The following is a 144,179-nucleotide window of genomic DNA, read 5'->3' on the forward strand; positions in this document are numbered from 1 at the left end:
TCCAATGGAATGCTGCTTTTCTTCTTCCAACTAAACCACCATTGAATGGGTGTTCCGCTTCCTATAAACCCCTCAATTTTAATATTCTTACAATGGCGCTCGACAATGAAGTGCACGTACTAGATACTTTTCCTACCGCAAATTATTTGTTCTCCAACTTCTTCTGCTTTGTTACACAATTTCGGTTTGCCTTTTTGAAGTTTTATCCAACAATTTGCACTGCGTGATAATTTCGCTTTTCGCGGCCGAATTTCCTACATCAACATGAAGTTATTGCTTCTTTTGCACAATTAAATACACACTTTCGAGAATAGAACACAATATTTTGCACAAATTTGTGAAATAAATGCGGTTTAAATTCGCAAAATTCTTCTGTTTCTGCTTTGTGTTTTGCAATTAATTAAGAAAGCATCGAACTACATATGTGAGAGAATTCCAAAGAACACAAAGTAAAATCAAAAGCTGCGACTATTCAGGGTTGCTAAAGAGAGCAACGTTTTGGGTGTGTTTTATTATTATTAAGTTGTGGTGCACTATTTTACCGAATCGTCACAATAGAAACTCTAAAATTGGCAAAAAGTGCGTTTAAATATAACTGCACATATTTGCATACTTTGGTTATAACTGTAGAGTAGTGCGTTTTGTAAACTACTCCCAAAATCGTAGCTAGTTGGTTCATTGAGAATGCAAAAACCAAAACAACGCAACACAGTGCCTCTGCCGGCAGCGACGTAGCAACGGCAATGATAAGAAAAAAGCGAATGATAATACAAAACAACGAAGCCGAAAAAGTGCGAATGAGCAGAAACAGCAAATGAAATAAAGCAGAGAGCGGCAAGAACGTCGTGTTATAAACAAATTAATGAATAAGGATAGGGAGAAGGCAGGTGTTTGTGTATGATGACAATGTGTGATTCAGAGGTTGTAACTACCCACCGCTAGATGACGCAAGAACAGTATACAGAGAACGTTAACGTTACATTAAGTTAAGTATAGAGCAGAGGTCGGCAAAATTGAAGCAATTGCATTCAACACGCCAAATTAATAATAAAATTTAGATTTGCCAACACTTTTAACAAAGAAAACAGAAGTGAAACTTTCAAGGCTGACAAAGAAATAGGAAGAGATCCGAGAGAGAATAAGAGAGAGAGAGAAAGAATATATATCTAAATAAATTCACAACATTTGCAGAAAATACAAACAGACACGGCGGCCGCCGTAGCCGAATGGATGGTGCGTAATTACCATTCGGAATTCACAGAGAGATCGTAGGTTCGAATCTCGGTGAAATACCAAAATTAAGAAAAACATTTTTCTAATAGCGGTCGCCCCTAGGTAGGCAATGGCAAACCTCCGAATGTATTTCTGCTATGAAAACAACAACGCACACAACTCCGAGCGTTTATCACCCGCACAAACGCAGCGATTCCAGGACCGCAGCAACGGTACAAATTACCGCAAGGCAATACCAATAAATCCGACAAGTTTGCACCAACAAACTAGCGCAAAAAACTAGGCAGTGTTATTTCTCGCTAGAAATTAGAAATCACAAGGAAAAATAGCCTAAAGTGTATCTAAGATATATATAAGGTATGGCTTTCTCTCTCTCCTTTTCCTCTACGTTATATCTTTTTTCTCTCTCGCGCAACGAAAATGCGCAAAAGGTTGCATGGCCTTGAAATTTTACTCTCCATTTTCGCTCGTCCATCGACGCCTAAGAAGTTTCACTTCAAAAACACTTTGCTTGATTTGGATTTAAGGAATTTGTGTAAGTTATTAATTAAAATTTTTTCACTATCTTCCCCACATCTCATAAATAGTAATACATTTTTAATGCAAAAAGTATACACTTATCACTTTTTTTTATTTTAAGTGTATACAGGTGTTTTAATCCACAGTGTAAGTACAGAGTCTGGCAAAACACATAGACTAGTGCCCGCGAGGGTCGTTTGAAAAATCCATGTATGTATAGTCAGAGAGATGCCACTACTGGCGCGTATCGAGGTTATGTTACGTTAGTTGCATCTCTTGGAAGAACACGCACGAAGTTTCAGCCCGATGGGTAAATTTATTTGTATTTGGCATTAGTTTGAATCGAGGAAGTCGGGTAATTTTCCTTTTCCATCACGACAACGCACCAGCTCATGCGGTTGTGATTGTAACTCAAACAAGGCCGTATAGTCTCAATAACTGCAATGTTTTTGATTCTGCCCATCTATAGCTCACAATTCCGCTAACTCGAAAATCGTGATAACTCGTCATATTTTGGTCGTTCTTTGGAAACTACGTCATTAACTGAAATGGAACCAACCACGCTTAAACAACGCACTGAAATGATTAAAATTCACTATAAAAATGTTGAAAATTTGGCAGAGACGGTTCGTAAAACTCGAACATTTTTGGGTCATCGTGAAGCAGCTTTTCGGACCGCAATACAGAAATTGGTGAAAAAATCGAGCTGTTGGGACAAGTTAGTGAAGTGAAGAATAAAACCCGTGCATGTCGCTCAAGAACAGCCGAAAATATTGCTGTTGTAACCGAAAGTGTTAAAGAAAACCCAGGTTTGTCTATTCCTCCAGGTTCTTTGGAATTAGGCATTTCACAAACGTCGTTACACCGTATTTTGCATAGAGATTTGGGTCTTAAGGTTTATAAAGTCCAGTTAACACAAGAACTCAAGCCGGCCGATCATCAACAACGTCGTGTCTTTGCTGATTGGCTCGTTGAAATGCATGAAAATGATCCGGAATTCCATCGGTGGCTTCGTCAACAAGAAAAATTGTTTGATCTGGAGCTCAGAATGTCCAAGAGTTATTGTTGAAAAGCCTCTCTATCCTCAACGTGTGACTGTTTGGTGTAGGTTATGGTCCGGCGGAGTCATTGGACCTTACTTTTTCGAAAATGAAGCTGGAGCAACAGTTACGGTGAATGAATTGCGCTATCGAGAGATGATTAACGATCTTTGATGGCCGGAATTGGATGGTATTGATCGGGACAACGTTTATTTTCAACAAGACGGCGCTACGAGCCGCACAAGCAACGAAACCTCTTATTGGAAAAGCCTTTATAGGTGCATAAAAGAAACTTAATGAACCTTTTTGCCTAGTAAGAGATAAGCTACTATTTCAAATCCGATCAACAACCAGGTAATATTTATAAGATGGGTCTTTTTCAAATCCCAAGAATTCAAAACTGATAAATTTCTTTAAAATTTGGAAAAGTGGCATGGCACCGCCCACTTTAACATTTTTTTTTTTAATACAAACATAGATACAATATAAAATACATAACACTGTTTGTTAACTCTGCAGCTACTTATATCTCAACTAACGAGCAGTACAATTTCGGCAACATAAAGAGAATTTTCTGAAGAGATTTTCATAGTCCCTTCCTTAAGTTAATAGTCATCATGCCAGATCATGCGGTTTAATTCACTGGAGTCGTCGGGTTAGGCCTGAGCGAAATTGAAAATATCTCGAAGAATTTTATTCTGGAGTCGTTGAAGTATATTTGCATTACTTTGACTGGCGCAACCCCATAGTTGCGCGCCATAGGATCACACAGGCTTTATGAATTGTTTATATATAGATATTTTTGTATATATGGGTAGCTTTGATCTTCGTTCAATTAGCGTTTTCATTTTTATTGTCTTCAGATCTCCTTCCATTGAAGCTTAGCATCGAGCGTTAAGCCAAGGTATTTTGCAGTGTTTGCATGTGGTATTGCAGCCCGTAGCAGTATTATTGGGTACTGATTCATTTTTTTGTTGGTGAAGTTTACATGAACCGACTTGGCATTGTTCAATTTAATGCGCCAAGTCTTCGTCCGTTCTTCAATTTCGACGTTTGTTGCAATTTGAAGTTTTCTCTGCAACTTCTTCAGCGCCTTTTCCAATTGCTAGGATGGCAGTGTAGTCGGCAAAAGTGGCGATCAAGCTATTCGGGGATATCGGCAAGTCTGCGGTATATAGAAGGTCCAAGAGCGAACCAAGAATGCCTCCTTGCGGCACATTCAAGGTTTGAGTATTCGTTTCCTTGATGAAGGCGAAAGTAGCATTCGCTCAGATACGCCTTTAGGACGGCGCAAAAATCATTTGGAAGGCAGATATTGAGTTTGTTATGGTATTTAAACCGACATGCCAAACCTTGTCGAAAGCTTGTGCGTCGTCCAGGAATGCTGCTGAACACACGTTATTCTGTTCAAAAGAGTTTTCGGATTCAACTGTGAGTCCAACACCTGATCGATGGTTGAGTGCTTACTGCGAAAGCCAAATTGATGCGAAGGTAACAAGGTTTTAGAGTCGATAAATGGCGTCAATCGATTGAGGATGAGCTTTTCAAATAGCTTACCAATTTGAGGCAGAATGGTTGGAATGAGAAAAAAAGATGTAAATCTTATCCAACTTTTGGAATCATTATCAACTTCTGCAACTTTCCACAGAGTACAGGGAGCATAGTGCAGATAAATTGAATGATTAAACAATTTGACTAATTTAATCAAACTTATATAGGGTAACTTTTTTAACACCCCAGCAGTAACTAAATCGAATCCGGGCGCTTTTTTATCTCTTAATATAGTTGTTGTATTCCCCTTTTGAGTTCTATTATGGTAATGAATGAGATAGGGGTGTTTTCGTTCACAGTAAGAGTATACAAATTGTCACATCGATTTTCGTTGGGTTGGAAGGTTTTTGTTAACACTTTAACATTTAACCATATACAGTGACTCACAGCTTATTTGATGCAGGTAATACTTTTTTAGAAAAAATAAAATGACTCGATGTTTATTGAATTTAATTAATAAAATGTAAACGACTTGTAATGAGATATGTATGTATTGTTTACCACTGCAGAAAGAACGATAACAAAAACAAAGCTTGCTGAAAAAATATAGAAACAAATAGTTTTCTCATCAAAATAGGCTCACAGCTTAAATGATGCAGTGTATTTTATATTTTCTCTGAGAATGCAATAACGGTGAAATTTATTTTTTTCTGTTTAACTTAGCGTTTTAAGTCATTCTCAAAAAAATTTTATAAAGAAAAGTTGAAAAAATCTAAATTTTTTTAAATGGGGAAGACAAACCTCACTTGAAAAATGGGAAGACGTTATTCGTCATTATAAAGAAGGCAAAAGCCAACGAAAAATTGCAGAAATTGTTGCTATTAGTTCCTCAACTATCCAGCACATTATAGAAAGGTTTCGTCACGAAAACAGGATAGAAGATAAGGGCAGATCTGCGCCAAATAAAATATTTAATGATGCAGATAAGAGGTGAATTGTTCGCAAAGTTAAAGAAAACCCCGATTTAAGCTTGGCCGCACCCTTGGATGTGCTTGGGCGAAGGTCCAGCTCCCCATCCGCCACTGACGAAAATTTCGCCGGGTAGACAGCTGTGCTGGACTTTTTGTCGAGGCGCCGATAGGGGCGTGGCTCAGCAGAACCTTTTCCTGCCACATTAATTGGCGCCAAGACCGCGCTCGTACCTTGGAGAGTCGTGCCTCGGCCATAGGCAGCAGCTGCAGGGCAGGGAGGTGTACTGCTTTCAGCCACCGTCCTTCTCCGCTTACCTCGAGAGCGAGCCAGCTTGGGAGCGCCCGCGCCCACCGAAGATTCGGTAGCTACCGTGGGTGTCACTTCCGCTGACAGGGGTCTTTTGGAAGACACAGACGCAGAAGGGCTGGCAGAGCCACATGAGGATTTCTCCCGCATAAGTCTTGCCCGCCGCTTTCTTCTCTCCCTTCTTGCCACGCTCTTCGATTTCCCGGCTTCTTTGGGAGGTCGTGCAGCCACCGAAGAGACCTCACAACTCAGGCACTCCGAAACAGAGAAGCGTTTTTCAGACTCTGGAGAAGAGGAGATTGCGATAGCCTGGGGCCTCCAGAATCCATGCCCCTGCCGCCGAAGCGGATGGATTGCCACTTGTGTGGATTCCACCTGGAGTAATATTCTTTGTGTTGTCCATTACCAAGGATTATTCGGGCTACTCCCTAGCCAGTTTGGTTCGCGGGTGGCACCCCGATTCTATGCCATCTTTGAGTCATCACACGAGTGTTGAACCCACCACATCAGGGAAGGCCAATCGTGTGATGTCAGGGCTTCCCTATCCACCAGCCACGACGCGCCCGATGGGAGATCAGGCGACTCTTTCTATCTTTACATTCTTGCGAAATGAAACAAAATGTAGATTGTTTTCTATTTTTATGCATGTATTTTTATTCTCACAATTGCTCTGTGTAAAAGTTAGAAACCTTAGATGGACGTGGAAAACACACTTGATAAAATGTTTGCACACAAAATTTCCAAGAAATATTTTAGAACTATGGAAGACTAAAGTTCATAGTTTTTTTTTAACTTTTTACAATTTTAAAGCTATGGACGCACAAAATTTATAAAATGTTTACAATTTTTTTCTACGATTTATACAATCGAAATAATTTTGCACAATCGGCTTAAAATCACAACATTCTTTCTTAGACACAATTGCTACGAATTTATTATAACTGATAAAATTTTCTAAAAAAAAATATGCTTCGGTTCTTGGTAGAAGACAAACGGATTAGTTCCAAGCATAAATAAAAAATGCCTCAAAAATACACTCGTCAAATTTAAATGAATACACACACCTGCATGTGTAATAGTGAAAATGATTGTGAAATTAAATTAAAATATTTATTTATTTGCTATGCACTTGAAGAGGCACCAGAGCATTAAGCCAGACACTGCGATCACCGCATCCCACCTCACCACGCCCATGTTGGCGATACTTTGCCAAAATTGAATTCATCTGGATGTCCCTGATGTTGCACATCCGCCACGTGATCTAGAACTATAGACCACTTAAATGGACCACTGGAGGCCTTTCGCATTGCATTTGCTTGAATATCATTGCGCACCGATCGATGTTCAGTTATCCGCTCCAGTTCGGCAAGCTGCGACGCATCATCAATGCTTACACTCAAGCGTCCATCCATCAAATTGGAAGCAATATCCGTTGATTCACTTGCGACACTCGCAATCGCTTCACGCGGTTGCACGTGCTGTAGCCGTATAAAAATGGGCCCAGCAAAGGCATGATAGTCGCTAATGCCTATTTGCGCATTGTAGGAGAACAATTTGATGTCAATGTTGCCATATGCAACCGACTCTTCGCCTAGCAGATCGCCTCGGAAACCGTGTTTTCGCATAAATTGATCGACTGCCTCGAGATTAGTTAGTTCTTCGTCAAGCGCTGCCTTCATGTCGAGATAGGCATTTTCAGGGGATACGCCGCTAGCTTGCAACATCTCATCGAAGTAGGGCACCCCATTGGCAATCCACGTTGAGTTTGCGCCCGTTAAAAACTTCTCAGAGACATCTTTCAGATGCATGCGACCCGGCAGTTGTTCGACAATCCATACCAATCCTTTGTTGCGGTTATGACGTTCATTTATGGCTGCCTCATCTGCGGCATTCAACGGCAATGCGGCATCGTCATGTTTTTCATCTTCGGCTAGCGTCATGTATAAATTGTCTTGGGGGCGCAGTTTGTTCAAGTCGACCGTTATCCACTGTTTGCAGCCAGTGAAGGGGTGACGCGACATTGCCTTTGCCCAAGTGCGACGATTCTGCGCTATACGATTCGCGGCCATGACACGCGCAGCCAACGGCAACGCTTGTGTAACGTTCACTGTCTTCCACAAATCGAGATTCTCATTCTTTATGCCTACACCGCCGACAATGGATTGCACCTGACGACCCTTCACGATGTAGAAGTCATCGGTGGAGCCGAGTATGCCTGGATAGCCGGTAAATGTTATATCTACGCCGGGCACTGTATTCGAGCGTTGATTCGGTGAGAAGTGATAATGAAATTTATAACGCTTTTGGATGCGCAACATAGAAGCGTAGCTGCCGGCAGTGCTGTGACCAAAAAGTAACCGCCATGTGGGTGCGTCGGCGGTTTGAAAGATTTTCGTCAGCATTGTGGCGCTCGGTAAAAAGAAATTCTTTGGTCCTGTTTCAGCTTCTTTAGCTGATGCTTCAGCTGTAGCAACGTCTTCGGTCTCCGTGTCGGCTGTTTCATTACTTTTCATCCATACAAAGTTCTCAAAATAGATTTTGAGATCCTGAATGTCAGCGGCGGCATTCAAAAGTAGAAAATCGGAAAATGGTATTTCCTCTTCGAGATCTGAACGTGCACGAGATGCGCCGCGTATATACCCCGTTTCTAGGCCCTCCAATTGACTGAAGTAGAGGCTGATCTGATGCCAGTAGTGGTCGTGCTCACCGCGTTGTACAGCTGTCTCTTTGATGCGTATGTAATTCTCGTCCAGGAGATCGCGCAGCCAAGAGCAAAAGGTTTGGGAATCTTCATCACGTTCGCAGGAGGATTCAATGGTGCTGAAGAGTGAAATAAAAATAGGTGTTTAAAAAATTTTCAAATAATAAAATGTTTGTAATTTTATGCATAGGACTTTCCAATAGGGGCTGGTGGAAATGGAATAAAAAAAACTATGTGTAAGGTATTAACAAAATTCTTTGTTTATTAAGAAAGATCCATTTATGCATGCCATTTGGCAGTGAATATGGCATCGTTGAAGTGTGCGTCACAACTTCGTAGAGCGTCATGGAACCGCAAGGTCTAGGTTATGCTGCCTTTGAGGACAACATCCGATTGCGGTTTATTGGAGTAGAACTACGAGTTTAGAAAACCTCACAAGAAAAATCGATCAAAGTGGCCAATACAGGCCATCTTCACGAGATTTAGCGATAACCAAATCTTCTCAACTAACTCAAATCTTTTATGCTCTAACTTGCCATGGCGATTTGTTTTCAGTGCGTAAATAATAAAAACAGTTTCGACAGACATTTCCAAAACAATCCGTCTCTATCGGAAAACCCTACATCCAATGTTACTTACTTCTTCCATTGATTATAGATATTGTTCCATGTCAGCGAGCCCTCAAGTATTCCAGCACCGAAAGCCTGTACCCAGTCCGGGTAAGTACGTTGAGTTTCCACCTCGATTTGCGCCCAACTGTAAATGAAAAAGCAACGAATATTAAAAGCTGTGGCAAAGTAACTAAAAACTGAAAGGGCCCCAATCACTTGGGACGAGACTAAATAACTGGTATTACCCATATCTGATATCCTAAAAATTCTACTATAGAAAAATTCTACTCTAGAGCAGATCAAATCTAACGCATTTTATATTCACTTCTGTTACTAATCTATGAACAATTTGATAAGCAACGAGGATAAGCAATGGAGGATAAGTGACTGGAATAGTACGAAAATTCCTTTTCCTAAATATTCAAGATCTCTTCAAAGTACCTGAAGTAAGCTGAGCGGTACTAAGTTACTTCATCCAAAAAATGTGCACTGTCCCAATCACGCGGTCTATAAGAGATGCAGATGGCAATGGAACTGAAACCAGAAATACAAACAATGGGCATTTTCTCTTATAAAACTCGGCTCTATAAAAGCACAAAATATTAAATAGAGGCTCAAGAATACTGAAATATCTGAAAGAAGTGGCGAATCCGACCAATAGGACATCATCAAAATCCCTTGAGTTGAGATACTGTCTAACTTAAGTGGAAATACTGCCTTTTTTATAGCATCTACCACAGATTCAGTAAGAGTTTCAAGACAGTAATAATACCTAGACCTAACTTCATCTAAAACATTTAGAGTATCACTTGATTTTGCCCATTAACTAAGATGCTTTCGGCTTATACCACCTCAAAATGGCAAATAGTTCCTTTTCTGAAGAGTTTATAATAGATAAATAATAGTTTTATAATTAGAGCTTACACCCTTTTTGGGTGTTCGAGCGAGCTCTTCAGCCTATTTGTAGTGCTGTTCCACAAATGGAGAAACCTACAGTTTTCAGCCGACTTGGAACGGCAAATATTTTTTATGATGAGCTTTTTCATGGCAGAAATACACGCGGAGGCTTGCCATTGTCTGCCGAGGGGCGACCCCGTTTTGAAAAAACTTTTCGTATTATTTGATGTTTCATGCACCATCCCATTCGGCTACGGCGACCGGTGAGGAATACGTGTATGCATAGCAGAAATACATTTTACGTGACGAGGGCTTACCGCTGTTAGATTTGATTTTTAATGTCAGCAGTGACAATTGAACTCAGTATCGACTGACTGAAGGTCATATACAAACCCACTAAGCCAAGGTAGATGGGTAGGCGAAATGGTTGAAGTGCCAGTCTGGCACTCCTCAAGTAGCGCCGCTTTGATAGCATTATGAGACCTCCAACATGCAGATATCTACAGCCAGCCACAGCTGTTGATACGATGGAGAAGATTGATGAGATTTAGGTTGGTGCACTGCTCCAGACTGTGGAAGAAAGGAGCGCCCAGTGACCTTAGTCGTCTATCTGCCAAACCCGGACATTTACAGAGAAAACAGTCTCTTTCTCTGAAAGGTCCCCACAGCTTCTGCAGTGGGGGTTAAATGGTAATCCTAGATTTTCCGCGTATGTGCCGATCGTCCAGTGACCGGTAAACACAGCTACGAGTTTGGAAATTGAATGGCGAGGAGTCCAAAGGACTTTCTGTTTCCTTCGTATATCGTATTAGGGCCAAAGGGTTTTCGAAATAGCACATGAAGAAATGGAGCTCTATCTTTTCTGTGCTTTCCTGAGAAATAATTTGTGCAGTTCCCCTTTAACAACTGTCAGGGGGATGCCGATGACCGGGTAGGAGGTCTCTGTGGCGTATTCAGTCCCCTTCCTGGCAAGCTCATCAGACATGTTCCTATGTCCTGGAACCCATATCAGACAAATGTTAGATTTGATTTCCTCCTTACAGGAGTTTACTAATTTCATTCTGCATCATGGCGTCGTCAGAGTCTTAATCGCGGCTTGACTAACGAAGAAAATGTTAATACATATCTCCCTCGCTGCCGCGTTCCCTAAACATTTTGCATGCCTGCAGGATCGCAAAGACTTCAGCTTGAAAAGCACTAGCAGTATTCGGCGGTTGAAAGGAAATAGATAAATTGACTGATTTAGAGAAAACCCCCGATTCTATCTTGGAACCGTCAATGAAGACAGAGGTGCAAGCTTTAGTGCAGATTTTCCCTCTAAGCTAAAAAGGCCGAAAATATAGTTTGCCAATATTTAGGGCTACTCGTTTACTAATCTTCGGCATTCATTTCCACAGTTGCTATAGAATCTGAAGTTCTTAATTTTGAATTTAAGAAACACATTTCACTTACCCATTTTCATAGATGGAATCCTTGTAGCAAACTCTAGCAGCACCCTTTGGAATGTTAAGTAGATCATTTTGCTGTTTCCAGTATTCAATGTGAAATCCAGTCTGTTTCGACCAAAATGCCGTAGCACAGTATGTGCCATTATATTTCGGACGTTCCATATAGCTAATGAAGAAAGCTCCTATCACAAGTAAACCAGCACCGATAAGGATGTAAGTCCCTATTCGTGTTTTTTGCCAAGATGCACCAACAACTTTGAGCATTGTTCCGGCCGTTTTGAAGTTTAATTGATACAAAATCTAGAAAAAACTGTACAGCGCGCGGAACGCTGTGCTCTCAAGCTGGTTTGGTATGCACGCTATATGCGACGATATGTGACGATATGTTAAGATATGAGCCTCTTTTTTCAATACAGATTATGTAGAATTAGGTTTCAGATTTCACAAGCAATTGACTGGTTACAAGGCAATATGATGTGCAAGATTTACACTAGGGTATAATTGAGGTCGGCGCGTGCAGCGTACGAATGTTCAAGACTGCGGCTGTGTGCGTCGATAGTGCTGACGATGGCTGCTCCCAGCGTGGTGAGAGCGTTGGCACTTGCGTATTGGAGGGCACTGAGGTATAGGATGTCTGTGGCCACTTTGACTGGCGAAACGAACGTATTGCTCATCGGAGGAAACGTTTATATCGCTAGCTGGTTTGTGTACGATGTGAAACGATGTATTCAGTGGTGAGGTTTTCGATTATTTTAGGCTGCTTAGATTGCTTTTACTTTGGTATGTTTTTTAAATGCAAATAATTGGTGATGTATTCATTTAGCAATGAAGCTGGTGTTAGGAGAACTTTGAAAATGAGCTGATCTTGTTTTGTACATAAATAGCAGATAACCAAAAATATTGCTATTTTTTCTAATATTTATTTTAAAAGAGGCCGGAGTTAGTTGAATTGAGTGTTTGGTCAAAAAAGTCCCTGAAATGAAAGAAAACGAAAATAAATAAAAATTTGTTAGAATTAATTAAATTAGTTAAAACTATAGAAGTAGGTATATAATATAATTGAGACATAAATAGACAATAATCGGAATCAGTTCCACAGAAATCATGAATTGGATCAGCGATTATGTATGCAATCTACATGAAAAGCGATGGTCCGGATGGTCCGATCTAGAACGCCGCAGAAGTGCAAAGTGTTTTGTGACAAGTCCGAACGGAAAACTGTAAAACTTTCTACTAAAACTTGGAAGGAAAGACGTTCGGTTGTTGGTCGGCATTATTACAGGACACAATCCATGGGGTCAGCATATGACCACCTTTGGAATCATTGAGGCCCCAATGTGCCTGTCCTTTTTGGAGGAGGCGGATAGCACTGAGCACGTTCTCTGTGAGTGCCCTGTCTTTGCTAGAGCAAGACTACGAGTTTTGGGTTCCAAAGCCGTGGGAATGAGTAAAATTCGTTCTGTGGAACTGAAGGATATTTACAGATTTACCAAAGAATCTGGAAAATTCTCACAGGACTAACTACCTCTGTCCCTGTCTCTATTCTTTTCTATCTCTTTCTCTAATAGTTTTCTCCTTCTCTTCTTGACTATCTACCCTCTTTCCAGAGCTCTAAATGCAATGGGCTTTTTATGCTGACTGTTTTAGGAGCCACCAAATCACTTGGTGCTCCTTGGATCGACCAATTCAAATTTCAATTTCGATACATAAATTATATTTTATGATGCCTAAAAATATGTATCTACTTTTACTCAGCGAGGCAAAGTACATAAATTGAACACTTTGAAGTGTTTCTCGAATTCTGGATTTTTTGAATTATGACGTTTTTCCACCACCAAACGAGCGATATGTTAGTTTGGTATTCTTAACAGCATCCATTTCACCTGAAAGCGCTATATTTTAAAAATTTCGATTTTAATTGTTTTTTCCGTTATTAGTTTCCTTTAGGGCCGATTAGTCGGTTGCGGGGTTTACCAAATGACTACCCAGGCAAAATTAGCACGTGAAGACGCCACCGCACTTACACTTCTCATAGAAAAACCTCCAAATCTATTATAGTAAAGGGTGGTTAAATTTCAAGGGCCGGTGTTGATTTTGAATAAAATACAATTTTTTTAGGAAATTATTGTCATTTCTCTTTATTGTGATAATATTGGTATGGCTCAATTACGTATGGAACAAAATATCGGCCAAATGGCCCCCGCGGCATCGACGGCACACCTCCAAAGACCACCAAATGCAAATAGGTCCTTATCTGAATATAATACAGTGCACTCGCGATAACTCGAACTAATTAAAACAGGCGCTGTTCGATTTATCGAATTTGTTCAACTTATCAATTGAGTGTGCTATGTTAAAAAAACAGTCATTGATATCGATTTTTCGATCGATTGTTGAAAATGGAAGCCAGTAGAAAATTTCTGGAGTATAGTTTCGTTATACGAATTACATTTTGGTCCATTGGCTGGATCAATGGTGTCACATTCGGCGGCATAAACATAGTTAAAATTAAACCATCCTCGGACTTTAATTCGATTCCGTTGGGATGTGATGGGGCATTATCAATTAGAAGAAGAGCCTTCTCAGGTAGTCCCCCATCTTTCAAATATTTTCTTACCTAAATATTAAAGTCATTTAACTTGGTTAAAAAAATTGTTTTAATGAATCTGGATTTTACCTGCGGCGCGAATTATGAAACCAGTCTTTGAAAATCGCCGAAGTCATCCAGGCTGATTTGGAATTTTTGTACTCCACCGGACAGTTAAAATTTTTGAAAACACGAGGATTTCTTGCTTTGTCAATAACGAGAAGTTTAAGCTTATGGTTGCCGGTAGCGTTAGTGCAAGCCATAAATTGCCTTATCTTTCTTTTTTATAAGACTTATGGTGGACTTGGCTACCCCATATTCCTTCGCTAGAGAAGTAACACTACGTCCACGTTTAATTTTGTTAAGGACTTCAGCCCTCTCTTTTAATGTTAAACACTTCAACCTTTTACGATCCATTACTCACGTGCACTGATACACTACAAATGACAAATTTAAAGCAATTTGGTCAATGCAAGATGTTGTTCCCAGAAAACTAACGGGATATTAACGCCGAAATATTCATATGGACAATACACTAGTATACATATAATTTATATACATATACTATTACATATGTATGTATGTACAAAATGTACATGTTTGAAAAGAATGTACACACATAATTTAAATTTGTTTTTTTGTTCGAGTTATAGCGTTTTTTTATTGTTCGAGTTACAAAGAAGTCAATAGGGGGAAAAATGTGTTCGAGTTAGCACGTCGTTCGACTTAGCGGCTATGCGAGTTACCGCGAGTACACTGTATAATACAGTCTGTGTCAGAAGAAAAGAACCGGTTTTCTCTTGTAACTTCGAGATATATTTCCTTCTCTTTTTTGCTGCATAATAGTCCCACTCAAGGGCAAAGACGCCAGTGCTAAATCAGGTTAGTGTCGTTCGAAACTTTTCCGTAAACGCAACCAAACAAAGATGAGTGCGAGGCGGTATTTTTATGCACTCATTCGAAAGGGCCGAAATTATCTTATCGCGGCGGCTGCAAAAGTGATTAAAAAATCGAAAAAGTTTGTTGTGATGTGGAATCAGCGGTATAAAGTGTACAAAAATGTTGATGTCTTTTCCGAGCGTGGCTTGAAGCGAGTGACGACAAAAAAGCAGGATAAATTGATCTTCCAACCCTTTAAGTGGGACCCTTCGTTGTGACTACGCCAAGCCCGATCAGTTCTTGCTAAAAAGGGAAAAGATGTGAGTATCAACACCATCGAACGTCGACTGAAGGGGGCGAACATATCTTGCCGTCCCACATCTTCTAAACCACTGCTCTCAGCAAAACACATTGACAAACAACAAAACAAGAAAATAGTGTCACAGTATTGGACTGGCCTTCCCAGTCCCTAGACGCCAACCACATTGAAAATGTGTGGGGCACTATGAAAACGCATCTTGCCGGAAGCGCAGTCTATGATTTAAAGCAGCTCGTGCATCAAGTTCGCAAAATCTAGTCGTACTTGTCGGCGAGCTACACAGAAAAGCTGGTACAAAGCATGAAAAAGAGTGAGACTACATGGTTTATTGAAGAATTGCGACTCGTAGTTTTGTACATATAATACTTTACATGACATTAAACATTTTAAATATACTTCATGAACAATCGCGGTTGCTTTTTTCTGACACAGACTGTAAATCCATCTCGAATCCTCTATGATATAACCCGTTAGATCAGTTTTCTTGTTATACCTCCTGAGCGTTGTTTGTTCGAAGAAGGGGCCGAACATTCGCAAAGGAAATGATGGATACTTTCTTTGCTATCATTCAGGCAGCTGCGACAGGTTATTTAATAGGAAAGTGATATTTCTGCAGGATGCTTTTTTTAGATGGGTTGGTGCGTGACCACTTTTCGCACAAGTTCGAAATACTGGGCACGAAACACCAATTGATATAAAAAGTTTTTTCTAATAGCGGTCGCACCTCGGCAGACAATGGCAAACTTTCGAGTGAATTTCTGCCATGAAAAAGCTTCCACTACTCTACTACTTAGTTTGTTGGCATTGCATTGCCGCCTTAAGTGAGACCACCAATCTAAAGGCCTGGTATGGGCACATTTCGTACAACTTTGTATAATTTTTAACCTGTCTAATAAAAATCTGTTAACTACAGGTTGCATATGTCTGGTTACCCGGAAATTATCACAACTTACGAAAAATTAGCAGCGTACTGAATTTAGACTTGTTGTGCAAAGTTATGCGAAGTTGTGCAAAGTATGCACAATCAGACCTTTAGACGGGATAATTTAATGTTGGCCTTTTATTGGCAGTATACAACTAAATCCAAAGTTTTAGTTTCTTTCCACAGTTTTTGCTGAGAATCCTCTTATAACTACAATACGGCAATGTAAAGTAAGCTTCCTCCTTGCATTTCTTTACGTTAATCTTCCAATATATTTAGTAGCAATAGTGGCTTTATCTCCTGCAAAAGTACTTTAAAGATAAAGGCATTACCTCGCCGCCTAAAGGAAAAAACTTAACTGGGGTTTGCTTCTATTAACAAGTAATACTCAAGGCGAATTGGGTACTGAAGGTGGCGCCATTAAAAAGCAGTTACTTTTTTCGCAATTTTGACAAGTCTGATGCCAGCTGCCTTCGCAATACAAAACAAAAAAAAGTCGGAGATATTACATGTTTGTGAAAATTGAGTGAATGACTCGGTAATATGCGATTTGTGAGATTAAAACTAAAAAAAAACTAATGCAAACGAAGTGCCGTGTGTTAAATTGGTAAAGCACAAATGAATATAACGCCTCCAGAAGCAAGAAAGTGTTTGTTGTACTTGGTTATTTCCATTGCTTTCGCCTACTCTTCCTCTTCACAAACTAATTAGTAACTCTCCTTCCTTTTGTTTGTTTATACATGGACTCTTACGACACCGCGAATTCGGAAGACGCAATCTGGTATTCTATCGTCTTTGGCTATGCCTTACTTTATTTTACAGCTCATTCACTTCTTGAAGCCAAAGGCTGAATGCTCCCTAGATCTCTCTCTCTCTCTCTATTTTTCTCTCTCTCGCGAATTTCACGAATAACTAGTAGAGAAGAACTCTCACTACCCCATCGGCGTTTGCGACTCCTCGTCGCCCCCTCATCTGTTGAGATAATCGCTTGTATGTAGACTACTCAATCACCAATCAATCAAATTGATCCACTTCATTAACAAGAAACCTACATAAACTTAAAAACCACCATAAGTAAATATACAATAATAAATATTTAACTTTAAATTTTCCCATTGCCAGTACAAGAAATTCTATAGAAATAACTTGGCTTTCAGCGAAATATTCTTGCACAAAAAAATCAAACAATAACACTTCAGCCTACACAAAACCGTCTGTTAGCGTTAATGTTTTCATTTCTAAAAACTAATTTCATATTTTATATGAATGGGGCCCATCTTTATAATGATGCTCACTTGTAAACGGATCTTATTGAAAATTGGAATTCAGTATTAAATCTTATCAAATATTATCATTTATATTTATTTATAAATACAGCCGTTGAAATATACTTAAGAACGAAGCGTTGGCCGCCATATATGGGCATCTTTCATCGACTACTGTGCCGTAACGGTACTTTTTCCGCTTGAATTTATGTACTTGCTGTGATCACATTCACTGAAATATGTACGTTCACTTATCTATTTCTCTTCAAGGGCATTGATTTTTTGCGTTTTGGTAGGAGGCACTGATATTTTTGTGAGAAATATGCTTAAGAACGATTCGGTGTACGTTCAAATTTTTTGAATTGTTTTACTTTATATTACAACTGGTAAGTAAGTAAAAAATAAAGTATCTGGAGTATTCCGGACTATTCTACGGTGCTATTTCAATACAATTAAACGTTTCGAAAACGATGGTTTATAATGCTTTGAAATATTTTGCTGAGTATAAAGTAGCAGAAAATGTTCCCAGAAAAAAACAAAGCACGAAAGACTACTAGCCATATAGGATAATCATTAGATTGTCAACACAGGATCCCAGGAAGAGTGCTGCTGACATCCATCGCGAAATTTTTGTTCACCTGGAAAAACCAATAACGAAAAGAACAGTTGTGCTTTGATTGGCAGAAGCAAGACTTCACAGTAGGCTGGTACGGAAGAAGCCATTGGAATTTGCTGTAGAGCACATATACTGAACTCAAAATCAGTGTCCCAGTATGGTCCAGGAAGTCGTCCACGTGTGGCGGCCAAAATTTACAGCATTCGACCCCAAGTTCGTCTCACCCAGTTCGTCTCTATGATTGGTGAGGAGGAGGCTAGACAATGGTGTGAGTTTACTTTTCCTGAGGTTACCCGGTGTCGGGTCAGTTCATCGTATTGAAGGTATTATGGTCGTGATCAAGTACGTTCAGTTACTTCAAAATGTAATTCTACATACTTTGAGCGGTAGAGATTTTACGGATGATTTGAAAATTTGAACAAAACAATCCGAAGCAGACTTCTCGTGTCGCAAAAAAGTTTGCGAAGATAATTTGATCAATGTTCTGGATTGGGCATCTTCGAGTGCCGACTTAAATCCAATAGAACATCTTTGGAACGACGTAGAAAATGCACTCAGTACGTAGAAAATCACAAATTTGGGTCAGTTGTTTGAAAAGGCCAAGGCAGCTTAGGGTTCATTCCTTTAACGTTGTAGAGGTTTAATAATGTCATTGCAAAGGGCTTGTGCAGCGGTAATAAAGCAAAAGGGATTTTCAACAAAATATTAATGTAGAATTTTTCCTTTCGCCCGCATTTTTATAATTTTATATAATTTTGCTTCGTTCTTAGGTATTTTTCTCGAAGGATTTTCGAAGTGTGTTCAATTTTTCCATGATAAAAAGACTGACGAAAAACATTTAAAATGTATAAAATAAAACCTAATCTGCAAAACATTTGAGTGATTTTATTGAAAAAGTCTCAAATGGAGAGAACTGGGTGTCGTTCTTAAGTTTTTTTCAACAGCTGTATATATGCAAATACGTATGTATAATGGGAAATTCCAATGATTGTGGCGTAGTACGATTTCGATCTCTACATGACCCGTGGGCTTTATTGTATTTATGAAAAAAAAAAATCAGTATTTATAAAATGCGAAAAGTTAATTGCTGAGATGTTTGAATGTAGTAAATAATTTTTAATGCATACTGGCAACAGTGCCCGGGCACGTCGTACATATAGACTGATATAAATAAATATGTATATATATATAAATATATATTATTAAGTATAGCCAGACGAATAAAACCGTGCCACATTTTCAGAGTCATTAACGAGGATCGGCCACACACTCAGCATACCTCCCTTTGTGGCATTTATATATGCCAATTTTATATATACAAATATAAACAATCAATATATCTAAAAGAAGCGTGACCGGCGAAAGTCAAACTTAGAATTTCGTTATATATTTGAAGCAGTGCAACGGTATACCGAAGTTAAAAACGTTGACGACTTTCCCGGACGAGGCCCAAAAAACAATATATGTATGTCTCCAAGGTAAGATCAGAAGATTATTAATTTATGTGTGCCAAATCCGAACTTATCGTTGAGTGGAGTTGAAGCAGTTTTAATCGAGAAAGGTATTAATGCATCCAAAGACTAGATTCAAGGACGTCTACGTACAAAAGGCCTATAATTCGGGAGAACATTGAAAAAACCGCAGCTCCCATTATCACACATTCAAATTGCACGGGCTAACGCAAGTCCAGAACAGAATTGGCCAAACGGAATAAAGGGATGAATCTTCCTTTTAGGTGAATAGTTGCATATGTCGGTCCTGGTGTACTGCTGATGATCAAAAACTTCAAAGAACTGCAAAATATCCAGTTAAGGTTCATGTGTGGGGCTGCTTCTCCAGAAAAGGATTCCGCCGTTTTTTTGTGTTTACCGCCAATTTGAAAGCAGTTTTGATCAACAAAATTTACCAAAAAGCTGCAAAGATCTTTGGAAGAAGAAGTCAACCTTGGATTTTACAAGAACACAACGATCGCAACCATCGAAGCCGAAGATGTGTAGAGTGGAAACAGCCAAAAGGGATTGAAATATTGGATTGGCTATCAAAGTCGCCTTATGCCAACCCTACTGAAAATGTTTGGACAGTAGTTAAGCAAAAACTCAAAGGAAAGGAAATATGGACGGACAAACAAAACAAAGCGAATTCGGCAGATTTGGACCCGATTATTTATTTTTTTATTTACGGTGACGGTAACGATGTCGAAAGCAGGAAATATACAATAATTAAAAAAAATTACTTTTTTGTAGCATAGCCAGTTGGAAAAATTAAAAAAAAAACACATCGGACACAAAAATAAAAGTATAAAAAAAATCCGATTTTCCTAATTTCAATTTTCTACCAAATACTTGAATATTCGTGATACTTTTTAGCAATATTTATTCAATTCTCGATACTATGATCCGGTAGCATTTTCAGGTAGTTAACACCACATAAACAAGAGTTTGAGGGTCGTGCTAGGGCAATCTTTTCAAATAGGCAGAATTGGATCGAGGGGAAAATCTGCACCGAAGCTTGCACCTCTGCCTTCACTGACGGTTCCAAGATGGAATCGGGAGTCGGAGCAGGGGATTTCTCTAAATCAGCCAATTTATCTATTTCCTGTAAACCGCCGAATACTGCAAATGTTTTTCAAGCAGAAGTCTTTGCGATCCTACAGGCATGCAAAATGTTTAGGGAATCGCGGGAGCGAGGGAGATATTAACATTTTCTCCGATAGTAAAGCCCCGATTAAGGCTCTGACGACGCCATGGTGCAGAACGAAATTAGTAAACTCCTGTAAGGAGGAGATCAAATCTCTCGGGTGTGCAAGTAACATTTCTCTGATCTGGGTTTCAGGACATAGAAACAAAGAGGGAAATGAATTTGCTGATGAGCTTGCCAGGAAGGGGACTGAATTGGCATCAGAGACATCCTACCCGACCATCCTGGACGGAGGGAAATTGCACAAATTATTTCTCAGAAAAGCACAGAAAATATTGAGCTCTATTTCTTCATGTGCTATTTCGAAAACCCTTTGGCCCCAATACGATATACGAAGGACTTAGAAAGTCCTTTGGACTCCTCGCCATTTAATTTCCAAACTCGTAGCTGTGTTTACCGGTCACTGGACGATCGGCACATACGCGGAAAATCTAGGGTTACCATTTAACCCCCATTGCAGAAGTTGTGGGGACCTTTCAGAGAAAGAGAATGTAGAGCATTTTCTCTGTAGATGTCCGGGTCTGGCAGCTAGATGATTCAGATCACTGGGTGCTCCTTTCTTCGACAGCCTGGGGCAGTGCGCCAAGCTAAATCCCATCAATTTTCTCCATTGTATCAACAGCTCTGGCTGGCTGTAGATATCTGCTTGCTGTAGGTCTCATAATGGTATCAAATCGGCGCTTTAAGGTACTTGACCACCTTATAAGTTTCAAAAAATTAAATTTTTTTTTTTTACATTTTTTCAATCCTTATACTTTTAAAAATCATCACCTGAAACTGTTTTTTTAAATTCGAATTCTAACAAAGTGAAATCAGTGAAAATGTGCAGGCGCATCCTGCACTCATTACTTGCTGACTCAGCTGAAAGAAAATAGCAAGTTTTAACTTTAAACGCGTTTTTCCAGAAATTACTTTTTTTCGAATGGCGGACACTTTATCTCCGAAACTGCTTAGCCGATTTTAATGATTTTGGTCTTGTTTTATTTGTTAAGATGTTTTGTATGCCAATTTACCACATTTTGCAAAAAAAAAGTTAATAAAGTATTGCTTTTTAAGCATAACATTGTGAAAAACAGGGGTGTTTTCTTAACTTTTTTTCAAACATCCGCCATTTTTTTATTATTTTTTTTTTTGTCAGTTTGTGGTAAATTCTCACGCAAGGAACCTTCCTTTTGAAAATTTTGTTTCTCTCTTTTGTTTTAGAATTACCATTTCTAAGATTAACTGTCCGCCGCAAGACATGATTTTCTTCAGGCCTCGACTTTGGCGCCTCCTGGATATATGTTAAAAAAAGAAATTTTAATAAATCAATTTTTTTTTGTATTATATAAGCTCTAAATAAAAATTTAAAAAAAAATTTATTTTAATAATATATATTATACAGAACATGAAAAAAAAATTATTGAATATGTTGTACTTTTTAGCTTTCCAAGGTGGTCAAGTACCTTAATGCCAGACTAGCACTCCAATCATTTCACCTACCTGCTATGATCCGATACCAGAAACAAGTAAAAGTATCGATACGAGGGTGGTATCGAAAGATCAACGCAATCATAGGTATAGTACAAATGAGGTTTTGTGAACATTCAATGAGAAATGAGGAAGAATCAAAACTGATTTGCTCTGATGTTAAAATTTCTTTCACACTCGCCTAAAAGGGTCATAAACAATAAAAGCTATGCACCCAACCTCTACAAATTAACATTTTTGTTCAGATTTTGCCTTACTTTGCACACCGCACTTTCGAAATTGTTTATCCACTCACACATAAGTACGAGGCGCCGCAAAGCACGCCGGGTATCGTCTAGTTACTAGTACATAAAAATGATTACTTTTTTGTGGCCTAAATATTAAAAAAAAATTCTTTATTTATTTAAAGTCAATAAATTTAATTTATAGCCGTAAATAGGATATATAGCGAAATATTTATAAACCAAAATTTGAAAACACTAATGCAAAGTGGATTATAAACACAAGGCGATGTTGTGGCACCATAAGAGCAGTGATCAGAATGATTTTGCAAAAATGCTGGAATTTTTTTAAATAAAAAAGCTGAACTTCACAAAACAATGATTTCTTTTTTTTAATCATGAAGGCTAGCAGTAATTAAAATAAATTGTTTTTTTTTAACACAAATTTACACCACAATATAAAAAAAAAAACAAAAACAAATAATTAGTAAACATAAAATTCCTCAGGAATTTTAAGTAAACCAATCGATATCAGGGGGCGTGTAGAGGAGTTTTCCTACTACCGACGCCAAATGTTAATTACTTTGCATATGTATACAATCCTACAGTAGGTGGCCAAATTATTATACCCATTTGAAAAACAACTTTGATGCTTTCTTAAGCTTTTAATCTACTACTTGATCCGTATAGGTTTTTTAGCTTGGGAACAAAAACGTGAAACATGATTTTTTATAGATATAATTTTATATTTATGAAAAATATTATATAATATACATAGCCGAGTTCATCCTCCAACTTGAGGTGTGCGTCTCGATGATGTTTCACAAATGGAGAGAGCTACAGTTTCAAGCAGACTCCGAATGACCGATATTTTTATGAGAAGCTTTTTGCATGGCAAAAATACACTCGGAGGTTTACTAACCGATGGCCGAGGCGCAACCGCTGGTAGAAAAAACTGTTTCTATTATCTGATGCTTCATGCCCGAAGATTCCAGTCCGGGCACTACCAAATGGTAGTCACGCACTTGAAAAACATAATTACAGGGTCCGGCACTCCAAAATTTGGTTTGTGAAATTACTTTTATTCAATTCAAAGTAAAAAATGTGTGAAAATAATACAAAATCAAGAATCAGTTTACATTTGCTCGATATGACCACCGTTTGCCTTGACAATGGCTTTGAGATGGTCAAGAAACGAATCGCAAGCTGCCCGAATGTGACTTGCTGTATTTTGGCCCACTCGGGGATAATGGCTGTTTTCAGCGTCTCGAGATTGGTGAATCTTTTAGTTCGGATCTCGCTCTCCAAAATGGCCCAAAGAGAATAATCCATCGGATTCGCGTCTGGTGAATTTGAGAGCCATTGTGTGAACCTAATGAAGTTCGGAACGTTGTTTTTTAGCCATTCTTGGTTCACTCGAGCTTTGTGAGACGGTTCCGAGTCCTGTTGAAAAGTCCATGGTCTGCCACTGAAATGTTTGTCTGTCCACGGCTTCAAAGCAACCTCCAGGATACTTTCCCGATAATATTTCGCATTTACTTGACGCCAGGCTCGACAAAAACGATTAGAGAACGCCCATCTGCGGTTACAAATTGTCCAATTTGAAAATTTTTTTCGCCAGAAAACACAAAGTTCGGAAATTCACCGCTTTCGGCCAAGCGAAGCAACTCCCTCGCTTTCTCAAGTCTGATTTGTTGCTGCTTTGGTGTGAGATCATGGACCTTTGGGATCTTGTATGGCTTGACTTTGAGATCATTTTTCAGTATGCTACGGTCAGATTTTTTCAGTTCTTTCGTCATTTGATTGGCACTTCGTCGGGGATTTCGCTCAAGTCGCTTCTTCACTTTTTGAACCATTTCACGTGACATTGCAGTCTTTTGATGACCACCTCCATGTCGTTTCGCGATGCTACCAGTATCATTGTAACGAGTAATGGTGCGATAAACAAAAACTTGATTTACTTTAAGGGGCTCGAGCTCACGCACAATCGCTGGTTATGATTTTCCAGCCACATACAAGGCAGTCACACTATTAAGTTTGAAATCCATTACTGATTTTCTTTTTTCGCGTTTACTCTCTGAAAAATGCTTCCGCGCGTTTGTAAACAATACTCTGGACTGTCATTTAGCCAACTAACAGACAGCTGATGCCCGTGGATGAGCTGCGCGAGCGGTCTGAAGTTGGTTGCACTTCAAGTGCCGGACCCGGTAATTCAATATTTAGTGAATTCTTTATTTCCTGCTTTACAGGTGTTCGGTGCCACATAATGCCATAATGTTGGCTACATTTTTTTGTTGTAATTAATAAACTTTTTTATTATTTAGTATTTGTTTTTCTTTAATTGGGTTTAGGTTAAGCCAACTTTACTAGTCTTTTCTTACTTCATGATTTGCTTTGCAACCATTCAGGTGCCCTAAGGAAACTATCACTTCTAGAAACCGTTTGCTAGAAATGCAGAGTCGCATCCGGCTCATATTGGTCCCAGGACACAGAGGTATAACTGGGAACGATGTAACGGATGCAGTGGGTAAAGAAGCTATAGTCTCGTGATTAGTAGGATGCGAGCCCTTCACTTCTATGGGACAACACGACATCAAGGAGAAGCATAAAAGTGAAAAGCTAAGGTTAAGAGACGTGAGCTTGCACCAAATTAAGAACAAAGTGAGAGTGCTCACGGGCATTTTCACAGATCACTGCAGATTATGTAGCCTTGTGCACGAGATTGGGATATGGTAGGTGCACTGATTCTTGTGGTTTCTGCGACCTATCCCCGGACCCTCCAGAACCCCTTTTTCGCGAATGTGATACTACGAGTATATGAGGACTAAAGGAATTGAATTTGGATGAGGTATTGTGATGAGTAGAGACCACAAAAGACCAGGAAGTCGAGGTGGGAGCCTCAGTTCATTCATTCATTCATTTATTCATTCATATAAACCGTTGGGATTTTCAAAACTCATAAGCATTGATCTTTACGCAAGTATTGTTTTATTTCTGAGGTTTGTTTTTAGCAAGAAATTACTGAAGTATTTCCATGACTAAAATTAACCATCGTTTGAGGTTAGGATGACAAAAAAATAAAACCAAAAAAATGACATGAAACGATAAAAAACATGAAACGCTAATTATTAACAATTAAAATTAAACAAAAAATAAAATTCACTTCAAACCAAGAAGTTTTACAATAAATATATGAGTAAAGCACTTTTCACCATATTCGTTTCATACTCGCCATACACAGAAAGGAAAAGACATACAAGATTGCCACCTCTTACAGTGCGAAAATGGCCAAATTATTAGTGTTACCACCTTAGGATTTGTTCGAAATCGAAAAATAGAACCGGAAAATGGGTTGAGGCTAATATTTTGAAAATTAAAAAACAAAAACATGAATTAAGAGTACCATAATTTGGCCACCCATTGTACCGTTAAAATAAACATAGTATGGGAGTTTACTTATAATTATGCACACATACATATGCATAAATAGAAAGTTAATATGAAGAGCAGCTCCAAGCATGTAGTCTCAATAAGCGCGTGCGTTTATTTTCAATAATTACCCACTACGTACAAAAAAATATCTAAGTTTTTTTTTTGTTTTGAAAAGCTATTTGAATTTTTTTGCGTTCGCTACTAATTGTTTAATTGTTTATACAAAGAAATATTTTAATGCAGTAATTACATGCTTTTAAAAATTATTTCTTTTTTGTCTTAGCTCCGGTAGAATGTGGTTCCAGTGGCTTTTCGCTGTTCGCCCATTCATTGACGCCACATGACTTTGAAATGCTTTAAGCATTCGTAGGAATGCTGCTAAATATACATTTTTTAATAAGTACTGAAAGCGAACAATCAATTACTGTAGCTGCTCAAAGGTTCTTTAATTATAGAACTTTAATTACATATTTTTATTGTCCTTCCGTTGATGGCGTACGGCTGTAAAATTTCCATCAGCTGCTCATTGAAGTGCATTCCCGTGTATTTTTCTGTGTATTTCTTCATAAGCAGATATTGGCGTAGAAAGGAAAAATTTCCAAAATCTTTTGATAAACGTAAATAAATTCTTATTACCTACGTCCTTATATAAAAAATTGATGTGCTGAAGACAGAAATTACTTTGGAATATGAACGGAATGGTGATAGAAAAGTTTTTTTTTTCTAATAGCGACCCATCTGCCATTCAGAGGCGGTATGAAACTTACAGTCCGTCAATTTGCCAAATAATATCAGAACACAGACCACAAATTGGAGGAGGAGCTCAGCCAAACACCTAACTAAGGATGGAATGTAACCTTCAACAAGGCGCGCCCAGCCTTTCTGTATACTCCTCTTTAAGGCAATTACTTGTAAGAACTTCGAAGGCAATAGGGTACACATGTCCCATGCATTCCATTCCATGTCCTATTTCAGTCATATGTGTTGAGATTTCGTAAGCCATGTTTTGGTTACAACTTTGGCTAGCTTGACTAATGGTAAATTCTTTAATCAACAGTGTGCAAGTGGCATCCACAGCACCTATGATGGCTGAGCTGTACTTCCTGAAAACGATACAGTGTCCGTCAGGCTTGCCGGTCATCTGTGTAAGTGGCTAGGCTACAATGTTAGTGTTGTTGGCGTATGCCGCTGATATAGACATCATTGGCCTTACCAACCGTCCAGTTAGCTCTGCCTTCTCCAAACTGGATAAAGAGGCAAAGCGAATGGGTTTGGTGGTGAACGAGGACAAAACGAAGTACCTCCTGTCTTCAAACAAACATAACTGAAGACAGTTATGATTTCGAAGCTGTAAAAGACTTCGCTTATTTAGAAACCAACATTAACACCTATAACAATGTCAGCCTGGAAATCCAATGTAGAATCTCTCTTGCCAACAAGTGCTACTTTGGACTAAGTAGGCAACTGAGTAGTAAAATCCTCCCGCGACGAGCAAAACAAACACTCTACAAGGCTCTCCTCACGCCCGTCCTAACGTATGGCGCAGAAGCGTGGGCGTTGACAACATCCGATGAGGCGGCGCATGGAGTGTTTGAGAGAAAGATTCTGCGTAAGATTTTTTGACCTTTGCACGTTGGCAACGGCGAATATCGCAGGCGGTGGAACGATGAACTGTATCAGCTTTACGACAGCATAGACATAACGCAGCGAATAAACATCCAGCGGCTAAGTTGGCTGAGTCATGTCGTTCGAATGGGTACAAACGCTCCGATTCTGGAAGTATGCGATGCGGTACCAGCTGCTATTAGCAGAGGAAGAGGTTAGCACTGGAAAGAAACGACTGGCCCGCTTAATTAAACTCGACCAAAATCGCGTAAGCGGTTATAGTTCCAATTAAGAAGAAGAAACGTCCCAGCACATTTCCATGCTTAGAATTTTCATGTTAAAATCGTGGTGAACCAGCAACTTATTTTTCGCCAAATGCGGCCGTGTCTACTGGAATTTTTTGTGGTACCGCTCCAATAACCATTTTTTTAATCCATAAGCGGCGTCATGCTCGCATCCCAAAACATCGTCGCCATGACCTTTCCGGCCGATGGAACTGTCTTCGCCTTCTTTGGAGCAGAATCACCGGGAGAAATCCATTGTTTTGATTGTTACTTAGTTTTTGATTTGTAATGATGAATCCAGGTTTCATCAACGGTGACAACTCGACGCAAGAATTCATTCGGATCTCGCTTAATTGCTCCAAACACTGCTTCGAAGTTAACAGCCGCATCCGCTTGTTGTTGCTTGTTAGCAATCACGGCATCCATCGGACCGACAATTTGCCACTCCGGTCGACACACCTATGGCCTCTGTTACTTCGCGCACTTTCGTTCGTCGATCAACGAGATTCATGCCATTGACTTTTTGAATGATTTCTTCGATAACCACGTGTGCCGGGCGTCCTGGTCGCTCTTTATCAAAAGCAGATGTTTGCTTAGATTTAAACTCGTTGAACCAATAACTAACTGTGGTCATAGATGACGAAGCGTCTCCGTAGAGAGCATCCAACTTTGCTTTTATCTCCACGCATTTTTTCCCATACAAAAACAAAAAGCGAATTACCGAACGATACTGCTCTTTTTCCATCTTAGCGAAAATCACGAAACACGTCTTACTCGAAAAGCTGCCAAATCCAAACTAACCTACCAATCAGTCTGAAATTTGTTTTGTCGTCGTTTGGTAGATGGCAGCTCACACCACTGCTCTCAGGAACGCCCTCTGCCTTCAAACACGGGTACTTATTGAGCCGCCTTCATACATACAGTGGCTCAAAATAATAAATGTGGTATTTTGTCATTAAAATTATGGAATATTCGTGTCTTTAATTTCGAGTTCGTGCCTTCAAATTGTGGAATTCACCGAAAACTCGTTTCTCATAAGTTTATTTTTGTCCTAACTCGATATCATCAAAATGTCTCCTCGCGGTAAGCAGATGTTGGTTGAGCAGAGAGCGAGAGAGAGATCATAATTCGGTTGTGAAAAGCGTTCGATATATTAATAAGATTGAGCAATAACAATTGTTTTCAATATCATCACACGGTATAAAAATACAACAAGCCTTGGCTGCTGGTACTCTCTTCCTTATGACAAATAATTTAATTATTTTTATAAGTAACCCGGGATATCGCTAAATTTTTGCCGAGTCGAATGGATTTTATTATTTATTACAAAAAAGTTAAGAAAATCCCCCATACAAGTGCTTCAAAATTAGCAACTAAAGCAGAGACAAAAATAGACAACTCTGTAACAGAAGGAAATTTGCTTAGAAAACATGGTCACTACGGGCGATTCAGCGAAAGAAATTTGCCAAAAAATGATTTAACAAAGATTTTACATTATGAGAATCACTAAATCCATCGTAGTACAATTTTCATACATTCTATGAAAAAGCTATCACTAAGTTCGAATGGCTACCATTGTAAATTCGAAACTCGTAGAGTAGTAGCGCTGAACTCGTTCTTAGCGGCATTTCGTAGATTTTTTTAAGAATTTTATTTTAGCAAATTTATAAAAATTTGGCAAATACATAAAACAAGAGTTTTTAAATTTAATAAAAATATATTTTGAATTTGTTTGAAAAAAATTGTGCTAAAATTTTGCTTATATGAGATTATAAAACAATTTTAGCACCAAAACCAGTCATCACCTTCATTGACGACGACCTCGCAATACTCCTCTTTTAGCACCTCAAACACTTACATAAATGCTGATTTATTCTATCGAAAATTGTTTCCAAATTTGTGAACTAAAACTTCTAAAACTATATATTTTAACAAACAAGAATTTTCTTTACAAAGATTCATCCATTTCCAAAGGATTAAAGACACTTCTCAAAATGTTTCTCCGCATTTGAGGTATTTCTAAATTTTGTTGCCTTTCTTCATTCAAAAATATTAATACCCCACTTCCAACATAATGCATTTTATTCATGAGAAAAAGAAAATAATTGCGAAATTACGCTAAAGAAATATTTGTTAAACTAAAATTTGGTTCTTTACTTCGTGTCAGCTGGTGTTGAAGCATCAAAATTTGGCATTTGAGTTGGGCAGCACTTTTTTCGAGTTCACTTGAGTTCAGTGGTAGTAAATGTTTCGAGGTCGTAGTGGCGGCTTTTATGCGCAACTATTCTATGACGGACACAGTAATAAGTAATATATACTAATAAGAGTAAATTTAGAATTTTTCGGGCAGATGTACTACTATAGGGACTATAGATGCTAATTTAGGGACTGGTGCATCACTGGTACTCGGGCTAACTAGTGCATTAACTGACATAAAACTGATGGATTGCTTGGCAATTGACACTTCTTAAGACATTAAGGAAGGCGTATTCCCTACTAGATTGAAAAAATAAAGAACTTGACAAGCAAACTGGGAATTAACTGGTTCAGAAGTAGTCGGATTTACTGCTAGGGGAGCTACATGTACATACGCATACATGTAAGCGCGTACGAACTTAATAATTCGTTATTCAAATTTGTTTATGAATTTCCAATAAAATGTAAAATAAATGTAAATTTTAATGTAAGCAAAAGCGTATTTGAAATGCGCTTGCCATGGCACATCCTCAACAAAGGCAGTCATTCCCGCAATCAAAGAATTTTTGCGGAAAATGAAAGTGAATCAAAAGAGAAATAAAAATTTCGAGTGTACGAGATGTAAACCATGAACATTTGAAAGGTACTAAAAATATATTTATAATATTTACGAACACGAACACACATAAGGTGATGTTAATAGAGCAGCAGCTGATGTGTTTTTATTATAGTTTTATTCATATAACGAGATAGATATACTTGTAGACATGTACATCCGTCCGTCCGTCTGTCCACGTGCACGATAACTCGTCCAAAAATTACTGCTGATCAAATGAAATCAAACGCACATTACCTGAAGTGATATAGAGAAAAACTATTTTCTCTTTTTTGTAATATAGTTTATTGTTTTTTGTTAATTTTACAAATAAATGTTGCCTTTTAACTATTTTTATTTAATTTTGTTAGCTGGGAAATAAATTACAAAAATTTCGATCTTGATCTCTGAAAAGCACACAAATTTCCATTTCACATTCGTGAATGAACTTTCACATTCTCGATTTCTTTGGAGAGTTGGAAAAATGCAAGTACCCCAGTATTCAAGTAAAAAGGAAAACGATTTGTTGAAGTAAACCTTTTCAAAACACTTCGAAAAAAAAATTACATTACTAGCACACAATTAATTCCAATTACAAAATGCAATTTCTTGTACAAGTAATGGAATTGAAAAAAAATTACTTCTAAAAAATTGAAGAAGGAATCGATTCCTTTGTTGTGGACTGAAGGAATTCATTACCAATTACAATTACTCAGGAATGTAATTATACAAGTAATTGTACTGTGATTGCATTTTCTCTGTTCTGGACAAACAAATTTTTGAAATCGAATGAAATAATGCCTACATGATAAACGAGGTGACACAAAATTAATCAACCAATTCGATAAATAAAAAAAAAAAATATTTTAAGTAATTGAAATTTTTATATTGACCTTTACGCGCTTCCTTGCTTATCACAAGTTTCAAATATGATTGACGTTCCACACCATTTGCAAGAATTATAAATTTTCCGATAGAATGATTCGTCTAATATTAAAGCTATTAAGTATTAAGAATTACCAAAATGTGCGCGTCTAAAGTTTGGCCCGGACCGAATTGAATACTTCCTTGCTAAGTTTTTATTTCGTTTTGGTGGTTTGAATGTGAATCTGCGATTGTTTTGCCGCCATTTTGATTGAAGCTCGAGGAAGTTGTGAAATCCCTAGAAAGTAATCAGCCCAATTGGATATGCAATTCAGCAAATTGCAAAAAACATAGTACTTGCCACATGGCGAAAAGATTTTTAGAGGAGCACAACCTAGCTAGGCTGTCATTCGGTTCTGAGCGAATTTGACAGATATGCCGACGTCATTCGTTTTGTGTTGCACAAAATTAACTAAGCTAAAGCTAAAGCTAAATTTTGTGAATCACAAAACTAATGACGTAGAATTCAAAGTTTCCCTCACATTTTTTTTCACCATACCTAGCGAGCAAACCTGGTCGTTTCCATGACAGTCGGTTCTACGTTACCGAAACGACCCGGATTTATATCCGGCCAAGGACTATCACTCCAGCAGCATTCCTCGTACGTAAGTATGGGGAATGTTTATGCTGCTACAACAACAACAACAACAGCAAACCTGGTATCTATCATCCTTGTACTCGCCATGTGAATTTAGTTTTTGTAGCACTGCTACCACCTTGTATAAATTCGCCCTAAACAAATCTATAGATATGCAAAATTGGCCGCCAGGGTTTCGGTATGCTGCGCACACAAAAAAAAAAAAATAAATAAAAGGAAATCTGTATTTATTTTTACTTACGGCAACATAGTAAGTTGAAAAATCTTTAAAGTCGGTTTTCTAAAATTTTTCACTTTTTGCGTTATGACATTCTTACAGGAAGCAAGCGATATTTACATGCATACATACATACGAAAATATATTACTAATTTTGGCAGTGATTTGAAAGGTAAATATGAACGCATTATTTATTATTGCTATTAATTTCTACTCTTTATGTGTTTGTGCTCTTTATGTGTTATGCGAAATATTTGAGAGTACATAATACACATTTTCGCAAAGAAAAATAAATGTACTACCTACACTAATTGAGCTCATACATTTTGTAAACAGTTTTTTAAAGAAAATAAAAATAATTTATTAAAATCGATTTGAATAACAAACCACTTGCCTACTATACCACATCAGTCTCTATAGCAGTCGCGGTATTTAACGGAAATGAGCAAAAAGCGATCAGTCAATATATGTTTTACATATATTTGGGAAAATAATTGCTTTTTTTTAATTAATGTACATTGCGTACATAATTCATAGACTTTAATTGATACATTTGACTGTTATATCATTTTTTAGTGTACTCTGTTATTATTTCTAATATCTGCTGATGAGTACTTGATGATCGATTGTAGACTAGATTGTGGCTCATTTAACTAATATTTTCTGGAAAATATGTTTGAATGTACTTAGTTATATGTATAATACTTTATTGCCAGGGGTAAACCCTAGGGTGTGATAATCTCTCCACTTCTGTGGAATCTGACCGTCAATATTCTTCTTCAAGAACTTGAAAAAAATGGGAGGTAAGATAATTTCATTTCACACCTTCCAACACGTGAAGGTGCAAAAGTCGAGGACTAGAAGTAAATCCGGAAAAAACGCAGCTGATAGATACTATTCAGCAGAATACATAAAACGCCAGCTCTTAAACAAATACTAGGAAGAAAACCTCATGGAGTAACTGAAAGGGCTAAATATCTAGGACTTGTACTGGATAGCAGTAATTAGAACAATTCTCTACAACGGTATTGCAATATGGTGGAGTGCCCTTGAGATGGGCGTGAACATTAAAAGTGTTGACAAGGTCCAAAGACTCGCATTTGTTCTTACAGCCGGAGCAATGTCAACCACATCATCCCGGACGGGTGGAGTATGCAGTCCTGCCTACACTTGCCATAACAACGTTCACGACTCTCCTACCTTCAATGTAAGACAAGGGAGTGTCCACGTATGCACAGATGGCTCATAGCTCGAGAATAGGGTGGGCGGCTTTCCGACTACTACAGTGTCTTTCAATCTAAACTGATGTCAATAATAAAAGCCGTGACACTAGCACAGTGTGCTGCGATACTGGGAGATAACCTCTATATTTTCACTGATATCCAGATGGTGAAAAAAATCCCTCACAAAGCAGGCAACAACTTCTTAGGTGGCCATGAAATGCACCACATTTCTTAACGAGATGACTGAGTCATTTCACCTAATGGTAACATGGGTTCCTGGCCATTGTTCCCGACTCTCAATGCTTAACATATATAATTTCTGCTAGGACGAGAAAAGCACAGTCTGAGCTTACCGATTTCAGTCATAACGGGGCATTGCCTAATCGACAGGCATGACCAGAGGATAGGTGTGCAAACATATGATTTCTGCAGAAGTTGTCTAGATGAGGAAGAGACGACCCCTCACCTTTTGTGCCACTATCCTGACCAGACGTGGACTCACCATTTTAGGTAGGCAACCCTTTAATGAATTGGAAGATCTTAGTTCTGTCGAAATCAAAGATCCTATAAAATTTTTAAAAAGTACACACTGGTTTTAGGAGAGATAAGAACAAGTTCCTCACGCGGCATCACAATGGGCTATGAATTTGAGTGAGCCCCTAACCTAACCCAGCTTTAAGCACCGGCCATCATTTTGGTTAGTAAAAACAACTTGGGTCCACCATAGCGGTACTTTCAATCTCTCGCTCGTATTTTTCATTATCAAGGTAAAGTCATCAACTGTAAAAAAGTTGTCTACTATGCGATGAGTATTCTAAAAAATTATTTTTAAGCGAGCTCTGAAAACTTTCGACTCGATTCATTCCACTTAATGGTGTTCCAGAATAGTCGCGAATGTATCGCTGGGTATACTTTAATACAGGAAATGTCTGTTAAGATTTTACTCTGAACATAATTTAGCATGGAGCATTAGTGTTTGAACTCAAACCGTACCGAATTTTATAAAATATAATTACATAATGGCTTTAATAAAAAAAGTTATGGGTCTTTTATTTATTAAATAGTTGAATTGAATTAAATTCCAAACGCTGGACAGACCACCACATTTACAGAATTAACCGTTTGGCACTATGGATTTGTAATAAGTTTGAATTATTTACCTTTTGGTCCCGGGTTCAGGAGAGCACAGTTCCACAAGTCACCCCATTGAAATACTGAAAATAGAAAATAAGAATTTTCGGTTTATAATTCGAAATTAGATAAATAGTCTACACTCCTAGTAGTATTAATAAATATAGGTTCGTTGCGCTGAATTTAGAAAACAATTAAAAAAGCTCAAAGCAGTGACGTTATTCCTAAAATTCCTGATAGAGGAAATCAATTTTAGTTTAGTTTGAATGAAGTAGAGTGCGGCAGTGGGTGCTAGAGGGGTCGATGCTGGAATCACTTTGCGGTCTGACTGCAAAGGTGGTGTGTTCCACGATGAACATAATACAGAGGTCTGACCAACCTCAGACCGTTAAACGGCTCTCAGGGGTTTTGAAGGAATTACCCGATTTGCTTACGAAAAAACTGAGATTGTGTTTGTGATATATGAAAAAAATAAGCACAGGCACTGCGTTGCCGCCTGAACAACGACTGATTCCACGAGTGCCTGAATACGTGAGAAATGAGCGACAGAATTCTAATGCCTAGTCTCCGATGACATGACAGCCGAAGTTACTCTCACTCTTCGAATGACCAAACCTTGTAATCTATCACCGTTGATGACAAAACTGAGATTTTGTTGGTGATATAAAATAGAAAATCGGCGCAGCTCCTACTCAACTTACTTCGTGGCCGTCTGAACAACTACTAATTAGACGACTGTGTGAATAAGAGTGAATACGCCAAACCTTGTAATCTGTCGTTCCTAGATATATTTTCTAATCGAACAAGGCACCGAAAGAAATCTAATCGAAAACGAACAGCTTAATTCGTCGATAGATTGAAAGAGAAGACTAACCAGCATCCTAGGTAAAACATGCGAAAGCTAACGAAAGATATGACCGTTGTTTGATCAAAAATTGTTCTAGCTGCGCAAGATGATTTGCATTACATGTTTTTTTGCCATCTGGAACCGCTTATTGTTTATCAACAGACTTCACAAGTTGCCCACATGTAAAGCAAGACTAGTGCTTGGCTCCGCATCAACATTCCCTGCCCCTAATTGCCGGATTTGTAGCCACCTACAAGCTCGTACTGCAATCCCTTTGATTATTTCGTGGGGAGCGTAGTTGAAGCAAAGGTTAATACTCGTACATTCCCGCCGGCGACCGAATTAGTTGTTTTCGGCATCTGGCGGCTCTATAACTCCGAGATTGTTTCATCGGGCTTCGCAGTTGTAACCGTAATTGCATATCGCTCAGTGAGAGCTGCCGACTATGCCTGTGTTAGATGTAAACTATTGCTCTCCTTTTTGCTCAGAAAACCGTTACCAGCATTCTCAGAAAATCGCCCGATGAGACAATTACGTATGTACCACCAATGGTAAAAACCGTCCATTGGGACAGGCCTCAATGTACCACTAGTGGTACATGCCGCGCAGGAACGTGTTAAACCACAGCTTCTTAACACTAAATTCGCTCCGAAGACCACCATTATTTAGGTGAGGAGCAAAGAAGTCCTGGTTCGTGCATGCAAGTGCTTCATCTTGCAGCTTGCGGAGATTGCAAAAAATAATTTTAAATTGGAAAATCTGTAATCCCATTAGTTTTCATTTTTAATTTAATATTCCAGATTTATATTCTCGACGACCCTGTGCAAGTACTTATGTACGAGTCAGAAATTAACATCAACATTATTGAAAATGTGACTAAATAAGCTTCATGAATATCATGTGGATATTTCCCTTTTTAAATATGTACTCATACATATGTACGTACTATGTAACTCAATGAATTGAATATCAAGTGATTTTTTATGGATTATACCAGACAGCTAAATAAAAAGCGACCGCACAGCGCTACTATCACTGGTTTAATTTTGGTCTCAATAAAGTTTACTATGCACACACACACACCTATGCACATACATGCAATTGTAATTGACACCTTATTGTTACTGTTATTCAATATTTCATATGCTCCCAGCATTGATTGTATTCTTAGTAGTAAACAGTCGCACACAAGGGGCTGATATTTATTTTTAATACTGTTTATGCGCACGCGCAAGTGTGCCATGCCTTTTTTCCTACATGCAAAACTCAAAGCTTGATTTTTATGGCACCTTCGAGAGTAGTCATTCAATTTTTTATTGCAATCAGTTTTGAGATTTTAATCTTCGGCCTACGGAAAAGGAAATTTGTACTGGCACAAATTGCAGATAGCTAGTAATTATTCTGAATCTGTAACACGTAGGATATATCTCAAGGTAGCTCATTTAGAGCCGATCAGACGCTTCCAGAACTCACACTTATATCCAATCCCAAGCGAAGAGGGATATCCTAAGAACAACCAAAAAGCACAGAACGCCATGAGGTCGGAGTGCAAACCTCATAAAATATCTAAGACCAACCAAAGCTACCATTGGCTCAGGCCTTCATCAATATCGCAAAATGCTTCTTGTTGAACAAACTCTAGAGATCTCAATGCCATGGGTGCTACCGACGTTCAGTTTTCAAACTCTTCAAGACTAAACTGGGCGGGCGGATCCCTCATCAAAGAAGCAAGTGTCTGCGAACCAGTGAAAAGATATTCGGAAGATGTCTAGGTAGGTAGGTAAAATGGCAAGAGTGCCACAGACACACTTCAAGTAGCACTTACGTGCCGTTTTGATACCATAATGTGGACCATTACCTGTGCAAAGAAAAATGTTTGGGAAGAGAAAACCTTCTACAGCCATCCAGTGCTGTTGATGTAGTGGAGGAGAGAAAAGGGATCTAGGCTGGAGAATTTCTTCAAGTCATCCCCAAAGGACATGCTAAGGAATCTCAGGCGTCTAACCGCCAGAGCCGGACATTTGCAGAGAAAATGTTCAACAGTCTCTTTCTCTCTAGGATCCCCACAGCTTCTGCAGTAGGGGTTGTACGGAATTCCAAGCATATCCGCATGCGCACCGATCACCCAGTGACCAGTGAACACCGCAATGAGTTTGGAAATTGAATGGCGGGGAATTCCCATCACCTTAAGCGTTCTGTTTCTATCGTATTGGGGCCACGATGAGACAGACCTCCATCTGTCTTGCACTTTTCTTAGAAAGAAATTGTGTAGTTTCCCCTTAACAACGGGGGGACAGCTGAAACCGTTTCTGTCGACCCCTTCCTGGCCAGCTCGTCGGCAATTTCATTTCCCTCTATATACCTGTGCCCAGGAACCCATCTCCCTTGATGTTTCCTGCTCGATCGAGATGTTTGAGTTCCTCCTTACAGGAGTTCACCAGAAGAGAGCTGCAATACGGCGACGACAGTGCCTTGATCGCAGCTTGGCTATCGGAAAAAAAATATGAATGTCTTCCTCTCAACAGCAATCTTGAAGCATTTTGCAAGCCTGCAGGATCACGAAGACGCTGCTCGTTTCCGGCAGTTTAAAGGAGACCAAAATGCTGGCTGATTTAGAGAAAACCCCCGCTCCCACTCCAGATTCCATTTTGGATCCGTCAGTGAAAACAGAGATACCTATATCCGTGCCGACTCTCTCCTCCTTCCAGTCTTGCCACTCTCTATAGTTTAGTGGTGTTGTAGCCCTTCTGAAGAGCTACCCACCAAACTAGGCAACCATATGTTAAAATTGGCAGAAACACCAAGTTGTACATCCAAAGTGCGACACGTGGCTTGGGACCCCATTTTTTGCCGAACATAGATTTACAGGCGTGGAAGGCTATACTGGCCTTATTAACTCGATTTTCTATGTGCAGCTTCCAACGGAGCTTGGGGTCAAATATTACACCAAGATACCTGACTTCCGATGCGAGTGTAAGACACTGGTTGTTTAGTCTCGGAAGCGTAAAAAGCGGAGGCTTGTATTTCCTGGTGAATAGCATCAACTCCGTTTTGTCAGAGTTGACTCTGAGACCGCAACTAGCAGCCCAACTACTGAGTGTAGCCAGTGCACCTTCCAAATTTCAGCCATTACTGATGTGAAGGGTCCTGCGACCATTAGGACCAAGTCATCGGCACATGCTACCACCTTTACTCCTCCACTGTTTAAGAGAGTTAAAGCTTCATCCATAGCTACTAGCCAAAGGAGAGGCGAGAGGACGCCGCCCTGTGGTGTACCTCTATGAACAAACCTAGTGATTCTAGCCCCTCCTGCCACAGCATTTATTTCCCTACCACTAAGCAGGGACGAGATCCAGAGGTAGATAAGTCTTTCTACCCCCAGCCTATTTAGAGCAGTGACAATGACTCAGCCGTAATATTATTAAAGGCGCCCTCTATGTCCATAAAGGCCGCTAAAGTGAATTGTTTTCTCTCCAGAGATTTCTCTACAGTCCCTACTACCTCATGTAAAGCTGCCTCGGTAGATTTCCCTTTCAGGTAAGCGTGTTGGGCTGGAGAAAGTCTAGTTTCGAAGTGCTCTCGAATGTGATAGTCGATCACTCTTTCGAACACCTTGAGAATAAAGGAGGTAAGACTTATGGGTCTGAAGTCATTGCAAGCTGTCTAGTTCATTGCCATTTACAAAAGTTATACTTCTGCCAATAAGGTGATTAATTTTGCGCCATTGTGTATATTTCCAAAATGAAAATAAATCAAAATGATATTTTCAAACGGAGCATATTTTCAGCTCGGCGACTGCGCTAACAAGCAAAAATGGCGCATCTTTGAATCGTAAAACCTGCGCGTGATCGTCGAGAAGAGCGGCAGTTTGGTACGCATTTTAGAGTGGTGCCATAATTGGCTTATTTTTCTTTGAAAAAACTACTGGAAACACCATTTCGGGCAACGGTGAGCCAAAAATTGTGTGGCCAAAAATTAAGAACATTGAACTTGGAGGATCTTTGGTTTCAGCAGGACGGCGAGTCATCCTACGCTTTAAGTTCAGTGATCGTGTTAAATAGGCGCTGTTAATTGGCCAACTTCGAGCTGTGATTTGACCCCTTTAGACACTTTTGTGAGGTGCCGTGAAGGACGAATGATAGGCGAAAAACGTACTAATGATTAAGGCACTTAAGGTGAATATCGAGCAAGCCGTTCGTGAGATAGAACTAGAAACCTTCCCCAATGTCTTGGAGAACTAGGTGAATAGGATGCACTACCGTGAAGCCAGCCGAGGCAGCCACATCAATGAAATTGTGATCCATAAATAAAGCGAATGTTGGCTCTTTCAAATAAACTCACAATTTGCCAAAAACAAAAGTATGTTGGCAAATGTGTTTTCTTAAAAAGAAACCACTATATGGATCACCCTGTGTATAAGTATATGTATACGAGTATAAGTGTGCCACCAATAAAAACGCCTACATTCAAATCCACAAAGAACAAAAGAAATATACATATGTATGTACGTAAATACTCGTAAGTAATCTAAAAACACAGTAAACGCATAGCAACACATTACGTTACACAGAGAAATAATGAATCTTTTACAAAAAATTGGGCTAAATTCAAAAGGCGTACAACACTTTAACCACTAAATTACACAGTACACTAAAACTTATATATGCACATATGTATATGTCTCGTATGCATGAAGTGGCCTCCAGTCCAGCCACGTGCTAGAGAAGTGATACACGTGTAAACAAACGCTCGGCCACGCCAGATAAAAAATCCAGATTAACACTATCGCCTCATAAACCAGCGATAAGGCGGAAAATTCTTGAAATCACAAATGACTGACAAACTATGAATTTTTACATATTGTAAATGCACTAAGCAAAAAGCTATCACACTAATAGGTACATATGAACGTATTTTATATTGTAATCGCTATTTTTAATACACTTTTCTTTTTTTTTAATGAATCACTAATCACTAAATGAAATACCTTCGATAAAAGATATTTTCTATTTTGCTGAAGCGCGAAATTCACAGCCGTGTGCGATGGAAACGTTAGCGCGGAGTGAGTGTACGTTCAGAACTATGGTACAAATAAAACAATTCAAGTGCGACGATCATTGGTTGTGAACGGTGATGAGCGCGAACGGGTGAGCACAATCTCAAAGTGACGCAAACAATGAAGGAGCGTCAAATGCAAGTGAAAAGCAAGCGAGAATGCGGATAACGTACCTGCTCTCGTACTCAGAGCAGTAAAGGTGAAGGTGTAAAAAGTTCTCTTGATAGGCATTTGACGTTTCTATTTTATTTTTTTTAATTTTTTTTTTTTAACATTTTCTCATAGTTCTACGCTACACGACCAAGTCAATGGAGCATGGTTGTGTTCGATATGTGCGTGTGCATGTACTGCAAAACTTACTGTACAATGAAATATGCAAGAAACGTTTGGGCATATAATATTAAAACCTGATCGTGACGTCGAATTTCAACGAACCGCTCGTTGAAGGTTGACAAGTTTTGTGCCGGCTGTCAGCTGTTCGCGCGCTGCATATACACACAGATGTAGGTATGCATAACGACTGATGTTTTTTTGTCTGATAAGTTATCAACTTACAACGGCTGCATGTACTACATACATATGTGCATATGGGTGTAAGCAAGTGTATATAAATACACATGTATGTATTTGTAGGTGGGTGTATGCAGCAGCGTAAAGCGCTCCAAAGATATCTACGTACTTACATATTTTCTTAATTGGTTCATACTTGCATTAACATATAAGAATTAATTATAGCTTTGAGGAAAAGGGTACGCTCGATCAGTTTAAAATCATTTCAATTTACATATGCATTATAGGGTTGCCAATACTCGTATTAGCGTTGAATGCTGATCCCAGCATATTTATTGATAAATATATTTGTTTATTGCATTTCGGTAGTCGTGCCAGGGCATAACTTTCCTAACATTATTAAAAGTTCAATGAGCCTAATATTTTGTTTTAGAAATAACAGAAGTATGTATTTGAACTGCATATCAATTTTTCTTTTTTTTTTTTTTTGTTTTGACAATTTTTTTTTATTTAAATGTTTATTATTTTTGTGTAACGGTATAGCTCATTGTCTAACAAAAACCATGTAAATCCAAATTTCTAAATTAGAAAATTTCCGCGAATTTTTTATCTCAATTCCACAACTTTTAATAAGAATTTTTAGAAAAATGTTTGGTATGCAGTTTTACAGTCCATCAAATTTTAGGATAAAAAAGTGCATGTTTGAAGTTATTAAACAATTATGTAATTGTTTTTTTTTTTATAATTTTATTAGGTGCGCAACTAAGTTCCCGCTGTTTGTCAATAGATGCCGCCAGCAGTGTGTACTAGTCGATTCTAACATAACCTATTCATCATAAACCAAGCTAAGACAAATGGTAAACAAACTGCCTCGACACATTAGTGATTTTGTTGTGGTATCATATACTTTTGGTTTTGTGAAAATGTCTGATTTTGTGCCGAATAATCGTCATTTGCGGGAAGTGTTGATTTTCCTCTTTCATTCGAAAAAAAACGGCGGCTGAAGCGCATCGAGAGCTACAAAAGGTCATGGAGGTGCTGCTTTAAGTGAAACAACGTGCCGAGATTTATCCGTCGCTTTAAAGACGGTGATGTTAATGTTGGCGACCGTCTGCGTGAAGGAAGGCCAAAAACCTTCGAAGACGCTGAATTGGGGGCATTGCTCAATGAGGATCCTTGTCAAATGCAAGAAGAGCTTGCTTCAGTATTAGGAGTTACCCGCCAATCCATTTTCAAGCGATTGCATGCTTTGGGAATGATTCAGAAACAGGGGACTTGGGCTCCTTATGAGTTAAAACCAAAGGATGTTGAACGTCGTTTTTTCGCCTGTCAACAACTGCTCCAACGGCAAAAAATGGATTCATTATAGCAATCCAAAGAAAGAAAGAAAATTCACGCTGCGAAGGTTATGCTATGTATTTGGTGGGACCAATTTTGTATTATTTATTATGAACTGTTGAAACTGGGAATCGGTATCGACTTCAATAGATGCGATTCAGCGGAGCACTGCGCGAGAAGCGGCCGCAATACGCGAAGAGGCATGAAAAAGTGATTCTACAGCTTGACAACACTCGTCCTCATGTTGCCAAACGCGTTAAAACCTACCTGGAGACACAGATATTGCGCCGTCCGATTATCACCTGTTCCGATCGATGGCACATGGTCTAGCTGACCAGCAGTTCCATTCATATGAAGACATCAAAAAATTGCTTGATCTTTAAAAGATGAACAGTTTTACCGCGATGGTATATGAGATCTACCAGAAATATCCTTAAAAGATGAACAGTTTTACCGCGATGGTATATGAGATCTACCAGAAATATGAGAAAAAGTAGTAGCCAGCGATGGGCAATACTTTCAATAATTCACTTCTAACCATTTTTTTCCAAGTCTCATAGCATTCATTCCTCGCGCATTGTGTCCTGTGAGAGAACCCACTAGATTGGAGAGCTGATATTTTGTCAACCTCAGAAGCTCGCCCGAGCGCCTCCGGTCCACACGTGGCCAGAAGGATTTCGCGACCTTGCACGTTTGTGTATTTGCCCAGCGCTCCCTGAGTTGGGGCGATGCCCATCTTTCCAGGAGCAGACCGCAGGTAGTCAGGGGGATCCCACTTCTCTCCCTTCGCGGGGAAATCACCTCACATGTCCCTTGTCTGGCCAGCTCATCCGTCTCACAGTTTCCCACAATGTCGCTGAGGCCGGGAACCCAGATGAGGCTGATGTCAAAAAATTTGAACGCAGTATAAAGTGAGGTCAAGCATTCCTTGACCAATTCTGAATGCACCGTCATAGACCCGAGGGCCCTTATTGCCGCTTGGCTGTCGGAGTAAATATTTACTTTCTTGACTGTTAGTATGCATTTGAGCAGCCAATCAGCTGCCTCCTTGATTGCGGCTACCTCTACCTGGAACACACTGCAGTGGTCCGGTAACCTGAATTTGAGTCTGATGGGGAGCCCCTCGCAAAAGACTCCTCCGCCAACCTTTCCTTCCAACTTCGATCCATCTGTGAACAAGTTCACCAGGCCCTGCCCCTAAGCGTAGCCCCCTGTCCACTCTTCCCTTGACCGGATGTGAGTGGAGAATGTTCCAGTTGGACTAAACGAGGGTATGCACTGGTCTGTTGACAGAGGGATGAGCTCGAAGTTTCTAAGGATGCTTGAGTGCCCATAAGTGAGGTTGAGCTTATAGCTCCAGTCCCTCAGTCTAATTGCGGTACGTGTAGCGGCAATTCTGCCTGCGATGTCTACGGGTACCACATTTAACATTGCGTTGAGCGCCAGAGTAGGAGTCGGTCGAAGTGCCCCACTGATTCCAATGAGTGCCGACCTCTGAACTCTCTCCAGCTTCTTCACCAATGTCGTCTTCTCTAGTGAGTTCCACCAGACTATGACTCCATATAACAAGATAGGCTTTACAATAGTATTATATAGCCAGAAAACAACTCCAATTGCGCCCTTGCACCCATACAAGGCGATTGTTGCCTTTCTCAATATTGGGCTTGCATGTAAGCTTGCTGTCAAGAACCTAGGTACTTCTCCTTGTCAGAAAGCATCAGGGGAGTGCCCCCTAGTGAGGGAAGTTGAGCTCTGGGTATTTTATGTTTCCTCGTAAATAGGACGAGCTCCGTCTTAAGAGGATTCACCGACAGGCCGCAATCCGTTGCCCATCTAACAACTGCATTCAGATATCCCTGCATCAAGTTGTACAGAGTGTCCAAAAGTTAGTCATCTGATAGAGAACCAATTTATTAAAACTCTCGAAGTATGAACAGTATAAACTATGGCAGTTAAGTTCCAGGTATTTTTCAATTAAATAAAAACAAGCTTTAGTCTTAGCTTATAGAAAATAATATCGCTAAATATTCACAGTTGCATCTCCTTAAATGGTATCAACTTAGCTCCTATGATTGGCAGTGCTCCACAATGAACCCCTTCAGCACCGCCATTCAGGTCTGGCCTTATCTCCAGTGATTACCCGGCTTAACCCAGCTCAGCTGTTGCCCTGAATGCGATACAACAAATCCTCGCAGATCGATTTTCACCTATTTTCACGGCGCCTCTAACAAATGGCTTCGAAAGAATGTATATAAAAAGTCAAGTGTGCTGTCGACTGCTACCATCGACTGGTATCAAAAGACGGTCTCCTCTCTCTCATTATATAAATTTAGGTATATACAGTTCCCAAGTCATAGGAAAATAGATAAAGCAAGCATTTACAGATCTTATAGCGATTTCGCTTCTCCTAAAAAATGTTGGCTTTCAATTGCGCTCCACTTTTTTCGTATTCGATCATAAAATAAGTGTAATTTTTAATTAAGTTAATTTGGATTAAGCGAAAAAGACATGCTAGTTTTTAAAACTATTTTAGAATATATCATTTTTTAATGATGTGAAATAGAAAACACTTGGTGAAAAATTGTCAATTCAAAACTTTGTCAAGCAGCCATTTTTAGCTGTTAGCGCTTAGTTCTGATTTTATTTAGGTTTTTTTTTTTATTTGACATACCATTAACTAAAAACAGAAAAAAGATCAGACCCCTGAATTAACATTTAAAAACAAGTGTAAGTACAAAGAAAATTTTTTTTTTATTAAAATGAAAAGAAATTTTCTACCACTTGGTTTCGCAACATTTCAGTCTACTTTATTTTATTTTTATTTTTTTCTTTGTATTTTACTTTAAATATTTGCACGCTTCAACAGCACTTCAACCAATTTTTTCGACTTATCACGAAAACTTACAACTAAACTCACTAGACCAAACACGAGTAATAATCAACTTTATGAGGGCGACAGCGACTAAGTCAAGCATTGCAATAATTACTTGCCACAGCAGCAAGTTTACGTACACGTGTCAAAAACAAAGACGGCTGCTCCAATTAACTGCAATGCATTCGAAAGCACACCTTCGCCCACACACTCCCACATACATACGCATGTGCCGACTTGATGCCCATGCAGTTACAGAATTATGCGAAAGTAGTTGGCGTAAGTTGATATCAGACGCTAAACTGTGGCTGATAAACCGTAAGCTGCTTTTGCAAATATTTGTTAAATTCTTAATGCGCGATGCATCTTATTTACTTGACTATATAAACATACACTTGTGCTCATATAATTAAGTCACTTTATCTTTTCACAATATTCGCAATACGACACCACCCAAATACTGAGATTTGAAAGAAAGGCACTAGGAAAAATACCATAAATGGTTCCTTTCGCCTGGATGACGGAACATATCGAATCAGACATAATGGCTCGAGCTTGATGCATTGATAGATCATGAAAATGCGATACTTTCCATTAAAAGTCAAAGAATAAGATGATTAGGAAACTTGTGCAGAGTGCCAAAAACAGAGTTGCCAGTATAGCGTTTCATAGACGCTTTCAACGCTGGATTGTTGAGATCTGACCTGCGGAAATTGCGAATCACAAACTGGACAGACATAGTAGAGGATCGATTGAAGTGGGGAGCAGTAATTGTAGAAGCAATGGTCTGCACAAGACAGTAATGCTACTGATGATGAATAAGTAGCGCTGCTGTGAAGAAAAGTGTTTATAAAATACTAGGTGGCGCAAAATTAATCATAATTTTTTTTTAATTTTTTACCAAATAAAAATATATTATTTCGAGTGATCAAAATCTTTATTTTATTTATTATTATTTTATTTTTCTATGTACTACAGCTCTCTAGTAAATGTGTGTTTGTAGAATGTATTTTAAACAATGAGCTAATATCAAATTTTGTTTTAAAATCGGTAAAATGTTGAACTACACATTTGAATTGATGAAAAAAGTTTGTGGCGATGATTGTCTATCTCTCGCCAGAGTTCATGAGTGGTTAACACGTTCAAAGATGATTGTGAGGACATAAATGACAATCAACATACGGGCCGCCCAAAAGCAGTAATTACCGAAAACTCCATCCAAATTGTTCGTAAATTTATAAAAAATGAACCAAAATCATCGTTGAATCGGAGTTGAATATCTCCAAAACATCGATTTATTGCATTTTAACTGATAATTTGGGCTTACAAAAGGTCTGTTCACGTTTCATTCCGCGCAAGTTAACTGAGGACCAAAAATTTCTCAGAATTCAGCATTCGAAAGACCTCATTAAAGAGGCGAGAAAACACGTGAACTTCCTTTACAACATCGAAACCGATGATGCAACGTGGTGTTTCCAATATGAAACTGAAACAAAGCGTCAAAGTGCCGAATGGAAGGCCCCAGACGAGGCACCACCAAAAACATCGCGTTTGGAGAAGTCAAAAATCAAGTCGATGCTCATTTGTTTTTACGATTCCAAGGGAATTGTCCACGAAAAGTTCGTGCCAATGGGCCAAACCGTCAACGCAATTTTCTATCTCGGCGTTTTGAAGCGTTTGTTGCATTCCATTACATGATAATGCATCATCTCATCGTCCACTCTTGTGACTAATTTTTTGACTAGAAATTGGATTTTAACCATCAATCACTCACCGTATTCGCCTGATATGGCTACCTATTCGGAAAATTGCATTTGGCCATGAAAGGAAAACGTTTTGCGTCCGTAGAGGCCATCCAAAAGGTGTGTACCGACATCCCAAGGGACATTCCGGTCATTGACCTGAAACACTCTTTCGAAAAGCTTTTAGATCGCAAAACAGTGTATCGAGGTCAGAGGGGACTATTTTGAAACTAAAACTCGATGTTATCGGAACAAAGCTCATGTCGTTCCTATTTTAGCTCAGTCTTATTTATTTTGGACTTCACTTTGTATATTACTGCAGGACGACTCTTACGACTTAAAGGTGGCATTGCACTTAAAATAAAATAATTAAAAAAATATTTTCACAGCTTTGTGTTTGATGAAGCTTGTTTTGTGTTACAACGCTCCACAATTGAGGTAAAACGAAAGAGAAAATTCAAAATATTCTGCGAATGCAACAGCAGGCTGCTGAAGCAAAGATTCCATTCTAGAAGGCTAATCGTCGACAATGTCGATGAAATCGCGAAAATCTTCGGATCGAACCGACATGTTGAGCACTAATTCGATTGCCCAGGAATTAGTCGGAAAAGTGTTTGGAACCATTTAAAGGAGGGAAATTATGACTATTCGGCGAATAAGCTTTGAGCACTTTCTACTTCACCCAATATATGTAATATGAAAAATTGTAAATGCTCACTGTCACAGGTAATACGAATTTACGTTGTAAAATAAAGCATGTCCACACATAGGCATACACATAAATACTACAGACAACGCTTCCACATAACTGACGGTCTATGCCTTAATTAGTAGTGACAGACTTGCAATAAAGTAGTTGTCAACCATTAAAAAACAAACTTTCTGAACACACATACGTGTATATAAATACCTTTCAGAATACAGCATTAATAATCAAGAAAAAATTGTGCAATTTCGAAGTGTTTTTTTCGATTTTCTTTTTCTTGATATTTATCTTATATGACTCCGTAAATTTTTATTTTTTCAAAATTTTTCGTAACTTTGTACTTATGTAAGTATTTTTATATTTTTGTTAAATAAAATATTCTTTTGTAAAAAGATTTCTTAAACAATTTTCTTCACTCCACAAACTTTGCCACTTTGCATTTCGTTAAAAAAAGATAACAGATATTTAAGAATTTCTTTTCATTTACGATTTTACACTACCACGAACCGATCTGTGCAGCTAATCGGTCAGGACTGTGCACAACTCTAGTCTCTGTTGTTCCTTTATCCAATCGATCAAGCACTCAAAGCTAGAGTACAAAGCCAAAAACTAAAAACAACAAAACCGAATTAAAAAAAATCTAAATATACTACATAAAATAAATTTAATTGTATGCATGTTTATAAGAGTTTCCGCAATAATACTCGAGAGCATAATTTTTGGCTGTTGATTTGGCACCGACGCTGGTGATCGTACACGTTCGGTTTTGAACTTGGCCGGCAAACGACGTTGAGCACCATTGGCCGCAATTAGTGTTGGTACATACAGTACTGGTACGTAATATTGATTGGTGGGGTTAAATTCAAATGTTCTCATTTTCTCAAATTTTTCATTGTTGTTTTTTTTTTTTTTTTTTCTTGTGTCAAATAGGTGTAAGTACATTTCTAACGGAAATGCGCGCGCTCATAATACTTTATTAAGTTCGCTGATTTTTCATGCATTATAATTTACGAGAACAAACTTATTATTATTATATAAGTGCATACATATTTACATATAGTATGTATGCATGCCATAAATTATATATAGCGCACTTATTGAAAAGTTATTATCTATTATACTCAATAATATTTATAGGAATTGGCGCAATTATTGAACAATTTTATTATTTATAAAATTTGCTTATGCTAATCTTGATAGCGAAATATTTTTGTAGAACTTTGCATGCGCCGTTTTCAATAGATGGCTGCATTGGTAAGCGCTAATCGAAATGGACAGTTGTAAATTACAGTTTGGTAGAAAAGTATTCGAAACCAAAATAAATGAAAGTGATTTGTAAAGCGTGATCAGATTGGAGGTACTTTTTCCAATAGGGTTTTTTTGACAGATCACGCGTGACCACTGTCAAATTAAATCACAATTTTTTTCAGTATTCATTCACATTTCATCATAGAAAGACTTACGCCTCAACAACGTTTACAAGTCGTCCAACTGTATTACGAAAATCGACGCTCTGTGAAAAGCGTTCATCGCGCTCAGAGCATTTTATGGTGTACATAACCGTTCAGCGATGTGGCTCATTTTTGGCTTAATGGCTACGTCAATAAGCAAATTTGCCGAATTTGGGCTGAAGAGCAACCCGAAGCCATTCAAGAACAGTCATTCGATTCGTTGAAAGCAACCGTTTGGTGCGGCCTATGGGCTGGAGGAATCATCGGCCCATATTTCGGCCGTATTCAAAGATGAGGCCGGCGTCAATGTAACAGTAAATGGCGAACGGTATCGTGCCATAATAAACGACTTTTTGATGCCGGGAATTGAAGCCCGTCATCTCCACAACATTGGTTCCAACAAGACGGCAATACTTTCTATACAGCCCAGGAAACAATGGAATTACTGCGTCGTCGTTTCGGTGCGCAGTTTATCTCTCGTCTCGGACCAGTGGATTGGCCACCAAAATCCTGTGATATCACACCTCTGTACTTTTATTTGTGGGAGTATGTGAAGTCTAAATACTTTGTAGATAAACCAGCTTCGATTGAGGTGTCGGAAGCCAACATTACTAAAGTTATTCACGAGATACCCAACGACGTAAAGATTGCCCAATCAATTTGAATTTTCGTTGTGTTATTTCAATTTAAAATCCTGCAAAGTACTGTTTCATATCTTCATTCTAATCTTAATTCTACGAAAAGTGCTTTCCACAAAGTAATTGTTTGAAGTTTTTGCGGAGTTAGTAGTAGCTGGGTGAAAAATTTGGTGATTACAACGAGAGTTCAGAATTCGTTTTAGAGGTATGGTTCCTTCAGCAAAGTTTCTTATTTTGATCCCTAGAATACGATTTTCACAGAGCAATGAGCGATTTAAATCGACCCGCCCTAATGTATATATGCTTGCACTCTGCTTTTTCTTTGATATTATCAGAGGTGTAATTGCCTGTCTTCTTATTTTAGAGCGTATTTTTTACATGCCACACAAAAAAAACCTGCAGAAGGATAATTTATTCTATCTGGAGCGGGTTAGAGCGCTTATGTTGCGAAACAAATATTTTTACTAATACTAAGTTTTAAAATTCAGTTAAAAGATAACATAATATGTGTACAAATTTTTGGATCAATGCATTTAAAAGTTTTCTCAGAAAAAATTCTGGAAAATTCGCTATTTTTCGGCTTCCTAACTGATAACCCTTTAATAAACGTTCAGATTTTTCAGCAGATTTTTCATCTACATATATTCTCTTCTTACTTTCACTTTGTCATAGAACGAATTATATATTGTAGATAAATAGGAACTATGAACGCTAGGTTTGTTTTTGTTGTAGTCTATAAGAAATCATCATTTCTAAATTTACCAATAATAAATAAATAAATAACTTCTAGGTTCCCTTCAATTAAAATCCAATAGATTTATATTTTCCCTCTATGCATATCCCAAAAGCATATTTAAACACATCAATTTAAGTGCGAAAAATTTTTAATTAACCATCAATCATTTTTGCCCTGAAATACAGGTAGAGAAAAGTCCCAAGTGGCTACGAAAATATTTCCCTAAATCTAATTGCTGCAATAGAATTACGATCACTGTACCAGGTGGTATATCAAACATAAATTTCGGTTAATAAAATTATGATTGATGGTGATTCCTTATAATTCCGCAAGAAAATCTACAATACTTGAATATGAATATGAAGAAGCGAATATTTTAAAATAGAGATTAGTTTCTAATTTCTCTGAATTTCCTGAAGATTTTACAAGAAAATGCAGAATTATCATTTAAGTGGCTTTGTGAAGTGCCTGTCATTGTCTATACAGATTTTATAACACGTCAAATCGCATGTATCAAATCATATAATTCAAATATTCAGATGCACAAGTGCACACACACACATACATATAATATGTTTGCAATAAACTTTAAATGACGTGATGTCAATTGGAGAATTTCAATTGCAGATCAGGGGCTGGCATGAATGAAAATACAATAGTAAAATAAAATCAATTAATATAAATGAGCATACATATGTACATATGTATGTACATACACAGGCTAATAATGAAGTGAAATATTCGCTTGCAAATGTACTTATTTACATATATTTATATGTACCTGTATGTATCTACTATACTCGTATGTGCATTCTTACGTTCGAATATGGCAGATAAAATAAATGAGGAAGAAGTAAATATTTATAACTAAAAAAATCCATAAAATTGTGAAGCATTTCTCGTGAGAATATTCAGAAGTCGTTTTAAAGGTATTGTACAAGGTGACGCAAAATTCATCATCCAATTTAGTTTTTGATTCACTTTTTTAGTGATTAAAAGAAATCATTTTTTGTGAGGGCAATATTTATTTTCATCTTTACGAGCTCCGTTGCTTGTCTGTTTGTATACGCAGCTGTCTGCTTACAAGTGTCAAATATGATTGATATTTGCAAAAATTATAAATCTTCCGATAGGATGATTAATTTTGCGCCACCTTGTGTTTAATTAACGATCCTCTATGACAACCACCGAGTAATTTGGCCTAGGGCGCAACTTCTGATGGTGTTGAATGGCGGTAATGGATCAAAAGGAAAAGGGAGCTCAATATAAAAATTAAAGCGATTTATTTTTTTTTAATTCAAACATATTGCACATATAAAAAAACTTTGTTGTCACCTGCTGAATTGTACATACACCCCGTTGTAAAATTATAGAATACAAGTTTTGACTATTAATTTTTTCATTTAAATTATTTTTTTATAAAAATATATTGGGTTGGCAACTAAGTAATTGCGGATTTCACTCATAGATGGCTTCAGTTGAACTTTTAGGTTTGCAGACGTAGTACAAATGTAAAACACATTTTGTTAATTCATAGTTGGCAATTCAGCTCTCAATCAATAAAAAAGGTTTTTTGATCGGTTGCGTAGTTTTTGTTTGACATTTTCGTCATATTTTGCGCAAAGGAAAAACCGCATCGCAAGCTCATAAGAAGTTATGTGCTGTTTATGGTGATGAAGCCTTAAAAGAACGGCAGTGTCAAAATTGGTTTGCCAAATTTCGTTCTGGTGATTTTTCACTCAAAGATGAAAAACGCTCTGGTCGTCCAGTGGAAGTTGATGACGCCCTAATCAAAGCAATAATCGATTCGGATCGTCATCGTCTTGGATAAGAAGCTGACTTGGGAGACACACGTTTCACTGAAGGTGAATCGTGCATTGAAGATTTTTCAGCAATGCCGTAGAGCCTTTGGTAAAACCTGGGGTCTGAAACCTGCTGTCGTCCTATGGATATACATAGCACTTATCAGACCAATCATCACTTACGCCTCTGTGGTCTTGTCCACAATCCGGGAACTATACAGGCTGCAAAGAAGTGTATGTTTATGCATCACGGGTGCCATGAGTACAACCTCTGGTGATGCCCTAAATGCTATGCTTGATTTGCTCCCCCTGGATCTTAAGATACAACAGGAAGCAATAAAAGCAATGTGTAGACTCCATAAATATGGTTTCTGGCACGAAGATGGAACTTCGGGACACACAGAAATCTTTAAGTTGCTGTCGGAGCAGTATCCACTGTTTTTGGCACCTAAAGATGACCTGATACCCACAGTTTCATTTGGAAGGAAATTTGATGTCAGATTGCGTGAGCAATGGAGCAATCCAGAATGCATGCAGGGAGGTTTGACGGATATTTTCTTTACCGATGGGTCCAAGACTGAAATAGGGTCTGGAGCCGGATGGTACTTAAACGATAGTAATAAGTATCACTATGCTATGGGGGGAATGGCAACTGTTTTCCAAACAGAAGTTTTTGCCATCCTAAAAGTAGCCGAATGGATAATCGAGAGGAGATGGAGCGGGAAACAGATTGGAGTCTTCAGTGACAGTCAGGCTGCATTGAAGGCCCTGGAGAACGCGAAGCAAACCTCAAAGATTGTTCAAGAATGTAAAAAGAAGCTTAATTCTGTCGCAAGACAAAACAGGCTTGTACTTATATGGGTTCCGGGACACTCCGGTGTTCAAGGAAACGAAATTGCCGACGAATTGGCCAACCGCGGATCAGCGGTGCCCCCACAGGGGCCAGAGCCAATAATCGGAATCAGTTCCGCAGGAATCAAGAATTGGATCAACAATTATGTAGGCAATCTACATAAAGAGCGATGGCCCGGTCTAGAACGCTGCAGAACTGCAAGTGTTTTGTGACAAGTCCGAACAGAAAACTGTCAAACTTTCTACTAAAACATAGAAGGAAAGACATTCGGTTGATGGTCGGCATCATTACAGGACACAACCCATGGGGTCAGCATATGACCACCATTGGAATCATCGAGGACCCGGTATGCCTGTCATGCTTGGAGGAGACGGATAGCACTGAGCACTTTCTCTGTGAGTGTCCTGCCTTTGCTAGAGCAAGACTACGAATTTTGGGTTCCGATGTCATGAGAATGAGTAAAATTCGTTCTCTAAAACTGGAGGATATTTACAGATTTGCCAAAGAATCTGGAAAATTCTCACAGAACTATCTCTATCTCTATCCCTGTCTCTATTCTTTCCTATCTTTTTCTCTGATACTTTTCTCCCTCCCTCCTTGACTATCTACCCCCTGTCCAGAGCTTTAAATACAATACAATGGGCTCTTTAGCCTGAGTGTTTTAGGAGCCACCAAATCTCCTGGTGCTCCTTGGCTCGACCTTTTCAAATTCATCAAATTCAATGAAAATGATCCATCTTTAAAACGACTTATAACTGGTGATTAAAATGGGTCCAACAATAACAAGCGAAAAAGATCGTGGAGCAAGCCAGGTAAGCCAACTCAAACAACATAAAAAACTATATTAATTCAGCAAAAGAAATTCATTGCCAATTTGGTGGGATTATAAAGGAATTGTCTACTTTGCACTCTTACCACACAACCGAACGATCAATTCTGATGTCTATATTGAACAACTAACGAAATTAAACAATGCAGTTGAAGAAAAGCGGCCCGAATTGACAAATCGAAAAAGTATTGACAATGCAAGGCCACACACATCTTTGGCCACTCAACAAAAATTATTGGAGCTTGGTTGGGATGTTTTACCACATCTACCATATAGTTCTGACCTTGCACCATCTGATTACTTTTTGTTTCGATCTTTACAAAACTCCTTGAATGGTAAAAATTTCATTAATGATGATGATGTCAAATCGTACCTGATTCAGTTTTTTGCTAATTAAAAATCAAAAGTTTTATGAACGTGGCAATATGATGCTGCCTGAAAGATAGCAAAAGGTCATTGCTCGAAATAGGCAATACATTATAGAATAAAGTTATTTAGTTCCCTGAAAAAATTGTTTTTGATTTTCTAAAACAAATCCGCAATTACTTAGTTGCCAACCTAATAGCTCTTTCTACAATAAAACCCATACAACTCAAAGTCTACAAATTTGCGCAAAATTTAAAAAAAATTTCAAACTTTTTGTTCAGAATTTTTATTAAAAACATTCCACACAATTTTTGTGGAAAAAAGCGCAAACTTGAGGTGACTCCAAATTCACGCTGATCTTTGATAATTTCCTCAACCCTTCTCGGTGTTGCGCATTTTCTGCATATAACGAATGCACGACATTTACTTTTTATACGGAGCGCTTTTATAATTTCATACCGATCATATGGGTCATAGATCTTTAGTTATTTCCGCCACAATTATTTGCCTGAATATTTTATATGCATTGCAAAAATCGAGGAGTAGTAGAAAAACGTAAACAATTCAATCATATAAATGCGCATGTGGTTAGTAGTTACGCGCGTACACACGCACAGGCGCGACTGAAAAATTCCAGCCCGAAATGATGGGCCAAAAGTACCGCCATGATCCCGGTATTTTAATACTTTAGACCAGTGCTACCCGAAAATTTCGTTCAGGCGAGCAAGTCTTATATGTAAGTATAATAATATAAAGAAAATTGTTACATTTTGTATAAGTGTTTTTTTATAAATTTTTCATTGATATCAAGACAACCCGGTAGGAGTAGAGTGGATTTGAGCGTGACTGCCATTCGGTGGGTTCGCTGCAAAGATGATAGAATAAAAAGTTGCCTCCTCTGAATTCGCTGTGTTGTCAGAGCCCATGAATAAACGAACAAAAGGAAAGGGGATCACTTGTTTGTGAAGAGGAAGAGTAGGCGGAAGCAAGGGAAACAACCGAACACCAAAAAATTATACGCACATACACACACTTTCCTGCCACGGCGTCTTCGACATAAAAACGCAAATAAACTGCATTTGGAGGCTTTATATTAATTTGTGCTTTCACAAGGCTTCTTCTTCTATTCGCCGTTTCCCCGCTCGCTATCTCTATGCTCGATTAACTTGACGAAAAATTTGCATGCGAAAGCAACAGCAAAGTTATCGAGTAAGATTCGCCGCTAGCGCGTATGGCTACAGCCAAGGTGGATTTAATAATGTGACAGCATTCACCCAGCTGAATTTTTCGCCGTAGGTATGGCTTACGTCAAAATGATATGCTTTGTTTGTATGTATTGGTATGTTTACATTCGTATGTTTACATTTGCTTGCTGATTTTGACATGATGCTTGCACCAAACGCAACAACAAATACATGTAGGGTTTTACTTATATGTGTTTGCTGTCACCTGTAATAAATTCGCCTTGGCTACAGCTCATTACGCCACACTGCCGTACCGACACATGTAATTTAAGGCAGCTCTCTTCCCGCATTGCCGACATATGTTCATTTGCTTCATCTATTCGCCACTTGCTAAATCTTGGCGAAAAAAGAGGCATACAAAGAGTGCCTGCCATTCGGAATTCAGAGAGAACGTAGGTTCGAATCTCGGTGAAACATCAAAAATAAGAAAACGTTTTTTCTAATAGCGGTCGCCCCTCGACAGGCAATGGCAAACTTCCGAGTGTATTTCTGCCATGGAAAAGATCCTGATAAAAAATATCTGCCGTTCGGAGTCGGCTTGAAACATAGGTCCCTCCATTTGTGGAACAACATTAATACGCACCCCACATATATCAGGAGAAGCTCGGCCAAACACCCAAAAAGGATATATATATGCCTATATAAACTCAGAGCGGAATAAGTGGCAGAGGACAATAGAGAGTCTCAGCGAGGTGAAGCTATTTCGCTAACAGTTCGATAGAAAGGGCATATAAGTCGATGGGAGCTACCGACATATAGACGGATTAGTCTTTCCTAATCTTGTGTAAATATCCAGTCATAGTCAGAAGGTCACTTCAACTAATGCATAGGCGAACCCTTTCGAGCCCTTGAAAGAACCTTTCAGCATTAAACATGTAAGCTGAAGGTACTTTTTTATAGAAATTTACATCTCCGACCTGTGTGTTCCGCGGTAGATGTTTTATTTCTCTACTACCACCCATGTCTGGGAGACATTCCCCCTATCCGCCACCTGGGGGCGCGCCCTCTAGTGGTAACTGGCACGCCCGAAGCGTATTTCTGGGCGTAACACCGGCAAAGTGATAGCTTTGGAAAACTATTCAAGAGTAAAATGAAAAAAATTAAAACACTGAACCTGAAAAAACTGAATGATGTTAATTTCCACAAAACATTATTGTCCTAGCTAAAATGTACTAAACCATTTCCAGTAAACACTTTTGTAGTCCCGAAATTTTTGTCTCATTTCGATTTCAAAATCTTACTCAGCGCTACTAGATTTTATGTTTATTGACAGCTTGATAGGCAAATTAAATTGTTTACTCAATATTAGTAGCCAAAACTTATACATACATATATGTATGTATGTACACGTCTATGCCCTACATACCATTGGTGTGACGGCACCTTTGCTGATGTTTCTGACATTTTCGATTTTAACCTCCTCTGAAAAAAAGTACTCAAAAGAAGTCAGAAGTGCATGAGCATTAAAGGGAGATGAGTATATTTACTCTGTTACCCCATAATGCAACTTTCAACCGATGAACTCGAAAGTACTCGTTACTTCCTATCACTATTCTGAATGATGAGAAGAGTCGATTTATTCATGTCTGTTCATCCGTTCGTCCATACGTGCGCAGTGCAACTTGAGCAAAAATTAATATGTTTCAATGTTAAGACCATATTTCCCTCCGTCCATCCAATGTTACCAACTATAATGGTGCTCACACTCACCAACGTACACGCAGGCCCGTGTCAGGTGTTACGATGAAACTAATGAGAGCCCCATGTATGTAAATGAAATCTCACCACCGTTCCGTTCCGTAGTATTGTAGATCGTTGTTTCATCGTGCCAGCTGATACGGGCGTTCGGGTGTGAGCACCATAACTCTCTTTGTCTATGAGTTCGTTTCAGTTGAAAAATTAACACTCTGCCGAAATCAAGTTGAAATAAATGTTAGCGTTCGATCTGGACCGAATTTAGCACTTCCTTACTTGTGTCTTCTTTATTTTGTTTACTTTTTTCGAAGGTCGCAAGCTGAAAATTCACATTTATTACCCTGCAAGATCTGTATAATTTTCCCTATCTTAAAATCAAGTGTGCCCTTTACAGTTTATCCATCCTAATAGGCATGTGTTGGTATGTATGTTCATACTTGCAATATTTGAACGTACGCTATCCGTATCTTACCTTTTTGCCGAGATTATTTCAATATTTCTTTTTCTATCTTCTCAGTGATTTCCAAACGAACTTCTACTCGCAACTAAGTCCCCTCTAGTTCGACAGGTTTACCAATAATTCCTATACATATCTACACACACAAACATACATTTATTCTCATTCTACTTTGTCCATTCATACGTTCACAGAAGGACGATTGCCTCCTGGATATTGACCTCCATACATACTTTTTGTCTGTTCCACTTTGCTTTTTGCTTTGGTCTCGTTTGCTTAGTTCATTGCATCTTGTGTTGAGGTCATTGTGCTGCCGTGATGCTTTTTTGTTTTTTACTTTAGTTGTGACATTTCCTTTTTATAGTTTCAATCGCCCTACAATGAGATCGGCAAAGCGTAGAGATCAGAAACATTTTTTGCTTTTTTTTTTGTGTGTAATGCTTCCAATTTTCTTGCTTAGCAGAGAGGAGAAGACGTTGACAAGCGATTTGCAGATGCTAATACTTGAAGGGTAGGCAAAACAAAAGTGCCTTAGAAAAATAAAGGCAGCAAAAAATAATTGTCTTTCCAAATGCCTATTCTAGGCTTTCTAAGGCGACGCAAAAAATTATTTGCTTAATCGGCTGTGTGCTATGGCGTGGCATCGTGATGAAACGAATTGCATAAACATATTCAGTTCCAGCCCAAAGTCAGTATTTATGGCTATGAAACACCACAAAATGCAGAGATGTGGACCAATATCAACCGGCTCTCAGCAATTTTGAAAGAATCAGGTGATTTTCTGACGGAACCGCTGTTATGACAGCGATTTGTTTAAGACAAAACTGAGTTTGGGTTGGTGATGTAAGAAAAGACCAGAGCAGCAAACGCTCATATTATTTCTTTGCCGCCTGAACAATTACTGATTGGACTGTTAGAATTTTGCTTCGAACGGCCAAACCTGGCAATCTATCATCCTTGATGAAGCACTCACGCCACCATCTCACCATGCGGTGGCAGTCACTTGCCGTGCGATGCCGAGGAGCAGTAACTTTTTTTTATATCCCGCGAAATGAAAAAGTAGTAGATTTTTTAATAAAATTTTACATTCAATTCCAGCTCTCTTAAAGCTCAAACTGAGAAGCGTTAATGAAGCGGATAACCAGTTCAGTTCAATTTTGGCTAGCACTTAGATTAGACTAGTTTTGTGGGGTGTTGGACAAGTCCAAGCACTCAGTCAGTAGACCATTGTACTACACCCGGATAGATATGAGTAGGAAGAATAGAGACATGAAAGATAAAGAGTGGGTGGTAAGACGGATAAATTAGTTTGAGGTCACGCTTCCACAAATCTCTTGGATTCATTGATGAATTTTAAGAGATCCGGAAGAGGAAGAGTATGAACTTTATCCATACTCAGTATATCGTAGCCCAATATCCTAAGTCTGTGGCATAGGAGTACATAGTGTCTTCGTCTAAGTGCCATCCAGATCCGCTTCCATCACTGGTTTTGGATCCGTCGGTATGCTGATATCCCGTTCATAGGTTCTCGAGAACAGTGTGCACCGCTCTGACAACTGGTGGTATATCTCTCAGTGGCCAGTGCTTACTTAATTTTCCCAGACTCCGTTTAACTTGAGCCTTCATTGCTTCCTTTCGAATTTGAAGATCTAGAGGTTGGAATTTCAGAATGGCACTGAGGGCATCACACGGCTAGCACTCAAATTTGTTCTAACTTAAAGCGAACCCGAAGATATGATACTGATCGTTAGTCGAGTATTCCAGCAGAAGAGCTGTCAGCTTTTTAGCGTCAGAATAACCTACGGTATAAAAAGAAGCTTGTATTTGAATCACCCTGTTAATTATAACTTTTGCTTAATATTTATGGATTAGTATTACATTCCGAAATTTCAGCTACAAAAAAGAATAATTGGCATAAGTTAGATGCGACTAGTGATAAGTGTACCGTACCTTTTTAGTTTTACCTGAAATTCATTATATGTATGAAGTTCTTACGTGCTGATTCGACAAAAACTCTTCTCGCATGCAATATTTATTCTTCTGGAAATGATTTCAACTAAGGTTCAATTATTTTAGCTTTACAACTCTTTTTTAACTATTTTTAAACACATAATTATCATTAAAAACCACTAGCAGATATTTTTATATTTTTTTACCAACTCTTGGTGCATTAAATACAAATTTGCTTAAAATGCCATATGAGTTTTTATAGCCTTTTTTTTTAATTTCTCATGCTATTGTGTTTTCCACGATATGAAATAATTCATAAATTTTCTATATATTTTTTTAAGTAAGAGTTTATTCTAGTTTTCAATTGTACATCTTTTCAACTGCTCATCAATGGCGGTAACCGATTTTAATATACCGACATCTTTCTCGACTTCTTTTCGTTCACACCGTCAAAATATATACTAAACGATATTCAACATAGATGGCCAATTTGTGCCATAATTTTCTTTCAATTTCTTAGAACTTTATCCGAATTCTTATCATCAGATAAACCTCAACTACGTAAGCAGCTCTCTTACGTATTTTAAAAGAAAAATATTAGAATATATTATATTATCCCAATTAAGATACGCATCTTCATATGCAAATATTTAAAATTTTAATAAATTTTGATAAAAAAACTATATTATGTATTCATAAATGTGTGCAGTACATATGTACATACATATATACAGTGGCACAGTAAAGTCTGCATACCTCATTGAAAAGCGAGGTTTGGAGAATTCTGTGAACATTGTAGCATTAGAATATATTTCAAACAAATCCAATCTAACAACAAACAATAAATTTTAACAAAAAAATTTTAATCCAAAAATATTTATTAACAAAAACAAACAAAATTCATTTTCCAAACACAGAAAAGTCTGCATACTTTGTAAAAAGAATGTGTTTCACTTAAAAGGAAATAAAAAGACAACAGAATTAATACTTGGTGGATCCGCCACGACTTTCTAGAACAGCATTTAATCTATTTTGCATGGAATTTACCAATACTTTTGTGTAATTATTCGAAATTAAATTCCACTCTTCAAGTAAAGCATTTTTGAGGTCCTGTTTATTTTTAATTGTCCTTTTCCTAATGCGACGATCTAATTCATCCCATAAATTCTCTATGGGGTTCAAATTCGGTGACTGGGGTGGGGAATGAAGTTGATGGGGCACATTATATAGTAGCCATTCTTTGACAACACCAGCGGTATGTTTTGGGTCGTTATCTTGCTGAAAGTACCAACTCGCCGTAAGACCCAGTTTACTCGCGGATTGCTTCAAATTATCTTTGAGAATGTCCAAATATACCATGCGATCCATATTAATATCAATAAATGTTAAATTACCCACCCCAGCCGCTGACATGCAGCCCCAAACCATTATGGAGCCACCACCGTGCTTCACCGTAGAAAGCAAGTTTTTGGGCAATAATGCTTCATTATTTCGACGCCATACTTTTTGTTTGCCATCATAGCCAAACAAGTTGAACTTGCTTTCGTCACTAAATAAAACATTAGCCCAAAAATCATCGTATGCATCAATATATTTCTTAGCAAATTCGACTCGTTTCTCCATATTTATTTTGCTGATGAATGGCTTCTTTCGAGGCACACGGTTGTGGATTCCATTGCTTCTCAATAAATGTCTCACCGTTTCTGGATGCACTGAAGCAATATCCAGATTTTTCAGGGTTTTTTCAATTTCTATTGCTGTTATTCTTGGATTTTCTTGCACGTCTAACAATATTTTTCGCTTAGCACGAGGAGTCAGTTTAGGTGGGCGACCACTTCTTGGTTTGTTTTCTACACTATTAGTGTGATTATATTTCCGAATATTTGTTTGAATGATTGATTTTGGATGTCCGACCAGTCCAATCTCTCTTAAAGGTTTTTTTTCCTTATAATATTTCACAATTAGCTCACGTACTTTAACACAGATTTCTTTACCCATTTCGGTTAAATTAACACAGCTAGAATTTTAATATCGAAGAACTAAACTTCTTTCTAACTTACGGTATCTAGTAAAGACGCCTGAAGTGATTGGTAGCACTGTTTGAGTACAGAACTGCATTTTGTGTACTCCACTACAAAGCCGTATGCAGACTTTTCTGTGTTTGGAAAATGAATTTTGTTTGTTTTTGTTAATAAATATTTTTGGATTAAACTTTTTTTGTTAAAATTTATTGTTTGTTGTTAGATTGGATTTGTTTGGAATATATTCTAATGCTACAATGTTCACAGAATTCTCCAAACCTCGCTTTTCAATGAGGTATGTAGACTTTACTGTGCCACTGTATATGTTTATTGGGTGACCTATTAAAATCGCCCATTTTGATTTAACTCACTTTTGTGCCACTCAACAGCTGTGTAGCTTTGCGCTAGGCATAAATTCTATGCGCCATATTAAAAAAATGCGTTTTGAAAGTTACACTCTGCGTGAAAAGTACGTTAAGCAGAAGAACAGAGCGCACAGACAACTCAATTTGTACGCTTTTGAGGGAAATCAGTCGCCGTTCGCATGCGAATTTGTATGTGACTGACTGCCATTCCACTGGTCCGGATTACAACCCCCTTGTAGACTTCAAACTTTAAATTAAAGAGAAGTTTTTTCTAATGCAATCACCCTCGGCAGACAATGCCCATCCGTATAGTGCATTTCTCCCATGAGAAAGCATCTGCCTTTGGGAAGCGGCGTCTCTGCACTTTAGAGGGCAAGATCAAGAAGTACACCACATGTAATTAATAATGTACGCGCCAATTATATATACAGTCGACTCTCGTTAATTCGAAATTCGCGGGACTCTTAAAATATAACGAATTATCGAGTGTTTGAGAACCATTTACTAAATTTCTGAGAGAAAATAAATAAAACTTCGAATTATCAAGTGTTTTTATTTAACTGCTAATGTTTTACATTTCATAATGTGAATTAATTACCGCCGTAGTCGAAAGGGTTGGTGTGTGACTGCCATTCGGAATTCACAGAGAGAACGTAGGTTCGAATCTCGGTGAATCTCTAAAATTAAGAAAAACATTTTTCTAATAGCGGTCGCCCCTCGGCAGACAATGGCACGCCTCCGAGTGTATTTCTGCCATGAAAAAGCTCCTCATAAAAATATCTGCCGTTCGGAGTCGGCTTAAAACTGTAGGGTCCCTCCATTTGTGGATCAACATCAAGACGCACACCACAAATAGAAGGAGGAGCTCGGCCAAACACCCAAAAAGGGTGTACGCGCCAATTATAAATAAATAATGTGAATTAATTAATCCTTGAAAAGAACTCATTTATACGTGTTTGCTTCGAAGCACTTTTCCATATTTTTTTTAAGGAGAAAAAGTATCAGGCGCTTTCATTAGTTTCGTTTTGTAGACAAAAGCTCTGTAAGTTATTCATGAGGCCCTTGCCGTCTTAACTGCCACCTCTTCCAAAGGTTCTGATGTATCGTCTTCATCTTCATCATTGCTCTTTTCATTCGTATCTGTCACAGATCCAGCTCCAGCAGTTTGAGCAGCAGAAACTTTCTCATTGTTCTTTATTATGGTTGAGAGAGGAATCTCAAATTCTTAATCTCAAACTCTTTTGCAGCATCTCTTTTTTTCTCACCTCCTTTTACTTTTTCAAATTAATTTCTTCTTTTTAGCAATAGTCAAACATTTATACTTTGTAGGACTCATATTTAGTACAAATTGTTAATCCGTATACCACCGAAGCGAGTCGTAGCCTATGTTTTAAGCGTAACACGCAATCACGCACTGTAGAGGTATTTTCAGGGGAGTCCCAAAATTCAAAGTTCTTACTAACACACCAAGAAACTTTGCAAATTTGAATTTTCGAGTGTTTGACCATATGAGCTCGAATTACCACGTCGTAGCAATGATTTTTTCGTTCGAATACCGAGTGCATAAAAATGTATGGACATAGTTCGAAATTTAAAGAGTTTTTGTAGGGGACTCTTGATAACTTCGAAATATCGCAGGTTTGAATTAACGAGAGTCAACTGTACATATGTATTAGAGAACGACCGAACATTGATTTTTGAGGCCGAACCGAACCGAACTTAGGCCAATTTCAGCCGAAGCCGAACCGAAATCGAAAGGAGCCAAGTAATAAACAAACAAGATATTTTTAAATCCAGTACTTTTATAATAAAAAAGCAAAAAAGGTGCATAAGTCTCGGCCCCATTAGATTTAGCTTATATTTATGTATGTTTGTGAAAATAGCAAAAAAAAAAAAATATTTCAAACGTGTAATATTTATTTAATACTCATAGGTAATTAAATCATTTTATAGTGGAATGTAAAACTATTGGCCCATCGGCATTTTCACCTTTCTACCAGCACCACCTACCGGTATAGAGTTGACTTGCCGCGCTGAACAATTGTCCACCAACCGCATTCGATGGAGGAGCAGTTGGCGCTTCCAACAATTTACAAAACAAAAAGAGGGACTTTAATACCAGTATTCAAAAAACTTTGCAAAAACTACAAGTTAATTAACTTTTTGAACGAAAATTTTTAAAAAATGTTCGACCAAAGCTCCGAAGCCGAATTGACACCCAAAAGAAGCCGAAGACGAAGTTCGGTAATTCTCCAGCATGTACATTTGTTTGAACAACCACGAGTTGTATGAGATTTGCAAAAGTGTTAATCTTTCGCACTTTTCTCTCTCATCCTTTCGGAAAGCTTGGGGATGAAGAATAGAATGCGCAAAACACAAGCAACAGGCATCTATAGTTTTTTTTTTTTTTGGTGGGTGAGATAGGGTTCAAAATGCCTTCGCACTTATAGCGACCGTCGTCTACTGCGTCGTGTGGTGTGACCACTAAAACGATCCCTTCTCTCCTTCTGGGGAGACAGTCTTCCCGGAACTACTTTCAATATTACTTCGGGAGGGCCCAGAACGGCATCCATAAAGAACCAATTCTATTCACCCACGTCTGGGTCCACCATATTTGTAGCCAGCTTTCATGTTATAGGCTCGTCTTCTTTTGTTTCTATCTGTGCGGCTTCGCTTTGTTGCATTGTGTCGAGGTCGATCTTTTTTTTTTCGTAGTACGTTCTCGATGTATTTCTTTACCACGTTCCAGTTGTCCCCGCGTTCGAGCATTTTGCTGATTATGTTGCTTGGTGCGATGTCGCCGATCTGCTCCTTCAGAGCATATCTCTCCGCCAGCCATCTGTCACAACTACAAACCATGTGTTCAGCGTCATAGTTTGGTGCTTCGCAGTATATGCACTTGGAATCGGTTACCTTGCCCATACGGTATAGGTAACTCCGAAAGTATCCGTGGCCCGAGAGGAACTGGGTTAAAAAGAAGTTCACTTCTCCGAAGCTCCTTTGGGCCCATTTGTCAATTGATGGAATAAGTTTGGCCGTCCATCTGCCACTCGGTTCAGTGTCCCATCGGCTTTGCCACCGCAGCATGGTTTGGCGTCTCCGTTCTGGGAAGCTAGTGATTACGTGTTTCTTCTTGGAGTCCCACGCATCCATTCGTTCCCGGACCATGAGGTCGATGGGTATCTGACCGCTCATCACAAAAATTGCAGCGCCTGAGACAGTGCGATAGGTGGGCATCTATAGTGGAAAAAACCTGCTCAGTTTGAGCTCCGTCAAAGCTTCCTTCAAAATGCTCCTCCAAAGCGGTCTATCTTGAGCAGTTGCTTCGTAGTTACGTATTCCCAACTTCTTAAGATCGTGTTCCAACGGTTCCTCAGTCTGCCTTTAGTCTTCAGGCCCATTAGCGTTCCTGTCAAGGCTTTCTTCACGGTACAGTCACGCTTTAGCAAAATGTACAACTGCCTCGATCTGAGTTAGATCGTTCAGTTCAGAGTTCAATCGAATTCCGTAGGTACCATCATCCATTCTTATTTTAACACTGTCGAAGGCTTGTTTGAAACCAACGAACAGGCAGTGAACATCTGACCCGTATTCATAGTGTTTTTCAAACATTTGGCTAAGAACAAAACATTGGTCGATTGTAGACTTGCCTCTACGAAAACCACATTGGTAGTTTTCGGCATATCTTCGTTGAATATTTGTGAGGAGCTTGTAGGCCGTGTTAAGCAGTAAGAAAGCACGGTAGTTATCGCATACTCTCTTATCACCTTTCTGGTATGAACTCTTTTTTCCATACGTCCATTATTAAACATTATTAAATGGTGCAAGCACTTATGTAATTCCTCACCACCTTCTTTCAGGATTTCAGCCGCTATAGAGTCTTCGGCGCTTGCCTTTCCATTTCGAAGCGTTTTAAGGGTCACGATAATTTTGTCAAATTCTGGTGGAGTGATGATGTTTTCAGCCATAGTTATAGGTCCCCAAGGTGAATGCTCGTCTTAATTTACTAATTATTTTAAAAGATTGTCAAAATGTTGTCGCCATCTTTCTAAGATTTCCTTGACTGTTTGTGATATATCACCGTTTTCAATTTGAACTTAAATCCCAAAAATTTACCAAGAAATGGTGTATGCCTTAATCAACTAATATCTCTTGAAGTAATGATTTGGCGATAAATAACATTATAAACACTTTCAGGTGCATAGAATGAAACAAGAAATTTCTTTCATAGAGACTTTTGATCAACGAGCGTCCCTTCTTGGCTATTAAGTGGTTAATGTAAAGTTTTTAAAAGCTACTTAGTATTTTGAAAAAGATTTTATTTTTATATCAGTAGGCATTACCCCATTATCAAAGAAAGTTTAAAAAAATCCACTGGCCTTGCTTAAGTGCCATAGATGGGCACTTTGCAGTAACAGCAAAAATGCAGTAAATATAATTTTTTGCTGATATCGCAATTTAGTTTGCATTTTTTACTGATTACTGAGAACTGAAAAATCCAGGAAAAATATTGATAATATAATTTCATTTGCATTATCAGTAAAATATGTACTGCTTATCGGTACTCACGATGTAATGCACTCTCACCAGGGAAATCAAATCATTTATGTAATCAATAAATATTTTTAGTTTCCTCAGAAAAAGAAAAGGAACATATGACACACTAAATACAAAAGAATCAGAATTTAAAAGCGAAAATGTTCAGGAAAATTTTAAATAAAACTAAATAAACATCAGGTTATTAAAAACATTATCTAAAATATAATACCCCAATAACGTCATCTGCACCTGTGAATGTTGTTGTCATTCGGTTGTTTTCATTCACTGGGATTGTAAATCGGTAAGCAACATAAACAATTTACTTTGGACTGATACTGACCTAATGTATGTATAGTATGTAGGTACATATTCAAGGTGGTGCAAAATTAATCATCCTACTTTGTATTTGAATTGCTTTCTTAGTAAACAAAAAAAAGATCATGAATGATAATAATCTTTATTTTGATCTTTATGCGCTTCATTGCTTGTCTGTTTGTATGCTGCAGCTGCCTATTTCACAAGTGTCAAATATGATTGACGATTACGATAGGGTGACTAATTTTGCGCCACCTTGTCTATAATAGAAACAAAGAAAATGTAAGCTATCCTAAACACAGTCAGACCCCACAGAGTTCTATTACACGGAAGTCGTTAAGAAAAGCGCTAGTGATTCACTAGGATTACTAACAGTCATATCATCATAAATGCTTAAACGTTTTAAACTGTCGGTTGCTATGAATCACTCAAAAATATTTGTAATCTTTTTAAAATTTTTGACACCTAGAAATATGGATGCTATGCGGAGCTCTTCGCCATAATGGAAACAGTGGAAATCATATCCAAAAGAGGGTTAGAGAAAGTAAAAATTAAGACAGCCAATCGCTTCTCAAAGCCTTGCATAGCTTCACATTCAAGTCAAAAGTCCTAATAGAGTGTAACAATGCACCTAACACACTGGCCATTCATAATCAGGTCTCACTGATTTGGGTACCAGGACATGAGGGACTCGCAGGAAACGCGAAGGCTGACTTTTACGCCAAAAAGGGGTAGAAGGGCTATTTATTGGACCACTGAAAAGTTTTTTCTATCTTTTAATGAACATTTAAAAAGTATAAAAAATTTTTGTACTGGTTAAAATAAGTTGAAAAAAATGTTTAACATAGAAATTAGTAGAGCGCTGCAACGCTGGAGTTTCCAACTGGCGTACAAGATACAGCTCGTAATTATTATCTAAAGCAGAAAATTCAAATGGAATTCTAGTTATCATAATTTTTTATTCTAGTTGAACTAAGAAAACTGAGAGAAATTCCAAAATTTCAACTTTTTGGAGGTTTTAAAGAAAAAAATGCCTTTCTATAAAAAAAAATTCACTTCAACTTGGTATAAACATCTTGAAAATTTTTTTTATATCTATTTTGTTAGTTCATTTCAAAAGGTTCATTGGTTTTTTTCATTCATGTACGCCAATTCAAAGAAATCATAAAAATTAAAAGTCGAGAAAAGAAGATAAAGTTTGTACTATAGCTGTCCGGTCACAGCGTAACTACCTAAGGCTCGCCTACCTTTGATTTGTATCTACGGAAATATTGAGAATTAGGCTCTGTAACTTTGAATGAATATTCTGAAATATATTAGGAATCGCTTAAAACGAAAAAAAAAAAATTGTTTTTTTGACCTTATAAACCAGGCTCCCCCCTTAACACAATAGGATTATCTAGTACAAGATTATGCAGGTTCTGCTGGATGAAGAGGTGTCCATGGAACACTCAATCGCCAACTGTGAGGTATTAGGCCACAGGAGACACAGAATCCTGGGCTCGTACCTATGTACTAGAGGAGGAAGACCTACAATTGCTCCCTCCTAAGGAGCTGGTTCGATTCCTCGGTATACTAAATAATAATAATTAAGTAATTAGGCGCGCACAATAGATCAATCTGGTCACAGTGCCATATGATATTGTGATATACATACATACATAGGTAAGATAAGCTCCATCAGCATCGGCAGGATTTAAGGCGTTAGGCTACTGGAGCAGTGTAAAAGATAAAAAATTCCTCTACGGACAATTAAATAAAACAATATTGCATGAAAGGTAGTTTATTGTCATGTATAAATTTTAGTTTTTTTCTCAGAATAATATAAAAAAATTATACTGCATTTGTAACTTTTAATTTACGATAAACAAAAAAATCTTTTCGATTATAGCTATAGAGATGGTATATTTCTGATGTATCGATTTTTGGAAAATGGCGCGTTTTTAATATTTCACCTTTTAATAATCAATATGAATTTTTAAAATATCCTGAAATCAGCACACATTTCGCGAAACTTAAATCAATTATTAAGAAAAGTAAAATCTATAGAACGAAAAAGTAGAAAACCAATATTATTAAGTTCCATTTAAAAAAAAAAAAAACAAATAGAATACATGAGATTATTTTACAATTTAGAGCTTAGTAATTTGTTTTGGATCCCCCTTTGATTATGGCTTGTTGAAGTCGTCGTGACATCGATTTGATTAAGTTTCTTATAATATTTTGATCAATTTCTGACCATTCGACATTAATCGCACTTCTAAGGCTCTAAGCGCTATTAAACTGTCCTCCATTTTTGAAAGCCGATTAAGAAAGTAAGACCGATAAGGTCATGGCTGCAAGCAGTAGGTATTTTTTTCCTTGCCAAAAAACCTTTTGTTGCTTTAGAAGCGTAATCAGCTGCGTGTCGTGCTGGAAAATCCACTCCTACCGAAATTATCATAAAAAAAGTACAAAGTACTTCGTCAAGAAGTTTTATGTACAAACATATACATAAGTACAGGCGCTTTTCCTTTGACACTAATGGTTGTCCATAACATGACAGAATCGCCTTCGAAATAACGACCCATTCTCTCCTTCTCTTTCTTCCGTTTGTCATACCAATACATTTGGGAACTATCTGACCCATCCAGATTATATTTGTTTGCGTCGATAGTATTCCTCTTCCCCGTTCGTTTTCCCAAAATTGGCACTTTTTTGTCAATCTAGGCCAGATGTGTGTTATGAGGTTAACTTAGGCTTAAGTATTCGTTTTACATATTCTGGACTAGCAGCCGATGTAGTAACTTCCAAATTAAGGATGTGTTTAATTTCAGCAAGGCTATTTGATTTATTTATAGCGAAGCGTGTGATTTCCCGAATATCTCTGGTCCTAAGTTTTAGTTTTCTACCACTTCTCTTGGTACATTCGTAATTTTCTTTCAAGTAGAAGTACACAGCTGTGCATTTTTTTTTAATTTTTAGGCACTCTCTCGCTTTCGAGGGCATCTTTTTCCATGCTAAAATTTGTCCCTGCTCAAATTCAGACAAAACTTTTCGTCTTGGTATTATAATTTTTTCGTGCGGTGTAGATAATAGTGCCAAATATGCGTTCGAAGTCTCGGTAGTCTTGCGTAACTGCACTAGCCTCCCATCCCAAAGGGTTGTGGGCTCAAATCCCACGCAAACTTATCCTTTCCATCCTTACTCCCGCGCAATAGTCAGCGCAAATTTGCAATGTGGCTGCTAAAATAAGCAAAACCGACACATTGCCTCAGTGGCGCCAGTAAGAGGAAGCGGGCGACCGCGGTAATAGCGCAGAACACATCAAACTTAGCGAAGTCCTCAACCATCTGTACAATCCTTTTGGCAGAAAAATGTGAAACACAGATGGCGCTTCAAGCAGTAAGAAGACGTTATTCCTAAGCAACGACAGGTGGACATTCCGACTATTTAGGTCGAGTAGCGGCAGGCTAATCACCTACACTGTCAGAAATCAAAAATATATTAACGAAGCCAACGCAAGACTGAGTGCTGTCGAGGCCCTATGCTCCAGAGAGGAATGAATTAGGAAAAAAACAAAAACAAAAATTCGTTCCAGAAAAATGCATTTAACCATTAACTGGAAATTAGGGTCGATTCGACGAACACACGAACACAAACGGGTAAAGTTTTTCTCATCATTTGCCTAGTGGACTCTGATTTCATTCTTTTTAAGTTTTATTATTATTAAAATTTGTATGACAAACTTGTGTGATACATTTTTCGTAAAAAAATCCAAAAATAAAAGCACTACGCCAATGCGACGGAAACTATTTAAAAAATTTGTAAAATTTCGTTACACTCCACGGGTTAAACCTTTCGATGCCTCCGGCATACACTGAAGAGCAAAACTGTAACAAAATGTAATACTTTCTATTTCAACACATTTTTTTTAGACATGTTTTAACAAATCAAATATTTTTTTTGCATAACTTTATTGGCATGTATGTAATCTCTCTCTCAAACCGGTTTGGTGTCAATGCAACAACAACAACACTAGTAGCAAGCAATAATGCAAATAAAGACAAATGTTACAGTTTCGCACTCAACCCATTTTTTATTTTTTACAATAAATAAAATAAATATTAATAAGATGTCCAATATCCTTTGGATTTTTTCAGCTCGTGGATACGATTGGGCATACTTCGTGTATACCTCAAGACAAAGTCAGTCGGAATAGCATCCCATACATCGCGTGTTCGCTCCCACAGCTCATTAACTCCACTGGGCGGACTTGAATATTCGGCAAGCTTCGATTTTACATGACTCCATAAATTTTCGATTGGGTTCATGTCCGGTGATTGTGGAGGCCACTTCAAGTTACGAAATTTTTGGCGTTGCATCCAATTTCGTACAACATGTGCGGTGTCATTGTCTTGCTGAAAAATTACTTTTTCACAACTTTTTTGCTCTTCAGTGTATATTCGCTGCGGCTACGAGTTACATGGTTAATTCGATCCGTCCAATTTCTAATTACTTCTTCCTATAAATCTAGATGATAAATCTAGTAATCAGCAAAAATGCGACTCAAACAATGGGCTTTTGGCCTCAATTCTTACACGAGCTATATTTTATAGGGACGTAAGCCAAGATCCGTACATAAAATTTTCCACGTAGTCGAAGAACAAAGGCCAATAAGTTGAGAATGACGACGAATCGGTATTTCGGCGACTTTAACATTTCACTCTATGAACCTTGTGAACAGATTAATTTTTTTCTCAAAATAAATATCCCCAATTTGGAAGCTTTGTTATGGCTTTAAGCGATTCTTGATGACATGCCAAACCATACTGAACAGAAATGTCAACACAGTTTGCCAATGATTAACGATTTTTTATGGCCGGAATTGAATGGTATTGATCTAGACAACGTTTATTTTCAACAAGACGGCGCTACGTACCACGAAACCATTGATCTTTTACAAGAAAAGTTTCCGGACCGTGTTATCTCTGAGGTGATCACCATTGGCCACCGAGATCTTGTCGTTTAACACCTTGTGACTTTTTTCTTTGGGGCCACGTGAAAGAGAAAGTCTACTCCAACAGCCCAGGGTCGATTCAAGACCTCAAAGATGGAATTCGTGAGGCTATCGATGTCATAGGACAGCCACTTTGCAATTCGGTTGTGAAAAATTTCATGAAAAGGATATTGTCCTGTAAGCGTGGTCGTGGTGGTCATTTGCCTGATGTTATTTTCCACTATTAACGGCATACCTTCCTCTTTATAATGAAATAAACATCCAATCATTTATATTAAAAAATGGCATTTTCTTTGAATATGAAAATAACACCTCTTATTAAAAAACCCTTTATTTTCAAATTCAAAATAACAAAATACTATATTTTTGAAAACATTAAAAAAATTTGCGCACACTTGACTGAGACCCGGTTCGCGAAGCACACAGTTTAAATCCAATGTCAATATTTTTGCATTTTATTGTTGTTGCTAGTTTTAATCTTATTGTTTATACAACTTTGTTATCAGCTCTTAAAATATAATACACTACTAGTAGATTGTAAAAATGTCAGTAATGTTACTAAGTACATTCATAAGACTTATTTATAGCATCTAATACCCTTTAAGTATCAGTCTAAGAGAATTCTTAACGATTTCGCTGTAAAATGTCTGAAGCACCTGAATTACGCATCGAACAGGTTAGTTGGTAACAAAATTTTCTTATGTACATACTTACATCCATACATACATATACAATAATATGTATTTAAAGAGGGGAAATATTCGCATGATTTTCAAAATTTTTCTTAGACGTATTTTCCGTATTGCTAATGCTAGTACTTGTAAATGGTCACCCAGATAAACCCAAATATGTATTATTAAAATTAAAAGCAAAGGGGTTATAGGATGTGCTGTTCTTATAACCTCTCCATTCAAAAGCTAACCTCACCTGTTCGTGATGCATCCTACTCTTTACCGGCCAGGAAATGCTGTTGCAATAGCTTGTTGGAATAGGCTAACTGACAGCCCTAGTACTAGGATCGAATACAGATCTCTACATTCAGCCCCTCATCTTGAAAAAGATAATCCACTTCAGCGATTACTGAAACCGATCGTCATTTCCTCCTTACTGGATTAATAGGACAATAGATACATATATACTGGCATCAAAAACCACATCTCAGTAATATAGAGAATGCAAATGCCATGAAGCACCTGCCCATACGAGCCAGCTCTTTTTTGTATTCATATTATAGTCATCACTTTCGTGATGGTGGTCTTCAGAACGAATTTAATACTGTGAGACTATCTTTGCTTCAACTGCGCCCCAAAAATAATAGTCAAGAGCATTAAACTCTGGGCTTGAAGGTGGCCACAAATGTGGTGACTAGTGAAAGGGAGGATTATTGTGGAGCCAAGAATACACGTGTTTTGGCTTATGCGTAAAGCACTAACTCAAAGTTTCGGTAGTAATTTTTAATAATTTTCAAAATATAGTATTCCCATTCATGAACTTCATGAAACTAAAACTGAATTTTTGACATGTTAGATCATATAAATATTTTTTTTATACAAATGTGTATATACATATTATGTTGTGTGTATCCCCATTTAGAACCCCGATAGAGTATTTCAGTATCAAGCTTCGGGTTTTTTTTAGAGCTGTATAGGCAAAACGGCCGCTGTCGCCGAATGAGTTGGTGTGTGCCTACTATTCGGTGTTCCTATCATTTGGTGTTTCCAGCCCGGGATTTCGAGCCTATGATATGGGAGTGAAACAAAGTCAAGCCTTACAAGATCCAAAAGGCGTATGATCTCATACGAAAGCAGCAACAAGTCAGACTTGAGAGAGCCGACGAGATGTTTCGCTTGGCCGAAAGGCAATTTCATGATGTTTTCTGACGAGAATATTTTTCAAATTAAGCAACTCGTAAACTCTCAAAATGATGGGGTTTATTTGACCGACCGTACATACGAGAATTAGAGTCATCGATTGACCACCACTAGGCAGCTCCAGCCACAGGTAATGGTTTGGGCCGCTGTAACCGCAGACGGGTGATCTCCAATCGTTTTCACCGAGCCTGGTGTCAAAGTAAATGTGAAATATTATCGGGAAAGTATTCTGGAGGTTTCTTTGAAGCCGTGGGCAGAAAAACAATTCGGTGGCAGACCAAGAACGTTTCAACAGGACTCAGCATCGTTTCACAAAGCTCGAGTGAATCAAGAATGGCTAAAAATCAACGTTCCGAACTTCATAACGTCCACACAATAACTCGAATTATTCTCTTTGCGTCATTTTGGAGAGCAAGGTCCGTACTAAAAGATTCGCCAGCCTTGACGCGCTGAAAAAAGCCATTGTCCGCGAGTGAGCCAAAATACCTGCAAGTCACATACGGACAGCTTGCGGTTCGTTTCTGGACCCTCTCAAGGCCAAAGGCAAGGCAAAAGGTGGTCATATCGAGCAAAATTGATTCTTAATTTTGTATTATTTTCACACATTTTTTTCGTTGAATTAAATAAAAGTAATTTTCCTAACTAAATTTATAGCTTTTTTAATTGGTTACACTTCGAGTGCCGGATCCTGTATGTATACGATTTTCGACTATTGCAAGCCCTCATCTGTATTACATAATAATTTTCGCTACACTACTCTAAAAATTCGCAATAATAAATAAATATTTTGGTACCTCTGTGGGGATTCCCCAATTTTTTTTTTTTTTAAGATACCCAAAAAATGTTTGTTTACATTTCTTGGCGAGTTTCTTGTTTCTCCCTCAATATTTAGCTTAACAATTCAGAAGTCTTTGCAGGGATCGTGCACTCAATAAGACATCACTACTATCAACAAACAATTCATGACAACGAAATCTTTAAAAAAATAAGCAACTCGCACAAATAAACTTCAACGAGGTCTTTACATCTGTATGTAGAGGAAAGTGCATATACATACATACTTACGTACATACACATGGACGCCCATATGAATGTACTCCAGTTTATTGGCATTTTCAATTAAGCGATCAATTTAACGAATTAAGGCGTCTGCATTTTGTATGGGTATTAACTTTGCCTGAGTCACAACGATCACATGCGATTTGGACTTTAAAGCCGTCACTAATAAGAAAAGAGATTGTATAGAGCGTAATCTCATCACACATACTCGAACTGTACATGCTCGTATGTATGCAAATACAGTATAAAAGTATATAGTACTTTGTTGTTTGGTAAATACTATACGTCAATTGAAGTTGATGAGGAAAGTCTGAAGTCGCAAAGAAATATTAAATTCTACTTGTCTGTGAACTGTCACAGGCCACTCGAGGCCAATATAATAATCCGTCACGTAGAAAGCTAGAGCATTTCCCCGCTTATACACTTAACTTGTCTGAATGACACTCGTTAATTTATACTCTTCATGTTCAAATAAAACTCTAACGAAGTTTAAGTAGTGACAGGTCTTTTCGGCATGTTACCGAGTATTTCATTGATATACAATTTTACAACCGAATTTTTGTATGTTTGTATGCTTCTATCAGGGAAACGCGGTATATACATACATATGTATACATACAAGGTGCCACAAAATTAGTCATCAGATTTTTTTTTATAAAAACTTCGATTAAAAAATTTTAAATGTTGATGTTAATATTTTGAAATTTTATAAACGTTTTCTGAATTTCGTACAAAGTTGGGAAGTTTGATATATACAATGAACTATACTTTTATAAAAAATTAACGAAAAAAATATTACATGAAAAATATTGCGAATATTGTAAAAAGATTATATATATATTATGGCGGGTCAATTTAAAAATCGCTCATTACTCTGTGAAAATCGTATTCTAGGGATCAAAATAAGAAACCTTGCCGAAGGAACCATACCTCCAAAACGAATTCTGATGTCCCCCATTTCAAAATATCACCATTTTTGAACTTTACATGAAAAAATCAGCTAAATGGCTATGTTTTTTCTTTATTTTTATTTATTTATAATAATATTTATTATTTATTTATAATAATATCTATTTTTTCTGTTAAGAAATTTATTTAGTCAGAACATATGTAAATGAAAAAATTAATTTAAGTGAGTTATAGAAAAGAAACTAAAAAGTTCGACCCAAATTGGGGGACATCAGAATTCGTTTTAGAGGTATGGTTCCTTCGGCAAAGTTTCTCATTTTGATCCCTAGAATATGATTTTCACAGAGCAATGGGCGATTTTTTTGCCTCCCCACAAATCGACCCGGCCTAATATATATAATTGGCAATTAAACCCTTTATTTGGTGTTTGGCCGAGCTCCTCCTTAAATTTGTGGTATACGTCTTGATGTTTTTTTCACAAATGGAGGAACGTACTATTTCATGCCGCCGCCGAATGGCAGAAAGTTGTTTATGAGAAGCTTTTTCATGACAAAAATACATTCGGTTGCTTGCCATTGCCTGCCGAGGGACGACCCTATTTTAAAAAGATTATGTGACTTAATTATGTGAGCACAAGTGTAGATGCTCTTAAAATTTGGAGACCCCGAAATTGAATTTATAGCTATCCTTTAATGGACTTCTTTCTTATAAATAGAGCTTGAATCCGAAACTGCCAAGAATAATGTTGAAAAATATAGTTCTATACAACTTGACCCGCCCTTATATATGTACGCACAGGGTCCGCCATGCGATTAAAAAGGCCAAAATTTTAGTTTGGAAAAATTTCTTTTATTCAATTCAAAGTAAAAAATGTGTGAAAATAATACAAAATTAAAAATCAATTTACTTTTACTCGATTTGACCACCTTTTGCCTTGACAATGGCCTTGAGACGGTCCAGAAACGAATCACAAGCTGTCCGAATGTGACTTGCCGGTATTTTGGCTCACTCGCGGACAATGGCTTTTTTCAGCGCCTTGTTCTCCAAAATGGCCCAAAGAGAACAATCCATCGGATTCGCGTCTGATGAATTTGAGAGCCATTGTGTGGACGTTATGAAGTTCGGAACGTTGATTTTTAGCCATTCTTGATTCACTCGAGCTTTGTGAGACGGTGCCGTGCCCTGTTAAAACGTCCATGATCTGCCACCGAAATGTTTGTCTGCCCACGCCTTCAAAGCGACCTGCAGAATACTTTCCCAATAATATTTCGCATTGTTGCCGCTTTGGTGGGAGATCATGCGCCTTTTGGATATTGTAAAGCTTGACTCTGAAGTCATTTTTCAGTATGCGGCGGACGCTAAGGTCAGATATTTTCAATTCTTTCACATTTGATTGGCACTTCGTCGGGGATTTCACTCAAGTCGCTTCTTCACTTTTTGAACCATTTCACGTGACGTTGCAGTCTTTTGATGACCACCTCGATGACGTTTCGCGATGCTACCAGTCTCATTGTAACGAGTAATGGTGCGATAAATAAAAACTTGATTTACTTTAAGGTGCTCTTTAAGGTACTTGATCTTACGAACGATCGCTGGTTGTGATTTTCCAGCCAAATATAATGCAGTCACACTATTACGTTTGAAACCCATTGCTGATTTTCTTTTTTCGCGTTTACTCTCGGCAAAATGCTTCGGCGCTCTTGTAAACAATACTCTGGACTGTCATTTAGCCAACTAACAGAATGATGATGCCCGTTCATCAGCTGCGCGAGCGGTCTGAAGTTGGTTACACTAAATAATGTCCACGAGGAACTCCACCCTAAATACCAAGCTCATCATTTCCGCCTGAGCGCCCATACAAGCCCGTACATAAACTTCTGCCTACCAACCTATATACATAAATAGGTATGCATATGTAAAAATCCCGGCAAGCTATTATGCAGTCAAGACTCAAGTCAATAATAAAATAGGGAGACCGAACTAATCAACTCCGGTCAGGAACGAATGGAAAGATGATTTAGTACGCTAACTCTAAGTATAGATATTTACAACGATGCGACGTTCCAAACTAAAATCAGAAGCTGCGCTCTGAACAATATTTTTCGGAACCTCCAAACAATCACTATATTCTTAGCTAGTCAGACAGCCATTAAATCACTCTACTGATACTATTCAGAGGAAAAATTTTTTAGAAGAATTCGTAAGTGGAGCAAATGATCGAATTTACTTAACAGAGTGGTCACTCGGAGATTTAGACATGCGAATCGATATTTATGTACGTTTGTATGCTTAAAAAGTAATGTTCCCACTGACCATGAGTCATGACGCTCGCTAGTCACTTTGGTGTAGGTGTTTTTGAACCATATCGTCAAGGTTAATTGAAAATTCGCCAAAAAATGGCATATCGGCGAGAGAGCGTAAATATTTTAACATTATGCTCCGCAATCACACAAAGCCACACGGCGGCCAATATTGGATGAGAGAGAACCTTACACACTGCATTTCAACCGAGCAATGGCCTTAACGGTCAGCAGATGCAGACTTTTCAGATATCCGACTTTCTGTAGGTGGCATTTTACTTATATTGTCCAAGGTCAGTATATACTACACTTTTGATATGCAGAAGAAGGCTCTTCTTCGCATGGATCAGTCATGTTAAAGGCGATCATATAAATTCCAATGAACAAATAGAACTTTTTCTTTAATTTTTTTATGGACACAAATGTACAAAATTGATCGTCAAGTCCATCATGATAGTCCTTATAAGTTATAATTTGGTAGATAACAATTTTGTACTCAAACTCATACAAATTAAAAAACAACGTGTTTCATAGGACTTTTCATTATGTTCGGATCATATTTTAACGAGAGCTTCTTCACTCGACTCAAATATTTTTTCGTAGTGCCATTTCTTCATATTTCGAAACGGGAAATAGACACAGGAGCCTAAATCTCGGAAAAATGCGGGATAAGAAAGCTATTAGTAAACCGATGTGCAATTTTACCATTGCGACTGGGGACTTTTTGCGCCATTGCATTGATCTGGTAGAAAGGTGCATGTCCTTCATTAAATGCAGTCGAGTGTGCTCAAGAAATTGATTTTCCTCACTTCAAATGACTCTGTCATCAAAACTACTCGACAGAAGAGCCAATGACTGCCGATAGGCCGAGAACTGCCACTTTGGTAGCATTCCCAAAAAATTTGTGAGGAATATTTTATACTGTTGCAACAACAACAAATGAATCAGAAAATTGAGGTGCTCTCTTATGAAATATGCTTTTTATCAAGCAAAATATTGCGTTTGTCATTCCTTCTAATTTCTAATTTTCATAGACTTATTGATCTACCCTAGTACGCTGAAGAGATGCTCGCTCTAATCAAGTCATCCTTTAATGTAGGTTTTCAACAACAATTAAAAAAAGTCAGAAACTATATTATACCAGACGCAAACCTGCTCAATATAACCGGAAGAATTAAAAAAAGAAACTATATGCGGGTCTGCACAGTAAAACCTCCCTTTTAGGGATGTCACAATGGGTCCGTTGCCTCCACAGCGGCAACGCATTTGACTTCGTGACGGGTAAAACGTACCGCGGTGCCACAATGAAAGTATTGACGCATATAAACAAACAAAAAAAACAGATGCTCTCGCCGGGAATGCAAATATTACATATCCTTGCGTATCAACAGGTTTCTGTTGGTTATGAAATATATTATAACATTAATGCTTATTGAAGGGAAAGGGCTTTTAATAGAATTTGTGCTAGCCGTAGACGGTGGGTGTGACCATAACTGCGGGATTGGGACGCACATTCATTTTTCAGGACAACTTGGTTAAGCACAGCCTTTCTTCTACCCTTTCAAACTTTTATCGAAAAGATAAGGATGCATCTGATTTGACTCAGTTAATTTAAACTCCACTTATTTTCTGCTGTTAATTTGATATAATAAAAAATACCATCGACAAAAATTTGCGCCATACAAAATTGCTCCTCTTTAAACAGTTGCCATTTTCGCCGCACTTGCAGTACGGCAAAAGTAGAAAGTTGGCAGTTTTTGTGCATTCCAACATGACGTACGGCACGCATGTGACACTTTCGATTTAAATATGTATACATAATCTATTTTGCTGTCAGTCAAATTCGTAGCATCAACGGGCCTATTAGGGGGACACTCACCGTCAGTCAACTTTTGCCTACATAAAGAGAGGGTAATTTGTTCCGATAACTAAGACTTGTTATACAGGGTACGGCACTCGAAGTGCAACCAACTTCAGATCGCTCGCACGGGCATCAGCTGTCTGTTAATTAGCTACATGACAGTCCAGAGTATTGTTTACAAGCGTCCGGAAGCATTTTGCCGACAGTAAATGCGAAAAAAGAAAATCAGTAATGGATTTCAAACCTAATAGTGTGACTGCCTTGCATTTTGCTGGAAAATCACAATCAGCGATTGTTCGTAACATCAAGTACCTTAAAGAGCACCTTAAAGGGAATCCAGTTTTTGTTTATCACACCATTTCTCGTTACAATGATACTGGTAGCATCGCGAAACGTCATGGAGGCGGTTATCAAAAGACTGCAACGTCACGTGAAATGGTTCAAAAAGTGAAGAAGTGAGTTGAGCGAAATCCCCGACGAAGTGCCAATCAAATGGCGAAAGAACTGAAAGTATCTGACCGTAGCATCGACACATACTGAAGATCCAAAAGGCGCATGATCTCACACCAAAGCAGCGACACCTCAGACTTGAGAGAGCGAAAGAGTTGCTTCGCTTGGCCGAAAGCGGCCATTTTCCGAACATTGCGTTTTCTGACGAGAAAACTCTTCAAATTGAGCAATTCGCAAACTCCCAAAACGATAGCGTTTATTTGACCGACCGTTCATACGAGAACTTGAGTCATCGATTGGCCACCAGGAGAAAGCACCCGCCATGGGTAATGGTTTGGGCCACCGTCACCGCTTATGGGCGCCCTCCAATCGTTTTCATCGAGCTTGGCGTCCAGGTAAATGCGAAATATTCTCGGGAAAGTATTGTGGAGGTTGCTTTGAAGCCGTGGGCAGACAAACATTTCGGTGGCGGACCATGGACATTTCAACATGACTCGGCACCGTCTCACAAGGTGCGAGTGAACCACGAATGGCTAAAAAACAACGTTCCGAACTTCATAACGTCCACACAATAGCTCTCAAATTCATCAGATGCGAATCCGATGTATTATTCTCTTTGGGCCATTTGGAGAACAAGGTCCGAACTAAAAGATTCACCAGTCTCGAGATGCTGAAAAAGTCATTGTCCGCGAATGAGCCAAAATACCTGCAAGCCACATTCGGGCAGCTTGCGATTCATTTATGGACCCTATCAAGGCCATAGTCAAGGCAAAATGTGGTCATATCGAGCGAAAGTAGATAGATTCTTAATTTTGTATTATTTTCACATATTTTTTTACTTTGAATTGAATAAAAGTAATTTTCTAAACTCAATGTATGGCCTTTTTAATCCGCCCAAATATTTTATTGCAGTGTCATTTCTTCAGATTTCGAAACGGGGAAATAGACGCAGGACACCAAAAGTGTCCGTTTAATGGAGGTGTCTGTTAGGAGTGTTTACCCTGTATATCGATGTGCTACTTACCAAAAAATTCCAAACTCGCGTGACTTATCGCTTGTATATTTGTGTATTTTTGTTTTTGGTTTTTGCTGCTGAATGCTGTATGCACACAGTTGCAGGCAAATGATATGAAAACGTTGTATACGGAAATAATTTTGTGTTGTAATAAATAGTTGCGCGAAAAATTTCACTTTTTCTGTTCGAATACGAGTGCACAGTGAAGATACTCAAATACATGCATTTCTTGCTATATAAAATTTACTATGAAATTAACACGAAACATGCGAAACGGCCACGATCGTGTTAAGTTCCCCCAAATGGCTACATTGGAAAATGTTAAGATTTTTATTAAAATTAATGCGTTGCGTTCCAGTTAAAACTCGATTTGTTGATTTTTGTTTTTAACGTGTGTGCAATTTTTCAACGCTGTACTTTTACTTTTATTATGCGTATATGACAATTGAAAATTGTTCTTTTTGTTTCACCCAGCACACACACTTGGCTCTTAATATTCTTGGAAAATGTTCAAATATTTAACACCTGCTGCCGCACAATAGTCTTCACATGCAGCAAATAAATCCTTTTTTAATTTTATTTTATTAAGATATTTCTCTTCTTTTAATGCAGATTTGGTTGATTGATCTCAGAGGTTATACGTATGCACATATATCTACATGTATTCATACATACATACTCTATAATGCTTTCCTTCTTTTATTTTTAGCACTGTTTGAACAAATGAAAACGAATTTTCTCGTCGACTTTTTACTTTAATTTGTACGTTTTTACACGCTATTTTTTTCTTTAATTTTTGTTTAACTTTTCTATACGCGCCTTACGTTGTTTAATGATCAACGATGATGATTAGACTGTTGTCCCCAACTCGTGCGGTGCGCCTGGCTGCCACTGCTTCGATCGATTACCCTGCAAGAATTGTATGATGAAAACTAATACATAGAAGATTATTTTACTAGTACACATTTGCACATTTTTGCTTTAGATATAAACTAGCGCAAAAGAGACCATACCCTTCAAAAAATGTACGTACACATACGCAAAGAAACAACGCCAGAGTTGTATTTCTCAGGAGAGAAGAAATCAAAGTGGATTTTTCAGCCTAAAAGCCCGAGTTTAACCTCAGCATTGCGAATTGATTTTCAAGAAAAAAATATAATATTAAAAACTAAATTAAATTCTCCAGATCGCTGATAAGTCGGAAATAACAGAGCAGAACAAATGACGAGTTCATTGGTGATAGCTAATATGCCCCTCTTGTAGTTCTGAATCGTGTGACAAGACCTCGAATAAGAGAGAGATAAGTTTATTATTTATAGAATGTTAAGAAAATACAGCGAACAAATATAATTATTTGAGTTTCATTTATTTGTGTCTATTGTAACTAAAAATTGCACATTTGATAGATGTATTGAATATTTATTTCATCGCTGACCACAACGAAGCATTAGAGTCAGCAGCATTGCTAAATGTTTCATTTGTCGACAAAATCCTTAAGGGGGCAGATACCTGTAAACGGCCACATTTTCCCTGATTTTCATTCAAATTATTTAAAATAAAGAGGTCAATATATATTTTTCAAAATCGACATACGGTTTATTTATACATTAAAATAAAAAAAAATTTATTTATTTTAATCATTTAAAATGGCAGATGTACACTCAATTCTTCCAGTAAGGTCGCAGCGGGGCTTCTCAATCGACGGGCATTGTAGCATCGGCGTCAGTGACCAGAATACAAAAAACCAAACATTTTTTTGTTTATGAATGTCATAATTTCTATATGAATTAAACAAAAATGGAAAAAAAAAATCGCGGAATAAAATTCTTAAAAAAATTGAATTTTGTGGCGAATTTTTTCTACTATTTTTGCTTTGAAAAAATTATTTTTTCGAAAAATTTTCGAATTGTAAATTCACATAGAAAGTAGTATCATAAAAAAGATGTGTGCAAAATTTCAGGGAGATCGGTCAATAACTTTTCGAGTTATCGTGTACGCCAATTCGAAAAATATAGTTTTCAGAAAAACGCCTCTAAGGTCGGCAACGTAACTATACCTCTCCCAGCGCTCGAACGCAAAGAATAGAGTCGTCACGGTTGACGATCTATAATATAAGAAATACTTAAATTTGCGTTCTAAAAAAAGGTGTCTGTCCCCTTAAGTTAATTTTTCCACACAGGCATTGTTGAATATTTGCATTAACAGAGACTATCATATGATCGGTCAAGTGACAATCACTGTTCTTGCAGGGTATTCTACGCTGTTTCCCGACGATTAGCGAGCAACGATGTAGTACTCTGATGGCTGGCTGAGAAGTTTTTAAGTTGGTAGCATCAACACTCCACAAGTCTCTCTGACATTCGTAGATACGAATGTATGTATAATCACAGCATATGTGTTTGCATGTATAGGTGCTGCAGCTAGACAGGCTGACAAGCGCAAATATAAGGTGTTCTAATAGGGGTGAGTCTATACAAAAGTGATAGAAAACAAGATTGTGGTGGAAGTGAAGAAAACTGCATAATTTTGGGCATGACATGCATGCAAACGAAACACAAAAACAAAAAACTAAAAGACCAGCAATAGTAAAAAAACATGAAAATTTAGGATAAGTTCATATAATTAAAGAAGTTAATAGAAACGTAATGGAAGAAAACACAGAAGCGCGTGCGTCAACACAATAACTGATTTTGAAAAATTTGTTGTTTACTACTACTTACATTACTACTCCGTCATTAATGTCAAGTCACCATGGCAAGTAAAAATTGTACAATGAATGACTTAATGTTGTTTATCACTCGCGGAGATTAAGAAAATTCATCACCAAAATCGTGCGAATCGACCTCACCACAGCTTTCCTTGTAGCGTTTTCTGGAGTTCCAGGTCCAATAATCCGTAATAGAGTGTCAACACCCGATAGCCATTCATCAACTCCAGCCGGTGCTATGCAGTAAAGTCATTTAAAAGTGGACCTCTTGGATCAATGCCACTGTGCGAAGCCGAATATTCAAACGATGGTGTATGTAATCCCCATATCATGACACACATGAGCCTTTGAAATGGAAAAAAAGAATTTCGTTAATACCACACACATACAGCTGGATTTATTCCATTTCGACCAGCCCTTATTGGATAATCCTATATAATACCCGACTTTTAACGTTGAACCATCACCCCCTTTGGCTGTGGTGCGCATCAGTTTGTCTGCGCTAGGCGGAAAAAATTTCATTGTTTGAGATAAGTTGAGCTAAAATAGAATAAGTGAAACGAATAGGGATGAGAATCGCGTTTAAATTAATATCATGTGAAATTTTTATAAAATAAATCGTGTTGCTTTTACAGTTTCTTTAGAAAACGCTGAGGGAAACGCCATTTCGGTCAACGGTGAGCGCTACAAAGTCATAATAAACGCTTTTTTGAGGTCTGAAATTGAAGACTTGGACTTGGAGGATCTTAGGTTTGAGCAAGATGTCGCCTTATGGGGTTAAGGTTAGTCAGAATTTTCAAAATATTGGATTTTTTTACATTTTTTTAAGTATAAATCTTAAAAATATTGTGTGAAAATTTGAAGTGAATCCAACAAATACTTTTCGATTTATTCAACAATTAACAAAGGGCGTATAACTCTTTAAATGCATTTTTCTCAAAACTATGTTTTTTGAACTGATGATCACTGTAACTTAAAAACCGCTTGGTAGATTTCAATAAAATGTATACTGCTTTTGAAAAGCATAAAAAACTCGTGCCTGATCGAGGGATTTTTTTTTAATTTCGATTTTTTTTAATAATTAATTGCCGGTTTTTTCTCGAAAATCTGGAAAATATTTCCTATGATTATTTATTAATAAAACTAATTTCTCTTGTTGGATTGATTTTAGATCTAAGAACTTGTGATGATCACCACCGCGAAACCTTTTATTAGTTTATTAATTTTTTTTTTTTTAATTTTGCTAAAGTCAAGTCGAAACATGCTGTATTAATGCTATGTTTTTTTTTTGTAAAATAAAGCAATTTCATACCATCTTTTCGTCGACTTCAAAGCTGCATTCGACAGTACGAAAAGGAGTTTCCTGTATGCCGCGATGTCTGAATTTGGTATCCTCGCAAAAGTAATACGGCTATGCAAGATGACGTTGCTCAACACCAGCAGCGCCGTCAGAATTGGGAAGGACCTATCCGAGCCGTTTGATAACAAACGTGGTTTCAGACAGGGTGACTCGCTGTCGTGTGACTTCTTTAACCTGATGTTGAATTTAATCGCTCAGGCACAATTTTTTATAAGAGCGTACAATAGTTGGCGTATGCCGATGATATCGATATCATTGATAATTCTGATTGATAATCTAATTCTGCCACACATTTTAATCTTAAATATTATAAAATTTCCATTTTGAGTTAATATCTTAAATGTCTGTTTTGAATTTTGTTATATATTAATGAATAAATAAATAAATAATCGATGCTCCACTAAATCAACCACCCTGTACATCGTGCGGAATTTAAAATATATTTTGGTGGTAGATCGTCAAAAACAATATTCTTTATCCTAAGACCTTACTGCCGATTTACACACGGATACATCTAAAAAGGAAGACACTGGAAATTCTCTTTCCATGTTTTATTCGCGGTCACACGGGTAAAATTGTTTTCGGCAACAATTTGACGTTTACTACTTTAGCATCTTCTGTCTCGGATATAATCTACAACCCGCTAACATGTAAAGCCGAGCGCGTTCGACAACAGTTTCTTAAATATTTCAATGAGGAATGCAGAATGGTTAAGTAATAAATAATTTTGTATTTTTTTATTTACATACATATATAGAAATTTTTATACTTCAATAAAAAGAAAATTAAATTAAAAATACTTCATATCTAAATAATTAACTTAAAATTAACTTGAGTATCTACAAATGGAAAAAAATTTAGAAATCTGCATAAACACGCCCCATAAGTTTTTTAAATTACACCTACTTTAATAGGAAAAATAATCCTGCATTTCCCAAGCAGCATTCTGATGTTTGTCATCGTTAATTTCTTCCGTTTGATTGAAAACTAACACAGAACTCAGAACTTTATCCCACAAAAGAAGCAAATGAATGAAGCAACTGTCAAAAATTGTTCGCAGCTAATTTTATTGATGATTGGAAATACGAATAAGAAGCACAAAGCGTGGAGACAAAATCATCCCTTCTCTCTTCCCCATCCGTTCTTCTCCCACGAACAAAATGTTTCCCTTCCAAATGTCTCCCTGTGTAAATGGTCACTTATATTCAAATACTTATACATAAATGACCCGATTTACACGAGGAGACATCTCGAAGGGAGACACTGGAAATTCTCTTTTGATGTTTCATTCGCGTACACACGGGCAAAAATGTTTCCGCGACATTTTGACATTTAATACTTTAGCATCGTCTGGTTCGGCTGTATTCTAGCACGCGCTTACATGTAAAGCAGAGAGCGTTCGACAACAGTTTCTTAAATATATGAATGAAAAATGCAAACTGGTTAAATAATAAATAATTTGTTGTTTTTTTATTGAAATATATTTATAAATTCTTATACTTGAATAAAAAAAATTAAATTAAAAATACTTCATATGTAAATAATTAACTTAAAATTAACTTGAGTATCTCGAAATGCAGGGAAAAATTAGAAATCAATATAAACATGTCCCATAACTATTTTACATTATACCTAATTTACTAGCAAAAATAATCCTGCATTTCCCAAGCAGCATTCTGATGTTTGTCATCGTTAATTTCTTCCGTTTGATTGAAAACCAACACATAACTTAGAACTTTCTTCCACAAAAGAAGAAAACGAATGAAGCAACTGTCAAAAATTGCTTTAAGATAAGAAATACGAATAAGAAGAGCAAAGCGTGTCGCCGAGTACGGGAGACAAAATCCCTTCTCTCTTCCCCGACCGTCCTTCGCCCCCGAACAAAATGTTTCCCTTCCAGATGTCTCCTCGTGTAAATCGGGTAAATACACTTTCATCGGCCTGTACTCCGATTCTTATTAACAATAATAAAGACTGAACTGAACAGTTCAGGAGGTTAATAGCTTATCACTACACTGTCGGTATCTATGTACTATGCTAGTAAAGGCACCGCTCACCTCGTTTCTGTGGCTCCCAAAAAGAATTTTATCCAAACTTGGTCATCGCGAGCCTCAACACAAAGCTGTCAGATAATATTTTTCATCTTAGAAGAGGTTGAATTATTCCACACAAGACCTATGGAGCTGTTCGTATCGGAGAAAGAAGTTCCAAATAAGACAGAATGATGAATTGTATTGTAGCTTATGAATTATAGATGTACATATCCCGGTTCATCCTCCTCAACGCAAGAAAGACAAATGTGCTCATATAAAGGGTGATTTTTTAAGAGCTATAGCAAAGTTTAAAAAAAAAAAACACACGTAAAATTCAGAAAAATGCATGAAATTTTTATTTAAAGTCGATAGTACAGTCCATATAATTTAATGTTTGAAGATTATTTCATGCAAATGTTGACCGCGACTGCACTTCAAATGGTCCATCCGCTTAGTCCAATTTTGGCATACTCTTTCCAATGTTTCGGCCGGTATCTCTCATATAAATGCTTTAATGTTGTCTTCCAATGCGTTAATTGAAGCAGGCTTGTCTGAATAGACATGAACTTTAACATAGCCCCACAAAAAATAATCTAAAGGCGTTATATCGCACGATCTGGGTGGCCAATTGACAGGCCCCGAACGTGAAAATGTTCACCGAACTCGCCTCTCAACAAGTCCGTTGTTACGCGTGCTGTGTGGCATGTGGCACCGTCTTGCTGAAACCACAAGTCATGCAAGTCAAGCTCTTGCATTTTGGGCAAAAAAAATTTAGATATCATTTCACGGTAGCGCTCACCATTCACAGTTACGTTACGATTCGCAGCATCTTTGCAAAAGTACGGACCAATGATACCTCCAGCCAATAAACCGCACCAAACTGTGACCTTTTCTGGATACATTTGTAACTCTTGCAATTCTTCTGGATGATCTCCACTCCAAAATCGACAATTCTGCTTATTTACGTACCCATTGATCCAAAAATTAACTTCGTCGCTGAACAGAATTTTTCGATAAAAAAGTGGATCTTCGGCCAACTTTCCAAGAGCCCATTCACCAAAAATTCTGCGTTGCGGTAGGTCGCTCGGCTTCAATTCTTGCACCAGTTGAATTTTGAAAGGCTTCACACCTAAATCCTTTCGGAAAATTTTCCACGTTGTTGAGTAAGAGAGGCCCAATTGCTGCGAACGGCGACGAATCGATAATTGATGGTCATCATTAACACCGGTCGATACAGCTGCGATATTTTCTTCAGTTCGCACTCTACGTAAGCGTGTTGGTTGTTTGATGTCCAATAATGTAAATTTGGTTCTAAAGTTAGTCACAATAGCTCGAATAGCCGCTTCAGTGGGTCGATTAAACTGACCATAAAATGGAAGAAGCGTGCGATAAATTTTCTTAACAGAACACGCATTTTTATATTAAAATTCAATGATTTGCAAGCGTTGTTCGTTTGTAAGACGATTCATGGTTAAATTGTAGACCAAACTAAAGATGTTTGACAGTGAAACAAATCACGAAACGTGCGTCAGCTGTTTAAACCGACTGTTTAAAAAGATAATAGCTAAATAATCACCCGTTACAATAATGATACGATTTCAATTATTTCGTATTTTTTTATTAAAAAACTGAAAAAAACCCGAGTTTCAGAGAGGCGCGGACATTTTGTCAAAATATTTTTTTTTTGTATTCTAGTAGCGGGGCTTAGCTACAATCATACTGATTAATATTTTTTTTGGTTTTTGTGTTTCAGATGAATAGAAGAGTCGGAATGGACAACACCGTCCTATTTTTCGGGAAGGTCAACTTCAGCTCCATTTTTTAAATTATTAAAATAAATAAATTTTTTTTTCCATTTTTGTAAATATGTAAAAAAAGTTAAATAAAAAGCCTGAAAAGAAAACTTAAATATCGTTATTCATTTTTTGTTTTTTTTGTAAAACAAAAATTCCTGAAAATACTCTAAATTTTCGAACTCTAGACCACCGGGACCGCTTAAACAAAAGTAAATTAATTTTCGGGCCCTATCCGTAGAATTCAGATCTTGTTCGTACACACTTTTGCTCCTACATGGTGGGCCTTTCAATGATTGGAAATTAATTCGACTAAGATTAAAAGATCCCTGAGTATTTCACAACGATTTTTTTTTTAACTTAAGATTAAATCTTGCTGCTAAAAATAGAAAATAGTTTGATTAAAAAGACTTCCATGGCTAACTTCACAGTTGCCCATTTTGTCAACCCAATTTTCCATTACATTTTCGCGAGTTTGGGCTCTTATTTTGCAAATGGCAACCTCGATTTCATGCTTCAACTCTTGAACAGTCTCTGCATCGATGGTGTAACATTTACTCTTAACTGCGCCCCAATTAAAATAAGTATTCTGAAATTAAAATGTGGCTTTTAGGCGTTTAATTGAAACCAAGATTGAGAATCTATTCTTCTCTACATCGTGGGTTCATATCACCCTTTCGGCTTATTATTTGATTTTCGAAGATGGTACGGTGTTTGAACAACGGTAAGAACAACCTTTTTAGTTTGAGGAAAACAAAAAACCAGTTAACATCACCTAAAACAAATACTATATTGATGCCGCCCAATCAAAACCCGCACCAAACAGTCACTCATTGTAAATGCGTGGTCTTCTCAATGATGATCCTCAAATGCGGCAGTTCTGTTTGTTTATATGTACAGCCATCGAGGTGAAATTGAGAGATTCATTTGAGGCTCATTTGAGAGATGATTTTTCAGTAAAAGGAAGGCTCACCACTTTGAAATATGTCTCACCTTTCTTCAAGTGTAAAGTGATACATTTTTAGATGCTAACCATAAACGAAATTTTTTCAACATCACGGATGATTTTTTATAAAACAGCTGATCAAATACCAACCTCTAAACGCGTATTCTGAAAAAGTATTTCCTAATCGTGTCTGCTGATATCGTAGCATTCAAGTCGATTCTTACGATAATGACCTTTTTATATTTGCCAATATTTGTGTAAATAAGGTTAATTTAATAGAAAATTAAAAACAAAAATACGAACATAAACACAATATACAAGCGAACATTAGGAGAGTGAAGAGAGAGAGAGAGAGAGAGCAAAAAAATAATAACTCACAGTTGTGTAATTATTATTGTATGTTGTAAATGGAAAGAGCAGGGCAATAACACGAGAGAGGAAGCAGTGCACGTACTTGAGCAGGAACTGATGAACGCAAGCACTGGAGGATTTCACTAAAAAACGTAAAAGATGCTGTTGCCAAGCCTAAGCAACAGGGGCGTGTTATTGAATATTGATAAGACGTGAATGTAAATTAATGCCTACATATGTACGTGCATACATATTTGCAGTATATGTATATGCGTGTGTATGTGTGGATTTGACTGCATATGTACTTACATTGAGGTAGCATTTAATTAAACAAATATGCATATCAATACAGGTAGTAAGATTTTTACACTTTTTTTTTTATTTTGTAATACTCGTAAGTATCTTAACTACAGCTGGACAAGCAGTAAAGTGTTTTTAGCCAAAAATATCAAATGACTGTCAATTACAGTGCGATAAATGCCTAAATGAATATCATCACAGATTTTTTATGCATTGTATTCGTACGAACGCATACGCAGGTGCTTGCTAATGACTTAGTCGTACTGTCAGCAGCTCATTCATGATCAGAACACTCACGGTTGTGAATAATGAATGCCAGTAAAGGCGTTTTATTTTTAATAGGGGTTTTCCCAAAGCGCTCGTTAAGGTTGTATTCGTTATTCTATAACTTCGGTAGTGTATTTTGTTCTTGTAAAATTTGAAAATTTAGCCAGTAAAATTTTAGCGAGTTACAGGGATCTTATTCTATCTTAACCAAATTTGTTAATGCACCAACTGAAGTGCTTATACGAGGTGTGTTCAAAAAGTTTCGCGAATTTTGTGTTTTTCAAAAATTATTCATTTATTCATTAATATCTATTTTGTTCCCTTCAAAGTAATTCCCATGAGATATTATGTACTTGTGCCAACGTTTCTTCCAATCTTCAAAGCACTTCAAAAAATCATTTTTTTTATTTTGTCCAGCTTCTCCTTCGATGCCGTCTTTATCTCGTCAATCGTAGCCTCGTCCTTTCATGGGCCTCTTCAGTTTCGGGAACAAGAAAAAGTCACAGGGGGCCGGAACTGGGGAATACGGTGGTTGTGGCATTATTAGTATGTTGTTTTTGGCCAAAAAGTCGCGCACAAGAAACGATGTGTGAGCAGGGGTGTTATCGTGATGCAAGAGCCACGTTTTTTTCTTCCACAAATCCGGCCGTTTCTGGGAGAATAATATTCCTTATTGACCGTTTTACTTTGCGGCAAGAACTCATGATGCACAACCCCCTTGCAATCGAAGAAAACGGTAAGAAAAACTTTTACATTCGACCGAACTTGGCGCCCTTTTTTCGGTCTTTGTTCGTGCGGCAGCTTCAATTGAGATGATTGAGCGTTGGTTTCCACGTCATAACCATAAACCCACGATTCGTCACCAGTTATGACCCTCTGGAGCAAATTTGGGTCGTCGCGGACCGAGTCCAACATCTCATTAGCAATGTTCTGAGAACATTTTGTACCACCGATAAACGTTGCTTTGATCCAAAGTAGCTTCTCCGTATGACACAGCCAACATTCGGAATGCATCCGCGCACTTAATTTCGTTTTTCACACAAAATTTTATACAGGTTCTTTGATCCATCTTTTTGAATAGGTAAAAATCGAAGACAGCTGTCAACAATTAACTGAACATTCAAAATGGCCGAACTTGTCGGCAAGAGTGAGAGACATGAGTACCAACATATCGCCACAAAAAAATCGATATCCGAATATACGTAACCACCGAAAATTCAAAATTCGCGATACTTTTTGAGCACACCACGTACAAGGCGGCGCAAAATTTTTGCAAATTACGTCTTACGTTAATCAAATTTGTCACTTGTAAACTAGACAACTGCAGCATACAAACAGACAAGCAATGGAGTACGTAAAGGTCAAAATGTAGATTTCCATCACGCAAAATATTTTTTAAAAGTGCAAAGTTATACATTTTGGATGATGCCTTTAGACATACATATGTAGAAATAAAACTTAATTAATATTCAAAAACAGACCCGAAAGCATGAGAAGCCAATAAAAAAATGGGCAAAAGAGGAGCTGCATAAGCTTTTAAACTGTCTACCCTAGAACGTTGATATTGAGATGAAATGGGTTAAAGTATCTTCGGGCCAATAAATAGATTTGGCCCACAGCTGCGCGCTATGGCTAATGGTGCTCACACTCATCAACGTAAACGTACGCCTTTATCAGCTGACACAATGAAACTAATGAGAGCCCCATGTAAATGAATTCACACCACCGTAAATCGTTGTTTCATCTTGTAAGTATGTACAAAGCATTATTAGGTCAATTCGTACATATCAGTCTCGTTAGCCTTTGATTAGCGAAAAGTCTTTGGAAGTAAGAAGGTCAGTCCTCTATCCTTCATTTGTTCATAGCATCAATGGCAGTATTGACTGCTCATTTCATTTGAAAATAATTAATTTGAATGTACCACAGTGTAGTCCTCGAAGCTCTCTACTTTTATCAATCTCGGGTTCTCTCCAACTAGATTTTTCATCTCTGGAAAATTTATTTTTTATTACAACATATTCTACTTTTTAGGTATTTAAATCATGGCCGATATTTAATCTACATTTTATGTGTAATTAGTCTGCAACATTTGGAGGCAGGGCATGGCAAATATGTTTACGGATGGCTCGAAGTTGGACGGAAGAGTTGGTAGGGGAATATTCTGCGAGGAGCTCCCCATCAAGCTCAAATTTAGGCTTCGGGACCGCTGTAGTGTTTTCCAAGCAGAAGTACCCGAAATTAAGGAAGCTGTGGATTGGTTGCTCTCTTCTGTAATTACAGTAAAGGAGGTAAATATCTACTCCGACAGCCAAGCAGCAATTAGGGCAAAATTAGTCGGGGATTGCCTGACTTCCCTCTCAATTGCAACGGAATACTTCGATATTAGGCACATTTGGGTTCCCGATTACAGCGACATACAGGGGAAACTGCTCGACCAATGAGTTGGCTAGACAAGGGACCCTTGTGGCGGCCTCATCGCAATATGAGAGGATTGGAGTTCCCTTAAGAACCTGTGGTCCCAGCGAGCGCTGGGCTAGTGCGCAAACGTGCAAAGTCGCGGGATTCTTCTGGGCGCGGGTAGATCAGGGGCGTTCGAGAGAGCTTCTGAGGCTAACAAATCCACAGCTATCGAAATTCGTAGGCATCCTCACACTGTCCGTTAAGTGTCTATGCGGTGAGGCATACCATTGCTTCAAGCCCTTTCTGCAGAAGCTGTCTGAAGGATGAAGAGGAATCATCTCAGTACCTTCTTCTCAACTGACCTGCTCTCGTCGGACTAAGGTTCAAATATCTGGGCTCTCATGTTTTCTCTACACCAGCGGATATTGCGAGTTTAAGTACCACACATCTGGTGAAATTCATCAGCAGCTTGAAGCGGTTAATAAATATGTCAATCGTCACTATTGGTCGTCATCCTCTATTCCAAGCCCTGGATTCTGTCTGGTTCCTCCCCATCTCCTGTTCCCCTCTTCTCCCCCTGTATGATATCCCAACGCACAAATTTTTAAATTTTTGTCCAAGTGGGCCCCTCGCAAGAGCAGACATTTAACCTAACCGAACCTAGTCTGAAGAAGCTTGTGTTCATAAGCTAAATAAGTAATAAATAAATAAAAATTCCCCTTCGCTCAATACGTCTAAGGAGAATGGAAAAATAAGATTATTAAATAATGCATTTCACCTAATAAGTCAACTTCAATCGTTGCAATTCTCTCAACTGCATGGCTATGAAATATTCAGAGATTTTAGACTTCACACTTTTTCGTTGCATACTACTTCCTTTTTTCTTTTCAATGTTAAAACAAACAAAAAAAAAACAGACACAATCATTTTCAATTCATTTTCATTTTAACGACAAAGATGAGCAAAAAGGCGTACCACATTTATAAAAGTTTACCGAGATACCGAATAACAAATACAACTTTAATGCATACGGGGTGAAAAGCCCTATAATAAATAGAGTTACTTACAAGTATTTGGCTGATTCATATACGTATGTGAATGTACTATACTACTTATATATTTGTTTACTCCTACACGTGGGCGTCGAAATGATTATCACTATGTTGTGAAATAACGAAATTGTAATGAACAATGAACGATTTTGTTTCTAGTCACACACACACACATACCACATGCAATTTTCATTAGCAGTGACTTCAGGTTTTCTTGAGATGATCTACACTGCTGCATTATTATTTTTACAGCGCAATATAAATACGAGGGTTGCTATTTAGGTTATGCTGGCCTAACAATAGGAGAATGATCATTGGTGGTTGAAAACGATTTTATTTATCACACTTTACAAAATATTCTCCATTATGATCAATACAATTTTGCGCTCGTTTGAATTAAGTGTCGAAGCACTTTGTTCAATGGAGTTTTCAAGGCGTTTTTTAATTGTATGCCATCCAACGCTAACACACACGTCCGAGGCTGCCTCAAACTTATGGTATGTGACACGACGATGTCGCTCAATCATTTCTGACCCAACTGATTTAGGACGACTGTGAGAAAATTCATTGCACCAGATTTTACTGCGCTAAAGGAGGGTGCTCGCTCGTCGTATAATGCTTTTAGTGCATCGTGCATTCTTGTCTTGTTAATTCGCGTAGAATTCAAATTTTTTGCCGAGATGGATTTTCTAATCTACTATTAACAACACTAATCAAAATGTTCTGAATGCGTTTATGGTAAAATATGTCAAACTTTCCACAAGAAAAGTCAGTTGGAGCGTAACAATGGACAGATGTGCCCAAGGCCAGAAATACAGGGTGGGCCATGTAAAATTTTCTTTTTGAATCGGCTAAAAAAACAAAAAAACTGATCAATATTTTTTCAAACTTTTTTTTATTTTGAAGATTGAACATTGTCATTTTTGAATGAAAAATAATATCGTTCAAATAACTGTCACGACTGGCTTTACAGTAGGCCACTCGATCAACCCAATTTTTAAGCACATTTTCGATTGTTTGGGCTCCAATTTCATGAATGGCAACTTCGATTTCGTGTTTTAAAGCATCAATCGTCTCTGGATGGTTCGCATAGCATTTGTCCTTAACGGCTCCCCACAAAAAATAGTCCAACGGGCTTAAATCACAGCTCCGAGGCGGCCAATTGAAATCGGAATTTCGGCTGATTATTCGGCTTTTAAAAACGGTAGCCAAAAGTTCGAGTGTAACTTTGGCAGTGTGACAAGTTGCACCGTCCTGTTGAAACCAAATGTCGTCCATGTCATCCTCTTCAATTTTTGGAAACAACTCGTTGAGCATGTCACGGTAACGCTCGCCATTTACTGTAACCGCGGCTCCTCGCTGATGCCGCCAGACCAAAAACCGCACAAAACAGTGACTCGTTGTGGATGCATTTGCTTCTCTACAGTAACATGTGGATTTTCTGAGCCCCAAATCCGACAATTTTGCTTATTGACGTAGCCACCGATGTGAAAATCAGAAAATAAGAAGAAGACTCACCACTTTGGAAATAGGTTTTCAATATTTTCCAATTTTCTTCAAGCGTATAGCGTCCCATTTCGTAAATGTCAAACCTTTAAGTAAATTATGAACACATTTGACATGTCATTTGTGTTACCATTCTCAAAAAAATAGGTGGTTCAAAAACCAAACGCTTATGGCCCACCCTGTATAACCGTTTCGGGACGGGAACTTTTGTGACGTACAATCTCAAAGAAAAGTGTTTATTTCGTCTCCTATGGCTATTTTAAGAAAAGTAATTTGATAATATATTTTTAGCGCATCCCTAAAAGGATATATTGTCCTGGGATAAAAACATCCCAAATCCATCTGTATTCAAAAATATTAATAAAAAAGGTGATATTGTCCTGGGATAAAAACATCCCAAATCCATCTGTATTCAAAAATATTAATAAAAATTGTAGACTTAAATTCACTCGATTTCATTTTATTTTGTCGTTTATATATTCAATTTTATCTTATAAGACATTATATTTATATCTGATGGCAGGGAGTAAAACAGTTTTTACAAAATGCCAAGTTGCAAGCAATGCAAATCTGATTCGTACGGCTCTCTTTTCCCAATTTACGCATCGTTGTCTCTTGTTCGTTCTTTGTGGCAAATGATCTCCCAGATTTTGTTTAATTTTTTTCTTCATTGCGGAGACCGGTCCTGTTCGAACTTTGCGCTGAATTTTCGCATTCTTTTTCCCTTCGTCGATGAGGCATTCGGATAGCTCTACCAAGAATCCCAAGAACGGTTCTCTTTTCTGACGTGGATGGTTTGTTTCCGCCTGGATAATCCAAGCATTTACGGCGCATGTCATCATAAGTCGAAAGAAAACCATTTAGCAGACTTTCGGTCTAGTTCATACAGGGTAACCATTTTGTCGGCCAAATCTACGCCACCCATAATAATTCGGTGTGTTTTCACTAAATCTGGACAAGTCACATCAACTCTGGTGCCATCTTTTTGTTTTCTTTGAACGGTGCCCACTGTAGCCTCATGGCAATTGCTTAGAAGCATTACATGTTTAGTATCTTGCCAAACCACTGCCAAAGTACCAGATGAATTACACTTGAAAACATATTCTCCTCTGTTTAGTTTTTCAGTAACTTTAGGTAAATTTTTTCTGTTAGATATACAGGTACCTAAAGCTGGAAAAGGAATATTATTTATCAATTTTGTTGACGTGAAAAAACGGTCAAAACACAATGTAGTGTCAGGATATCTGATGGTCGATGCCAATTTCATAATAACGCGTTCGCCTAATGTGGATGATGTATGCGAATCGTCTTCTTTTCCGGAATATATATTAAAATCGTAAGTATAGCCAGTCATACTGTCGCATCTCATCCATAATTTTATTCCTCTCTTCACTGGCTTCAATGGCATATACTGCTTCAAGGTAGAGCGACCCAAAAATTTGATCATAGACTCATCAATGCTTTGGAATGGAGAGTCGGATCTACATTTTTGAAAGGTGCTTTTGAGGCAATTGACCAAATCAATGAAATTCCAAGAAGGAATCGGGAGTCGAAGCAGACGTTTTCTCTAAATCAGCCAATTAATCTATCTCCTTTAAGCTGCCGAACACTGCTAGTGTTTTTCAAGCAGAAGTCTTTACGATCTTGCTGGCGTGCAAAATGCTTCGGGAACGCGGAGCGAGAGAGATATTAACATTTTCTCAGATAGTCAAACCGCGATTAAGGCTCTGACGTCACCATGGTGCAGAACGAAATTAGTAAACTCCTGTAAAAAGGAGATCAAATCTCTTGGGTGTGCAAGTAACAAGCGTACCGGACGCTCGAGCACTTCTACAACAGACGAAAAAAATGATGAAGTGAAGAAAATGGTATTGGCCAATCGTCGAATCACCGTTAGAGAAGTTACTGAGTACCTAGACATATCGATTGGCTCGTGCCATTCGACTTTTTTCAATGATTTGGGCATGAGACCGGTCACCGCAAAATTCATACTAAAACTGCTCAATTTCGACCAAAAGCAGCATCGCATGAACATTGCTAATGAGACCGAAACTGAAGAGGCCCATGAAAGAACGACGCTACGCTACGATTGACGAGATAAAGACGGCATGGAAGGAGGAGTTGAACAAGATACAAAAAAAAATTTTTAGTTTGAAGTGATTCGAAGATTGGAAAAAACGTTGGCACAAGTGCATAATATCTCATGGGGATTACGTTGAAGAGGACAAAATAGATATTAGTGAGTAAATAAATAATTTTTGAAAAAACACAAAGTTCGCGTGATCGGTCCTGGAGCCATCAGTTTTATATGTTGGCGTTTACACCCTTTATTGGGAGCTTGACCGAGGTCCTCCTCCTATTTGTGGTCTGGGTCTTGATGTTGTTTGTGGAGGAATCTACAGTTTTAAGTCGACTCCGAACGGCAAATGGTTTTTTATGAGAATCTACGTTCTCTCTGAATTCCGAATGGCAGTCACGCACAATCCATTCGGCTCTGGCGGCCGATAGAAAGTCTTAAAAGTCCCTATAAAGTCAGTGAAGTGGTGAGCGTCGAACGAAAGATGAGTAAGCACTAAAACTTTAATCGTGTTTTTCTCGAAATATGTTTTTTTCCGGGGTGTCGAATATAACTCAAAAAGTAATGAAGATATCAACTTAAAATTTTACAGGTATGTTCTTTTTTTCTGGCCTTTGCATGTACCTCAAATTGTAATTATTAGTAAAAATATTTTTTTGAACAATTTGTTTATAACAAAAAAGTGTAATTTGTTTTCATTTTCAAATCAATTTTTCATTTTTTTTTGTTAAATAGGTAAGTGCAAAGCGGTATAATAACTTATTTTAATGAAAAATTTTGGCCTGGTGGATTTCCGTTGATTATGATATATTCCACGGCGCAAATTAAAGAAACCACGTTTGAGCAGTTGTAGCGCCATTTTTTTTTTCCAAAAAAATGTATGTGAATTATTTAAGATAATAGATACGCTCGATTTTTCGCAAAAAATTATTGGAAAACCCCTTGAAATATAATACGCAAATAAATTCAGACATATTTTGGCATTTAACATTCCACGAAGAAAATCAGCTTACTTGAATATTCTCTGACAATAATAAAACTATGGTACTGCTACTACTTCTTTTAATTTAAATTTTTAGTTTTTCCGCTTACTTATTTTGAGCAAATTGTGACAGATACACATAAATACATTCATATACATACATATATGCCGGTCAACCACTATTTTATTGAATGAGCGCTTACAATCCGCATTCTTTTATGCATATTTTAAAATAGTTGAATATTCACACAAATACGCTCACCATCATTACTTGTGTATTTACTTATAACAGTTTTTTGCCATTCATTACCTAACTGGTTCCATAGTGTAGCGGTTATCACGTCTGCTTTACACGCAGAAGGTCTCCAGTTCGACCCTGGATGGAACCATGTGAATTATTTTTTTATTTTCTTATTTGTTATTCTTATTATGTACATACATATGTATGTATTTCGATTTTTTCATTCTTTGAAATATTAATGAATAATTTTGTTCGGTATTTAAAGGACTCTCTGATTGCTCTGTTACGCAGTTATAATTTCATTAATGTATTCATATTTGATTATTTTGATTAAAATATTTTTTATACATACTATATGAAATTTATAGTAATTTCTTTTTAATATACTAATTTCTTAAGTAAATTTTATTTAACTTCGAACAAGTTATTCCTGGTTTTTATTCCGCCACGCTGTTAACCGCGACCTTTCGAGTTGTAATTTTTCTTCCCCAACAAAGTAGGAATATCATCGGTTAGTAGTCAACCCCACACGGCGTCTTTTACTTTAAATGTACATACATACATTTATGTGTATGTATATATTTGCCTTTCAATTATGACTTTGTATTTTGCTTTTACTTTAGGGTAGGTAGAATTTTCGTTTCACTATGGAACGTAACAGCCACTTCGTAACAATTCTCATCAGGTTTGTAACGTTCTGTGAACAAATTGTTTTATTTAGATGTTAAAAGTTATCGCTTCTCGGCCTTATGGCTAAGATCAAAGTGTAGTGTTGAAAAATTGTTTTGTTTTTTGTCTTTTGTCTTTTGTTTTTTGTCCTTTCGTTTTCCTTGTTTTTTGTCTCTTATTTTTGTTTGTTTCTCGTTTTTCTTTGTTTCTTGTTTTTTGTCCTTTTTTTTTTTTTTTTTTTTTCTTTTTCTTTTTCTCTCTTGTTTTTACAACTGGACACTTTAATGATTATTTACCCATTTGTGGAATTATTTGTCAATTCACTCAACAGTATTATTGAGTCAATTCACCCAACAGTATTATAATGGCGGATGAACCTGCGGGGGATTCTGGCGAGCTGCCGGGGTCACCAACAGAGATTGTCATTGAATTTCCTCTTCCCTCAGAATTCCGATGCCCAAAGTGTGCGGGTCCTCGGAAAGGACGAGGGGCCTGTATCTACTCCTCGCACGGAGGGCTTGCTAAACACATAAAGTTTGACCATCCGGGTGAATATGTACTGGTCTTCCAATGTGGCGTTTGTGGCTACAGAGGGGGGACAGCATATCCCGCCAAGGATGTGCGAACTCATCATGCCAAAAATCATGTCGTTAACCGGCCCGCTCTATCGACAGAAACGAGGGCACGTGGTCGCACCGGATCTGACAGAACAGCCAACAGTAGTAGCAATAGCACTATTACCGCATTAAGATCTAGCGCGAGAGCCAGAGTCAGCTCAGATAATTCCCTCATTAGCAGTAGAGTCACTCCCGACAGAAGTAACGGACCATCACCAGGAAATCCTCCACCAAGGACCACTCGGAGACCTCCATCCCTTAGTTCCCAGCGTGATGACACTGGCGCCACGATCTCTCGACCCTCCGGCCGCACTATCACCACCAGAGCTACGGCGTCGACTACCTCCTCCACTACCAAAGGCCCTCCAACAACATCGAGGGAGACACACAATAAAACACCAACACAACCCAGGGCTTCTCACGCTGCAACACCCCCTACAAGGAACTCCAGGGCTCAAAGTACCCCACCGACATCTATGTTCCACAGAAAGCAAACTGCACCATTGCGTCCAAGGGACTCAAATCGCTTGGTTACTGTCATCACTACCACTGCAACGGGGCCTGTCACCAGAAGCAGGCGCCTCATGAGCCTCCCACCTGAGACAAGAGACGTATTGCAGAAGAGAAAGGGGCTCACCAGAGCGAATACAGAGGGTACGAACAGCTCCCCACGGGAGTCGAGAGACACACCCATCCCGTTAGCACCCCAGCCAAGAATGCCATCAGAACCATCACAACTGTCACCTCATTCACCAACAGATGGAAATAATGAAGGAAGCGAGCACCCACTATCAACCGGGGCGGCCTATCTACCCCCTTCAACCAGCATCACTACATTGACCACGGTAAAAAATAGTGTCAGCACGTGCGGGAGACCAATCGTGACAGCAAGACTGATTGGTGAGGGACCACAGATAGTGTCCGCTACAAGGGTGAACCCAACGGCCACCCAACTTCTCCTTAGCAGGATCCAAGAGGAAAGATGCACGCACCAGAAGGAAGCCCAACGTCCATCAACATCCCATGGGACTACCGAGGGTAGGGAATCGGGGCGTCTCAGTGAAGTCGCACTGAGGAAAAGGCGTGGAGCTGGCAGGAAACTGAGCCCATCACCATCGTCTTCGTCGTCATCGCCGAGTCATTCTGCCGGGGCCCAAAGTGACGATTCAGTCTTTACTCGCAATCCGGTAACACACAGTCCTATGAATAATAACCTTAATAATATGAACGACAATGTAATTGATGTAAATAATAATAGTCATCAATCTCCGCAACTAGAGGCATTGCAAAATCCGGTACGACAGGCACCGCCCGCGATTGCCCCAAGCTTCTCAGCATCAGTACCTCGTGACCACTCTTTGCGCAACCCTCAAACTGCTCATACCGAACCCAACATTTTTCCTAGATCCTCAACAGCTTCCCAACTCCCGAAGTCCGGCTCCGCGGGGGCGCGTGCTTCTGGGGGGGCTCCATCAGGGGACCTGGCTCGGTCTGGACTTGCTAGTCGCCAGACACAGAGAAACCATGGGACCATCAATAGGGGAAACAACCCAGCGACGTCCTCCACGAGTGCCCAGAGGACACGTCCTCACCACTTCCAACCATCTGACAGAGTATCCCGGGCGCCAGCGCGGGCTCCAACAGATACCAACAGCCAGCGTGCAACGAGAGAACAAGGTGCAGGCCGCATTTCCGAGGCTGCCAACACCAGAAGACGATTGGTGGCCCGGGCAGAAGGAATAAACACCGTGGATGGCCTTGATCAACTCGCAGTGGATCTAGCGAGTTTCCTACAAGCAACATCTGGGAAACCGGCAAACAATCAGCCGCGACCTCCTCGGGCCCAGCCCCAGCAACGTGAACCACCAAGTCAACAGCCCCGCCACGATAGAGCTGGCTATCACCCCGACGATGCCAACGACAGGAGAAGCCGGCACCAGGGCGCTGAGCCCATGTTTCACCAGGGAGCTCAACAAGTTCGTCAAGCAACCGAGATTCAAAAACTCTACAGAACGAATCGCAAGAGAGCGATGCAGAAAATACTGGTAGGATCCACGAAACACTGCCAAGTGCAGCGAGATGAGGTCTACCAGCACTATCACTCCATGTACTCTCTTGCGAGGAATTCTACGGGGAACGAACCGGAAATCCAATGGCCGGAATGGCCTGAGAATGGAAATGAGCGGTTGGTGGAGGCACTGACAAAGCCCTTTGACGCCCTCGAGGTGAACAAGAGACTCCGTAAAACACATAACAGTGCACCGGGACCGGATGGACTCACCTACCGAGAGCTTCGGAGGGCAGATCCTGGTGCGGTAGTTATCACCGCGGCCTTCAACGCCTGTCTCCGGTTATCGGCATTTCCAACATCGTGGAAAATGTCCAACACGGTGCTGGTCTACAAAAAAGGAGACCAGGCGGACCTCTCCAACTGGCGTCCGCTAGCCATGGGCGACACGACAGCAAAACTGTTTGCTGCTGTACTGGCGGACAGGATCACCGAGTTCGCAGTACGGGGGAAGCGCCTTGGACAGGAGCAGAAGGGCTTCCTGCAGTATGAGGGGTGCGCTGAGCACAACTACGTTCTGCAGGAGGTCATTGAGGACTCCAAACGGACGGGGAAGGAACTTCTGGTGGCCTGGCTGGACCTGACCAACGCCTTCGGGTCCATCCCTCATGAATCCATATATAGGGCCTTGGATGGAGCTGGCCTGCCGTCGTCAGCGGTGAACATGGTGAGAGCAATGTACACCGACTGCACGACACAGGTAAGGACACGGGAGGGATTCACTGACCCTATTAGAATTGCTGCGGGAGTCAAGCAGGGTTGCCCGGCTAGCCCCATCATGTTCAACCTGACCCTGGAGTCGCTCATCAGAGAGCTTTCCAGCAAAGGTACGGGCTACGTGATGGGGACCACGCGATGGAAGAACTTAGCGTACGCCGATGACCTTGCTTTGATTGCTGGCAGCCCGGAGGAGATGAGACTGTTGCTGACGACCGCGGAGGCTGAAGCCAAGAAGATCGGGCTCAGGTTTAATCCTGGAAAATGCGCCACCCTCCATCTTAGGGGCAAGGGCGGTAAGCAGCGCGCAGTACCCACCGAGTTCATCATGGGCGATGAGCCAGTGAAGGCGCTCCAAGCGGGACAAGCCTACCAACATCTAGGAATACCAACTGGCTACCAAGTGAGACAAACACCCGTTGCCACCATTGAGCAGCTCATCACTGATGTTAGGACGGTGGATGACTCTCTGCTAACCCCATGGCAGAAGTTTGACGCCGTAGCCACTTTCATCTTACCAAGGCTAGATTTCGTGATGAGGGGAGCTCAGGTCCGGAAGGCGGGCCTCACAGCGGCGGACAAAGCCATCAAGAGAGCAGGTAAACGCTGGCTGAACCTTCCGCAGCGCGCCAGTCCGGAGGTGGTCTTCATACCCCCGTATAGGGGTGGTGGAGGGTTGCTTCCGTTGGCGGACCTGGCAGACGTACTCACGGTAGCTCATGCGTTCAGGATGTTAACCTGTGCGGATGGGTCCGTGAGCGCGTTGGCGAGGGAAACGTTGTCGGACACGGTTCAGAGGAAGCTGAAAAGACCACCAGTGCAGCAGGACATCGCTGAATACCTCTCTGGCTCATTGGAGGGGGAGTTCTTTGGGCCCAGCACCGACAATTCCTCATTTTGGTCACGCGTCAGAGTGGCAACGAGACGCCAAGCTGCGAAGCTGGAGCTGAAATGGAGACACGATGGCGGCCGGGACGAACTATCGCTGGAGTGTAAGAGCTCTAGAGGCAGAACAATCATCATCCCCCCAGAGGCCAGGACCCAGGTGATCAACCGGCTGAGAACGGCCATACAGGAGCATTACCTCGCGACGCTCCTCGCGAAGCCAGACCAGGGAAAAGTCTACGAGGTTTCATCTGGTGTAAGGGTCGCCAATCATTTTATGAGAAGCGGCAGTTACACCAGGTTTGCCGAGTGGCGTTTTGTCCACCGCGCCCGGCTCGACGTGCTCCCATTAAACGGGGCACGAAGATGGGGCGAGGGGGACAAGCGCTGCCGTAGATGTAATCACGCCCTGGAATCCTTGCCGCACGTGCTGTGCCACTGCACACCTCACTCGGCAGCGAGACAACTGCGCCATGACGCTATTGTAGCAAGAGTGGCAAAAGCTGTCAAACTGCCTGGCACCATGACCATCAACCAGACAGTTGCGGGAGTCTCTGGTGGGAATCTCTCAGCACTAAGGCCGGACATCGTCATCAGGAACGAGACCACGAGGTCCGTCACCATAGTGGACATAACCGTGCCATTCGAGAACCGACGGGAGAGTTTCGCAGAGGCGCGGGACGAGAAGATAAGGAAGTATACCCCGCTGGCTGCTGCGCTGCATTCACGAGGCTACAATGTGGAGATAGAGGCGATCCTCGTTGGTGCCCTGGGCACCTGGGACCCACGCAACGAGCCGGTGCTGAGACGCTTGCGTGTTAACCAACGCTACGCGTCTATGATGCGCCGTCTAGTTGTATCTGACACCATCCACTGGTCACGGGACATGTACGTGGAGCACGTCTCTGGGGTGAGACAATATTCTGCTCCTCCTGGGGAGCGCCCTGGCTAGGGTGTACCCCTGGCGGACGGACTTCAAACCCTCCTGACCCTACGTGAATGCGATGGTAAGGAGTCAACCTTAGCTAAGAAGCAGCATAATCCTTTATTTATATCTGGCGAACCGTCACTCTCGAAAGGAGTGCGGGTATTTTTTTTTTCGCTTCTCGGCCTTATGGCTAAGATCAAAGCGATCGCATAAGATCGCTGCAACCTTAGCTAAGGAGCAGCATGATCTTTTATTATATCTTATATCTAGCGAACCGTCACTCTCGAAAAGAGTGCGGCAATTTTTATCACCCCGGGGGGCGGAAATGTCCCCCCGGGGAAAACGGTCTTGAAGCCCTCTTTATCTGTTCTTATCAGCTTAACATCTGATAGATCCTCCATCGGAGGACAACAAATGTTAAACTGATTTTTGGAAATGGACGGAGTGTTTTAGGGGCTTGCTCCACCTCTGTCACGGGTTGGCCCGGTATTGCAGTACCGCCGGGATTTCGGCCCAAATTTTGAATACATTCACTGGTAAAAAAAGTCTAATAGTTTTTTGTATTATGGTATTTAGGATAGAGAGAGACGACGAGGAACGCACTTGATGCGTTAAAGCGTAACAACTGAAAATCTGAACATTTTCAGTCGAGACGAAAAAACGTTTCCCCGTAAAAATTAATAATATATTACAAGGAATGGCTAAGATCAAAGTGAGCAAAATGTGTTTGTTGTCTTTTGTTTTCTTTGTCTTTTGTTTTCTTTGTCTTTGTTTTTCTTTGTCTTTTTTTTTTTTTTTTTTTTTTTTTTTTTGCGAGTGTCCAACTAGACACTTGAATGATTATTTACCCATTTGTGGAATTATTTGTCAATTCACTCAACAGTATTATTGAGAGTTATAATGGCGGATGAACCTGCGGGGGATTCTGGCGAGCGGCCGGGGTCACCAACAGAGATTGTCATTGAATTTCCTCTTCCCTCAGAATTCCGATGCCCAAAGTGTGCGGGTCCTCGGAAAGGACGAGGGGGCAGTATCTACTTCTCGCACGGAGGGCTTGCTAAACACATAAAGTTTGACCATCCGGGTGAATATGTACTGGTCTTCCAATGTGGCGTTTGTGGCTACAGAGGGGGGACAGCATATCCCGCCAAGGATGTGCGAACTCATCATGCCAAAAATCATGTCGTTAACCGGCCCGCTCTATCGACAGAAACGAGGGCACGTGGTCGTACCGGATCTGACAGGACAGCCAATAGTAGTAGCAATAGCACTATTACTGCATTAAGATCTAGCGCGAGAGCCAGAGTCAGCTCAGATAATTCCCTCATTAGCAGTAGAGTCACTCCCGACAGAAGTAACGGACCATCACCACGAAACCCCCCACCAAGGACCACTCGGAGACCTCCATCCCTTAGTTCCCAGCGTGATGACACTGGCGCCACGATCTCTCGACCCTCCGGCCGCACTATCACCACCAGAGTTACGGCGTCGACTACCTCCTCCACTACCAAAGGTCCTCCAACAACATCGAGGGGGACACACAATAAAACACCAACACAACCCAGGGCTTCTCACGCTGCAACACCCCCTACAAGGAACTCCAGGGCTCAAAGTACCCCACCGACATCTATGCTCCACAGAAAGTAAACTGCACCATTGCGTCCAAGGGACTCAAATCGCTTGGTTACTGTCATCACTACCACTGCAGCGGGCCCTGTCACCAGAAGCAGGCGCCTCATGAGCCTCCCACCTGAGACAAGAGACGTTTTGCAGAAGAGAAAGGGGCTCACCAGAGCGAATACAGAGAGTACGAACAGCTCCCCACGGGAGTCGAGAGACACACCCATCCCGTTAGCACCCCAGCCAAGAATGCCATCAGAACCATCACAACCGTCACCTCATTCACCAACAGATGAAAATAATGAAGGAAGCGGGCACCCACCATCAACCGGGGCGGCCTATCTACCCCCTTCAACCAGCATCACCTCACTGACCACGGTAACAACTAGTGTCAGCACGTGCGGGAGACCGATCGTGACAGCAAGACTGATTGGTGAGGGACCACAGATAGTGTCAGCTACAAGGGTGAACCCAACGGCCACCCAACATCTCCTTAGCAGGATCCAAGAGGAAAGATGCACTCACCAGGTTTCATCTGGTGTAAGGGTCGCCAACCATTTTATGAGAAGCGGCAGTTACACCAGGTTTGCCGAGTGGCGTTTTGTCCACCGCGCCCGGCTCGACGTGCTCCCATTAAACGGGGCACGAAGATGGGGTGAGGGGGACAAGCGCTGCCGTAGATGTAATCACGCCCTGGAATCCTTGCCGCACGTGCTGTGCCACTGCACACCTCACTCGGCAGCGAGACAACTGCGCCATGACGCTATTGTAGCAAGAGTGGCAAAAGCTGTCAAACTGCCTGGCACCATGACCATCAACCAGACAGTTGCGGGAGTCTCTGGTGGGAATCTCTCAGCACTAAGGCCCGACATTGTCATCAGGAACGAGACCACGAGGTCCGTCACCATAGTGGACATAACCGTGCCATTCGAGAACCGACGGGAGAGTTTCGCAGAGGCGCGGGACGAGAAGATAAGGAAGTATACCCCGCTGGCTGTTGCGCTGCATTCACGAGGCTACAATGTGGAGGTAGAGGCGATCCTCGTTGGTGCCCTGGGCACCTGGGACCCATGCAACGAGCCGGTGCTGAGACGCTTGCGTGTTAACCAACGCTACGCGTCTATGATGCGCCGTCTAGTTGTATCTGACACCATCCACTGGTCACGGGACATATACGTGGAGCACGTCTCTGGGGTGAGACAATATTCTGCTCCTCCTGGGGAGCGCCCTGGCGGACGGACTTCAAACCCTCCTGACCCTACGTGAATGCGATTGTAAGGATGGGCTATGGCCTCCGGTACCCCTTCTGGGTGAACGGGGGCAATAACGAGATTAATTCTTTCATATGAAACACCTGCAAAGAAAAAAGTCAACCTTAGCTAAGAAGCAGCATAATCTTTTATTTATATCTAGCGAACCGTCACTCTCGAAAAGAGTGCGGGAATTTTTTTATGTATCACCCCGGGGGGGAAATGTCCCCCCGGGGAAAACGGTCTTGAAGTCCACTTTATCTGTTCTTATCAGCTTAACATCTGATAGATCCTCCATCGGAGGACAACAAATGTTAAACTGATTTTTGGAAATGGACGGAGTGTTTTAGGGGCTTGCTCCACCTCTGTCACGGGTTGGCCCGGTATTGCAGTACCGCCGGGATTTCGGCCCAAATTTTGAATACATTCACTGGTAAAAAAAGTCCAATAGTTTTTTGTATTATGAGAGACGACGAGGAACGCACTTGATGCGTTAAAGCGTAACAACTGAAAATCTGAACATTTTCAGTCGAGACGAAAAAACGTTTCCCCGTAAATATTAATAATATATTACAAGGAAAAAAAACGAAAATATCATTAAAAACAATATAACGGTTGTTTCATTCTTATTTGCTTAGTAGTTGCGCTAAAATAACAAATTTTTGAGTTGTTACTCTACTCTTTTCCTGAAATTTTTTTATACACTTAGTGGTATATTTTAAACAAACCGTTTGGTTGTAAACAGGCACAATTCAAAATGTTACACTTTATGTGACACAAATTTGTTCAAACACTTGGAGACAACTAAAAATGTAACTCTTTAGTTGAGACAAAAGAAGTCATTCTGAAAACAAAGAGAGAGTCATAACGGTTTTTTTAACGAAAGACTAGACAAACCACTGAACGATTTTTACAGTGGGTAGAGATGACCACTTTACATTGTTTTCTTGCAAAAAACTAAAATTTGGAAATCGTTTCCAAAACTGATTGAACATGATTTGTGACCCTTTTGTATTTAGGGTGTTATATGTATGTATATTTTACAGGCATTTTTCAACTTTCATCATTTGGACAGAACTTGATGCAAAATACTTTGCCACTATCGCCTCCCACGCGAATATCTATGGAATCGCCCTAACCATTACCACATTTTTTCGTTGGCGATGCTGCATTCGCATTGAGAACAAACTTGATGCGACCATATCCCTGGTTTAACTTACCAAGAACCAAGCGGATTTTTAATTATCACCTTTCAAGAGCGCGTAGAGTAATAGAGAACAGCTTTGGAATATTAACGGCGCGATGGAGAATTCTTCGCATGACGATTGAATGTGACCCTAAAAATTGCGAAAAAGTTGTGCTAGCCTCCATTGTTTTACACAATTTTATAATTTTAAACGATCACAATCGTTAGTATAGCCCTGAAAATTATGTTGATCGACAAGAACCAGGCAACATCGTTCATTGTGGGGAATGGCGACGAGAAATAAATAGTGAATCGTCATTACCACGTATACGGACTACAATTGGGAGAACTTCAACAAATGCATTTAATATCCGCGATAGGCTTGCTGATTATTTCATAAATGAAGGAGCTTTACCATACCAAGATGACATAAACCTTTCCATTGGCGGACCCTACATATAAAATTGAAACACATGTAAAGTGAAACAAATATACATATATATAATGAATTATTTTATTATTTATGTTTATTTATTTATGAATTTTATTTACGAACTTTTAGATATGCAATTTATATACAGAAATATACTTACAAATATAAAGTCCAACTGTAAATTTATGCAATTAAAAATATTTGGAAATATTTTCATTCTTCAAGTAGTTCTTTTTCTATTGCAAAATTCAGGGACAATGTATACATACATATTTAAAAAATCATAGTATTCTGGTATACGCATATGTACAAAGTTTACATATTTACAAAATCACAGTATTCATATTCCATATTTCTTATGCTATGAAATTCAAAATTCAAAGATTCTTAAAAGTAAACTTAAAAAAATTCAATAAAAGATAAAAATAAAAAAGAATTCAAAGATTCTTAATACTAAACTTAAAAAAATTCAATAAAAGATAAAAACAAAGAAAAATTCAACGAATTTTAAAACTAAATTTAAAAAAATTCAAACTAAGATAAAAAAAACTACGAACCCTCATTCCGGTTCCTGACCTATTTTAAATATTACCTCCAGTATTCTCTGCATGGCCCGGACTTTCTTAGCTGCACCCATTGAGCCAATCATACAATATAACCGAATGAGTCCGCTGAGTTGTTTGTTTTGTTTTCTTTTTCAATGCATCTCTTTTTCAAGAGATCGATTGCTTCCAAAATGCCATTTTCAACCTCAGCACTTCTGTCGCGTTTTTTCCGCCAGGTTGCTGTGACTGGGGTGGAGCAAGTGACAGAGATGACGCTGATGTTGATGACAATGGTGAATCAACATCATCACACACTCTTCTGGTGGCACTATTGGTGGCAACGGTGAGGGCATAGAAGTAGCAATTCAAGGCCTAAGCGAAGCTACTTCTGGGCACACATTTTGTGAGCACCTAATTCTTTAAGAAAACATTATTAGTTATCACTTTATAAAAATATGCCAACTATACTTACGGTTGAGGAATAACATGCGGCCTTAAAAATTACATGCTTTCAAGCAGATACCACGGCTTCTGGTATTCTGCTCCACTGCCTGATGGTGCTTCCGATTTCCTGGCTTCTCTGCCATACCGATCGCGAAGAGCTAACCACCTCCGTCTGCATACCTCACCTTTAAAATAACTTTGAATACTAGTAAATATATGTAGCTCCCACTCACCACTTGTGCCCAGCTCCTTTCCAATCTGTTCCCATATCAACGTTTTCCTTTCTTTATTGTCTTGTGCTAGCGATACAAGATGCTCGTCGTTCAGCGCCATTTCCGTGTTTAATATGTTTGTACACAAATTGGCGAAAATAAATGCATATGCATCTGCTTGTGTCGAACCAATGTTGCCATTGATATATTTGCTTACACACTTTTTCACACATCCGCGTTATGAGTTACAATTTTTCATTGTTTAATAAACCAAAGCCAAAAACCAACAAATGCAAATAGTTCATTTATCTATAATTAACATTATTCAACAGTATTTTCAAGCTATTTTAACAAAAATTATCATTTTTCTAAGTTTATTTTGTAAATGATTTCGAAATGTACTGCTTGGCAACACTGTGTAGTGAGAGAGCAATCAGCTGACAGGGTATTACGGGGTTTTTTAAAAATCGTGAAATAAAATCTACGATACTACGATACGGAAGGAAGGAATTTTTCATTTACATGAGGTTCTCATTAGTTTGATCGTAACAGCTGACAGGGGATTGCGTTTACGGCGTTCACTGTTTCCAGCATTACAGTGATAAATTCTTGCACGCGAGATGAGTGTTTTTGGTCATGGTCCTGTTGAAACAATAACCCTTTAGCCGATTTTTTCCATTATGTTCTGAATTTTCTCTTCGCCAAACTTTTAGAGGTCCAGCTGATCCGGAAACATTAAATTTCGACTGATCACTGAATATGATGTTTTCCCAAAAAGAATCTGGCTCATTTACATAGTGATTGGCGAGCTCCAATATCTTCTTCCCGTTAATATCTAAAATGTAGGATTTGCGGCGTGCCACTCTGTTATGATAACTAGCGCTTTGCAGACAATTATGCGCGAGCCAATATTTTTCGCCTTCCGGCTTGGTGGTGATTATCTTCCAATTTACCAGTATTATGTAATTAGCAACTACACTTTGCACCAGAATTAACACCGATAACAATGTCAGCCTTGAAATCCAAGGGAGATCTCTCTTGCCAACAAGTGCTTTGGACTAAGTAGGCAAATAAGAAGTAAACTCCTCTCTTGACGAACAAAACTAAGACTTTATAAGGCTCTCCCGTGCCCGTTTTAGAGGATGGCGCAGACTTGCTTGTCTTTGAAAATATATAAAAATTTATTTTTATGAATTTAATTTTAGGGTAGTTCTTAACACTATGTTAATACTGGACTGGCTGCCAACATATTTGACTTATACCTCATCTAATTGTTTTAGGTACACGACTTGTATATTAGTTTCTTTGTTTGCTGTTTAAGAAAAACATGTTTATCTTTTGTTATTCTAAAATATGTTTGGATTTGTGCATGATTCTAGCGTCCATTGCAGTGCTTGAGAGGAAGATTTTAGGACCTTTGCACGTTAGCGACGGCAATTGTAGTGGGCGATGGAACAATGACAATGACATAGACATATGTATATATATATATACAATTGGCGAGTACACCCTTTGTGGGTGTTTGGTCGAGCTCCTATATGTGGAGTGGCTCTTTATGTTGTTCCACAAATGGAGGGACCTACAGTTTCAAGCCGACTCCGAATGGCAAACATATTTTATGAGGACCTTTTTTATGGCAGAAATATGCTCTGAAGTTTGCCATTGCCTGTCGAGGGGCGACCGCTATCAAAAAAAGAACCTTTTCTTAATTTTGGTATTTCAACAAGATTCGAACCTACGTTCTTTCTAAATTCTAAATGATAGTCACGCACCAACAATTCAGTTACAGCGAATAAAAATCCAGCGGCTTTGTTGGCTGGGTCATGTAAACCCTATGGATACAAACGGTTCGACTCTGAAAGTATTCGATGCGCTACCAACTGGTAGTAGCAGAGGAAGAGGAAGGAAAGATCAGGTTGAGATGGACTTGGCTTCACTAGGAGTTTCCAAATACTGTTTCTCCAAAAGGGAATCAAACTTTATTCTTGCTGGTATTGTATGCAACGATGAAGGGTATGGGAGTCATTTGATTCGGAAAACTTACGGTGTTGTTTGTTATCATAGGAGTGCAGTTAACAAGGAGTCACATGTTAATTTATTTATATATACACTGAAGAGCAAAACTGTAACAAAATGTAATACTTTCTATTTCAACACATTTTTTTTTAGACATGTTTTAACAAATCAAATATTTTTTTTGCATAACTTTATTGGCATGTATGTACTCTCTCTCTCAAACCGGTTTGGTGTCAATGCAACAACAACAACACTAGTAGCAAGCAATAATGCAAATAAAGACAAATGTTACAGTTTTGCACTCACTCTTAATTATATATTTGGTGGATTTTTAATTATTATAAACGTGACCGTGAATAAGACAAAATGTTAAATCGGGAAGTACAACGCCAAATAATTGATTTGCTGAAGAAGGGCGAGTCTATAAGAAAAATAGCTAAAAAATTCGAAGTGAGCCACATGGCTGTGCAAAGGCTGCGGAAAAATGTACCAGACGCTGTTCCCAGTAACAAAGGAGGCCGGCCAAGGAAGATAAGCGACCGCGACCAAATTTGGTAACAAACAGCAAGGCGGTCACTCCCAAAGAAGCACTAAAGATGCTGGATATTGATGCCAGTCAGTGGACAGCCAGGCGCAGCCTGTCAAAACTGGGGCTAAAGGCAGCGGAGAAGAAAACCAAGCCAATGCTGACAAAAAGACATGTGCGGTTGAGGCGGGATTTTGTTGCGGCTCACCAAAGCTGCACAGTTGAAGATTGGGATCAGGTACGTCTTTATAAATGGATTATAAAAGACCTTTTTTCATAAAATTTCAAAACGATTGCAGGTTATTTGGTCTGATGAAACCAAAATCAATCGATTTCAGTCAGATGGTCGGGCCTGGTATTGGGTTAAAGACCCAAATGCAGTCCAGCCACATCACATCAAGCAGACAGTAAAACATGGTGGTGGCTCCATTATGGTGTGGGGCTGCATTTCCAAAAATGGTGTGGGTCCTTTAGTACGAATAGACGGTATAATGCGGAAAGAGGAATATCTGGCCATATTGCAACAAAATCTGCCGGGTGTAGTGGAAAGTAAGGGTCTTGCTGCTGAAAAAGTAATTTTTCAGCAAGACAATGACTCTAAGCACACCACACATGTTGTACGAAATTGGATGCAACGCCAAAAATTTCGTAACTTGAAGTGGCCTCCACAATCACCGGACATGAACCCAATCGAAAATTTATGGAGTCATGTAAAATCGAAGCTTGCCGAATATTCAAGTCCGCCCAGTGGAGTTAATGAGCTGTGGGAGCGAACACGCGATGTATGGGATGCTATTCCGAATGACTTTGTCTTGAGGTATACACGAAGTATGCCCAATCGTATCCACTAGCTGAAAAAATCCAAAGGATATTGGACATCTTATTAATATTTATTTTATTTATTGTAAAAAATAAAAAAATGGGTTGAGTGCAAAACTGTAACATTTGTCTTTATTTGCATTATTGCTTGCTACTAGTGTTGTTGTTGTTGCATTGACACCAAACCGGTTTGAGAGAGAGAGTACATACATGCCAATAAAGTTATGCAAAAAAAATATTTGATTTGTTAAAACATGTCTAAAAAAAAATGTGTTGAAATAGAAAGTATTACATTTTGTTACAGTTTTGCTCTTCAGTGTACATACATATGTACATACTGTACATATCAATTAATTTCATTTTTTGCTACACTTTCGTTGAGTTAAGTCTCAAAACTGACTTAAGCTACTTTTCATGTAAAATTTGCATTATTCTACTTCTTGTTTTTGAAAAACTTATTTCACTTTTTGTTTATCCAGCCACTGCAAGATACTGCATTCCTCGTTTAGAATCAGCGTCAACGTTGGTTTTCCTACCACTCCGTTTAGTTGTGCGGTAACTACTAAGTGATTTTAGGAAATTATGTACATAGTTATAGATTCCTATGGCGATTGAGTTTTTTAGAAATTTCCTTCATTTCAGCTCCTTTATCGCCCATTCCCAGTATAGGTACTTGATCAAGTAGTCAACGGTTTCTTCTGCACGGTTTTTTAAATATATAACACAATGCAATTAAATGAACAATTTATATTAAAGAAAAATTGTTATCCTTGTATTTTGCAATTATTTCTTGCGATCTGAACACTTGAAACTATCACGTTACAAATCAAAACCCACCTAAATCTGCTATGCAACAATTATTTACTATTGATCAGTGAATGCGGCGTAACATTTCTCGAATAACTGTATAGTATTCGGTAAACAAACTGCAGACTGAAACTTTTTAAAGAACAACAATGAATAACAAAACCAATCATTTGTTTGTTTATGCCTGCAGTTGAGTCCGACGTATTGAGAACTGGTGAGCAGCTGCAACGGCAGCGAAATCTAAATGCAACCACCACTAAATGTAACACTATGCGCACGATAGCAGTAAAATTTTTCATTCGATAATGATTCAGTCAAGCAGTTCTCCGACAGTTTAAAGATGTGTATGTTGAATAAGGTGTTTGTTTGCGAGTGAAAGCATACTTACCTGGCGTAGAGGTTACCGTGATCAAGAAGGCGGTTCCTCCGGAGCGAGGCTTGGCCATTGCACTTTCGGCTGAGTTGACCTTCGCGATTATTCCTAATGCGAATAACTCGTGCGTGTAATTTTTGGTAGCCGGGAATGGCGTTCGCGCCGTCCCGACGTTAATGAATATATTTAAATTAAACTATTAGTAATGGAATTATGACGAAAAAAAATATGAGGAGCCGTTTCTTCAGCGTATTCAGCGATTTTCTCACCTAAAAAATTACACACGTCATTCACGATTGCAAAAATGCTTTGTTTTGCTTTTGCTTTATGTTTACACAAAAAATGTATTTTGTATGCCATAATTGGAGGAATATTTATTCTAAATAGATATAAACCACGATGTAGAGGCAAAAAATAATAAGTTGGCACCGACCATGGATCGCTACTTTCCTTTGAGGGAATATGACAATGTCAGCTAATTTTCCAGACATCATACTGGGGTAATAGGTGCTGAGTGTGATCAGATTACGATTTTCATAACTTGATTTCATGGATTTCCTCTTAACCTTCTTCTAGCCTATTTTAATTAAAATGTGGTTGTGATAATTATGTAAAATATAAAATTATTATAACTTAGTTAAAATTTACTCAGTTCTATTTATTTTTACTTTTTTTTATCATCTAGTCACATTGTCCGTGATTGCGATTATTCAACACCAGATAATATTGAAAAAACCGTAACGACCTTTTTAAGTTACGTACCCTTAAATGTAGAAAAAACTAGTGCGTGTAGCGTAGTACACATAACAGAAGTGAAACTTTCAAGGCAGACAAAGAAAGAGGGACAGATCCGAGATCCACTACTCCGAGCGTTTATCACCCGCACAAACGGCCAAAAAGTAGGCACAAAACGAAAGCGCCAAAAAATTTAGGACCAAAAAACGCGCCAAACAGTATGCACCAAGGAAATATAACGCCAAAAAGTAGGCACCAAAAATATATTTGCTACAAGTTTGCACCAACAAACAAGCGCCAAAAAGTAGGCAGTGCTATTTCTCACTAGAAATTAACAACCACAAGGAAAAATAGCCTAAAGTGTATCTGAGATATATATAGATATAGCTCTCTCTCTCCTTTTCCTCTACGTTATATCTTTTTTCTCTCTCGCGGAACGAAAATACCCAAAACGTTGCATGGCTTTGAAATTTTACTCTCCATTCTCACTCGTCCATCGACGCCTAAGAAGTTTCACTTCAAAAGGGGTTTCGGCATTTTTTAATAACAATTCAATTTATAAAAATGTTTTCAATGTTAAGAAGAGCAGAACATCAAATTTTATAGAATCAACAAATTTTCAATAGCACTAAAATTTTCTCAGAGTGGCCTTTTTTAGCCTTTTTAATTTAAATTATAAATTTTTTTTAACTTACAATTTTGTAGCTTTAAATTAAAAAAAGAAACAAACACCTAACCCATAAATTTTCTTGGGTAGAAAAAAGCACAAAAATTACTGCGGAGAGCAAAGGGTTGGCAACAATGTACAACTAGGCTACACGCATGATGCAAAGAATAATGAGATGGCGCCCATCGTGGTCCCGTTACTTTGCGCTCAGCGAATTTGACAACTAGTTACGTGATTTTAGCTCCAGTATGGCCAGATTACCATTTTCGTAACTTGATTTATGATTTTTTTTTTGTTATTTTTATTATTTTGTGTCTCGGAGTTTTAGTTCTTTCTTCATGACATTTTTCTAGTTGTTCTAATTAAAATGTCATGTTTATAATTTTGTAAAATATACATTTTTTAATAATTATTTAAATAATTCACTCAGTTTTATTTAGCTTTACTTTTTTTTAACATCTGGTGGCATTGCCCGCGATTGCCGGTGTTGTTGGTGTTCTTCTGCTTTCGGCAGTCAAATCTCTCTCTCGCTACTGCAGAGTTGCCTAGCTTTGGATATAAAAATGCACTAAATGCCCATTTAAAGAAAATAAAACACGAAATTTTTATTGTGTTACTTAAAGATCTTTGTATGCGTGACAAATTGTCTGTAGAATGTGCGTTTTTTTTTAAATAAATGTATTATGCTTATGTACAATTTAATTTATGAGGTTTTTCTTAAACGAGACTCTTTTGTTAAGGGAACGACTTTTTTGCTATATTTGAAGTTCTGTAACTAGATAAGGTACTCTTTTCGTAAAAAAGTCAGTATAGTTTCTTTAGTATTTTCTGGTATTTTGTGGCTTATTTTTACAATGAATACATCTATTGATGCCCTATGTCCCACTAAGGATTGATGGCCGGGAGGAACGATTACACCTCTAGGGTTTCAATTCGCATTCAGTAAATTCAAAGGCTTTTTAAAATGTGTAAAAAGGTTTTCAATCTTAAGAAGAGTTGAGAGAGGGGCATTTAATATTTTTGCATAGCCTTAAATGGAGCCAAAAATAAAATTTTCACTTTCAAATTATCAAATTTTTGAAGAGTACAAAAATAGTGAAGAGCAAATGGTTGACAGCACTGAATGTAATGTTTATAATTTTGTAAAATATACATTTTTTAAAAATTAGTTCAATAATTCACTTAGTTTTATTTAACTTTCTCAGAGTGGCCTTTTTTAAACTTCTTCTGTATAATAATACAGTTTTTTTTTAACCTAAAGTTTCGGTAGCCTTAAATTAAAAACAAAAAGAAACAAACACCAAACTTAAAAATTGTCGCATTTTCGGTATAAAAAAGCACTAAATTTATTGCGAAGAGCAAATGGTTGGCAATACTGCACAACTCAGCAAACGTGACGTCACGTACGCTCTGATGGGCGCAATCTTGTTTATATCATTCTTGAATAATATATTACAAGGAATGGCTAAGATCAAAGTGAGCAAAGTGTGTTTGTTGTCTTTTTTTTTTTTTTTTTTTTTTTTTTTTTTTTTTGCGAGTGTCCAACTAGACACTTGAATGATTATTTACCCATTTGTGGAATTATTTGTCAATTCACTCAACAGTATTATTGAGAGTTATAATGGCGGATGAACCTGCGGGGGATTCTGGCGAGCTGCCGGGGTCACCAACAGAGATTGTCATTGAATTTCCTCTTCCCTCAGAATTCCGATGCCCAAAGTGTGCGGGTCCTCGGAAAGGACGAGGGGCCTATATCTACTCCTCGCACGGAGGGCTTGCTAAACACATAAAGTTTGACCATCCGGGTGAATATGTACTGGTCTTCCAATGTGGCGTTTGTGGCTACAGAGGGGGGACAGCATATCCCGCCAAGGATGTGCGAACTCATCATGCCAAAAATCATGTCGTTAACCGGCCCGCTCTATCGACAGAAACGAGGGCACGTGGTCGCACCGGATCTGACAGGACAGCCAACAGTAGTAGCAATAGCACTATTACCGCATTAAGATCTAGCGCGAGAGCCAGAGTCAGCTCAGATAATTCCCTCATTAGCAGTAGAGTCACTCCCGACAGAAGTAACGGACCATCACCAGGAAATCCCCCACCAAGGACCACTCGGAGACCTCCATCCCTTAGTTCCCAGCGTGATGACACTGGCGCCACGATCTCTCGACCCTCCGGCCGCACTATCACCACCAGAGCTACGGCGTCGACTACCTCCTCCACTACCAAAGGCCCTCCAACAACATCGAGGGAGACACACAATAAAACACCAACACAACCCAGGGCTTCTCACGCTGCAACACCCCCTACAAGGAACTCCAGGGCTCAAAGTACCCCACCGACATCTATGCTCCACAGAAAGCAAACTGCACCATTGCATCCAAGGGACTCAAATCGCTTGGTTACTGTCATCACTACCACTGCAACGGGCCCTGTCACCAGAAGCAGGCGCCTCATGAGCCTCCCACCTGAGACAAGAGACGTTTTGCAGAAGAGAAAGGGGCTCACCAGAGCGAATACAGAGAGTACGAACAGCTCCCCACGCGAGTCGAGAGACACACCCATCCCGTTAGCACCCCAGCCAAGAATGCCATCAGAACCATCACAACTGTCACCTCATTCACCAACAGATGGAAATAATGAAGGAAGCGAGCACCCACCATCAACCGGGGCGGCCTATCTACCCCCTTCAACCAGCATCACTACATTGACCACGGTAAAAAATAGTGTCAGCACGTGCGGGAGACCGATCGTGACAGCAAGACTGATTGGTGAGGGACCACAGATAGTGTCCGCTACAAGGGTGAACCCAACGGCCACCCAACATCTCCTTAGCAGGATCCAAGAGGAAAGATGCACTCACCAGAAGGAAGCCCAACGTCCATCAACATCCCATGGGACTACCGAGGGTAGGGAATCGGGGCGTCTCAGTGAAGTCGCGCTGAGGAAAAGGCGTGAAGCTGGCAGGAAACTGAGCCCATCATCATCGTCTTCGTCGTCATCGTCGAGTCATTCTGTCGGGGCCCAAAGTGACGATTCAGTTTTTACTCGCAATCCGGTAACACACAGTCCTATGAATAATAACCTTAATAATATGAACGACAATGTAATTGATGTAAATAATAATAGTCATCAATCTCCGCAACTAGAGGCATTGCAAAATCCGGTACGACAGGCACCGCCCGCGATTGCCCCAAGCTTCTCAGCATCAGTACCTCGTGACCACTCTTTGCGCAACCCTCAAACTGCTCATACCGAACCCAACATTTTTCCTAGATCCTCAACAGCTTCCCAACTCCTGAAGACCGGTTCCGCGGGGGCGCGTGCTTCTGGGGGGGCTCCATCAGGGGACCTGGCTCGGTCTGGACTTGCTAGTCGCCAGACACAGAGAAACCATGGGACAATCAATAGGGGAAACAACCCAGCGACGTCCTCCACGAGTGCCCAGAGGACACGTCCTCACCATTTCCAACCATCTGACAGGGTGTCCCGGGCGCCAGCGCGGGCTCCAACAGATACCAACAGCCAGCGTGCAACGAGAGAACAAGGTGCAGGCCGCATTTCCGAGGCTGCCAACACCAGAAGACGATTGGTGGCCCGGGCAGAAGGAATAAACACCGTGGATGGCCTTGATCAACTCGCAGTGGATCTAGCGAGTTTCCTACAAGCAACATCTGGGAAACCGGCAAACAATCAGCCGCGACCTCCTCGGGCCCAGCCCCAGCAACGTGAACCACCAAGTCAACAGCCCCGCCACGATAGAGCTGGCTATCACCCCGACGATGCCAACGACAGGAGAAGCCGGCACCAGGGCGCTGAGCCCATGTTTCACCAGGGAGCTCAACAAGTTCGTCAAGCAACCGAGATTCAAAAACTCTACAGAACGAATCGCAAGAGAGCGATGCAGAAAATACTGGTAGGATCCACGAAACACTGCCAAGTGCAGCGAGATGAGGTCTACCAGCACTATCACTCCATGTACTCTCTTGCGAGGAATTCTATGGGGAACGAACCGGAAATCCAATGGCCGGAATGGCCTGAGAATGGAAATGAGCGGTTGGTGGAGGCACTGACAAAGCCCTTTGACGCCCTCGAGGTGAACAAGAGACTCCGTAAAACACATAACAGTGCACCGGGACCGGATGGACTCACCTACCGAGAGCTTCGGAGGGCAGATCCTGGTGCGGTAGTTATCACCGCGGCCTTCAACGCCTGTCTCCGGTTATCGGCATTTCCAACATCGTGGAAAATGTCCAACACGGTGCTGGTCTACAAAAAAGGAGACCAGGCGGACCTCTCCAACTGGCGTCCGCTAGCCATGGGCGACACGACAGCAAAACTGTTTGCTGCTGTACTGGCGGACAGGATCACCGAGTTCGCAGTACGGGGGAAGCGCCTTGGACAGGAGCAGAAGGGCTTCCTGCAGTATGAGGGGTGTGCTGAGCACAACTACGTTCTGCAGGAGGTCATTGAGGACTCCAAACGGACGGGGAAGGAACTTCTGGTGGCCTGGCTGGACCTGACCAACGCCTTCGGGTCCATCCCTCATGAATCCATATATAGGGCCTTGGATGGAGCTGGCCTGCCGTCGTCATCGGTGAACATGGTGAGAGCAATGTACACCGACTGCACGACACAGGTAAGGACACGGGAGGGATTCACTGACCCAATTAGAATTGCTGCGGGAGTCAAGCAGGGTTGCCCGGCTAGCCCCATCACGTTCAACCTGACCCTGGAGTCGCTCATCAGGGAGCTTTCCAGCAAAGGTACGGGCTACGTGATGGGGACCACGCGATGGAAGAACTTAGCGTACGCCGATGACCTTGCTTTGATTGCTGGCAGCCCGGAGGAGATCAGACTGTTGCTGACGACCGCGGAGGCTGAAGCCAAGAAGATCGGGCTCAGGTTTAATCCTGGAAAATGCGCCACCCTCCATCTTAGGGGCAAGGGCGGTAAGCAGCGCGCAGTACCCGCTGAGTTCATCATGGGCGATGAGCCAGTGAAGGCGCTCCAAGCGGGACAAGCCTACCAACATCTAGGAATACCAACTGGCTACCAAGTGAGACAAACACCCGTTGCCACCATTGAGCAGCTCATCACTGATGTTAGGACGGTGGATGACTCTCTGCTAACCCCATGGCAGAAGTTTGACGCCGTAGCCACTTTCATCTTACCAAGGCTAGATTTCGTGATGAGGGGAGCTCAGGTCCGGAAGGCGGGCCTCACAGCGGCGGACAAAGCCATCAAGAGAGCAGGTAAACGCTGGCTGAACCTTCCGCAGCGCGCCAGTCCGGAGGTGGTCTTCATACCCCCGTATAGGGGTGGTGGAGGGTTGCTTCCGTTGGCGCACCTGGCAGACGTACTCACGGTAGCTCATGCGTTCAGGATGTTAACCTGTGCGGATGGGTCCGTGAGCACGTTGGCGAGGGAGACGCTGTCGGACACGGTTCAGCGGAAGCTGAAAAGACCACCAGTGCAGCAGGACATCGCTGAATACCTCTCTGGCTCATTGGAGGGGGAGTTCTTTGGGCCCAGCACCGACAATTCCTCATTTTGGTCACGTGTCAGAGTGGCAACGAGACGCCAAGCTGCGAAGCTGGAGCTGAAATGGAGACACGATGGCGGCCGGGACGAACTATCGCTGGAGTGTAAGAGCTCTAGAGGCAGAACAGTCATCATCCCCCCAGAGGCCAGGACCCAGGTGATCAACCGGCTGAGAACGGCCATACAGGAGCATTACCTCGCGACGCTCCTCGCGAAGCCAGACCAGGGAAAAGTCTACGAGGTTTCATCTGGTGTAAGGGTCGCCAACCATTTTATGAGAAGCGGCAGTTACACCAGGTTTGCCGAGTGGCGTTTTGTCCACCGCGCCCGGCTCGACGTGCTCCCATTAAACGGGGCACGAAGATGGGGTGAGGGGGACAAGCGCTGCCGTAGATGTAATCACGCCCTGGAATCCTTGCCGCACGTGCTGTGCCACTGCACACCTCACTCGGCAGCGAGACAACTGCGCCATGACGCTATTGTAGCAAGAGTGGCAAAAGCTGTCAAACTGCATGGCACCATGACCATCAACCAGACAGTTGCGCGAGTCTCTGGTGGGAATCTCTCAGCACTAAGGCCCGATATTGTCATCAGGAACGAGACCACGAGGTCCGTCACCATAGTGGACATAACCGTGCCATTCGAGAACCGACGGGAGAGTTTCGCAGAGGCGCGGGACGAGAAGATAAGGAAGTATACCCCGCTGGCTGTTGCGCTGCATTCACGAGGCTACAATGTGGAGGTAGAGGCGATCCTCGTTGGTGCCCTGGGCACCTGGGACCCATGCAACGAGCCGGTGCTGAGACGCTTGCGTGTTAACCAACGCTACGCGTCTATGATGCGCCGTCTAGTTGTATCTGACACCATCCACTGGTCACGGGACATATACGTGGAGCACGTCTCTGGGGTGAGACAATATTCTGCTCCTCCTGGGGAGCGCCCTGGCGGACGGACTTCAAACCCTCCTGACCCTACGTGAATGCGATTGTAAGGATGGGCTATGGCCTCCGGTACCCCTTCTGGGTGAACGGGGTCAATAACGAGATTAATTCTTTCATATGAAACACCTGCAAAGAAAAAAGTCAACCTTAGCTAAGAAGCAGCATAATCTTTTATTTATATCTAGCGAACCGTCACTCTCGAAAAGAGTGCGGGAATTTTTTTATGTATCACCCCGGGGGGGAAATGTCCCCCCGGGGAAAACGGTCTTGAAGTCCACTTTATCTGTTCTTATCAGCTTAACATCTGATAGATCCTCCATCGGAGGACAACAAATGTTAAACTGATTTTTGGAAATGGACGGAGTGTTTTAGGGGCTTGCTCCACCTCTGTCACGGGTTGGCCCGGTATTGCAGTACCGCCGGGATTTCGGCCCAAATTTTGAATACATTCACTGGTAAAAAAAGTCCAATAGTTTTTTGTATTATGGTATTTAGGATAGAGAGAGACGACGAGGAACGCACTTGATGCGTTAAAGCGTAACAACTCAAAATCTGAACATTTTCAGTCGAGACGAAAAAACGTGTCCCCGTAAATATTAATAATATATTACAAGGAAAAAAAACGAAAATATCATTAAAAACAATATAACGGTTGTTTCATTCTTATTTGCTTAGTAGTTGCGCTAAAATAACAAATTTTTGAGTTGTTACTCTACTCTTTTCCTGAAATTTTTTTATACACTTAGTGGTATATTTTAAACAAACCGTTTGGTTGTAAACAGGCACAATTCAAAATGTTACACTTTATGTGACACAAATTTGTTCAAACTAGGGGTGGGACTATTTTCGAATAATATTCGAATAAAACAAATAATACTATTCGTTTCAAATAATTCGAATAGTTCATTATTCGAATACCTTACTATTCGAATACCTCACTATAGTTTACTATTTACGAATAGTAAGGTAAGGTATTCGAATAGTAAGGTATTCGAATAGTAAGGTATTCGAATAGTGAGGTATTCGAATAGTGAGGTATTCGAATAGCATTATTCGAATAAACGAATAAAAAATTCGAATAAATATTATTCGAATTACGAATACCTCTCGAATAAAAGATTTTATTATTCGAATAATTTTTATTCGAATAGTCCCACCCCTAGTTCAAACACTTGGAGACAACTAAAAATGTAACTCTTTAGTTGAGACTAGCAAACCCGGCCCCCTTCGCTGGGCACACTAAAATAGAATAGATATGGTTTAGAACAGAAAATATATGGTTTTCATATTATTTATTTCTTTATTCTTTATTCAAGCGCTTTGGCATAAACAATATTTTTTGTTTTTCTATTTGTTTTTGAGTAAATATAAAATATAAATTGAAAATCAGGAAAAAAGAAGATTGTTTTTAAATTTCAAATCAACGCATATGAATAAACAATCGTCTTTTTTCCTGATCATCCATGAATTTTTCGTTTCAACTTATATGTTTTATTAAGCATTGGAGCTTTTTTAACCATTATCCATTTACATTTTTCAAAAAAAAAAACGAAAAAAATTGTTTTTTCCACGAACACATAATTTCATTCGGATTTCACATTAAATTCTCAAATTTCGTAAGAAATTATTCACTGTTCCAAAATCCACTCCAAAAAAATTCACAAACAATTTTTACATGTTGCACTTACGTTTTTTCCTTATGGCATCCAAATCAGAAAGAAATATTGACACATTGTAACTCACACTGTCAATTTGACAGTTCAGTTCCGCCCCAAGCGTTAAAAAAGTAAGCGACATTATGGCTGGCTCAAAAGAACGCTATAGCCGTTGCCACTGCTCCGAATTACAACCAAACTTTACGAAACCCATTTTCAATACTTACTTAACAATGTGCATAAGTTTGGTTTAATTCAGTGCAAAGACATGGCGGGTCCACGTTTTGGCATATATTTCGAGACCCTAGTCGTCAATAGGTATGAAAATTACCCCGTATTAAAGCACTTATCAATAGCTTTCATTTGATACCCATATTGTACATACACAACCAAAGGTTACCCGGGTCCACGTTTTGACCTATATCTCGAGACCCCAGTCACGTAGCGGCATGAAAAATACTCTGTACTAAAGCATTCACCAACAGCTTCAATTTGATATCCATATTGTACAAACACATTCTAGGGTCCACGTTTTGGTCTCTATCTCGAGACCCTAGTCACGGAGCGGATGGAAATACTCTGAACTAAAGCATTCACCAACAGCTTCCATTTGATACCCATATTGTACATACACATCCGAAGGTTACCCGGGTCCACGTATTGAACTTTCATCATTTGGACAGAACTTGATGCAAAATACTTTGCCACTATCGCCTCCCACGCGAATATCTATGGAATCGCCCTAACCATTACCACATTTTTTCGTTGGCGATGCTGCATTCGCATTGAGAACAAACTTGATGCGACCATATCCCTGGTTTAACTTACCAAGAACCAAGCGGATTTTTAATTATCACCTTTCAAGAGCGCGTAGAGTAATAGAGAACAGCTTTGGAATATTAACGACGCGATGGAGAATTCTTCGCATGACGATTGAATGTGACCCTAAAAATTGCGAAAAAGTTGTGCTAGCCTCCATTGTTTTACACAATTTTATAATTTTAAACGATCACAATCGTTAGTATAGCCCTGAAAATTATGTTGATCGACAAGAACCAGGCAACATCGTTCATTGTGGGGAATGGCCACGAGAAATAAATAGTGAATCGTCATTACCACGTATACGGACTACAATTGGGAGAGCCTCAACAAATGCATTTAATATCCGCGATAGGCTTGCTGATTATTTCATAAATGAAGGAGCTTTACCATACCAAGATGACATAAACCTTTCCATTGGCGGACCCTACATATAAAATTGAAACACATGTAAAGTGAAACAAATATACATATATATAATGAATTATTTTATTATTTATGTTTATTTATTTATGAATTTTATTTACGAACTTTTAGATATGCAATTTATATACAGAAATATACTTACAAATATAAAGTCCAACTGTAAATTTATGCAATTAAAAATATTTGGAAATATTTTCATTCTTCAAGTAGTTCTTTTATTATTGCAAAATTCAGGGACAATGTATACATAATTACATATTTAAAAAATCATAGTATTCTGGTATACGCATATGTACAAAGTTTACATATTTACAAAATCACAGTATTCATATTCCATATTTCTTATGCTATAAAATTCAAAATTCAAAGATTCTTAAAAGTAAACTTAAAAAAATTCAATAAAAGATAAAAATAAAAAAGAATTCAAAGATTCTTAATACTAAACTTAAAAAAATTCAATAAAAGATAAAAACAAAGAAAAATTCAACGAATTTTAAAACTAAATTTAAAAAAATTCAAACTAAGATAAAAAAAACTACGAACCCTCATTCCGGTTCCTGACCTATTTTAAATATTACCTCCAGTATTCTCTACATGGCCCGGACTTTCTTAGCTGCACCCATTGAGCCAATCATACAATATAACCGAATGAGTCCGCTGAGTTGTTTGTTTTGTTTTCTTTTTCAATGCATCTCTTTTTCAATGCATCTCTTTTTCAAGAGATCGATTGCTTCCAAAATGCCATTTTCAACCTCAGCACTTCTGTCGCGTTTTTTCCGCCAGGTTGCTGTGACTGGGGTGGAGCAAGTGACGGAGATGACGCTGATGTTGATGACAATGGTGAATCAACATCATCAACACACTCTTCTGGTGGCACTATTGGTGGCAACGGTGAGGGCATAGAAGTAGCAATTCAAGGCCGAAGGCGAAGCTACTTCTGGGCACACATTTTGTGAGCACCTAATTCTTTAAGAAAACATTATTAGTTATCACTTTATAAAAATATGCCAACTATACTTAAGGTTGAGGAATAACATGCGGCCTTAAAAATTACATGCTTTCAAGCAGATACCACGGCTTCTGGTATTCTGCTCCACTGCCTGATGGTGCTTCCGATTTCCTGGCTTCTCTGCCATACCGATCGCGAAGAGCTAACCACCTCCGTCTGCATACCTCACCTTTAAAATAACTTTGTTATGAAATTTGAAATACTAGTAAATATATGTAGCTCCCACTCACCACTTGTGCCCAGCTCCTTTCCGATCTGTTCCCATTCAACGTTTTCCTTTCTTTATTGTCTTGTCTAGCGATACAAGATGCTCGTCGTTCAGCGCCATTTCCGTGTTTAATATGTGTGTACACAAATTTGCGAAAATAAATGCATATGCATCTGCTTGTGCCGACACAATGTTGCCATTGATATTTTTGCTTACACACTTTTTCACACATCCGCGTTATCAGTTACAAGTTTTCATTGTTTAATAAACCAAAGCCAAAAACCAACAAATGCAAATAGTTCATTTATCTATAATTAACATTATTCAACAGTATTTTTAAGCTATTCTAACAAAAATTATCATTTTTCTAAGTTTATTTTGTAAATGATTTCGAAATGTACTGCTTGGCAACACTGTGTGGTGAGAGAGCAATCAGCTGACAGGGCATTACGGGGTTTTTTAGAAATCGTGAAATAAAATCTACGATACTACGATACGGAAGGAAGGAATTTTTCATTTACATGAGGTTCTCATTAGTTTGATCATAACAGCTGACAGGGGATTGCGTTTACGGCGTTCACTGTTTTCAGCATTACAGTGATAAATTCTTGCACGCGAGATGAGTGTTTTTGGTCATTGTCCTGTTCAAACAATAACCCTTTAGCCGATTTTTTCCATTATGTTCTGAATTTTCTCTTCGCCAAACTTTTAGAGGTCCATCTGATCCGGAAACATTAAATTTCGACTGATCACTGAATATGACGTTTTCCCAAAAAGAATCTGGCTCATTTATATAGTGATTGGCGAGCTCCAATATCTTCTTCCCGTTAATATCTAAAATGTAGGATTTGCGGCGTGCCACTCTGTTATGATAACTAGCGCTTTGCAGACAATTATGCGCGAGCCAATATTTTTCGCCTTCCGGCTTGGTGGTGATTATCTTCCAATTTACCAGTATTATGTAATTAGCAACTACACTTTGCACCAGAATTAACACCGATAACAATGTCAGCCTTGAAGTCCAAGGGAGATCTCTCTTGTCAACAAGTGCTACTTTGGACTAAGTAGGCAAATAAGAATTAAACTCCTCTCATGACGAACAAAACTAAGACTTTATAAGGCTCTCCCATGCCTATTTTAGGGAATGGCGCAGAAGCTTGGTCGAAGATAACATCCGATGAAGCGAGTTAAAGACTTGCTTGTCTTTGGAAAATATATGTATGTATGTATAAAAATTTATTTTTATGAATTTAATTTTAGGGTAGTTCTTAACACTATGTTAATACTGGACTGGCTGCCAACATATTTGACAATCGTATTTATACTTATACCTCATCTTACTGCTTTAGGTACACGACTTGTATATTAGTTTCTTTGTTTGCTGTTTAGGAAAAACATGTTTTGTTATTCTAAAATATGTTTGGATTTGTGCATGGCGATTGAGTTTTTTAGAAATTTCCTTCATTTCAGCTCCTTTATCGCTCATTCCCAGTATACATATGTAGGTACTTGATCGAGTAGTCAACGGCTTCTTCTGCACGGTTTTTTAAACATATAACACAATGCAATTAAATAAATAATTGATATTAAAGAAAAATCGTTATCCTTGTATTTTGCAATTATTTCTTGCGATCTGAACACTTGAAACTATCACGTTACAAATCAAAACCCACCTAAATCTGCTATGCAACAATTAAATATTTACTATTGATCAATGAATGCGGCGTAACATTTTTCGAATAACGGTATAGTAAACGGTAAACAAACTACTGGCTGAAACTCATTAAAGAACTACAATGAATAACAAAACCAATCATATTAACAAAAATGTTGGATGTCCTATTCTAAGATTAAATGTGCAAAACTTAGCGTTTGTTTATGCCTGCACAGTTGAGTTCGACGTATTGAGAACTGGTGAGCAGCGGCAGTTGTAGCGGCAACGAAATCTAAATTCAACCACCACTAAATGTAACACTATGCGCACGATAGCAGTAAAATTTTTCATTCGATAATGATTCAGTCAGGCAGTTCTCCGACAGTTTAAAGATGTTTATGTTGAATAAGGTGTTTGTTTGCGAGTGAAAGCATACTTACCTGGCGTAGAGGTTACCGTGATCATGAAGGCGGTTCCTCCGGAGCGAGGCTTGGCCATTGCACTTTCGGCTGAGTTGACCTTCGCGATTATTCCTAATGCGAATAACTCGTGCGTGTAATTTTTGGTAGCCGGGAATGGCGTTCGCGCCGTCCCGACGTTAATGAATATATTTAAATTAAACTATTGGGAATGGAAATGATAAAAAAAAAAATAGGAAACGTTTCTTTAGCATTTTCAGCGTTTTTCTGACCTAATAATTACGCCACGTCATTCAAGATTGCGCAAAAATGCTTTGTTTTACACAAAAAATTTATTTTATATGGCGTAATTGGCCGCCGTAGCTGAATAATTTGGTGCGTGACTACCATTCGGAATTCACAGAGAGAACTTTGGTTCGAATCTCGGTGAAACACCAAAATTAAGAAAAACATTTTTCTAATAGCGGTCGCCCCTCGGCAATAGCACTTTATAGTACGCACAAGCACTAGCCAGGAAACGGAAGTAAGCGCCGGAAAGTAGGCCCCAAAAAAACGCCAAAAAACGCGCCAAACAGTAGGCACCAAGGAAATATAACGCCAAAAAGTAGGCACCAAAAATATATTTGCTACAAGTTTGCACCAACAAACATGCGCCAAAAAGTAGGCAGCGCTATTTCTTACTAGAAATTAGCAACCACAAGGAAAAAGTGTATCTAAGATACATATAAGGAAATCTCTCTCTCTCCTTTTCCTCTACGTTATACCTTTTTTTTCTCTCGCGGAACGAAAATGACCAGAACGTTGCATGGCCTTGAAATGTTAATCCCCATTCTCACTCGTCCATCGTCGCCTAAGAAGTTTCACTTCAAAAGGAATTTCGGCATTTTTTAGTAACAATTCAATTTATAAAAATGTTCTCAATGTTAAGCAGCCTTTTTAGTTTAAATTATACATTTTTTTTAACTTACAATTTTGTAGCATTAAATTAAAAAAAGAAAGAAACACCTAACCCAAAAATTTTCGCGGATAGAAATTTTGGGTAGAAAAAATCACAAAAATTATTGCGGAGAGCAAAGGGTTGGCAACACTGCACAACTAGGATACACGCACTCTCTGATGGGCACAATATTCTTGGTATGTTTGTATGTAACCAAACGAAAACATCCCAACAAGAAGACTCCCGGTCACCTTACCTAGTGACTGCTTAAAACGGTGATGACTAAGCTCAACGGACTTACGAATGTTCCTCTCGCAAGTTGCTCGCCCGTATAGCTGAAAAATATCTAAAAAACAGATCCGATATTATAGATGCGGTGTATATAAATAAGTACTATACATACAAGATATGTAAATATTACCCCAACGACAGTCAATTCATACACATCAAGTTTAGTTTAGCGATAAAACAAAAACTAAGGAAAATGAAAAAATTTTATTGTAGTAAAAGTGGAAATTTCATGCATATGAACTTAATGTGGTTGTGAGCTTACTCGAAAATCTTTTAAAAATTCTAAGTAAAAATAAGTTATTATTTTATGGTTGTTCTTATATTGAAATAATGTTTTTACGAGAAAGTAAAAAAAATTATTGTATAGAAAAATTAAATAAAATTTATAAAAAAAAACTTTGAAGAAAAAGTTTTTTTAGTGCATTTCTGACGATTTTTTTTTTTAATTTTTGTGCAAAGTTTTAGAACTAGTTATTTACCATATTAAAATTTTACATAAAGTGAATAACCAAAAACAAAAGAAAGAACAAATTTACCTACCATAAAGTATGTCCGAAACAATAGAAATTTGGAACATGCTTCCTTGTTACCCCTACCATCCCAGTTACAAAGCGACAAAAAATCTTCATTATAAATTTGTCGAAACAAATTGTCAACAGTCGTTTCACGACCCTTAAGGCTCAAAAAATAACTTTTCTAAAAATTAAAACAAAAACATCTATTATTCAAGAATGAACAAATTATTTTCTTACTAACCATTGCCTCAAGATATTCTTGTTGCAGCAGCTTTGTTTCGAATTTCTTAGCTGCAGCTAACATTTGCAATGGTAGTGTGGACCATATTTCTGTTTGTATTTCATCTACTACTTCACCAGTCATTTTGCATACAGAATGATGAATCCTGCGGAGTAGGACCTTACATTCACGAACCGTTTTAAATTGAGTAAGCTGCTCGCTGGTTTCGAGTTCTGTAGTTATCAAAATAAGAATGTAAATAGTTTGATGCAACAGTGGCACCCCGCTAAATACGTACATACATTTTCATTAAAAATGATTTCTAAATTACTTAGCCGCTTGTCGAAATGAAAGGATTGGTCCACCACTACTTTTTGGTTTTCCAATATTTTTACTTGGTTCGCAAGTTCTAAAAGTATTACTGTGATGTCCCGATTCTGCTCTATATTTAAAAGACACATCAGAGCGTAGGTTAAGAACTTTTTTCGAAAAGCAAATACCTTTTGTTTACATAACTTCCTACTTGATCACACTTTGAGCAACAATTTTTACCATTGTGAGATTGTACTCCTGTGACAAAGACACAGGCAGGTTTATCACAGCAAATTAAACGGATATCAAACTTTTTCTTTACGGGATTTGATCCCACTTGAAGTCCGTTTTCTTTCAAATAAATTATTTCCTTACAAAAATCTTTCAAGTAATCATTGACGTTCCACGGGTTTTTCCGTGAAGCAAGCAATGGTAAAAGGGGCCTGGTTTGGAAAGCCAACGATTGTTCCAAGGATGGGCCACAAAACTTTACTTGAACTGTTATACAACTTAAGCCCATCAATGCCGACGTCAATTTTTACTTCGTCCTTATCATGAAGAAAAGCACATGCGCCTATTTTAAAATGGTGTTGGATACCGCGATATAAAAATTCCCCACTTGGAATAGATTGAATCACAGCTATTTTATTATTATTATTGTTTTAAAAAGAGTTTTAGCCGATAGAGGCAAATCTTTCACGCCTATTCTCCTAAGCACTTGAAGTAGATGTGTAACTACATTATGGGACACCCTATTTGCTATAGCCCATTTTTTTATTTCAAGCGCACTATCACATTCCTCCGTATCATTTTCGGGAGCACTATCGCTAGTTTCACTTATGGCCATTACTGATACATTGGAATAGTCTCCTTCAAAAAAATTTCACTATTACCACCTGTATCATCACAAACACTAAGCATTCGCGAATATTGTTCCGCACTTGCCCTTCACTCCCTATTCTCGCAGCTATTTAGACACTTTTGAAAAATAGCACCATACGGTTGTATAATAATTATAGCTTAATTTAGAAAACTTTTAAATTAAAGAGGTTTTACACAGAAACCTCGCGCACAATAAAAATATCAATCAGCTTTTGAGAATTTGATTCTCTGCCTACTTTGATCTTTTTGACATATTGGTTTGATAGCCACTTGTTGTTCTCCTTTTGTTTTATTTCTACTGATGCAAAAACGAAAAAAAAAGAATTGAATAAAGTTACTGCTTTCACATTTTCCAAAGGTGACGTAGAACCAAAAAAAAGTCGATTTTGAAACCAATACGAGTGCATATCGTCATATGAATTCAAAAAAGCCCTAAGTTACAAAAAATTCAAAATCGACTTTTTAGTTGATTATTATGCACCGTATCATTATACATGTTCCTTTAAAATTTTATAATCCAACAACCAATAATGACGTTGGTATAAACAAAATTCGAAAAGCCGGTGACGGTGAATAAAACATTTTCATTTTAAAAGGTTTTTTGCTTCTCCTGTAAAATTTTTAAAATGTAACTTAGGGCTTTTTTGATTTCATGTAACGATATGTGTTTGTAGTTTACAAAAATGTGTAATTGTGTTAGAGTTTCGGTCACGCAGAATGTTTGGCATCGATTGCACCAACACAATTTGTATCACATCCCTGTACTGATTTTCTGTAGATTCGCTAGAAAGTAGCCGCCAGATAACTACACAACTTCCCTGTATTATGTGGCGCTTAATCGTTTCACCTAACTCATACCTCCTCCATGCAGCGCTCTTCACAATACACCTTGTGACAAATATGTATGTACATATCTACATACATAAATAACCAATATGAAACAAATATTAATCGACTTTCTTAATTAATGGAAATTCTATTCTTCTTCCAGTTTATATAAGAAATGCAAGGACTAAAAAAGTTCGAAGGTATAAAGTTCGACCGTTAAATAGGAATTGGGGTACAAGTGGTTATCAAATCCAAGAGTTCCGCCGAAAACATTAAATCCTGAGGAACTGCTTCCCCACACCTGGGGATGGCTTGTGTATGAGCGGCCTTTAAAATAGTGAGCAGTTTCTTGAGAAAGCCAAAACAGCGATTTGGCCCTGAGGAAAGACTCCCTTTAGTTTTGCTTTAAGAATATTCAGAAAGCGAGGCTTCAATTAGTGGCAAATTTCGCAATTTCTGCAAATATAGACGTTTTATGTACGTATGTATGTAACTAAACGAAAATAGCTGTTTTCTACGGGCACAAGTGTTGCGCAATTTTGCCTATGTAATAAGAACCTTGCGCCTTCCCTGTTAGACCAAATTATTTGCAAACGTCAAAGCCCTTCTTTTTTATATTACTTCCATTTCTGATTATTTAATTTAAATATATTCATTAACGTCGGGACGGCGCGAACGCCATTCCCGGCTACCAAAAATTACACGCACGAGTTATTCGCATTAGGAATAATCGCGAAGGTCAACTCAGCCGAAAGTGCAATGGCCAAGCCTCGCTCCGGAGGAACCGCCTTCATGATCACGGTAACCTCTACGCCAGGTAAGTATGCTTTCACTCGCAAACAAACACCTTATTCAACATAAACATCTTTAAACTGTCGGAGAACTGCCAGACTTACTCATTATCGAATGAAAAATTTTACTGCTATCGTGCGCACAGTGTTACATTTAGTGGTGGTTGAATTTAGATTTCGCTGCCGCTGCTCACCAGTTCTCAATACGTCGAACTCAACTGTGCAGGCATAAACAAACGCACGCATAAATGTATTTTCACTAGAATAGGACAGCCCACATTTTTGTTAATATGATTGGTTTTGTTATTCATTGTTGCTCTTTAATAAGTTTCAGCCTGTAGTTTGTTTACCGTTTGCTATACCGTTATTCGAGGAATATTACGCCGCAATCACTGATCAATAGTAAATAATTATTGCATTGCAAAGCACATTTAGTTGGGTTTTGATTTGTAACGTGATAGTTCCAAGTATTGAGATCGGAAGAAATAATTGGAAAAATACAAGGATAACAATTTTTCTTTTATATCAATTGAAGTTCAATTAATTGCTTTGTGTTATATGATAAAAAAATCGTACAGAAGAAGCCGTTGACTACTTGATCAAGCACCTATACTGGGAATGAGCGCTAAAGGAGCTTAAATGAATGAAATTTCTAAAAAACTCAATCGCCATAGGACTCTGCAAATAAAAAGTGAAATGAGTAATCCCATAGTAAGAAGTAGAATAATGCAATTTTTACACGAAAACCCTAAACTTTTGATTGAATAACTGCAAGTTAACAACAGTCGCGTTGCGACACCTTATACTTGCTGATACGGTCAAATTAGCCGAAGTGCACAAATATCCTGACCGAACTGTCTGCGCAACTACCGGTGATGATTCCCACGAAACGCGGTCACGCGGCAAAGCAGGTGACAAGGCACTTAATATTAAGCATATTTTGAATATTTAAGTCAGTCTTAGTTGTAATGAGGAAGAGTTAAGTTTAAATTAAAATAAAGAAGTCCGGAGCTCGCTCCGGCAACATTTTTAAAAACCATTTTCAACCAATGAAAATTTAATTTGCACTCCTATGGTAACTTTTACCACTTACAGTTTTGTCTCAACTGTGATTGTTCACTAGACAAAACAGGGTTTGAACCCTGATTCTGGCATTGTCCAGAACCAACCATGCTTCTGCGATGCAACTTTCAGCAAGTTTATTAAATAATCCTTCAAGAAATGTAATAAAAACAAAAACTGTTGAGTTAGAAATTATGTACTTGAAAATGTATAATACCATTTAAATTCATGGCTAACATTAATGAAACATTTCTTCCTCTTGTTGTTGGAACTATTACATGGGCTGAAGTATTTATCCTCGATCGAGCTTTATTTCTGCGAAGATGATAGTTGAAGCAGGATTTATCAATGTGTTTGTGGAGCATTTTGTGAAAAATTTAGTGCATATTTTTTGCGTTGTTCAATTGTTGATTTGGAGTTGAAACGGTGCAGGTTGATTGTGGCGGTTTTTAATGTTATTTTTAAAGCTTTTAATGCATTAAATACCGTTGTTGTGCTCATGTTGACGTTTTTATTTTAAATTTTTTTTTAAGTAATTGATGGATTTCCTTCAATTAATTTCTCCACACAGTTTAAAAACTTATTACTTAGTTTAACATTTCTTTTTCCACCCTGAATTCGTCTAATAATCTCACATTCATCTTTCTTATACCTTCTTATTATAGAAGTAGCTGTGTTTTTATAAATTCCATCTAATTCTGCTGACTCTGCAATAGCTTTACCTTCTTCATAGCATTTTATCAAAATCTCCTTTTTGTCAATACTCGTTTTAACATAATTTCCACTGCGGTTTCTGCAACGAGGAATAGGTAAGTTCTCTTCATTTTCTAAATTACTATCATCAGAATCTTCTGTGACCTGCATTATTCGCCGATAATGACGTTTATTTACCGGACTTCCTGTATTATCTTCAAAAGTTACTTCTTCGGGTGATGTATTGGTATTCATTATCATAAACTTATTTAAGGGTTTTAAGGATTTTCAATTTCAAATATTTATTTTAAAATAAATAATAATTACACAACAAGAAAAGAAAACTTTTATTCTGCGTTTAATGCGATTGCATAAAAAGTTTTATTTTGTGAGTACTGCAGTTGCTTAACTGTAAACAATCTTATTACGAGTATCAGCAAAATAAATCCATTTGGAAAATAATAATTAATTATAATTAATTATTGTATTAACTTTAATTTGAAATTAAAAATCATTAATTTGATTTTAAAAAAAATAGTTGGAAATAAAAAAACTTTAATTTGAATTAAAAAAAATTAATTTGAAATTTTGAATTTGAATTTAAAAAGAACTTAATTTGAATTTAAAAAAATTTTTATTTGAAATTAATAAACTTTAATTTGAAGTTAAAAATCTATAACAATGAAATATGGGTTTGTTTTTCTTTTAAATTAGTAATAAGTTTTAAAGCATTACACTTTAATAAACTAAAAAACTTCTTGTTTTGGAATATAAAAAATATTTTAAGTCATACATCTACGATGAAAAATTAATAGGGCTGGGACAAGTAAATTATCTACTTTTTCGTGCTTAACTCCCAATCCGTAATTAAAAAGCCAAACTCTCCAAAAACTCCAAAATATTCCACCAAACCAATTTCTATGAAGAAAACCCTTTCAACAGCAAAAACCTTTCTGACACCTGATTGTCAATTTTGCAGGTAATCTGCCATGTGTGAATGGGAAGATTGATTATGTGGATTTATTGCTAATTACTGCATATGTGTAACCCTGTGATTCTGGCAACGAAAATAGCGAAGAGGTAAGCAAAAGGCAAAACATTAGTCAGCTGCTCAGAAAATCAATAAACAGTTCATAGCAACGCAGCCTAAAATACACATAACTTTGTAGTTTTCTCATCAAGTTGGTAAATTTTTAGGGCGACGTAAAATCAGAAAAACATGCCGCAAGAATCACAATTAACCAATGCTGGTATGGAGGGCGATGAAATTGAAAATGTTCGAGTGGTGGTGCGTGTCCGCCCAATGGAGAAATCGGAAATTAACTGTGGTGCAACTAATGTTATACAAGTGGACAAAATCAATCGTGCCATCACAGCCGTGAAGCCAAACGCGACCGTAAATGAACCACCAAAAACATACTACTTCGACAACGTTTTCAGTACCGATTCCAATCAACTCGATTTGTATGTGGATACTGCGCGTCCCATCGTAGAAAAGGTGCTGGAGGGTTATAATGGTACGATATTCGCTTATGGTCAAACGGGTACGGGTAAAACCTACACCATGTCGGGTAATCCAGAGTCACCACAGACGAAGGGCATCATACCAAATGCATTTGCACACATATTTGGACATATCGCCAAAGCTCGTGAGAATCAGAAATTTTTGGTGCGTGTAAGTTATATGGAGATTTACAATGAAGAAGTACGCGATTTGCTTGGAAAAGATGTAAGCAAGAGTCTAGAGGTAAAGGAACGACCCGATATTGGTGTATTCGTGAAGGATTTGAGTGGATATGTAGTGCATAATGCAGATGATCTGGAAAATATTATGCGCTTGGGCAACAAAAATCGTGCCGTGGGCGCTACAAAAATGAATCAAGAGTCATCACGTTCACACGCCATATTCTCTATTACGGTGGAAAGCAGCGAACTGAGTCAGGGCGATATGACAAATGTTCGAATGGGCAAGCTGCAGCTAGTGGATTTGGCTGGATCGGAGAGACAAAGCAGGACACAGGCAAGTGGACAACGGTTGAAAGAAGCAACCAAAATTAATTTGTCACTATCCGTGTTGGGTAATGTCATAAGTGCTTTGGTGGATGGAAAAAGTACACATATACCCTATCGCAACTCGAAACTTACGCGTCTGCTGCAAGACTCATTGGGCGGTAATTCGAAAACAGTTATGTGCGCTACGATTAGTCCTGCAGACACTAATTATATGGAAACTATTTCTACACTACGATATGCTAGTCGCGCTAAAAACATACAAAATCGTATGCGTGTCAATGAGGAACCAAAGGATGCGTTGTTGCGTCATTTTCAAGAGGAGATCGCCCGTTTGCGTAAGCAGCTTGAGGAAAGCAATCATGAAGATCAAATTTCCGAGGAGGAAGACGAAGAAATAGATGAGGATGAGGCCGATATTGAAATAGAAATTGAAGAAGCGCCTACTGTCAATGGTAGGAAGTCCAAGAAACGGGAGAAGAATGATGCTGAAAAAGAGGAAAAGGAGCGACGAGCACGGGAGCATCAAATTGAGATTGAGCATGCAAAATCGGAACAAGAACAATTGCGTAACAAGTTAATGTCCCTTGAAGGCAAAATATTGGTTGGAGGAGAAAACCTGCTAGAAAAAGCACAAACTCAAGAAAAATTACTGGAGCAATCACTCGCCGAATTAGAGGAGCGGGGGAAAACAGAGGAAGCATTACGACAAACACTACAGCAAAAGGAAACTGAGCGCATAGACATTGAAGAACGATACTCCTCATTACAGGAAGCCAGCACTGGCAGTACTAAAAAAATACATCGAGTCATGCAAATGTTAATGGGTGTGAAATCTGAATTGGCCGATCAACAGCAAGAACATCAGCGCGAGAAGGAAGGTATTTACGAGAATATACGTAGTTTGTCACGCGAGCTCGCATTGTGCGAACTGGTGCTTAACTCTTACATACCTAAGGAGTATCAGTCAATGATCAATCAGTATACTCACTGGAATGAAGATATTGGTGAATGGCAGCTCAAATGTGTCGCCTACACTGGTAACAATATGCGCAAACACATCGCCGAACCAGAGGAATCCACTAATAAGCAGGAATTCATAGACCTTTCGCACGTTTATCTCAGTTACAATACCGATGGTGTCACAAATCCGGTGCGTGCTAAGTCTGCTCGTCCTCGCACATCTGGAGTCCCACGTCCTACTACGGCACGGCGTTACTGAATGCATGATATATAAATTTATAAGTATAAAGTACGCATAGCTTTGGCATATATTATTTGTTTTTTATTTTTAAGTTTTATATTTTTTGTGAATTTAATTTTAAGATTTTGTTGTTTTCGTATTTATAACGACTCGAATTAACACGCAAAGCTAGACACAAAACAAGCATTTACTTTGCATTCTTGTATTGCATACATTTGTATTCTGCACATAATCCAAACGGACACTACACAATTTTGTTGAAATAATTAGTTTATCAATGTATAAAATGTATTCAAATAAACTTTTAACGGAACTGATCTTTTTTGAATTATCATTATACTTAGAATTACTATTCTCAAGGACAACCATTCACAATGTGGATATGACCTTAAGCAACGCCTACACCAGCCAACTAGACATTGCTGAGATTTCAACGTCCGATACTGATGCTAGTGAACGTATTGAATGAGAATCACAATATATATTGGTCTAAGTCAATTTCAACGAAGTCAACTTCATTAATTTTTAAATTTCCTCTCCATTCCATATCTGCCACTAAATTTAAACTTATTGACGAGTTTAAAAATTCTCCCAATATGAATTCATAAAATTGATGGATATAAAAATAAAAAGGTTCACTGCAGAGCTTATCAAATTCATGTTAATTTTTTTGGGAAATAATCGTCCGAACGAGTCGGCAATTCAAAGGTTCGTGAAAATTTATCAAGAAACCGGCTAGGTTGAGAATAGAAAAAGGCCGGCAGACCAAACACTGGATGTTCTGGTGTACTTAACAACTTTCAACATCGATATCTCGACGTCCTCAACAATTAAACATTCATGAATTGACTGTTAAGCTAATTTTACCTGTAGATATTTAAATGATGTAATTTTCCCCATATACATGAATCAATCTAAGCACCTAAATTTTGTATTTTAAAACGACATTTGGCCACGTCTTTCGAAATACCATTTAATAAGGCTTTGAGCGAGTTTGTTTAAATTGTTACCGAAATAGGGAATAATCCCAAATCAGTGAAAAGTGTCGTTAATGCAGTGAATTTTCCATTGAATGTAAGGACTTTTTGTTTTAGCAGGTTTTATAAAATTCGTGAAGCAGTAACACAAAATAAATTATATTGCTAAATATTATACTTTTGAAAAAAATATTAATATAGTTTAAATTATTATTAACGGATTTATTCTCTGTCATATTCTTTCTTTCTGCGAAATTCTCATAAGCAGAGCTCAGAGCAAAGTGAGTATCATAGGTGGCGCCTTGCCAAAGCAGTTACTTTATTTCACTTTACACTACAAACACAAAACGGACAAAACCAACAAAAGGTCTTATGTGTTTGTGAATGGCTTGGTAAGATTGTGGTTGTGAGATTTAAACTAAACAAACTAATGAAAACGAAGTGCCGCATGTTGAATTGTGCAAGCACAAATTAATCTAAATGCAGTCTGTTTGCAAAAAGTGCGGAATACGCCGTGGCAAGGAAGTGTATGTGCTTTTAATTTTTTGTGCTTGGTTGTTTACTTTGCTTTTGTCTACTTTTCCTCTTCACAAACAAGCCATCCCTCTTTCTTTTTTTTTTTGGTTTATTCATGGGCTCTTACGACACGGCGAATTCGGAAGGCGCAACCATGAATTCTACCATCCTTGAGAATATGGCACATCAAACTGTTCCTAGGACTTAAGTTTATTGGCGGTTCAATGTCTTCTCACTATTGTGAATTTCGCTAAGGAAAGAAGAAATCTGTTTTTGACAATTCACAGGGCTGAAAAAGGTAAATTTATTTTGTACAATCTCGCTTTAAAACTTTTTATAAATTGAAATAAGGAAATTTAAAAGTAATTTATAAAAATTATTTTCGAACCGTATATAAATGAGTATCGGATCAAGTTCGTACTGAATGAATGGTTGTTCTTCGACGTCTCACGTGGGCGCACGATTTATTACAGCACTTCAAGCGTCAGCGCCACTACTGGAAAAATATGGATTGTGATATTTTAGCGCCTCCGCTGAATGTCCGTGGAATGGTCGAATTGAATCGCGATTCCTTCAAAAAGCGTGTGAAACTGCCACGCCTACTAATACACGAGTCGGAATCAAATAAAGTATTGTCACTATTGAAAAAGCTGTTGCTGAAAATGGAAAGACTACGGCCGGTGCGCGCGTTACCAAGCAAAACTGCAGAAGAAAAATCGTGTGATATGCGTGAAATATTTCTACATCCATTAGCAGTGAAGTCATGGGATTGTCTACCCACTGCTGATCTGTTGAAGGTTAATGTTCAACAAAACAATTTCTATTATGATGAATTGGAGCTTGGCTATGAGAATTGGCGGGCGGATGAGATTTTCAAAAGTGTACTGCCAATTGAGGAAGAAGGTCTCACATCGTATTCGCGCATAGGTCATATTGTACACTTAAATCTTAGAGATCACCTACTGCCTTACAAAAACTTAATTGGTCAAGTGTTGTTAGACAAAGTGCCTGGCTGTCGCACTGTAGTTAACAAAGCAGCAACAATTGACAATACATACCGTAACTTCTTGTTGGAGCTAATTTGTGGTGAGATGGAATATGAAGTGGAGACCAAAGAGAATGGAGTTGTGTTTGAGTTTGATTTCTCTCGCGTGTACTGGAATCCACGCTTATCCACAGAACATGAACGAATTACAAAAATGATCAATGAAAACGATGTCCTCTACGATGTCTTTGCCGGTGTGGGACCATTTAGCATACCAGCAGCACGTAAAAGATGTTGGGTGCTTGCAAATGACTTAAATCCAGAGAGTTATAAATGGCTGCAACACAACGGTGGGCGTAACAAATGTTTGCCCTATATGAAAACTTTCAATAAAGATGGCCGGCAATTTTTACTGGAAGATGTTAAGCCCGATTTACTAAAACGTTGTAAGGATCTATCAACTAACAAGCCAGATGCTTATCGGATACATATTACAATGAATCTGCCGGCTATGGCGGTGGAGTTCTTGGATGTGTTTCGTGGATTTTTAAATGACAAGGAGTGCAATAAGTTATTTGATCATGAATTAAACTATCCAATTGTGCATGTTTACTCCTTTGCAAAGGGCGACGATACGAAGACACTTGTACGCGCTATGGTTGAAGAGAATTTGGGTTTGCCTTTAAAGGACAATTTGGAAGGCATATATTTTGTGCGTAATGTGGCGCCTAATAAAGATATGTATCGAGTTTCATTTCGACTTACGAAAGAAATTTTGACGTCGCCTCTCGCAACACAACTTGCTGAAACTTCAACTGTTGAGCAGACACCACGGAAGCGCGCCGCGTCTGAGACATATGAGGAGGAATTAAATGTTACAAATAAAGTAAAATGCAATTGATACTGATACAATTTCAACTCAATAAATTGTTAATACTGTACTCGAAACAAAATGTTTTTTATTTCTACCATTGGGCAGTTTGTATTAATTATTGTTGAATAAAATATTTTTTTCTTTGTAAAATTTCAGTGAATTAGTAATGGGGCGCAAATCAAAAACCGCAGGTGGTAAGAAGGGGGCTGCCAAGAGTGCCATCAACAAGTCTAAGAAGGACAAAAATATTTTCAAAGTTAATGATGTCAAAAATAAGAAGAAACCGAAAGTGGTGCAAGGGCAATTAAAAAAGGTAAGCAATTCGAAATATTGATAGAAAATCTAATATTGAGAAACTAACCAATTTCAGATTAAAGAAGTCGTTAAAAATAAGCAGGAGAAAATCGACGCAAATTTGAAGGAGCTACACAAAGGTATGGTGGTGAAGAAGCCAAAAGCATCTGTGAGCAATACGCCGATCAAGAAAAACAAAAAAGCGCCAGCGAACACGAAAAATGTATCGCAGAAACTAGGCAACCTCAAGTTCTAAGGCGCCAGTTTCCGTAAACTAAAATTTTTCTTCTGTCGAGACGCCGTTACCGAAGCAAAATTATAAAGAATTAGTAATTAGTTTTAAACATGACGAGCGGTGTTTATTTGAGGTTGAAATAGTATGAAAATTTACTTATATATCATGAGTATAGAGAAAATTATGCTAAAAATTTCAATAAACATGATTGTATAGATAATTGTGTACAATATTGTTCGAGATAATAAGTTATTTTGATTTTGGTCTATAGAAAAATTTAGATTCTTGTAGTAAATTGATCGATCTATTGATCTACTGAGGTAAAATGTTGTTATTGTAGTAGACTACAAAGTCTCTCTTATCTCATTCCCATGGCAGCCGATTTGCGTTACCGGAATGACTCGGCCTTTTCCCGAACAAAGGCTGCCGCCCCAGTAAACTAGCCCGCCCTGTCAAGTGAACAGTGTATCAGTGTCTCTCTTATCTAACGGTAGGCCTAGAAAATATGGCGCGGCTTCGATGAGTTGAGTCCAAACGAAGAAAGGTTTATGTTAGCAAAGGGGCTTAAGACGGCATGTGAATAGGTGGTTAGTATCGATTCTGGATAGGTAAGAGTTTAACTGCTATAATATTTAGAATGTAAATGGGCCGAAGTTACGCAGGTCTGTTGTTGTTGTTGTTGTTGTTGTCGAAGCAGTCTACTAGGCCTTGCCAGTGCGGTGTAGACATCGATCGTCACCGATCGTTATCGTCTAACTCATCTAACGGTAGGCCTAGGAAATGCTGTTTCGACACGTTGGGGCCCAGAGGGAGAGGGGTGTTAGGTGACTGGGTTTGAGAGGGTATGTGACTAGGTGGTTAGTATCGGGTGGTGTGCCTTCATATGCCAGATATGTATTGAGCATGTCGGGGTCTATTCTAGATCAGAAGGAGTTCTAGTCCGTAATTGTACCAAAGTTACGCGGATCTCGCGAGGCAGCTGAAGCTCTTCGTCAGCAATTGGTGATGGTTGGTGTTCGAACACTGCATTCGGGAGTCGGGAGCTTAAGAAGGTGGTAAGTATCTCCCGATGAATGTCGTTAATTGCCTGTCTATACACTGTCCGGTCCAGTAGTTGTCGATTTGTTTTGTCCTGGACCTCGTCGAAG

General features: G+C 38.8%; 4 protein-coding genes, 4 non-coding genes and 3 pseudogenes across 11 annotated transcripts; 9 read left to right on the plus strand and 2 right to left on the minus strand.

The window, feature by feature from the left end:
* Window positions 1-6,187: 6,187 nt before the first annotated feature.
* On the minus strand, window positions 6,188-82,053 carry LOC128859645 (putative phospholipase B-like lamina ancestor). 3 transcript variants are annotated; one of them, XM_054096615.1, is made up of 5 exons: window positions 81,205-82,053; window positions 34,429-34,482; window positions 11,223-12,191; window positions 8,902-9,018; window positions 6,188-8,381 (listed from the first exon to the last, which is right to left on the minus strand). In XM_054096615.1, exons 3-5 carry the CDS (start codon window positions 11,480-11,482, stop codon window positions 6,743-6,745), a joined length of 2,016 nt encoding a protein of 671 aa, XP_053952590.1. In that variant the 5' UTR covers window positions 11,483-12,191; window positions 34,429-34,482; window positions 81,205-82,053; the 3' UTR covers window positions 6,188-6,742. The 3 variants fall into 3 exon arrangements, with proteins under 3 accessions (XP_053952590.1, XP_053952588.1, XP_053952589.1); XM_054096613.1 differs by lacking the exon at window positions 81,205-82,053 and adding an exon at window positions 47,675-48,014; XM_054096614.1 differs by lacking the exon at window positions 81,205-82,053 and adding an exon at window positions 40,234-40,341.
* A 17,232-nt stretch (window positions 82,054-99,285) lies between these two features.
* Trnav-uac (transfer RNA valine (anticodon UAC)) lies at window positions 99,286-99,358 on the plus strand. Its single transcript has one exon. It is a non-coding gene; the product is annotated as a tRNA-Val (tRNA).
* A 6,088-nt stretch (window positions 99,359-105,446) lies between these two features.
* LOC128862626 (U2 spliceosomal RNA) lies at window positions 105,447-105,616 on the plus strand (annotated as a pseudogene).
* Window positions 105,617-108,202: 2,586 nt separating this feature from the next.
* LOC128862620 (U2 spliceosomal RNA) lies at window positions 108,203-108,383 on the plus strand (annotated as a pseudogene).
* Window positions 108,384-115,332: 6,949 nt separating this feature from the next.
* On the plus strand, window positions 115,333-115,497 carry LOC128862606 (U1 spliceosomal RNA). Its single transcript, XR_008454507.1, has one exon. It is a non-coding gene; the product is annotated as a U1 spliceosomal RNA (small nuclear RNA).
* Window positions 115,498-123,475: 7,978 nt separating this feature from the next.
* On the plus strand, window positions 123,476-123,656 carry LOC128862621 (U2 spliceosomal RNA; annotated as a pseudogene).
* A 5,762-nt stretch (window positions 123,657-129,418) lies between these two features.
* Window positions 129,419-129,583, plus strand: LOC128862607 (U1 spliceosomal RNA). The gene has a single exon (XR_008454508.1). It is a non-coding gene; the product is annotated as a U1 spliceosomal RNA (small nuclear RNA).
* Window positions 129,584-134,050: 4,467 nt separating this feature from the next.
* On the minus strand, window positions 134,051-134,215 carry LOC128862609 (U1 spliceosomal RNA). The gene has a single exon (XR_008454509.1). It is a non-coding gene; the product is annotated as a U1 spliceosomal RNA (small nuclear RNA).
* Window positions 134,216-137,035: 2,820 nt separating this feature from the next.
* LOC128859646 (kinesin-like protein KIF3A) lies at window positions 137,036-139,467 on the plus strand. Its single transcript, XM_054096616.1, has one exon. It carries the CDS (start codon window positions 137,156-137,158, stop codon window positions 139,166-139,168), a length of 2,013 nt encoding a protein of 670 aa, XP_053952591.1. The 5' UTR covers window positions 137,036-137,155; the 3' UTR covers window positions 139,169-139,467.
* Window positions 139,468-140,871: 1,404 nt separating this feature from the next.
* LOC128861635 (tRNA (guanine(37)-N1)-methyltransferase) lies at window positions 140,872-143,279 on the plus strand. 2 transcript variants are annotated; one of them, XM_054099918.1, is made up of 3 exons: window positions 140,872-140,941; window positions 142,659-142,815; window positions 142,873-143,279. In XM_054099918.1, the coding sequence occupies exons 2-3, from the start codon at window positions 142,669-142,671 to the stop codon at window positions 143,050-143,052; spliced, it is 327 nt and encodes a 108-aa protein (XP_053955893.1). In that variant the 5' UTR covers window positions 140,872-140,941; window positions 142,659-142,668; the 3' UTR covers window positions 143,053-143,279. The 2 variants fall into 2 exon arrangements, with proteins under 2 accessions (XP_053955893.1, XP_053955892.1); XM_054099917.1 differs by lacking the exon at window positions 140,872-140,941 and adding an exon at window positions 142,440-142,514.
* Window positions 141,012-142,740, plus strand: LOC128861634 (tRNA (guanine(37)-N1)-methyltransferase). Its single transcript, XM_054099916.1, has 2 exons — window positions 141,012-142,514; window positions 142,659-142,740. Exons 1-2 carry the CDS (start codon window positions 141,072-141,074, stop codon window positions 142,659-142,661), a joined length of 1,446 nt encoding a protein of 481 aa, XP_053955891.1. The 5' UTR covers window positions 141,012-141,071; the 3' UTR covers window positions 142,662-142,740.
* Window positions 143,280-144,179: the final 900 nt, after the last annotated feature.

The sequence above is a fragment of the Anastrepha ludens genome, chromosome 4, assembly GCF_028408465.1.
Source record: "Anastrepha ludens isolate Willacy chromosome 4, idAnaLude1.1, whole genome shotgun sequence".
In the NCBI taxonomy this organism is placed as follows: domain Eukaryota; kingdom Metazoa; phylum Arthropoda; class Insecta; order Diptera; family Tephritidae; genus Anastrepha; species Anastrepha ludens.

Coding starts and splice junctions, on each gene's coding strand:
- LOC128861634 (XM_054099916.1), top strand. CDS start 141,072: ATGGTTGTTCTTCGACGTCTCACGTGGGCGCACGATTTATTACAGCAC.
- LOC128859645 (XM_054096615.1), bottom strand. CDS start 11,482: ATGCTCAAAGTTGTTGGTGCATCTTGGCAAAAAACACGAATAGGGACT. Junction 9,019..11,222: donor GATTCCATCTATGAAAATGG/GTAAGTGAAATG, acceptor TTTCATTTACAG/TTGGGCGCAAATCGAGGTGG. Junction 8,382..8,901: donor ATCTATAATCAATGGAAGAA/GTAAGTAACATT, acceptor TTCACTCTTCAG/CACCATTGAATCCTCCTGCG.
- LOC128859646 (XM_054096616.1), top strand. CDS start 137,156: ATGCCGCAAGAATCACAATTAACCAATGCTGGTATGGAGGGCGATGAA.
- LOC128861635 (XM_054099917.1), top strand. Junction 142,816..142,872: donor TGCAAGGGCAATTAAAAAAG/GTAAGCAATTCG, acceptor AACCAATTTCAG/ATTAAAGAAGTCGTTAAAAA.